The sequence below is a fragment of the Spinacia oleracea genome, chromosome 5 (genome assembly GCF_020520425.1).
Source record: "Spinacia oleracea cultivar Varoflay chromosome 5, BTI_SOV_V1, whole genome shotgun sequence".
NCBI classification, from domain to species: domain Eukaryota; kingdom Viridiplantae; phylum Streptophyta; class Magnoliopsida; order Caryophyllales; family Amaranthaceae; genus Spinacia; species Spinacia oleracea.
The window spans coordinates 10,822,280-10,966,458 of NC_079491.1; the positions used below are offsets into that span (position 1 = coordinate 10,822,280).

At 36.5% G+C, this 144,179-nt stretch overlaps 9 protein-coding genes and 10 non-coding genes across 23 annotated transcripts; 6 read left to right on the plus strand and 13 right to left on the minus strand.

Annotated features, from left to right (window-relative positions):
- Positions 1-22,104: 22,104 nt before the first annotated feature.
- LOC130462294 (small nucleolar RNA R44/J54/Z268 family) lies at positions 22,105-22,198 on the minus strand. The gene has a single exon (XR_008922390.1). It is a non-coding gene; the product is annotated as a small nucleolar RNA R44/J54/Z268 family (small nucleolar RNA).
- A 27-nt stretch (positions 22,199-22,225) lies between these two features.
- On the minus strand, positions 22,226-22,319 carry LOC130462310 (small nucleolar RNA snoR26). Its single transcript, XR_008922406.1, has one exon. It is a non-coding gene; the product is annotated as a small nucleolar RNA snoR26 (small nucleolar RNA).
- A 38-nt stretch (positions 22,320-22,357) lies between these two features.
- Positions 22,358-22,450, minus strand: LOC130462311 (small nucleolar RNA snoR27). Its single transcript, XR_008922407.1, has one exon. It is a non-coding gene; the product is annotated as a small nucleolar RNA snoR27 (small nucleolar RNA).
- A 222-nt stretch (positions 22,451-22,672) lies between these two features.
- LOC130462289 (small nucleolar RNA Z103) lies at positions 22,673-22,769 on the minus strand. Its single transcript, XR_008922385.1, has one exon. It is a non-coding gene; the product is annotated as a small nucleolar RNA Z103 (small nucleolar RNA).
- A 527-nt stretch (positions 22,770-23,296) lies between these two features.
- LOC130462293 (small nucleolar RNA R44/J54/Z268 family) lies at positions 23,297-23,394 on the minus strand. Its single transcript, XR_008922389.1, has one exon. It is a non-coding gene; the product is annotated as a small nucleolar RNA R44/J54/Z268 family (small nucleolar RNA).
- A 72-nt stretch (positions 23,395-23,466) lies between these two features.
- Positions 23,467-23,542, minus strand: LOC130462291 (small nucleolar RNA Z267). The gene has a single exon (XR_008922387.1). It is a non-coding gene; the product is annotated as a small nucleolar RNA Z267 (small nucleolar RNA).
- Positions 23,543-23,615: 73 nt separating this feature from the next.
- On the minus strand, positions 23,616-23,709 carry LOC130462339 (small nucleolar RNA SNORD96 family). Its single transcript, XR_008922435.1, has one exon. It is a non-coding gene; the product is annotated as a small nucleolar RNA SNORD96 family (small nucleolar RNA).
- Positions 23,710-24,349: 640 nt separating this feature from the next.
- Positions 24,350-24,440, minus strand: LOC130462312 (small nucleolar RNA snoR31). The gene has a single exon (XR_008922408.1). It is a non-coding gene; the product is annotated as a small nucleolar RNA snoR31 (small nucleolar RNA).
- Positions 24,441-24,521: 81 nt separating this feature from the next.
- LOC130462299 (small nucleolar RNA Z107/R87) lies at positions 24,522-24,635 on the minus strand. The gene has a single exon (XR_008922395.1). It is a non-coding gene; the product is annotated as a small nucleolar RNA Z107/R87 (small nucleolar RNA).
- Positions 24,636-28,168: 3,533 nt separating this feature from the next.
- Positions 28,169-39,505, minus strand: LOC110799543 (histidine biosynthesis bifunctional protein hisIE, chloroplastic). Of its 5 annotated transcripts, none has more exons than XM_022004815.2 (7): positions 39,181-39,505; positions 31,414-31,545; positions 30,856-31,030; positions 29,286-29,531; positions 29,105-29,200; positions 28,855-29,006; positions 28,169-28,627 (listed from the first exon to the last, which is right to left on the minus strand). In XM_022004815.2, exons 2-7 carry the CDS (start codon positions 31,419-31,421, stop codon positions 28,429-28,431), a joined length of 876 nt encoding a protein of 291 aa, XP_021860507.1. In that variant the 5' UTR covers positions 31,422-31,545; positions 39,181-39,505; the 3' UTR covers positions 28,169-28,428. The 5 variants fall into 5 exon arrangements, with proteins under 5 accessions (XP_021860507.1, XP_021860502.1, XP_021860512.1 ...); XM_022004810.2 differs by having other exon boundaries at positions 31,414-31,612; XM_022004820.2 differs by lacking the exon at positions 31,414-31,545 and having other exon boundaries at positions 39,181-39,503.
- On the plus strand, positions 31,480-36,186 carry LOC110799006 (uncharacterized). Its single transcript, XM_056829359.1, has 6 exons — positions 31,480-31,554; positions 32,177-32,329; positions 34,534-35,153; positions 35,287-35,484; positions 35,595-35,786; positions 35,880-36,186. Exons 1-6 carry the CDS (start codon positions 31,480-31,482, stop codon positions 36,184-36,186), a joined length of 1,545 nt encoding a protein of 514 aa, XP_056685337.1.
- A 3,639-nt stretch (positions 39,506-43,144) lies between the features above and the next one.
- LOC110798734 (thioredoxin-like 1-2, chloroplastic) lies at positions 43,145-44,966 on the minus strand. The gene is made up of 4 exons (XM_022003924.2): positions 44,280-44,966; positions 43,956-44,138; positions 43,709-43,873; positions 43,145-43,605 (listed from the first exon to the last, which is right to left on the minus strand). Exons 1-4 carry the CDS (start codon positions 44,496-44,498, stop codon positions 43,366-43,368), a joined length of 807 nt encoding a protein of 268 aa, XP_021859616.1. The 5' UTR covers positions 44,499-44,966; the 3' UTR covers positions 43,145-43,365.
- Positions 44,967-51,153: 6,187 nt separating this feature from the next.
- On the plus strand, positions 51,154-53,503 carry LOC110799565 (UDP-glycosyltransferase 86A1-like). The gene is made up of 2 exons (XM_022004840.2): positions 51,154-51,830; positions 52,485-53,503. Exons 1-2 carry the CDS (start codon positions 51,284-51,286, stop codon positions 53,369-53,371), a joined length of 1,434 nt encoding a protein of 477 aa, XP_021860532.2. The 5' UTR covers positions 51,154-51,283; the 3' UTR covers positions 53,372-53,503.
- A 106-nt stretch (positions 53,504-53,609) lies between these two features.
- On the minus strand, positions 53,610-57,253 carry LOC110799572 (11S globulin seed storage protein 2). Its single transcript, XM_022004855.2, has 3 exons — positions 56,997-57,253; positions 54,439-55,168; positions 53,610-53,893 (listed from the first exon to the last, which is right to left on the minus strand). The coding sequence occupies exons 1-3, from the start codon at positions 57,196-57,198 to the stop codon at positions 53,743-53,745; spliced, it is 1,083 nt and encodes a 360-aa protein (XP_021860547.1). The 5' UTR covers positions 57,199-57,253; the 3' UTR covers positions 53,610-53,742.
- A 3,583-nt stretch (positions 57,254-60,836) lies between these two features.
- On the plus strand, positions 60,837-64,479 carry LOC130461313 (uncharacterized). Its single transcript, XM_056829360.1, has 5 exons — positions 60,837-60,980; positions 61,080-61,308; positions 61,422-61,479; positions 61,571-61,701; positions 64,436-64,479. Exons 1-5 carry the CDS (start codon positions 60,837-60,839, stop codon positions 64,477-64,479), a joined length of 606 nt encoding a protein of 201 aa, XP_056685338.1.
- A 663-nt stretch (positions 64,480-65,142) lies between these two features.
- On the minus strand, positions 65,143-66,630 carry LOC110798747 (photosynthetic NDH subunit of subcomplex B 4, chloroplastic). The gene is made up of 6 exons (XM_022003948.2): positions 66,438-66,630; positions 66,307-66,345; positions 66,060-66,216; positions 65,893-65,948; positions 65,638-65,709; positions 65,143-65,414 (listed from the first exon to the last, which is right to left on the minus strand). The coding sequence occupies exons 1-6, from the start codon at positions 66,534-66,536 to the stop codon at positions 65,286-65,288; spliced, it is 552 nt and encodes a 183-aa protein (XP_021859640.1). The 5' UTR covers positions 66,537-66,630; the 3' UTR covers positions 65,143-65,285.
- A 313-nt stretch (positions 66,631-66,943) lies between these two features.
- TRNAI-AAU (transfer RNA isoleucine (anticodon AAU)) lies at positions 66,944-67,017 on the plus strand. The gene has a single exon. It is a non-coding gene; the product is annotated as a tRNA-Ile (tRNA).
- An 82-nt stretch (positions 67,018-67,099) lies between these two features.
- Positions 67,100-72,847, plus strand: LOC110799581 (2-hydroxy-palmitic acid dioxygenase MPO1). The gene is made up of 4 exons (XM_056828365.1): positions 67,100-67,614; positions 72,187-72,249; positions 72,331-72,402; positions 72,547-72,847. Exons 1-4 carry the CDS (start codon positions 67,315-67,317, stop codon positions 72,661-72,663), a joined length of 552 nt encoding a protein of 183 aa, XP_056684343.1. The 5' UTR covers positions 67,100-67,314; the 3' UTR covers positions 72,664-72,847.
- A 51,072-nt stretch (positions 72,848-123,919) lies between these two features.
- Positions 123,920-125,760, plus strand: LOC110799590 (NAC domain-containing protein 100). Its single transcript, XM_022004873.2, has 3 exons — positions 123,920-124,472; positions 124,588-124,865; positions 124,966-125,760. The coding sequence occupies exons 1-3, from the start codon at positions 124,283-124,285 to the stop codon at positions 125,524-125,526; spliced, it is 1,029 nt and encodes a 342-aa protein (XP_021860565.1). The 5' UTR covers positions 123,920-124,282; the 3' UTR covers positions 125,527-125,760.
- Positions 125,761-144,179: the final 18,419 nt, after the last annotated feature.

Consider the following 144,179-nt stretch of genomic DNA (forward strand, 5'->3'; position numbering starts at 1 on the left):
CATGCATAACTCATGTATGGTAGGGTTTTATCGGATCTTTTACCAAATTGACTACTTTTACAATTTTATTTACCAAAATAGCTACTTTCAAATTCTATTTACCAAACTGACTACTATTTATTTACCAAAATGACTATTTGACTTTGAGGCAAAAAAAAACCAATAAATCGGCTTGGTTTTTTTTTTCTATACATATATATAAGTCAGACACAGTGAACCGAATTTTTTTTTTATTTTTTTTTTACTAAAAAACATAAATTTCAAGCCAAAGGATATTTTTAATGAAAAAATAATCTGTACCAAAAAAGTACTTAGATATACTACCATGACTATCATCACACTGGGTCAGAGCACGTTCCAAATTGGATACAATATCGGTCGTTGTAGGCCTGGTTTTTTCCTCTAAGTTGACACAATGTAATGCAGTAGAAGCATCAAGCTCAACCGCGTCTGATTCATTAACATCAGGCACTCCTACATACGAAGTACTTATCAATTGTCCTCTTGGAATCTTCAATCGAAAAATATTAGGGTTTATGAATGTCAATAGCTAATTAGGAAAATTGGCCAGACTTAGTAACGTCGATCAAATTTGGTATAAGAAAAATAAAAAGAACCCAAAAATATATATACAAAAAAGGGAGTCCCTAAAAGAAACCAAATCGATTCATTATTCTAAAAAAAAAAAAAAAATCAAACCAAACCAAACCGGTTCACTTTTTAAAAAATCCAAAAACCGGTTCCTTATTAAAAAAAATCAAACCGTTCATTGGTTTTTACTTTAAAATCAAATTAGTAGCTAGTTTGGGAAATAGAATTTGAAAGTAGCCATTTTAGTAAATAAAATTGTAAAAGTAGTCATTTTGATAAAAGATCCGGTTTTATCTGACTTCGTTGTAGATTGTGTTAAACTAATTTATATATCATGAAATATTATTAAACAACCTATTAGGTTGTACAAGCTATTGAGAAGGAGAGTTTAGACTATTACAAGCGATCATGGGGGATTTCATCCCTTACCAATTGGCGAATGGCAACAAGACCTAATTTAAGCTTGTTGGAAGTAAAGCTTGAAAAAGAAGTCCGTCCGATGGTCATCAGGCGGATGGCGCCCGTTCGAATGCGCGTATAATGTGAAAATGGGCGAGTAATTCGCTCGACCGGCGGAGGTCGCTCGATCGGGCGGACCATCAGGCGGATACCAAAAGACGTCTTTTGGACGTTGGATTTGATTCCTCGTGATTCCTTTTGTAAACAACAACCCTGTTGCTGATATTTTGAGTGACTTAACTGTTCCAATTATGTTGAGTTAAGTTGTTTGATGATCCCCTTGATTAAGGAGGTTATTAAATTCCTTATAATCATACTTAAGTCTGTTGATAATGGTGTTAAGCTTATCAGCATTGCGCATTATTCAGCCTTGAGTACAAGATCATTGCGTGCTAAACAAGCAGTGCATGTGAGGTGCCATGCTGGCACATTCTGTTAGTACAACTCCCTTATTACTAGGAGTTTAGTTGTAACAATTTTAGTAGCTTCTAGAATTAGTTTAAGCTATAAAAGGCAAACATCATTGTAATAATTATTATTTAGTTTTATCAATTAAGAAATACAAATCCTCTCTTTCTGTTATTCCTTTTCCAGTTTATGTCATGGTATATATCAGAGCAGAATCAAAGATTCTTGGCTCATTTTTTCTGAAATTCCGCAAAATCCTTCCTGATTTCTTCAAAAATTGTTTCAGTTCCACAGTTTGTTGCATTGATTCTCTGGTATTAGTAGCAGCTTTGTCGATTAAACGCCAAATTTCTTTCTGTATTCTTCTTCTTCTGATCTTTGATCCAAAAGTTCTTTCTGAAAATGGGTGTTGAATATTTTGATTCAAGTGCAGAAACTTCGAGACGAAATTCTGTACTTCCTCCTAATCAAGATCCTGCAAGCATCTATTATATTCATCCTTCAGATGCAAATTCAACTCAGCTGGTCACATTCAAATTCAATGGTGAAGGATTTATTAGTTGGAAGAGATTAATGCTGCTGGCCTTGTCAGCAAAGAATAAGATTGGCTTCATTGATGGAAGCTACATCAAACCTGATCCTGGTTCAGTGGAGAGTAAGGCTTGGGAAAGATGCAATGACTTGGTGTGCTCTTTAATTAATTTTAGGTAATCTGGATGATAAGATTGCTAAGAGTGTGATGTTTCTGAAGTCAGCCAGAGATGTTTGGACTTATCTAGAAGACAGATTTGGCTTTGCATCTTTGGCACAGATTTATTCTCTTGAACAAAAGCTAGCTGAGATTACTCAAGGAGATAAGAGTATTTCAGAATTTTTCACTGAAATCAAATCTGTTTGGGATGCAATTGAGGAAGCTCATCCTCTTCCATATTTGCACATGTAATAACTGCACATGTAATGTCACTAAGAAGTTTTTTCAAAGGCAACAGGAAAAGACGGTGATGCAATTTATGATGAAGCTTAATGACCAGTTTGCTACTATTAGAGGAAATGTACTGATGGTGCCTACCTTGCCCAAAGTATCTGAGGCATACAGATTGTTTGCTCTAGAAGAAAGACACAAGGAAATCTCACAGTCTAACAAACAAGTAGAGACACTGACTTTTGCAGCTGAGAAGAGACGTTTTGGAGGAGATCATTGGAATAACAACAATAACAAAACATTCAAAACACAGCAAATTGGTGGTGGTTTTCAAACTAGCAACACAAACAGATATGGAAGAACAGGTTCTAGCTACTTTTGTACACACTGTCAAGTGCAAGGACACAGTGTGGATAGATGCTTCAAGATTCATGGTTATCCACCAGGTTTCAAAGGATCTAGAGATTCTAAAGTGGTTGCATTCTCATCTGGCACTAATTCTGATGTTTGTGTTGAAACACAGACTGTGACTGCTCCCACAATAACAACAGAACAATACTAGAAACTCTTGGATATGATGGCTAAACAGCTGCAACAAACCTCTGGAAATCAACCTAATCTTGCTTTGATGGCAGGTATATGCTTACTCTCACAAACTAACTCTAAGTGGTTGTTAGATAGTGGTGCATCTGACCATTTCTGTCATGACTTGTCCCAATTCTCTACTTGCAAACCAGTTGACATACAAAACACTTTTATAACCATACCAGATGGAAGTAGAATTCATGTGACTCATGTTGGTTCCGTGGTTCTAAATACTGACATAACTCTACAGAATGTTCTATATGTTCCAAACTTCAAGTACAATCTTATATCTGTTCAGAAGTTGTGTCAAGATTTGAAGTGTGAAATTCGATTTACTCATGATCAGTGCTTTATTTGTTGTCAAAAAGGGAACTTGATTCCTATTAGTGATGTGAGGTCAGGTCTTTACAATGTGGGAGAATTGCAGCAGAAGAAACAAGAACATGTTTGTAATGCAGTTTGTTCTAGTTCTGTAGACAATGCTAAACTTTGGCATTTAAGATTAGGACATCTGCCTTTTAGTCAATTGAAGTTAATAAATCCTAAGTGTGAGGTGACTACTTGTATACAGGATACAATTTGTCAAGTGTGTCCTGCAGCTAAACAAACTAGAGTTTTCTTTCCTCGCAGTAGTATTAAAACTGTTGCTCCTTTTGAATTGATTCATCTTGATGTATGGGGTCCTCACTCTGTTAATTAACACCTTCTGGATGTAATCAATTCTTGACAATTGTAGATGATTACAGCAGATTCACTTGGATACACTTGCTGAAAACTAAGAGTTATTCTGTTATTGTTATGACTGATTTTCTTAATATGGTTCAGACACAGTTTGGAGTTATGGTTAAATGCATTAGGTCTGATAATGCTAAAGAGCTGTGTGAAGGGGAAATGAAGAAACTATGTCTAAAATTTGGAATTCTGAATCAGAGTAGCTGTAGTGATACACCACAACAAAATGGGGTGGTAGAAAGAAAACACAAACACCTTTTAGAGACAGCAAGAGCTTTGTACATTCAATCTAAAGTACTAGCTAGATTTTGGGGTGAATGTGTGTTATGTGCTGCATACCTGCTCAATAGGATGCCACTACAGTCAGTCAATCTTGATACCCCACATTTCAGATTATACAAGAAAACTACTTATTTGTCTCACCTAAGAACATTTGGATGCCTTTGCTATGTGTCTACATCTAGAGTAGGGAGAACTAAACTGAATCATAGAGCTACACCATGTGTTTTCTTGGGATACTCCACTTCTCAGAAGGGATACAAGGTTCTAGAACATGATACAAATAGACTTTTTGTGTCAAGGGATGTTCACTTTCATGAAAAATATTTTCCCTTCCACATTTATCACAAACACAATTCTCCTCATAATTCCTACACTCATGCCATTTACCTACCTGTTGTCACATCTCCTGTCATCTTTGATACACCAGATTTTTCTTCCCTAGAAGCAACATTTCCTTCACCTAACTCACCCTCTACTATCCAGGAACATACCACCTCACAAGACACCATATGTCCTTCACCAAATTCAACACCCACATACATTCAACCCTCTTCTCCATCTAATTCTAGAGATGATGAGTCTCTTCTCTCATCTAGTCCCACTGATGTTCCTTCTCCACCTAATTCTCATAGACATGATACTACTGAGAATGATCCTACAATCCTACCACCTAGACAATCCACAAGAACACACAGAAAACCATCATACCTAGATTCATATGAATGTTATTCATCTATCCTAAATCCAGAATTCATACCTTCACCACAGTTCACTCAACATTGGTGCAATTTGGTTTCTTATGACACATTTCCTGAAGAATTTCAAGCTCTTTTGTCACAACTTTGTGACATCACAAAGCCTCTATCTTATGATGAAGCTGCACAACATCCACTGTGGGTGGAAGCTATGCAAAAAGAACTCAATGCACTTGATCAAAACTTTACCTGGGAACTGATAAAGTTACCTAAGGGGAAAAAGGCTATAGGCTGCAAGTGGGTATTCAAAGTCAAGTTAAAGTCAACAGGGGCCCTGGAGAGATGTAAAGCAAGACTAGTTGCAAAGGGGTTCAACCAAAAATATGGGATAGACTATGAAGAGACCTTCAGTCCAGTAGTAAAAATGACAACTGTGAGATGTTTGATTGCTGTTGCAGCCAGCAGAAATTGGCCTTTCTTCCAGTTAGATGTTAATAATGCATTTCTCCATGGAGATTTAAAAGAAGAGGTGTACATGCAAGTTCCTGAAGGTATTGACAATCCTGATAATAAAGTGTGCAAGTTACTCAAGTCTATATATGGCTTAAAACAAGCTTCAAGGCAATGGCATGAGAAGCTTCTGACTGCTCTTGAAACACAGGGTTTTATCCAATCCAAGCATGATTATAGTCTGTTTATTCATAGAGAACATGGTCATATCAACATTGCAGCAGTGTATGTTGATGATATCATCCTTACTGGTACAGATTCCAATAAACTTACTGCATTGAAAGCCTATTTGCACCAGGAGTTTAGCATCAAGGACTTGGGGAAACTTAACTATTTTCTAGGGATTGAAGTTGGCTATTCCTCTGAAGGGATCATCCTTATTCAAAAGAAGTTCACCAAGGAGTTGCTCAGTGACTGTGGTTTTGACATCAGAAAGAAGGCCATAACACCTCTACCAGTAAATATAAAGCTGACACTATCTGATGGAGAGTTGTATCCTGACACAGAAAAGTATAGATCATTGGTTGGGAAACTTAACTTCCTAACCCACACTAGACCTGATTTTTCCTATGCAGTTCAGTCATTAAGCCAGTTTCTGCAACACCCTAGAGTACCTCACATTACAGATTTACATCATACATTAAGGTATCTAGCTCATACTGCAGGACAAGGAATATTGCTGAAAGCTTCAGACAGTATTAGTTTGCAAGCTTTTTCAGACTCTGATTGGGCATCATGTCCAGATTCTAGAAGGTCCATCACTGGTTATGTGTTACTCTTAGGAGGATCACCAGTCTCATGGAAGTCTAAGAAGCAAAATACCGTTTCAAAGTCCTCTGCAGAAGCAGAATACAGGGCAATGGCTGCAGCATCATCGGAGGTAACTTGGTTGGTTAATTTATTGGAAGATATGGGAGTCATAAATCTCAAACCTATTAGCCTTCACTGTGATAATCAATCAGCCTTGCACATTGCTAGAAATCCAGTATTTCATTAAAGAACGAAACATATTGAGATTGATTGTCACTTTACACATGATAAAAGTGTTGGAAGGCCTACTGCATCTTACATACTTGCCTACTGAATATCAACTAGCAGATGTTTTTACCAAGCCACTTTCTTCTGCACAGTTTCAGCAATTGTTGTCCAAGATTGGAACATGTGATGTTCGATCCATCTTGAGGGGGACTGTTAAGCTTATCAACATTGCGCATTATTCAGCCTTGAGCACAAGATCATTGCGTGCTAAACAAGCAGTGCATGTGAGGTGCCATGCTGGCACATTCTGTTAGTACAACTCCCTTATTTCTAGGAGTTAAGTTGTAACAATTTTAGTAGCTTCTAGAATTAGTTTAAGCTATAAAAGGCAAACATCACTGTAATAATTATTATTCAGTTTTATTAATTAAGAAATACAAATCCTCTCTTTCTGTTATTCCTTTTCCAGTTTCTGTCAGATGGTCATTGGATTCCTTTGAATCGTTTGTCTTCCTTGGGTTGTTTTGATTCCTCCACTAAGTCATATATAACCTCTCTTTAACTAATTATCAATTAACCAATTAAACTAATATAATACTAATTAAATAACCATGGTACCAATTAAACTAAATAACTAATATAATACTAATTAAATAACCAATTAAACTAAAATGCAATATAATATACGGCAATCCACATAACTAGTTAACTAATTAAATAACCAATTAAACTAATTAACTAGTTACGAAGTAAATTACAGTCATGTTTATCAAGTCAATTACCAAGTAATTAGATATCAATTTTAAATCAAAACTCAGACTGACCTCTTCCAATACTCTGACACCTTCGCCGCCGTTGTATCCGTCGTATCCGCCGTCGTACCCTCCGCCGCCGTCGTATCCTCCCCCGACGATCTCATCACCTTCGTCGACCATCTCTGATCTCCTTCTCGCCGGCAGTATCGAATAATCCGGCCAATACGGGTCGTTCATCATGTAATTTCAATTTCAATTTCAATTTCGCGACTCTTCAATTTCGGCTAGTTTCTCTCTCTAGGGTTTAATTCGATATGGCGAAGAGGAAGAGGAAGAGGGGGAGAGGAATTCGCGATTCACAAGGTGAGTATTTTTCCCGCTCATCAACGGCTTCCCCGTTACGAATTTTTACTACCCTGTTTTCTCTTTACCCCCTCCTTTTCACCTTACTTTACTAAAATGCATTTACACGTCATTTCTTTTTTTTTGTCCCGCTATTTATTGGGCTTTTGTATAGCTGCTATGTGTAAGTAGTTCCCCCTATTCCTCTCCTCTCACTTTCTTCTTTTGGGCATAAGTTTATGTGACTTCATTTCATCACCCAAAAGTGTATTTGTGTGATGAGAGTTGTGTAAACCTTAGGGAACGAATCGTTGAATACAATTGTGCACCCCGATTGCACCGAATCTCGCTTTCAAGACAGTGGTTTGGTTACCACGACGCAACGATTTCCTAAACACGTTCTTATTCTTATTCTAGTATTTTGCTTTGAAAACCCAATTATTACAACAAAGCTTATATATAATGCACGTGGATTAATATATATACTCGTCGTTCTTCTCTAATACGAAGTATAAATGTAAGATAACTCGATCTCTTGTACATGTCGTGTAAAGTGTTGTTCTTGTACCTAAATCCTCTTGTCTTGTCATATACGTATTTTTAGTCAAATGTGAACTTAAAATTAGTTGACCCACTTCATGTTTAAAGGAATTAATTTCCATATTAGGGCAAACTTTATTTTCTTAATGCGAATATTAGTACCTAGCTAGGACCTTGGCTAATTGGGGAGTCAAATGGAATAACCGAATAACATGGTACAAATTCCTCCATTATATATGGGCGCGCGTCCCTATTGCCTAATCTAAAGAGTAAAGACCCATTTATGATGAATCTCAAATTCACAACATCGAATATATGTAATATGTCATCTGATCTGCTTGATTTGAAAGTCAACGACATTAATCAAATTAACCTTTGCTAGGAGTAGTAGCTACCACTATATTATACGGAGTAAAAGGATACTGACTAGCAATAAACCATGCATTACATTATACTTCCTCCGTTCTTATTTACATGACACAATTGGATTTTGGACACTGTTCACACTAGCTCATTTGACTTCCTTTTGTGGTTTATACATAGGAAAAATAGAAACTTTTATATAAGGCGGTCTTACACAAAAGACCACATTGGTGTCATATAAGTTAAGCAATAAAATTAATTAATTAAACACTTGAACTAATTAGTTAAGCACTGAAACCAATTAGTTAAATAATGAAACTAATTAGTAAAGCATTAGAACTAATTAGTTAAGCAATGAAATCAATTAGTTAAGCAATCAAAGTAGTCTTTCCGATAAGGTGGTCTTACACAAAAGTTACCGTAAGAAAAAACAAAGTCGTGTGGGGTCTTATTAGATTCGTCTCATTAAATATTTTTTAAATATCAACTTTTTATAATTTTTTCTTCCATAATTAGAGATATTAACCTTTGAAATCGTGCATTGACAAACGTGCCTAAATAATTGTGTCATTTAAAAAAGAACAGAGGGAGTATTTTGATACTCCTTCCGTATTTTAAAAAGAGATATACTTTGATCGACACGTAATTTTAGGAGAATGAGTTGGATTTATTAAAATAAGATGGAAGTTGGATAATGAATGAATTATGTAATTATTTTAGTAAAAAAATGATGTTAGTACAATGTGAGAGAATAAAAAAAAAATATATATTAATAATATATATTATTTGAAGTATTAATCAAGATATGTCAAAAAAGAAAAGTGTATCTCTTCTTAAAATATGGAGGGAGTAATAGGTTGACAAAGTAAATATCCAATTACCCCTCATGCATGTGAAAAGGACGCCACGACGTTATACAATGCAAGTCCAATAATTTTAAAATCAATTAGCGATAGACGGAGCAAGTAGCTTTAGTAATAAGTTAATGCAGCTTAGGCATTTGAAAGATGAGCTGAAATGCGGTTGCAAATTAAAAATTAAAATTAAAATTAAAAAAAAAAAAAAAGACAATATGATGCTCGCTTTAACTTGGCGCCTCTGTAAAGCAACTTTGATGACTACTGCATGCTGCTGCTTTACGTGATCCTCTTCATCAGCCAACCCTTCACTTCTTTTTGCTTCTTATTACTCATTAATTACTCATTAATTACTCATTAATCTTATTCACTTTCCGCCTTCTTTTTTAAAACTTCCGTTCCAAATTAATGATAAATAGGTTTTAGATTACAAAACCATTAGGGAACGAGTATAGAACTAACGAAAAGAAGATGTACGTAGTAGACACACATTATGTTCAGTACTTCAGTCTCGAGTCTCTTAAGTATTTTTTAAACTATATTAGGTTATGTGTATGCACGGATATTCTTAAATTATTTGACCAATTTTAATAGTATTTAACTGAAATATTTCTTTGACTAAAAGTATTTCATCAATAATCTTGAACATACTAATTCAATCATCTAATACAATTTTCGTCCTACTAATTATTACATTATTTTAAATGTTTGATAAGTTGTTTTGACCAAAATATTCGATATACTAATATATTTGATCAAAATATATGTTTTCCATCATTAGTATATCAATTTGATTAAAACATTACCAAAATTCATTTTTAGCAAATTATTATGTGGCATATAAGTATTTTCATAATCTACATTCAAATATAGATTTTTTTTTCATATATAAACCGTTAATAAAAAGATAGAAAAATAAAATAAAAAAGTTTAGGAAACAATTTTTTGGCGAAAAAAAATTGCACCAGGAAGTGACACATGTCATTCCTGGTGTCTATTTTTGTATAATGTAATAGATAGATTGTAGTACTAAATGCGTTTTTAAAATGATATATTTACATTTTTCGTTTCACCAATTCTTTAATGGACCTAGTCTACAATAAACAATGCTCTAAAAAAGTAAAATAATTTGTTCCTAATTTATTTTGGGATGTTGAAATACGAAGTATTAAATAGGTGTTGTTAATATATGTTGTATTTGAATAATGTGATTTTATGTCACAATTTACTTTTAAAAACACAGGGGTACCATGATTAGAAAAAAATGGTTACTATATCTAAAAAATTTGGTGTATAGCTATTATATGAACAATAAAGGTCCATATGTATATAGAAATGTACTAGAGAAAATTATTGGTTTTGGGTAATCCACACAAGAATAATCCTTTCTATTTTAACATTAATGTTCTTTGCATTGTGTTTTATACTATTTTTAGACATAGAAATTTATTATTTTGCCCCTCTGTTGAAAAGATTAACCCACATGAGAGTTGGAACTAATTGTTCCACATGGAAGAAATAGAAGGATCTTCACTAACATATAAGACTGGAGGGCTACGTACTCCACCTATCACCAATTGGTTTTATGATAGAAACTCGTCAAACCAATATTTGGTCAATCTCTTCTCTTGTTCGGGCTCGTGTATGGCCCGATGAATTTATCACTCTCTTATTCCACAACATTTACAACTTTTCACTCACTTTCCCTTATTTTGTTCTTTTTTTTTCTTACACTAACCATCTTTTTTGCACATCTATCTTACTTTATCAATATTTTATATATTCACCCATAGAAGGGCGGAACTAGGGGGTGGCCAAGGGTGGCCAAGGCCCCCCTATGATTCCAAATATAAACTAAATGATGCCTGCTTTATTTACAAAAACAAGTTGGTTGAGTTGGTTTTTGGAGCGTGAAAGTCATTTTGAGACACATGGTCGAATCTTGTTAGGGACATCTTTTTCTACATTTTGCCTCAGTTATTACTCCGTGCTACATGCCTACAAGTACAACTTGCTATGCTATGCCTACTCATTTATATCCATGTTTTTTCTTCTTCTTTTCTTTATCTCTTTTGTTTGAAGGAATTCTTTCTTTATTTGTAAAGTGTCTTCAATAGTTCAACTCCCCAATTTAATTAACATCTTACTACACAAGTCTTAATTTTTTTTAATTTTTTATGCAAGCAAGGTTTCACTTCATATATACGGATTTTTACTTCATATACGAAGTAGTATTTCTAAAGTATTTTCTTAATAATAACTTGTTTCACTTTTTCTTTTTACAAGCTTTATTAATTTAACATATTTTCTATAGTATAAAATAAAGTTATGTCAACTAATTAAACTCATTTCGCAAAAACGATAGTCTTTAATTACTACTACATACAATTATTATGGTAGAAATGAATTTGCAAACATATATTTTATACACTTTATACGGAGTAAGTAATTGTCATCTTGAAATCAACATCACCTTAGATAAACAAAATTCATTTTGGTATAAATACTGTGAATCAATAATATTTTTTTATCAAATTGGGTATTTGAGGCCTAATACAAAGTATATGTTGCCCCCCTGATAAAATATTTCTGGTTCCGCCACTGCACCCATATACTTTTTTCCACATTCTTCCTTTTTTATCTTAATATTTATAGGATATATGATATTTATATTGATTTATTTTATTTCCTAAAGTTTGTTAGTGAGTTTGTTGCAAGTTAGTTAGGGTTAGTTGCTTGCTTGTATATAAAGAAATGTTGGCTTCTCTTCCAAGCTAAGAAACTTAATCAGTAAATCAAGTTTTCTTCAGCTATTTCTCTCTAGCATTCTCAAATTCTCTTAGATTCTTCATGGTATCAGAGCTGAATCTCATTTTCGAGATTTAGGTTTTCGATTTAGTGAATCAATACTGCACGAATTGCTTGGATTGCTGCGAAACTTCTTGCAATTGCGAAGTTTCTTGCACAATTTTGCGATTTCGAATCTGCGATTGTGATTGTATTTGATTGATTGTTGATACAATGCCAACTGATAATTCTGAAACTCATCAAGATTCTTACCAGAACAATGGTGAAAATGGAGGTAATCTTGATCCTTACTTCATAGCTAATTCAGACAGTCCAACTTCTTCTTTAGTTTCTGCTGTTTTCAATGGTTCGAATTTCTTGCGATGGAAAAGAAATGTTATGAGAGCATTAATAGCTAAGAACAAAGAAGGTTTTGTGAATGGAGGAATTATGAAACCTGCTGTGAATCACAGAGATTATTGTAAGTGGAAACGTGCTGATTTCATGGTAGTGAGTTGGATTTTAAGCTCTATGAACAATGAGTTAGCAGATGATTTTGGATACATTGATAATGCTGGAGAATTATGGAAGGAATTAAATGAGAGGTTTGGACAGTCCAATGGACCTTTGATCTATCAATTGAAGAAGGAAATTGATAGTTTGAAACAGGAGAATATGACTATTGTTACCTATTATGGTAAGTTGAAGAAGTTGTGGGAAGAAATGCAGAGTTTGAGAGCATTTCCTACTTGTATTTGTGGTGCTTTGAACAGCTGTAGTTGCCAAATTTTGAAGAAAATAGCTGAGTTCGAAGAAGAAGATAGAATGATGAAGTTTTTGTTAGGGTTAAATGGAGGATTTGAAGGAACTGTGACAAATATGCTATCCATGGATCCTTTACCAAGTATAAACAGAGTTTTTGCTATCACTCAGCAAATAGAGAAGCAGAAAGAAGTTAGTGGTGCAGCAGTTGAGGCTAGTGCTATGAGTAGCAGTGCTATGGCTGCTCAATCATACAAAGGTGATCAATCTCAGAGGTTTGCTGGTGTAAAGAAAGATTGGAAAGAAATAAAGAAAGAAAAAATGCACAAGATATGTACACATTGCAAAGGCAAGGGGCACACTGTGGATCAATATTTCAAGCTCATAGGTTATCCTGATTGGTACAACATAATTAAGGCTTCAAAAGGATCACAATATCAAGAAAATGGGAGCAGACTTGTTGCTAATGTAAACTCAGCTACTGATGTTGGAGATAATCCTCTTGATGATCAGTTGAATGGTTCTGCTGGCTCTGTGAACAATGAAATGATCAGTGCAATTTGCCAAGAAGTTTTGAAAGCAATGAAAGGCAAGCCAGTTCAGCATGGTGATAATTATGGAGTTTCTGGTTCTTATGCAAACTATGCAGGTATCATTTCTCACTCTTTTAACTGCACTGTGAATAATATGCTTAATTGTGGATTGTGGATTGTGGATTGTGGACTCTGGAGCCTGTGATCATATGACATATGATGAGAGTATTTTGATAAACAAGAGACCACTTCAAAAGACAATTAGAGTTGGCTTGCCTGATGGAACACAATTGAATGTTGACACTATTGGTGATGTTGTTCTTAGTGATAAACTGGTATTGTCAAATGTGTTATTGGTCAAAGGTTTCAAACACAATCTGATGTCTGTTGGTAGGTTGATTGAACAAACTGGTATTCATGTTATATTCACTGGTGATGGGTATTCTTTCCAGGACCCTTCTAGTTCAGCTATGCTTGGTGCTGGAAACAAGACTCAAGGTCTTTACTACTTTGCCAAACACACAGATCTTCAAGATCTTAAGTGCAGTGGAAACACAGCTGCTACTGTAGTACAGGATGATAATACTCATGTAAATACTGGTGTTCTGCCAAATAAGACTGCTATTAGTATGTTTCAGTCCAAAATGAATAACAGGAATAAATTAGATCTTTTACATGCCAGATTAGGACACCCTTCTCTGTAAAAAATGAAGTATGTTGATGAAGCATATTGTAAAGGATTTACTAAATATAATTGTGATGTTTGTTTTCATTCAAAGCATCATAGATTTCCCTTCAAAAAGAGTGACAGTAGAGCATCTGAATGTTTTGAACTGATTCATCTGGATTTATGGGGTTCATATAGGGTCAGAAGTTTAGATGGTGCAGCTTATTTCTTGACTGTGTTAGATGATCACAGTAGAGTTACATGGACCTTTTTGCTTCACAATAAAATGCAAGTAGAAAAGGTGGTGGCAGATTTTATCTCTATGGTTGACACTCAATTTCACAAGAAAATAAAAAGAATAAGGTCTGACAATGGAACTGAAGTAGTGAAAGATTATTGCAGAGTTTTATTTGCCAGTAAAGGTATCATACATGAAAAGAGTGTTCCTTATGTTCCTCAATAGAATGGTAGGGTTGAGAGGAAACACAGGAGTCTTCTTGAAATTGCTAGAGCCTTAAGATTTCATGCTGGATTGCCAAAGAAGTTTTGGGGTGAGTGTATACTTACAGCAACACATTTGATAAACAAAATTCCAGTTAAGGTGTTGAATTGGAGAACTCCATTTAAGATTATGTTTAAGAGTGTTCCTGTATATGACACACTAAGGGTTTTTGGCTGTTTATGTTTTGCTCACAACACTCAGGTTAATAAAGATAAGTTTGATTCTAGAACTAGGAAGTGTGTTTTCCTAGGCTATCCTGCTGGTTACAGGGCTTTTAAGCTTTATGATATGGATACACACACTGTCTTTGTTTCTATAGATGTCATCTTCTTTGAGGATGTATTTCCATACAAATCTCCACCTACACATAATACTGATATTTTGAAACCTGTTCAAACAGTACATTTTGGTTCTGAAGCCAATTCTCATTCTGTTGATTTTTCCTCTGATATACAGAATCATATTCACACTGAATCACCACTTTTATCCTTAAACACTTCTCCACCACATTCATCTCAAAATTCCTTACACTTTTCTCCGAATTCTTCTTCTTCTCATAGTTCTGGTTCAACACACAATACTGAACCTGAAACTCACATTCCTTCTCCTAATACTCAACTTAATCCATCTCCTAATATCATACAGCCTATTGTTCCAACTCTTGTTACCAGACAGAGTTCCAGAACAATTAAACCTTCAACTGTTCTCAAAGACTTTGTTGGAGGATATATTCCTCACAGACATGACAATTCTTCTTCTGAATCTGTCTCTTTCACTGTAAATGATTGTTCTCCTGATAATGATTGTGATGACCTTTGGTTGACTGATTTGGCACTCAATAGCTTTGAAACTTGGGAATCATTAGCTTTCACTGTGTTTCAGTCTCCTAATGATCCCAAGCATTACAATCAAGCTAAACATGATGCTAACTGGTTAACTGCTATGGACAAAGAAATCCATGCTTTGGAGAGTAATGATACTTGGGAACTTACTCAGTTACCCAAAGATAAGAAAGCAATTGGCTCAAAGTGGGTTTACAGAACCAAACTCAATCCTGATTACACTATAGAAAGGCATAAAGCTAGATTAGTGGCAATTGGTTATCAGCAAGTGGAAGGAAAGGATTTCACTCAGACTTTTTCTCCTGTTGCTAAACTAGCTACTGTGAGAATTGTCATTGCACTTGCTGCTGTGAGAGGTTGGCCACTATATCAGCTGGATGTCAATAATGCCTTTTTACATGGCTATATTGATGAGGAGGTTTACATGAAGCCACCTCCTGGTTATCTTAAAGCTAAGCCTGGACAAGTTTGTAAACTTAAGAGATCCTTATATGGTTTGAGACAAGCATCTAGGCAATGGAACAAAGAATTGAACAAATTCCTGATTTCTCTCAACTTTCAGCAATCTAAGCAGGATTATTCTTTGTTCACAAGGACTCATGATGCAGAATTTCTTGTGATTTTGGTCTATGTGGATGATATATTGATTACTGGTACATCAAAGGCTCAAATTGAAGAAGTGAAAGTTGCTTTGGATACTGCTTTTACAATCAAGGATCTTGGTCTGCTTGCTTATTTCCTTGGTATAGAAATACACAGAACTGACAATGGTATTTTTCTTTCTCAAAGAAAATACATTCAGGACATTCTAATTGATTCTGGTATGGAAGAATGTACTCCTGCACCAGCTCCTCTTTCATGTGGTCTAAAACTGTCCATTGCTGATGGGGTTTTGCTTGATGATCCTGATGTGTATAGAAGGCTTGTTGGTAGATTACTTTACCTAGGCATCACAAGACCTGATTTATCCTATTGTGTGCAGCATCTCAGTCAATTTGTTCATTCTCCAAGAGTTCCTCATCTCAAGGCTGCTCTTCATACTTAAAGGGTACAATAGATAATGGTTTATGGTATACAGCTGATTCTAATACAGAGTTAAGTGCTTACAGTGATGCTGACTGGAGTGCTTGTCAATACAGCAGCAGATCTTTAAGTGCATATGCTGTGTTCCTTGGCAACAATCTGGTTTCTTGGAAAACTAAAAAGCAGCGTAGTGTGAGTAAATCTTCAGCTGAGGCAGAGTACAGAAGCATGTCTGCAACTGCCAGTGAGCTTGTTTGGATTCAGGGATTACTTGAAGACCTTCAGGTTCACATTTCCTTGCCTGTTAAGTTATTATGTGACAATACTTATGCTGAACATCTTGCCAAGAATCTCATGTTTCATGACAAGACCAAACACTTGAAGAGGGATATGCATTATGTTCGTGAGCAAGTAGAGGATGGTTTCATTGAAACTGCTCATGTTTCTGGTACCCTACATTTTGCAGACCTATTAACTAAAGCACTTGCTTCCTCTCGACATTAGTTTCTATCTGCCAAGCTTGGACTTATATCTAGAGTCCAGCTTAAAGGGGAAGTATAGGATATATGATATTTATATTGATTTATTTTATTTCCTAAAGTTTGTTAGTGATAGTAACTATAAAAATTATTACGAAACAAAGATAGTATAAAATACTTGTGTATAGTTTATGTCAATGTGCAGAGTATATGTAATAACAACTATCTAGTACCTTCATCTTAATAAAAGTTCATTTTGCGCATTCGAAGAATTTATTCTAAGCATTACTTTTAACTGTATGAGATAAAATATTCTTTAACTTTGAATGGCTAAATATACCAAAATGAAAGATAGTTCTTTTAGTATAGTATATTTAAAGAATTAAAGAGAATTCTTTTAAGGCGGTCTTTGCACCCTTGCTTTGGAATTAGCATCTTATAAAATGACTGACTATTATTTTTAATTTTTAAATTTTAAATTTTAAATTTTAATTACATTTGGTATGGCCGTATGGGTATTCATTCCATTAGGACAGCATGCAAAGTTATCAACTGTCAAAACCGAAAACCGCCTAATCCATTTTGATATTTTAATTAGTTCTACTTCTCCTAGGACGATTACATTAATTTATACTTATTCCCCCACTTAAACCCATGATTCCATCAAGTATAAACCTAATCAATTGCCTATTTTTTGGAACTGTTGTGGCACTCATGTGGCTCTGTTGGACTCCTCCATTAACATAACTAAGTAGTAGTTTATTGGCTCGTCCAAACGCCTCGGATAAAATATCCATTTATACGATTAAACAAAGTTTGAATTTGAATTAACATCAAATGTTGAAAGAGAAAGATGACGTGGAACATGTAAATGTTGAATGACAAATATAAAGTAAAACAAGAAAATTGATAGTTAAAAAGAGGTGTGAATCGTGTGATATATTGATCTGTGATACGTACCATCTATTACTTTTAAGTACGAGGTATAGTTGTATAGATATGCACTCATTTTATCGTTTAAAGCTTTTACTATTTAATTCAACAAATCAATTATTGATACGAACAATATATTGAACATTATCGATAACATGAATTCAATATTGCTAACTTTGAAATATTGTTGAAGTTAAGATAAGGTATGGGAGATTGGTTGGGGGGGGGAGAGAGTTGTTAAATTGGATGTAAAAATCCTGTTCTTCTAATTTTATTTTATTTCCAGTTCAGTTTAATTCAACATAATATTACACTATTAGTGTTATATTTCAATTCAGTTTAATTTTTTTTTTTGGTTCTACCCACCGCCTTCGGCGAGGTAATCTCCCGTGGGAGTTTGCATGGGTACCTCGATGGGCAGTATCCCTCCCAGTTGAGATTTTTTCCATTCCCAAGGCTCGAACCCGAGACCTTGGTTAAGGAGCAAGAGGCCCTTAACCACTCATGCCAACCTCAATTGGTTCAATTCAGTTTAATTCAATTGTACTCTGTTCGGATTCATTCAGTGAAACGGAAACGCCTAAATTCGAAGCTTGATCATTTAGGGGACCAGTTTAAATATGTCTATAATATTCATGGGATTCTTTGTTTGCAAAAACAAAAACTGAAAAAGGCAGAGAAATAATATCAGACATATATTTTAGAGAGTAAGCACATGGAGATTGATGTATGATGACATAAGAATAGTAAATACGGTCAAGTGAAGCATCTGCTCTACGCAGCCAAGCGGGCCAAACCTCTCTTTATCATCAATCAGAAAAATGGAACATCTTCCATTCCATGGCCACTTGGCCCGTCTCATTCATGCATATACTCCATTTTTTCAAGCATTATTATTCCGTTCTATGGACTATATGTCTATATACAATTATACACTACGGAGTACATCTTTTATTTTATTTTTAACTTTGTAAGTCTTTAAAAAGGTCATACTTCGTATTTTAATTGATGGCTTCATTAGTAATACTCCCTCCGTCCCGGAATACTTGACTTGTTTTCCTTATCGGGTCGTCCCTTAATACTTGACCTGTTTCTAAAAATGGAAATATTCTAACAATATTATATTATTTCTCACTCCACCTTTATTAACCCACCTACCCCCTACTCCATACAAAAAATAATTAAAAATTCAACCCCTACTCTCCCCCAACCCCACCCCTTTACACATTTCCCACTAACTACATTAAAATAATACCCCACTATCAACTACTACCTATTAAATTAAATAAGTCAATTCAAGTCCCTTAAACTCTGTGCCGGTCAAACCGGGTCGAGTATTCCGAGACGGGGGGAGTACATTAATAGTTTCACCAATAATAATTTCAGGTAGTAACATTTTTGTATGAGGCCCAAATGGCCCATGATCATATAAAATCGATGTGGAACTCAATGCTCAAGCTAGTCTCGTGACTTACAATGGACAACAACAAAGCAGTAAATTATACTACCTCCGTTTTAGAAAGTTATTTACGCTTTGGAAAAAGTGTCCAAAGTATAAAAACTTTGATCGTAAATTCTCATTGTTATATACATCAAAATGTTACATATAAGAGCTTGTCAGATTGGTCTCGGTATGTATTTTCAGAATATCAAATTTTTATAATTTTTTCACATACGAAATTGGAGATATTAGTAGTTAAATATTGCATTGGAGTTCGTGCAAATAGTAACTGCAAAGATCTTTTTGAAATGGAGGAAGTAGCATAGAAACACATACTGTCGAGAATATTAACCGACCTGTGAGTTCGGACTAATTAAAATAGAGAGATATTGATTAACATATAAGATTGGTGAGCTACTTCTTCTATCACCAATTAGTTTTAGGATGGAACTCTATGGCTCTGTCCTTTTGGACTTAATTGCAGTTCCGTTCAGTTCAATTCAGCTCCATTCAGTTCAGTCAAGTCTAATTCAGTTCAAAACATTGTTACCTGATTCGCAAGTATGAGATTTGGTACGGGTACGCAATTCGCTACCTAATTTGCTAAATCAGACCAAAATTATACCATTTTCATATTATAATTCGCCTTTTGGGTTCGCGGTTCGTGGAGGTGATTAGAGAATTAGGTAACACTGGTTCAAGAGAACGTTATTGTATTCATCTTATTCTTTAATGATCTTATTTTATTATTATAAGTTAAATAAAATAATTATATTGTAATGTAATGTTAATATTTATTTACTATTATTATTAGTAGTATTATTAATTAATTATTATTTACGAAGTACTCCCTCCATTCCTAAATGATATTCCTATTTGGTGTTTGGGGTGGAAAATAAGAAATTGAAATCTTATAATGATTGGTTGTAAGAGAAAATAATAACTAAATAAATAAATAAAAGTAATAAAGAAATGAAGGATAGAAAAGATATATTTTTATTAATAGTAATAAAAAATCATAAAAGTGGGGTTGGGTGGGTGAATGGGAAAATGTGAATGAATTAAATAAGGGATGGTGGGAAAATTTATGGTAAAAAGTAATGTCCAAAAATAAAAACAGGAAGATCAAATAGGAACGACATTTATAAAAATAGGAAGATTAAAAAGGAATGAAGGGAGTAGTATTTACTATTCATTCAGTTTAGTTCAACCAAACAAAGTTCAGAAAAACATGACTTATCAGACTTATATACAATCAATTTTTTCTTATGTACGGACTTATATTAGGCCCGATGAATTATCAGATGCGGTGCTCCATAATCCATAGGGTAAATACGAAAGTAACGACAAACGGGGTGTGGTACCTGGAAGTTTGACTGTTAAGGTAGTACCTTCTTCCGTTGGTTTGGAACTTTGAAGTTTGAACTGAAATGGAGATTAAACAAACAGCTAACTGTCCCACCGAACTTAACTGCCAATCCCATCTAAGAAGTAAGAAGGAATGGGTGATTCTGTTGTGCCTTTTTGTCACTAACTTCATTCTCGTAATTACCATTCTATAGAATACACTACTCAACTTACTTTTATATACTCTATGGACATATTTTATTTTGTTTTTCTTCTGCTTAGTAGAGATATTTTCGTAACAAGAATATTAATCAAGCCCTATAAACTACATGCGTTCCAAATCAATTGAAAATTAATTGCAATATGTCCGATGATGATATAAGTAAGTTTAAAATCATAAAAAACACATAATTTGGTCACTTGGTACGTAATGATTTTACTCAACGTATCCTTTGTAAAAATATTAGCTAAAATATCATTTAAGTGGCAAAGTAGATGTTTGTAAAACTAGGAATGCCTCCGGTGGATCCATAGGGTATAGACCTTCTTTGGAAAAAATTGGAGATTCCATGATCCGATCTCGAAAACTTCTAAAATTTTGTAGAAAGTGGCCAAGTGAGAAGAAACTTAGTTCAACAAAAGGCGTTTTGCAAGAAAATCAGCTTAAATTCATTTAAGGACAAATTAAATGGCTTTAAGCACCCAATATGACTTTCTAAGTCTTAGGGCATGCTTGGATTGGGTGTAATGGGTTATGGGGGTAATAAAAATCAAACCACCTTAATAAAAGGCCAATGAAGGTGAATTGAGGTGGTTGCAAGGAGGATGGTGTGGTGGTATTGTGATTAGAAGTTGTGGTAGTGGTGGTGTTGTGAGGAGAAGGGAGGAAGGGAGGGAGTTATTACCCCCCAAATGAGGGTAATAATCACCCTAGTGGGAGGTGGGTAAATATTCCCTCCATAATAAGGGTATTTGTTCCCCCTTTTCTTTTATTTTCTTCTTTCCAACACTAGCTTATTTTCTTTGCCACCACTTCATCTTCTCATCATCACCTTCAATTACCTTATATTTTTTAGTTTGACTTTTATTACCCCTTAATGTATTACCCTCAATCCAAGCATGTCCTTATAGGGTATATGAAAATTTTCCAAACCCTAAACCTGTGAGGTTAGAAAGCCAATTTGGATCAGAATCACAGTTAAGTGCCTCTAATCCGAAGTCGACCTTATACATTTCGGATCCAGACGCCCAATGTCATTTCTAATTTCCTTATTTACTGAAGTACATGGCAAATACTTTAGAAACCATTCTAACACGAAACCATAGGGCACTCAAGATATCTATTTTTGACCCTGATAAATCTCGAATGATTGTTAGGGCTAAAGATGATCGAAGAAACTATCATTCCTTATTAGTGTGTGGTTTATTGCTTTGTTATTTGGGAGAATTGTATTTTGGAAAGTATTGAATCCAATTCTCTATCTACCAAAATAGAGATTAAAAAACAAGTAATAGACATTCAAGAAATTGATTTGGATTTTAGGAATTTGAATATGGTCACTCGTGGAAGCAATAAAGGACTATTTTGCCTACAATAAATATTGTAATGAGAAATATCGCATCGCAATAATGCCAAAATACATAAACTAATTCAATTTCCTTCATTTCATAATATACATAGGTATACAAACAATGTCGCCTTAGACGATAGACAAGACTAATTAAAAAAAATGAAGACCACAGAGAAATTAAACTAGACTAAGGTTGAGAATGCATCAAAGAGATTCCCATTTTAGACAACTCAACATAGATTACTCAAAAGAGATTCTGATGTCCCTGTCTAGTTTTATCATCATCTTCACCTTCATTCCAGTCACTTTAAAAACAGCTGAGCATCTCAGGTTTCAAACTTTCCCCCTTAATTTTCATCACTTAACAATCATTGTGCAAGGATAACAAGGAATTCAATCTTCATTGATGCCCAGGCTTTATATCTCAACATTTTCGAAAAAAACGAGTATCATTGGATATCAGTAAAACACGTTTTCTTCAATTCCTTTTGTAAGGAAATTGCAGGAAGATAACGCAGTTTAATTAGCACATCATCTATCCAACATTAACAATATCCTTTCTAAATCTTCAACGATCTTGTTATTTGTCAACATTGCTACATCCTGATCAAACACTGCTGGAAATTCTTCGCCAACTGCAGTCCTCACTCTACTGTACATCAATCCAATTACCTTCCTGTTCTAGCTATTAATCAGCTCATAAACCAAACTAACAACAAAACATTGATGGTAGATAATGTCAATTTGGCACAAATTGGTTAAAAAGACAGATCAGAAATCTGGCTTGAATTCCCATAAATGAGAATTTAAAACGCTCAGTGATTTCAAAGTCGATCATCTGGGGAAATAATCATCATTTCCATCTCTTTACCAATAAAATTCAACTAAACTAAACCAAATGTCAGAACATCTGAATGCATCAACCACTGTAGAATAATGGAAATGCCAGAATATCAATTCCATCCTACTCTTGGCAACGTACAGCGCTAAAGACGCTATTAACATAAGCGAATCAGAGACTCTAATTTGTTGCCGTTCTATACTACAAAATGAACATAAAGAATAAACAGCTTCGGCATCGAAAAGCCTTCATTGCCGAAGCATAAGAATATTGATTACATACGAAGCTCTTGGAGCACAATCAATTACGGTTTAGCTACAACAAGAGACAACATTTCATATCTCCGTTCTTGTATGCAATCATAAGGCTAATCAAAATCAAATCAAAACAAAGAATGCCTCAGAGGTAGTGACAATTTAGAGATTTTCATCAGTTTTTTAAAATCTGAGATTATATATTACTTTTAAACATCATTGGCAAACTTAATCAACATTCACAAACCCATAATTAAATTAAAAACAATCAGAGTTAAATCATCAAAATTAGTAAAGCGCATCAAAGAGATTCCCATTAAAGACAACTCAACATAGATGATTACTCATTAAGAGCTTCTGATGTCCCTGTCTAGTTTTATCATCATTTGCACTCACTAATTTCAATTAATTGTGACACTTTAAAAAACAGAAAATTACTATATTAAATAAATAGAGAATGCCCAAAAGAAGCCTCAGATTGAAAGTGGTTTCATGGTATTTTACTACTCAAAGTATATTTATCAAGTATCATAGGCTACAGGGCAGTATATTTAGCTCAATCAAACAGAAACAACTAAATTATTTACTGAATACAAATCAAAATTACGAAATAATAGCCTCAGAATTGCAGAATTGTGTCAACAAGGCCTTGAAAAGACCACTCAGTCCCGAAAGATGGTGTTTTTTAACTGATTTCATCCCAGGCTAATCAAATAGTTCTAATTATGTTTAATGTAAAAACAAGAAATGTAGACTTTTTTATGGCCTGTCCCAAAAGGTAAATGCAGCAACGCCGCTACTCAAGGACATGGAATATAACACCGCCAATTCGACGGAAAACCCTAATGGATTCTCAACATCAAATCAGACTCAATTAGTGACGTTTACTTTGGGATTTACAAATATATATAGATTTGCCCCAATTTTAATTAGTAAATGAGACTTTTCGGATAAATCTCCGTCACATTAGAACAAATGAAATTCTATAAAATAGCAGATTCAGAAACATTAAATTGTTGATTAACTCTATCAATTGGAGAAAAAAACAAGTAATTTGATTTAAATAAAAATCAGGAAATGTCGACTCTCATGGCCTGTCCCAAAAGATTAATGCAGCAACGCCGCTACTCAAGGCAATGGAATATGAGACCGTCAATTTAACGGAAAATCCTGACGGATTCTCAACATCAAATTGAACTTAATTTGTGACGTTTTTACTTTGAGATTTACAAATATCATTAGATTTGCCTCAATTTTTAATTGTAAATGAGATTTTCGGATAAATCTCCGTCACATAAAATTAATCAAAAAACATTTAAAAAATCAATGAAACAAAATAATTGAAATAGAAGATTCAGGAACAATGAAAATTGACTTCACACTCAAAAAGAGTCGGATCAAGTGTTGGATTATATATTTCATTGGATCATCCTCATCTATTAATAATCCATAAAAATTAACTGAAATCGAAGGTTTCATTTGTAAAAATAAATTGAAAACAAAGATAATTGGGGAGAGATAATTACTCAGTTCAGCGGGTGTGTCGACACGCAAAAGATTCATCCCCAATAAGAGTGAGAAAATCCTGCAATACGGTCTGTTGAGCTTGAATTTTGTGAGTCGTCACTGTAATTCTTCCCCGAAAATTTTAATTAAAAACAAAACTACAAAAGGAAACACTTGTAGACTAATATCGATTGAAAGAAAGATTGATGAATAGAAGAGCGGCGGTGAATATGAATGTAGAAAGATCTGGGATATGAATTTATAGGAGAGAGGGATTGAGGTGAATTAGGGTTTTTCTAGGGTTTAAGTTTGGGTTTTTCAATGTGTGAAATTATAGACAGTTGGATCTATTGGAGTACTGTAGTTTGTAACAGGTGTTTAGCCCAGCCTTTATTAGCCCATATCTTACCGAAACACCCAACTGATTTTTATTTCACACACTTATCACCCAAAAGAAAAGAAAAAGTAAGTGGAGTTTTAGGCTTTGTTTGTTTAATTTAAGCTTTGTTTGTTTCAACGGAAAATATTTTAAAAAAAACTTTCAATAAAAAACACTGAGCTTGAAAAGATGGATGCCACATTTTCCACTACAATTTCTTACATTTCCATTTTCTGAAACAAGCAGATTCTTAGTCAGATAAAGATTTATACGAGATCAAAGCATATGTCTAATTTTTAAAATCAGATTAGTTATCTTTACGGTAATAGTAGATAGATAGATCTCCTTAAAGAAAATTATATTAGAGCAACCCCAATGATAATCTAGTTGTTAAATTAGCTTGTCATGTCATCTAAGAATTTAAGCTAATTTGTCTTCTAATTAGTTTGTGTCCCAATGGCAAATTAATTTACCAAACTAGCTTGCCACTGGTCACTTTTAATTTACCTTTTATTTTTAAATTTATTTTAATTATAACTTACCCCAATTAGAGAGTTTTTTTCACAAGCAAATTAGTTTCTCCAAGCTATTTTATCAAAAACACTCCAATCATCACGATAGTAACTTAAGCCTTACAAATTTCAAACAAGTCCCAACTCAACCACTGGAGTCACTCTTAATCAATAATATGAAAAAAGCATAAAAACTAATTACGTAGAAGGATCGTTTGTTAAATGGTGTTTTATTTGATATGTATTTGTTAGATTTATTTTGTACGGAGTAGTATATAAACCAAACTTAGCGGTATGAAAAAAAAGGAGGAAACCATAATGGCTAGTAACATGGGTGAACAAAATGTAGAGTACCTGGATTTGAACCAAACATGTTGTGCAAGTTCCGATTTCGAGTAAGAAAATTATTAACTTATTGCAATAGGTTTCAGTTCTCAATTTTTCTGAATGAGTACCTTATGCGTACCCTGTACATAACAATTCTAATATGAAATACGAAATACCCAAAATAAGGGACCAAAGCATATAAACTGCTTCATATACCCAAAACATTAAACAATCCAAGCTAATTTTTAGAAAATATAAATATATTTATTGCAATTTATACCCGCTATATAAAAATTCAAACTAAAACCCAAACCATAAAGTAGCTTTTCCCCCCCAATAAATTAGCATTATTTATATCAACTTTTATAATGTCAGGGTACCCTGAATCGGAACAGATTCTGGTTCCGGTTCTCATTTTTAGAAACTTGTTGCAATAGATTCCTGATCCGATTCTCATTTTCAAGAGCCCGTTGCAACAAGTTCCGGTTTTGATTCTTGAAATTTTGACAGGATAACTTGTTGTGCTCACCTCTAACTAGTAGTAATGTACAACAACTGCACTTTTTTCTAAACGAATGTTTTATTTGATTCGATTTGATAGGCTAGGTATATAGTATACTAGATCATGTCCCGTACAATGCACGGTGGTTCCTACTAAAATAATTTATTATTTTCATAGTAACTAAATAAAAGACTTGTAATATTAGGAAAGCGGAAATAAAAATGATATATGAAAAAGTATAAATTCAAAGTTGTGTAAAAAAACATTCAAATGAACTAAATTTGCATATTACAGTAAACATTTAAGGATTATAGTTGTGTATTTGTAGATCGATCTAACAAAGTTAACAAAACCCGAAATAACTGACCCAATAATTGTCCAAAAGGCCTGAGCATAACTGAGAGTCAAGTGCAACAAAGTTTAAATTGAGTACATTTTGATAAATAGATTTCTAACACGCTGAGCGAACAACATTGCCATCGTGATCCCTGATCACCACACCTAGTCCTACTCCAATCCCATTAAACAGCGCCCCATCCACGTTTACCTTCATGACATTCGTAGGAGGAGGCCTCCATATCCTACCTTCACGCTGTCTATGCCCAGGTATTATATTAACATTAGAAATAGACTAACATTAGAAGTCCATTTATCAATATTGTTTAAATTTATTATCAGATTAAAAAATTAAAATAATACAGAAATAAAATCATACCATAAAAGAAAAAATAATATTGATTCAGCTTTCCTCCAATAATATATTATGTAGTAACATTTATGATAATTGAATTATATTTTTAATTTCATTTTTATCTTACTTTCCTTAAAAAAAAAGATAATGTAAGTTTTTTAAAAGTAAAGAAATAAAAAATGCTTTGGACAAAAAAAATTGCATTAAAAGTGACACGTGTCATTCCTGATGTCTGTTTTAGTTTAATATAATCTATAGATAGATAGATACTCGTTGGAGTTTTGTATGAATATTCACTTGCGAGTATTTTTAAAATGGTAACATTTAAAACAATGTCTCTCTTCTACTACGGATTACTTTTACTCCTCCATTTTGTTGTGGGGGTCATTACTAGTTTACTACTACATTTCTTATAAACATAGAACTAATTTATCATGTCAATAGGATGATTTGAATTAGTAATATGAAAAGAATGACAACAATATTTGGCATAAGAGATGGAACAACCAAGCCAAAACACCCACATATTACAGTATTTTAAGGCTACACGCAATGGCAAAAGAGTTCAATTAAAAGAGACAAACTGTATCACACTATCGCGGTGATCAAACAAGGAACTATCCCATATGCAACATACTCTTGTACTCATGCAGCAGGACTAATATATATACCTGTAAGTCCAGGAGTAACTTCCAACACAGCACAACACAAAACAAACACATTCTTAAAGACGAACGAGAAACAGAAGAAAAAAGAGTTGACAGTATGAATTCGGTAGCAAAATTCGTCGTCTGTGTTCTGGCAATGACTTCACTGTTATTCTCAGTGATCTCTGCTGAACAAATGCCTGAATGCTTTATCGACTGTGGAGGCGACATTGTTGGCTGTGCAGGAAAGTGTGTAACGGGGTCGTCATCAGACATGCTCCAATGCATTTCTACCTGTGGACAAAAAAACCTTAAATGTTTGGCCAAATGCACAGGAGATGACTTACCTGTTAGCTCCCCTGCTGCTAGCCCTGCAATCTAGACATATACTTCATAAACACGATATAGCAAAACACACTATACTTAAGCTTATGTATGCCCTTTTATAGGGAAACCAATAATGGGTTTATTCCTGTAAAGATACCCCTCTTCTCCTTGTACCTGTGATGTGAAACTGTGGAAATAAAATAAATTATTGCTATTTGAATAAAATCTCCTGTATCATATTAGAGCGACTAACGAATAGTTAATTATACTCCACAGTCCACACACAAGTCATTATATTGATCAAACCATCATACTAATACCAAAGTTCAACAATTAACATTATTCAGATAATCACAATAAAGGAAGTACAACATAATGAGCTTCATATGCCCATGGAACTACAGAAATCTAAACTCTACTTGACCACATTGTAAATCAAACTAGGGCTCGCCTAAAAATTGTCGATTACCATAAGGAAGAATTGTGGTAGAGAGTAGATCACAATATCCGCAGGCAATAAGTTCAATACTTAAGTCTCATGATTTGCGACTATTCTTTTCTTCTATTCCTGATTTTGAGAATCTTTTTCGGAGGAGTTCAAGGACATCCTCCATCTTCACATCTTTAAGGGCCAGAAGAACCATCGAATGATAAAGCACGTCTGCCATCTCCGAAGCCGCTCGAGACTTATCCTCGTTGTCCTCCAGTGTGCGGCACAACTCATCTGCCTCTTCCCTGAGGTAAAGTCACAGGGAACCCATAACCCTCTAATTAAGCGTTTTTATTTATTCTCTAAAAAGGACATTAGAAGAGGAGATTAATTAAAACTCATGCAGCAAACGGTTCAAACTTTTTTTTCCTAGGCATTCTGCCTGTCATTCTACTTGTTTGGAATTTAGGTTAACTATATTCAATGAATGTAAACCAATATGATTGAGGTTGTTGTAGGTAAGGTCACAAACCTGACTTTAGAGCAGAGCAACTTCTCATCAAGCAATAACTTCTTTGTCCATGAAGCTTTGGTTTCTGTCTTTCTTTCTATTTCAGCTTTCCTCTCAGCAATTGTTGATTCAAGTGAGTACAATGTTGTCATGGCCAGTATGTCATTTTCAGCCTAAAGATTATACAATGCAATAAAAATATTGAATTTCCAAAAATCAAAACCCTGAGCAGATAAATAACTGGAGAAGTTGCCTGTGCCACAGCTCAAACCTGAGAATTTTCAACAATGCTGGAAACGGAAGAAAAGTAACAAGTTTCAGCTCCAGTATGACAAGTTGGTCCATCAGGCTTCCCCAGGTATATTATCTGAGACACAAATGAGTGCTTATAGGCAAACCATACGACAAAACCAGGACTATTATCAAATAGAAATCGCAATGCATAACACTACCGAGTCACGATCACAATCCAAAAAGATGTCATGCACATTGATGAAGTTAGAAGATGTCTCTCCTTTTATCCACAGCTGTTTCCTTGATCTGCTGTAGAAAGTTGCTTTGTGGGAAGAAATGGTAGTGGCTAGTGCATCCCTGTTAATAAAGCCTTGCATTAAAATAGCTCCTGTATCAACATTTTGAGCTATAGCTACTGCTAATCCTTTATCATCCCACTTGACACTGTCAACCAACGTCTCAACCTACAATTGTCACATTTCCCAATTAAACACACAAACAAAATAACAAACAAGGACAAGGATGTCATCACAAAAGCTACTGAAAACACGACATTAAAAGGCAAAGATTACCAGATGAGTTCAAACTGCTAAGGTAGCAACTCTAGCAAGAGACAGTACATGTGAACAAAAAAAAATGTACTCCGTAGGATGCAGGCAGAGCCTGATCAAGGAAGTTAGTAATGGTCATGTAAAGAACTAAAGACACAAGAAAGAATTGCAGCAACCAAAAGAAGCTAAATGGAACAAAGGTAACTATCAACATGCTCCAATCTATAACTAACAACTAGTCCTTTAGATAAGTAAAGCAACTGGAACATAACCCAGCTTACTAGCAGCAATTCTTCTTTTAAAAACGATATAAACGGTGTACGATATCAACAAAGAACCACTACTGTATGGCTTAACCATGCAGAAGCCTAGGAATGAAAAGATAAATCAGAAACCAGACAATTTTTATAGTAGTCCTGACTCTCATGAGGTATGCAGTGAATGCTGTAACTCAATACGTAGTACTTACCATTGCAAACTACTGGAAAAATGGACACCTGCAAGATAAATATCAGAAGTATATAGGAAACCTTAACACAACTTAAGTCACCAAAAGTCCTGGGGGAAGCTAGCCAAGACACGGGATATGATACCGTCTAGATCACTCCCCTTTGTGGCTCTTTATAAACCCCATATGAAGTATACTAAAATCACCATAAAATTTTGTTCACTATACAGTTGTAACAGCAGCGCTAACAGTAAGCTATTCACTAAACCTTGACTAAACATTTACGGATCACTGCTGCATCAATGAGGGACAAAATTCCTTTAGACGACCAGGAAACTAAACTTCAACACCGTGACCTCATCCTTTCACTTTCTCTATCAGCAAGACAGTAGCAGCATGCATTATTTGTGACAGATACTGTGTATTGATATCGATTGTGCATTGATATTGTGACAGATACTGTGTAAAAAGGAACCAAAAAAAGTAGCTAAAGGTCAGAAAAAATGGAGCGGATGTATTATAAATCAATAACTTGTCTGGAAGCAGGTAATCCAAACGTGTTTTTCTATTGATGAAACTACGGATTTATACTTTATATGGTGTTACTAAACCATTAAATAACTTCTCTAAAACAAGGTATCTAAGAACCAAGAATAGAACTTCAAACAGCACTTAGTTTAGGGTCGGGTTGTAAACATGGAACACACACCAGGTTACGACGTCATGTAAGCACCAAAGGCAAGTGCAAACCAGTATTAAATAAGCAAGAAGCAGCTGATTAGGACATACTCTCTTGTCAAAGGAAAGACCTTTATCTGCTACAGAAGAGCATGCCAAAACCTGGAGACGGGTCTTCTTTACATTCCCAAATCTACAATTCAAAACCTTGGGAAATACAACAACATTTCGGCAAGGAACAATGGCGGTTTGTATACAATGTGGGAAGGAAATTGCCATTGAAGAACTGCAAATGAAATCACAAGGTTCACTGTGAGCATCTAGAAATTTGGAAATGGGGTTGCAATAACATGATCAAATTGACCGAATACAAATTTCAAATAATTAATCTACGTACTAGCAATTCAATTAAAATTACCAACACTACGAAAACACCACCTGCAAAATTCAATAATCACCACCTCCCAACACGCACTCTCTTGATTCATCAAATGAAAGATGATGCAATTGTGTAAAAGTAACAACTAATCCCCAAATCAACACCAAGGAATCAAATCATAGCTAATATCACTCCAAACAAGTTAACGTTATTGAGCAAAGCAAGAGAATTTCCACAGTAATTAGCTTGAATTTTAGGTTTTAGAACAAAAGGGTTAAGGGTAAGCTTACCTTTTCATGATGGAACTTAGACAGTAGGAGAAATGCGGTGGCTGCAGGCTGACGATCGATGACAGGATGCCGAGTGGAAGGAGCTGCTGCTTGGAAGTGGCGATGGGTTGCAGTTGCGGCGGTGGTTGCCGGCTTATGGGAGTGAGATTTGTGCGGGAGAGACGGAGAATCGAGAGTGAAGCGAATAATTGTTAGTGAGCTATTAGCGGTTTGGAAGCAATATCAGAGGTTAGACTACCCAGAGCAAGATTAACTAGCGGATTTGCACAAGTTGCTAATTTGAAAAAGCTCTATAGCTTAACTAACTTTTTTTTTTTGAAGATAAAGAGAATAATACATTTGGAGTCCCTTCGTTTAACGGATATTACTAAGGCCCTGTTCTCTTTTGGCTTAAATTCTGTTTTATGACTTATTTCACACTTCAGTTCAAGAGCATTCAGTTCAGTTCAGTTCAGTTCAAGAGCATTCAGTTCAGTTCAGCTCTAAAGAATAGGGCCCGAGTAGTACTTTGAAAAATGGAAAGTAATTGCAGACTGTTACAAGATTCTATATGCATAACAGTGGTAATTAGATGACTCACATTCACAATTCAGTGGGTCGCTCTATATATTTACCTCTTTTAGATATGATTGATTTTCCAGTCGTCAAAATGAGAAATTATTTGATGATTTTAATGATATTGTGAAACTTCTAAGGGGTAGACTGATAGGTTGTCGCCTTCTATAATAAGTTCCTTGATATCTTTGTTTTTTGCTTCATGTAGCTCTCTACGAAGGGCACGAGCTTCAGTCATAATAGCTTAGGAGGTTCAGAAGTTGTAGGTGACGGAGGAGATGACATGCCACTATTATCTCTTATGATAATCTCAGCACTAGCTGAAGAAGCTTTGCAGAAGCCCCCAAAGTTTGGTTTGAAGGTGCCCGGAGGAGGAGGGAACCAATGAACCAATAAAGTGAGGAGGGTGAGGAGAGGGAGTATGAGAATGTAAGGTGAGAGGGGTACCCTTAAGTTGGTGAGAATCAATATGTAATCGGAATTGTCATTCATGATAAGTGGAGTTTGTTGTTTTGGAAAACCCTGTAAGGGTTAAAAGGGACATTATTGAAGATGCAATCATTTATCTCTTTTCATAAGGCTCAATTAGCGAAAATAAATTTCTATTTTGTGGACGATTTTTTTTTTAAGAAAAGTGATGGTGTCAAAGAAGTCGTGAGAGAAAATGAAGAAGTCTAGCCATTAATTTATATAGCCTAACTATTTGGGAAAGATGATTGGAAGTCAATTTAAAAATATACTGCGTGCGTACTGCAACGTTACCCCGAATTATAGCGTTTATATTTAGGAATTAGGACAATATATTGTGATTTTTCCGGATTCGTTAAGTTAGAATTCTAGATGTCCGGATGCTTTCCATGGATTTCATGAGGTCCCGATATAAGGTGGCTAGAACCATCTAATTTGGTTCTTAAATGACATTTTAGCCAATTTTTTTTTATAAAACTCATTTTGTCGAATCAAGGACATTTTTTGCCTTTATTTGACCAACCAGTGGGCGTTTATTGCTTTCCATTTCAAACAACCTTATATTGCCCCATATGTATTTCTAATTTTTGAGATTGACTCTTGCAAATCTACGAAATTGGTCCAAAGTTGTGTATGGTGTACGAGTCACTGGCGATGACCTCGTTGACGATGATGAGCTCTCTAGATTGAGGGTTGATGGTTGAACTTATTTTTTTTATTGCGATTCACTCTCTTCAAAGTGAGTTGGGTAAGCCATTGTGTGTTGATGAGTTTACATCAACACAAACAAGAATAGTTTATGTCCTTGTACAAGTGGATATTTAAAGACCTGAAGTATAACCTCCGTATTTCGGACAATTGTGACCTTTTTGAACCTTAAAGGTTAGGATCGAGATGCTTTTCATAGACCCCATGAAGTCGTCTGTCGTGGGAGACACATTGGGTAGTTAAAACCATCTATTCTGATTCTTAAGCGGATTTTTAGCCAATTTTCTTATTCCAAGTCACTAGTGACCAACTACTGAATGTTAATGATTCCAAACAACTTTATGTGACCTATAAAAACTCCTCAAACCTCTTTTCATCAAACAGGCCCCATTCGCAGCTATTAGACGATAGTGGTAAAATGACATTAATAATACTTAATAATCTAAAAATGTTTTAAAGATGTTCTACAAAAATGCTTATGATCGAAAAATAGTACCCCATACAAGTTTTTTTGCATAATGGGAAAAATGGACTAAAAATGAAAGGGAAAATAAATAAATAAGGGGGGTGCTAAACGCAACCTCATTTTACTTGACGCAGCCCTTTTTCCTTTCATTTTTTCATTCTGAAAAAAACCCTAACACCCACTTTTATTATTTTCTCTCTACCTTTTTTCATATTATTTTGGTTCACGCAAACTTGAATTTTTTTAGTTTAACGTGTTTCTAATACAATTAGAATACGTATTTGGATTGAAATTGACGATTTTTTTGACTTGGAAGACCTTGGAATTGAGGTAATACTCGTTCTTTTTCCTATTTTTTCGAGTGATTTCTTGCAACTTGTATGAAATAGACACTTCTGTTTTGTACAGATTGAACAGAATAGAATTTACTATTTCGTATATATTGAACATAATGGAAAAAACTATTTCGTATAGATTGAACAAAATAAATTTTACTATTTCATACAGATTGAACATAACAAAACTAAATATTCCATACAAATCGAACAAAACCTAATTAACTATTTTGTATATGTTGGATGAAATGGTCTACCATATTTCACTCATAATACATGTAATAGTACACAAGATTTCATGTACAACAAACAATATAGAACATGTCATTATGCACAAATTGAACAAAATGGTATTATGAACAATATTTGATAAGAATCTTACAAAATCACATATTTTCTTACATATATATTACAGAAGATGGTCAAAGGCAAATAGTGAATAGTGTATAAGTCAACATGATGCAATATTCGTAGAACGGAGGAAGTAATTGATATTTGAAAATTGATTGAAACACGTTATATTCGTGAATTTTATTTTATTCCTTTGTTTTTGTCTTAATAAATCTTTTAAAAAAACTTGTTTTGTAGGATGGTGTATACATTGAAAAAGTTAGTGAGAATGCGATTGATTATACAGAATTTTTTACAACCACTACAGTGTTTGCTACTCGAAGGGGAATGCTTGATTGGGTGATTGAAGTGGGTAAAATGCATAATATTGTTATTATCATTGCTCGGTCTGAAGGTGGGGATGGTCTTGGTTTCGGAACGGCGAAAGCTACCCTTACTTGTGAGAGAGCTGGAAAATATAGGCTTAGCAAGTCGAAAGTTGCAATAGATGTGGAAAAATTTACTGGAACAAAAAAGATGTCGTGTCCCTTTAGACTTCAAGCAAAGGAGCATGTAGGTGGCGGATGGAGTGTAGTTGTTTGTCATGGTATGCACAATCATGATCTTCCTAATTACAACGAGGGTCGTGCAATTATTGCAAAGTTGAAACCACATCAGTTGTCTATAGTGAAAGAACTGTCGAGTAGTCATGTCAAGCCAAACATGATTATGGCTATTTTGAAGAATTTGGATCCTCGAATCTTAACTACAGTAAAACATATTTACAATGCTCGTCAAAAGTTAAAAACTGAAACAATGGGAGGTCGGTCAGTGATGCAACAACTTATGAAACTCATTGTTGATAATAATTATGTGCAGTACCATCGGGAAGAAGTTGGAACAAACGTGGTAAGGGACATATTTTTTGCACACCCAAGTGCTATTGAATTGGTGCGCTTATTTCCTCATGTCATATTAATTGATTGCACTTTTAGGATGCCATTAATATAGGATGCCATTTTTAGAAATAGTTAGTGTGCTTCCCACTGGAAATTTTTTTGCTATTGGATTTGCATGGTTGAAAGACGAGCAACAAGGGAGTTATGAATGGGCTCTTGGCTGTGTAAGACAATTATTTGATCCAGAGAAGTTGCCAGTTGCAATTGTAACTGATAGGGAATTGGCTCTAATGAATGCTATCGATGTTGTGTTTCCTACTTCGTCCCATCTTTTATGCACAAGACATATTCAGAAAAATATCGAGAACTATGTGTTGAAAATCACAAAAACAAGCTTATTGTGAAATCTTTTATAAAAAGGTGGCAAAGAGTAGTGGAAGCTGATACGATCGAAATATATAGGAAAAGGTATAGAGAAATGGTTAAAGCATTTGCTAGAATGCAAGCAATACTGAATTACGTGAGATCATCGTGGATTGAGAAATATAGAAATAGATTTGTTCGTGCCTATACGATGAATGTTTTACATTTGGGGAACAGGACGACCAATAGGTAACTATTTTATTGCCATAATTTTATTAATGTAATTAATATTAATGAAAATTGCCATAATTTACATTATTTATATTTTGATTTGTAATATAGGGTTGAAAGTGCATATGCAGCATTGAAAGCGTGGCTAAAGACATCGACAGGAAGTTTGGATACCATTTGGCCTAAGATTCATTATTTTCTAGAATCACAGATGACTGAAATAAAAGCTGCATTTCAACGGTCGCAAAATAAGGATCCACATGTAACAATTTTACGGATTTTTATGTGGTTAAAAGGTCGAGTTACACACAAAGCATTATTAGGGATTGTGACGGGAGTCTCTCGAGGATCACGGGGTGAAGATCACAAGGAATTTCATTGTTTACCGCCATTATTGATTAATGTTGAACTCCAATAGAATTTTCTAGCCAGATAACTGTTTCTTTGTAATTTATGTCTTATTGAAAGGAAGGTTGGGTACACTTTATTTATAGGGTACAACAATTCAGAATACAATTTGAATTTGTAAAAAGTTTAAGTTCCGAAACCTAGTTGGGACTTGGAATCCTATATTCTTGTATGCCTTGTTCAGTTGTTCTAAGTCGAAGGATTGACAAGAAATTCTATTAGTCCCAGGGAAATCTATATTTTTTTTATTTTTTTTAATAATAAGGACTATATTTGAGGTCAGGCCTGGTCTGGTTTTCTATTGTTTAGGGTTTAATACAAAGAACTTTCCAAATCGATTAGTTCAAACTAATAGAAAAGTTCTTGACTTCACTTCTTACCATCCATAGAAGCTACGATCCAACTTGATCTAGTAATGACAACATAACATAAGAACCTAAACAAGAGAATAGGCATTCTCTTTGTACAGGTCCTTAATACTGTACCAAGTTAAGCAACATAAAATCCGTTTTTAACAAACAAGGACATGGTACGTAGAAGCCATAGCATATTAAAGGCGTATACTAGTACAAATCCAGGACCTAGAAAACAGTTTTAAGCATTAACCAAACCGTACGCATATATCAAAATTCAAAAGAAAGTACGTAATCAAATGTTACAATCATATGCTTGAGTTTAAAGAGCAAGAAATAGCACACACAATTAGGGATGGAAATGGGAGGGATTTGGATCGGGTGGAGCATCACCCGCATCCATCACCCGGTTCCATCCACTCCACCCGATCCATCCATCACCCGGCTTGCCCATCACCCGAATTCCATCCATCCATCACCTACGGGTGAATCGGGTGATATTCGGGTGAAATGCGTTAAATTTTTGTTCTCTCTGATCCTCATCAATCAATTTTTGTTCTCTCTGATCCTCATCAATCAACTATTTAATCTCTCTTTCCCGTTCTTTTATCTATAATCTTATCCGTGGTTACACCAATTGAATGTAGTTGTGCTATTTATTTTACTACTTGTTCAAACCAATAAGAAATAATTCAACTCATCAGCTCACAATTACTACTAAAAGACGTGGTCAAAAGTTGTCATTCATTTGGTCACCAACTCACAATGTTAGATATAATCAACACTAGCAGCAGCACAAAAATCAAACACCAACAACAATTTCCTAATATCTCTTTACTCTTTAGGTGAATCAGATACTAAAATACCAAATTCAAGTTAAAATAGCGAATTTAGCAATTAAAAGTTTAAAACAATTAGACCTCGGTTTAACTAGGCCGTCTGAATTCAAATTAATACCGGAAACCTCAACATTAGATTAGTTACGAGTAAAATTTGAACGAATTAATTAGAAACTAAGAAAATATGAATCAGAATAACCAAGGTCTGAATCATTGAAACAACGAAGCTCCATAACATTAGATTAACAATAATAAGGTAGAATTAGAAGGAGAAATAGCTGAAAGTGGAGACAAAACACATAGAAGAATAGAAGATGAAGCTGGACCGCCGCTTGATCGGAGGGTGGAGCACCGGAGTACCGGACCGCCGTTTGAGTGTTAAGAAAATAGGAGGAGAGAGAGAGTTCAGACTGGGGTAGCCCAATTTTTGACATGCATTACAGAATTACTATGGAGAATGATAATACTATTTCATATTTCAATTGACCGTTAAGTAGCACAATTTTTGACAGGCATTACAGAATTACTAGATGCGTTGATATATTCACCAGAAAACACAACCTCGGAAGTCAAGGAGCTCCTTGGAAGCTTGAACATAGCCTCACAAAACTTCAAGGAGATTTTTCATTTTATTTTTTACTTCAGGGGAGTCTTATTTTCTCAATTCACTTAGTTAGCACATTATCCATCTGTTGTTGTCCTTTGCTGTGGTTGGTTCAGAGAAAAACATTTCGAAGTGAGTTTTAATTTCAATGGAAATCAGGCTTCAAAATTCACTGGCATTGGCACTTATTAAATACTTTTCAAAGCAAAAACTTTAAGTAATACACTACTTCAGCAAATACTTTCCCACCACAGTTAGCTGGAGTTAGCTCCAAGACATTTGCCTTATCTAGAATGTATTCTAGCAACTCACATCATTGACACTCCCCATCATTATCAGTTTTTCAAGCCTCTTGCGCTTACTAAACCAACACAAAGGTACTGACCAAAATCCAGTAAGCACTCTTCCTAAATCAAATACCACAACTATCCTAGCAAATATACAAGAGAATCACTTATATTTACATAATAAACCTAGATTATTTACATAATCTATGATAACTCAGAATTCACTACTTTTTCTTCAACACCTGGAAGCTTATATCTGACCAGGGTATGTTCAAGCAAGCAATTCAAATGAATTTCTTGCTCCAACTAATAAACCAGAATAGCAGGTACAAACAGGTAAATATCGAAAAGATGCTTCGGTTCTTTGTTTGTCTAATTCGGATGAAGCATATGAAATAAGCTAACCTATTTTGGATAGGTCATATGAAATAGTATTATCTACTTTAGACCTAACACATGAGATTAGATGTACTATTTCATCCCAACTACACAAAACATACTACTCTATTGCAACCCAGCCGTACAAATCTATTTCACCCCAACAACAAGAAACAACTCCATCTTTTTGGCCCAAATACAAGAAACAAGAAAAAATAATACTATCAAAAAAATACTATTCTATGAAACCTAATTCAAAAGAAACCTAATTCCCAATTCGAATTACTAATTCAACCAATTCTTTGAAAAATAATTCCCAATTCGAATTCCCAATTCAACAAATTCTATGAAACCTAATTCCTAACTTGAATTCCTAATTCAACAAATTCTATGAAACCTAATTCCTAACTTGAACTCCTAATTCAATTCCCAATTTCCTAATTCAATTCCCTAATTCAAACTCTGAAATCTATTAGGCTAATTAATGACAATGAAAACCTAATTCAATTTCTGAGCATGAAAATGCAAAACAACAACACATACCTTGTAGTTATACGAGATTGATTGAGTTTGTTTGTGAAACCTTGATGTGTTGAACTTGAAGACGGTTCTTCAATTCTCGTTCTTCAATCACCGTTCTCAATTTCTGTTCTTCGATTTTCACGAACGGACGAAACCAAAAGTATGAGGAGTTTGAGAGTCTTTCGAATTCAGAGAGAGATTCAATTTTCGTTCTTCAATTCTCAATTCGAGAGTAGAGAGTCCACTTCAGAGAGATTCTGAGTTGCAGGAGAGATTGAAAAATAGAGTAAAGGGTACTTTTGGTTTTTTTACAGGGGTGTGTTAAAGTAAATAAGAGTTGCGTATAGCAACCGTGATAAATAAAGTGTGAGTTGTTGTGAAGGCTGTCGTTAGTGCCAAAGAGGAAGAGATTCCCTGATTGACTAAACATCAATAATTATGGATAATTAATATTAATGGCAACCTCGTCACTGCCACGACATATGAGTGGAACTATCAGTTTGTTTAGGCAGCATATCGACCCTACTTTTGCTTGCATCTATGCCATATTTTACCAATATAACTTTCATACTTCCTCCAATTTTTAATACTCGCAATGTTTTGACTTTTAACACTATTCATATATTCTATTTTGACTGTTGTTGATGATTTATCTGTAACATAAAATATAGTGTTATAGAATCTTGTTAAATTCGTCTCAATGTGTATTTTCAAAATATCAACTTTTTATAATTTTTAATGAAAGAGATTTAAAAATACTACTAATCAAAGTTGTGCATTGGCATGCGTGAAAATGACAAACGTTGCGAGTAAAAATGAACGGAGTAAGTACAACTTATCCTTTTTTTTTTAAGAAAGTAGGATGAAAGATGTTACTGAACTAATATGTCGCATATGTGTTTTTTAGTCAGCTTTACAGGTCAGACTAATTGGAAGTGGGAGGGGATTATAAGGGAAATCCTTACTCCACCCATAGTAAGCATTTTGTCGTTTTGATCCCATAACCTTAAAACCTTTACCACTAGGTCAAACCTTGCTTAGTACACAACTCAGCCATTATACTCGGTATTTTATTGTTGTTTCGAATGAGCTTTTGGGAGGAGATTCTTATATACATGTTATCAGGTATCCAGTCCCTCAACCTATAACCATTAAATTAGGCCAATACTTTAATAGTACACAAACTCATCGATTTTCTTGTGTAATAAAAACTCTATGTTCAACTTAGAGAAACAAAAGATAAGGGATTTTCAATTAAAAATCAAAAGGTGTACATGACATTAATGTTTGAATACTTTTTAATGGGTTAAAGTGAATAACTTTTTAAAATCAATCCGACTAGAGTACTAGACTAAACTTGATTATTTTGTTAAAGTGAAGAGAGCGTAGTGAATTAAACTGAGTATATGAAGAAGATTTGGGTTAAGCGAATTGGGATTGATTAATGTGGTTGAACTCTAATAAGAAGGCCGGTGGTATAAGTCAGATAAACCAAGTGGATTATGGAATAAAGAAAGGGGAAAAGTATGGGGAATCATGATCTCCTTATCCAACGGATTGATTCCAAAACACTTGCATGATCATGTGGTTACATTGTCTTAATTAAAAAAATGAATAAGAATAAATCCAGAAATGGTTTGAATTGGATAATATAAGAGCAAGTGAATAACCCTAGCAAACGCCGCATCTCTCTGCTCTATAACTTTGTCATTACTCTCTTTCATCAAACTGCTCAATGCACATGGGACATGGCCTATATATCTATAATTTATCTATATTGGTTTTTTTTTTTTTTTGATTTTTGTTGGTTGTACTACGAACTTCCACTGTCGGCGAGTCGATTAATCTTCCGTGGGAGTTTGTATGGATACTCGGATGGCTAGCTTTCCTCCAACTGAGGTTGTCTCCATATCTAATGTTCGAACCCGAGACCTTAGTTAAAGAGCAAGAGACTCTTAGCCACTCACGCGCAACCCCAGTTGATTATATATATTGATTTTTGATTAATGAAAATCTCACCATAATTTAATTATCAACTAGCTTTTGGAGCCGGGTAATGCCCGGATTACTACATCAATTACATTCACATTTACGTATATATTTTGCTTTTTGCAATATAGAGTAATAACATGAAACATGTAATAGCTTGGTTGTAAAAACTTTATTGATTAATCTCAAGGCCATGGGCTCATACCTTACCCAAGGCAAGTGAGATTTCATCCCGTAACCTTGAAGTTATGAGCCCAAACCTTTACCACTAGGTCAAGTCTTGTTTGGTTACGTATACTTAATTATAGACGTCTTTTAATACGAAGTATATAGTATTGAGTACAGTAGTTATTATGGTTATAGTTATTTTTATGTGCTCATTTGCCCATACTATAAAATAATTATTGGGGTTAACACTACGGACTATGGATGCTAAATTGCTAATCGAGCGACTCAAAAGCGAACGTCTTGTTAGTGGTTACACTTGCATTCTCCACCTTTATAGAGTTTATCTATACAATTAATAATATTAATTAATGGTGAATATTGATGAAGTTAATAAATCAATTGAACTAAAATAGTGACAAGTTTTAGAATGAATACTCGACATGTTTCCTTCAATGAAATATCAAAACATATTAGTCCATGTTTGGAATATTGACGCAAGGAAGACAACCAGGCAGCCTCAATTTTGGACTTCTTCATTCATTCGATCCATTCCTCACTATGCATTGATTTGCATGTCGTTTTAAGCGCTCTTGAACCATAGAAAATTTTAGAGGCCAGTTCGTTATCGTTTTTTGTTTCTAATTTTTAGTTTTTTTTTATAAAATATTAAATCAAAAAAAATAATTTTCAATTTTTTATTGTTAGTTTTCAAAATCAACATGATTATTATAGAAACAGACTATTTTTCGGTATATGATTTAATCTACATCTCATGACTTATAAAACTGTGACGATGGGTTCCCGAAACAAATTGAAGTAAATGGAGAAAGCTACAAGCTTCGTAAAGTGGCAGAATCTTTTTGTTATTGGATGAAAATTATATGCGCCACCTTCCCCGTGCTTTTAGATGGACCCTTCAACAACTCTACATCGTTAAAAAGGGAAAGTTTAAAAAGTACCAATAATATCATAAGTTATAAATTTATAATGGACGTAAGGAATATAATTAAAAATGTAAACAAAATATAGAGGTTTAACGGAATAATTTTCCTATAAATAGCTAAATCGAAAACTAATTCCCAATTTGCATGGGTTTAAATACTAATTTTTATAGTACCGTCCACGTAAGATCGGGTAAGAGATTCGTAATTTTTTTTAAAAAAATACACATAAAACCGCTAAAGGTATTAGCGGTTCATATGTTAGAACCGCTAACACCAGTAGCGGTTTATACTAAAGAACCGCTACCACTGTTAGCGGTTCATATTATTATGTCTTTCCAGCGCAAATTATTCACGCAATTCACGGCATAATAATATGAACCGCTAACAGTGGTAGCGGTTTAACATAAAGAACCGCTATCACTGTTAGTGGTATACCGTTAGCGGTTTTATGTTGTTTTTTTTTTAAAAAAAGTATACGAAGCTCTTACCCGATCCTACGTGGACGGTACCATGAGAATTAGTTTTTAAACCAATGCAAATTGGGAATTAGTTTTCGATATAGCTATTTCTAGATCGCTCGATTTAACGAAGTTAACTAACAATATATCTACGTGGTGATTTATTTGAGTGAAGCGTGACCAATTTAAGACATATTCTAACATTATAGTTCCTCCATTTCACGTAGGATCATTCATCTCATTGTATTTTCAGCGGACACGTTGAATTTTTATAATTAGTACTTATAATTAAAGATATTATACGGTAACCGTTAATGTTACATCCGGTCAAAAGTGTAAGTCAAACCGTTATAAGTAAAAAAAAATACCTATACATAAATTATAAAAAACCATCATTAGAGAAGAGTGGTAAAGGATAATGACAGATTGGTACCTAAAATATGATCTTAGATCTGTTTTTTTTTTTCCATTTCATTTCATCTGGATCATAAATTCCATTAAAAAAAATACAATTGACAAATAATTTCATTCGAATCTAACTTGTAGGGATCAATAAAAAACCAGAACCCCCAACTTATAAAAAACCAACAAATATTTACAACTAAAAAAAGTAAGAAAAATAAAATAAACTTAAGCTAAAAAAATAATTATGTAACCAACATTGCATTATTTGGTGTGACATTCAATGGATTAGAGAAATCCATCTTCTCTAAAACAAGTTCTTCTAATAATCCATTATTAGCCAACGTCGGTATGGGCGAATTTAGAGATAATTCACCAATAGATGCCAATTTAATCATCTCAGATTCCTCTAGCCCCTTTGCTTCACCAAGGCTACAATACCTTTCTGTATTGTGCTTAGCCAACGCATCTTTAAATTTCTTAATCTGCAAATTAACAACACATGCAATTAATTAATTAGTAACATAAACCAAATTTAATCATAATTAACAATGCCAAATTTATTTTATTAAGTTAAAAATAACTTACAGTTGAAATGGTACAGCTGAAACTGCAAACACGGCCTTCAGCCCCTCTGTAAAACCTAAAGAAAGGTAGAACATGAATATTCAATGCATGACACATTGGTTTCAGCTCCTCATAATTAACTTTCAGGAAAATTGCATCTGGATTTGACTCAGCCAATTGACATATCTGAAACCAAAATTAACAAACATAATTAGCATTATAATTTGTCCACCATCTAAATTTACGGCGAAAAATACACGATTAGTACCTTGGGATGGAGTGATTTGCAACCACCACAACCAGGAGAGTAAAAATCAACAATAACAAGACTATCACCAGCAGAATGTAGTTCATCAACAAGGTGTTGAGCTGAATGGATCTCTATCATATTAGGCTTTAATGTCTTCTCCCACCATCTCATTGCTTTGCTTACACAATATGATGTTTGTGCCTGAAAATACAAATAATTAAAATTAAAAAAAATACCCATTAGTCCTGATTTTAAATTAAAAAATACTCGTACTCCCCAGATTCTGAGATTACAAAAATTAATTTTTAAAAAGGGAGAAAAAATGGGGAAATTGAATAATACCTGAACAGAGAATTTTGCAGGGGAGAGTGGTTGATTCTTTTTTTCTGAGATGATGAGGGATTTTCCTAGAAATTGACAACTCAAATCTGGGAAATTTTGGGTGGTTTTGAAGTCATGAATTTGAGGATTTTGCTGAGTGGTTTTGGGTTTAGCAATAGTTTTTCCAGTAAAACCAGAAACAGATAAACCAGGTTTCAATGAACAAGAAGAAGATGCCATTTTTTTTTACTTTTTTTTTTGAAGAATTCAAGAAAAAAAATTGTGTTACTTTTATCGGATTTTTTTGGTATTCAAGGTTAGACCCACTTGAACTTTTGGATCAAAAAGTGCAATAATGGAACAAATTAAAGGTCTACTAATTTTTCTTAGACTTTTTTTTTTCTCTCAAGAATATTGGATCATTCAAAATTCAAAAGAAAAAATCAATGGGAAAAGAAAAAGCTGAGAATTTTTGGTAGAAATTGGAAATTTCAAAGAAAGGAGGACAGAAAAACGAAGGTTGAAGATGAAGAGGCGGGTCCAAAAGCTGTTGGGTATAAGTATAGGTTTATCCAAGAACTTTTTATTTTATTTTTTAGTAAAAAAATAATAATAAATTGAGGATATGATGATAAAAATATTTGAGTGAAACGAATTTGAGCAGAATGTGACGTGGAAAATGGTAAATTATGGTTGATGTTTTTCAGATTTTAATTAAAAATGGAGGCGTTTATGGCAGTTATATGGAAAAGGGGGTGCGTGTGGCTGAGTTGGATTGATGTCAGTTTCAAAAATTAGGTTTGGATAATGATAATGAACACGACTTGATCATTTCTATCCATTTCTTTTTTATCTTCTCCTTTTTTTCAGGTAAAATTTTATTTTTATTATCTCATCTTTTTCAGGAATTTTGTACACCAGTAATCTTATTCTACGAGTTACTATTTCAAACCTTAAATTTTATCCACTTTCAAAAATATAAAACCTCTTATCCTTATCTTATTGATTATAGTATATATCGCGGACACTAAGTTTAACCTTAAAAGTCAACTTATTTTAAGATAAATAGTGTTGTAATTTTATAAGTAGTCTAAATTATTATCCTTTATAGTTGTCAAAAATTAAAATAAAATTAAAATAATTATTATCATTCCCTAGGAATTCTGAGTCGTTTTATATACTCTTAGGAAGTCTTACTTTAAAATTATAGCAGTATGAAATTAGGAATTGTATCATGGAGTAATGCAAGGGCAAGCATACAAGATCACCCGATAATCCATTTATCCAAAACCGACTAATTTTGGTTTGAGCCAAATCAGACTTCAATTGTTAGAGGTTTTGAGTGCTCAAGCGTAAGACCTTGGTGTTAAATACGAGTCTGGGCTGCACCCGTCATCAAGAGATAGTCCACTTAACAAGTTTAAATGAGGTTCCAGCTTTAAAACCATATGGTAATAATGGGAGTAGCCCTAACGATTAACTTTCTTCTCTTTTATTAATGTGGAACTCTCACACGTGTTGTTTCATGAGTCAGATCTTAACACTTCTCTTCACGTATGAGGTCCTTTTTTTAGTTTAATCACGTGTGATGTTTCATGGGTCAGAACGTGTTTATCGACACTCCCCTAACACGTGCCATTTCAATTTGGCCCAGAATCGGTCCAAGGTCCAAGTTATGATCCTGACTCTAATACCATGTTAAATACTTGGTTAAGTTTGAATTATAGTTTTATCTGTTGATCCAATCACTTATTGGTAAATATTAAACTAGTATAGAAAATGATTGTGGTGCCAACACGTACAGTCTCAACCTGTGGTTAATATATACTCCGTAGCTCGTGATTTCGTTGAAGGAAGGGCCATGACTCATGAGTCCATGAGCCTTGAAGCAACCATAATCATGTGACCACTAAAAATGATCTGGGAAGATAAGATGAGCACCATTATAACCCAACATAAAAATGCGTGCACGCCCATCGAATTTGCTCCAAAATGGTTTAATCATGCCCACTGTTTATCAATCAATGTTCCAATTTGCAATTTTTTAATCTTGCTTATGTTATAGTGTTGGAATATTTAGTAAATAAATAAATCAATATTCTATAATGTATAGTTGTCCCTTCAAATTCATACGTATAGTAGCATTTTTTTTAAAATTTTCTGTTTAAATATTTGACAATAGATTGATTAGGATTATAAAATTTTGGTATTTACTACCTTAAAAATATATCAGTTTTATATTATTTACTATTTTATAAGATTTTTATTTTAAATTAGTACTCCGTATCTTAAAGTTGCAATTTTTTTATTTTTACTATATCGATGTCAAATATTTAAACAGAAGAAGACAATAGATTGATTAGGATTATCCAGTAACTCTTAATCATCTAGCTAGTCTTCACATTTTAGGGGGAAGCTAGGAAGTAGTACTTTTGAAGAAGACATGAAAGAACCAGAAGAAGGGGGGAGAGAGACGTCATGTGTGCTACTATTCTGCTAGGTTTTTCATATTATTTTATTAGGAGTAAGTACAAAGTGGGTGGCTAATTGGCTATGAAAAATTATTAGATATACCCGGATGTACTATTTTCTCCTCACATGTAAGGAGAAAACATAAGAGAATACACGTGCATCCGGGTGGATGTAATATATTCTTAATCGACTATGGGTTGATGGCTTTGTTTGTTTATTTTGTTTTGAAAGAAAGGTTGGGCTTTTATTTTTTTGAATGAGTTACCTTCAACTATTAAAACTATATCGACGTTTATATAAATTTTCAATTACTTCGGTTACAATAAATAAAAATTAAGAAGTAATTTAAATTCAGTATTATGTTTATAATTATTTTATATCCATAGAAGTGAAAATATATTAAGTCAATTAAAAGTACTTAAAATTTCAAGTACTTAATTACCAAACGGATAAAGCAATCAACTACCTTATTAGTTTCAACACCTTATTAATTTCAGGTGCAATCTTACCAATTTAGTTACCTTATCAGTTTTAGCTCTTCAGCTAGTGTTACCAAACAGAGCCTAAGTATTTGCCAATTTAGCCGATTTAAATGGCGTTTAACGATTGAGTTTGTACTGTTTAGATAGCTTTTCTCAAAGGTTACACATAATTTTATTATTTGGTACCTAGAAACTACAAATATAGAAAAAGAATGTGTTTAAAAAACCGGACGAACCCGCCATTTTACAATTTGTGACAAATGTATGTAGGTCTATTTCTCTTAGGAGAACATAACAATTGTGACCTTATTTGTGACAAATACAATGCCACAAGTTTCAAGTCATATCCTTCCAATGTTTGCATTTTATAATATGGTCAAGATCGAAACAAGCTGCTTCATTTCTCCATCTATCACTTGCATTTTCAACTAAAAACACCAACACGAAGTTTAATGGAGGTCGAAAACTCGAAGAACAAAAAACATCATGCAATATTTCTCCCTCTACCACTTCAAGGCCACATAAATCCAGCGGTTAATTTCTGTTTCAAACTTGTTTCCTCAAAAAATTTCATTATCACTTTCTTAACCTATGACTTCCTTCACAAACAAATCACCCAAGCACATTCTGTCGTAGAGTCCAATGACGATATATTTTCTCGGGCTCGTAACGGGCCCAACGGGCTTGACTTACGTTACCGGGCTGTATCTGATGGGCTGCCCTTGGAGTTTGATAGGGCAGGTAAACCCGATGAGTTCATAGAGTGGTACTTAAATGGTGGTATGTTTGACCAAGTAAGTAAGGCAATTGAGGAGATTGTGTTGAATTCTAAGCCCAAAGTTGATGTGTTAATTATTGACACATTTTATCCATGGGCCTCTAATATTGCTAACAAGTTTGGGCTTCGGTTAGCGTCATTTTGGACCGAGCCTGCTTTGGTCTTCAACCTCTATTATCATGTTCATCTAATTAAGCAGCATGGCCACTTTGATTGCTCTGGTAATCTCGTTTATTTCTTTCTTTATCTTTTCTTTTAATTGTCATGTTAGGTAGTTGTATGAAGAGGGGCTTTTATTGAGGGGTAGGTAGTAGGTCTCTTATCAGACCACTGTACACAAATCCGGTAAGAAGTTGATCTTATGTGATTTTACATAAAAGTATAAAACTGTCATACTTTCTCTGTTTCGGAAAAATATCGCACCATTTGTTTTTTATACTATTCACGCTATGATTTTGGCCATTCTTTACGATTTGTACGTAATTAAATTTTATTCATGTGGGGTCATGTTAGATTCGTATTGATATATATATTTCTAAATATTATTTTTTTTATAATTTTTACTTAGACACGATTTGAGATTAAGAGTCAAAGTAATGGTTAGAGAAGTAAAAGTCAATAATGATGCGATATTTCCGGAACGGATGAAGTATATAAGTTTTTGTACTTATTGAGAAATAGGGTGACATGCTTTTGTGTCAAGATATTGGGTTAATGCATGTAATTGAGATGGGTTTGTGAGCATGTTAGGAAGACATAATTTTTCCTAGCTAATCTTCTTTTGAGCTCATTCCATTATCAAAGAACATTGTGAGAGGTGTTGACTGTTGAGGTTATTTCTTCAGAGCGTGTACATTGAGACTCTTGGAGTGACTCTTCAAATAGTTCTCCAAGTAACTCTCCAACAATAACTATCTCTTGACCAACATTGGTGGTTCTTGAGAGGTTCTTGAGTAGCTTTTAATGAAGAGCTATTTCAAGATAGCCCTTGACGAATACACCTCCAAGAATTGATTCTTGTTAAAAAGTGAAAAGTCTCTTTATTTGTGAAAGATAATTAATTATAAAGTTGAACAAATAAAGAATATAAGAACACCAAATAGTGAAAAAGAGATTGGTAATCTCTTTTGAAGAATCCAGCAATAATAGGTGTTTTTTAAAAAAAGTTCTTGAGAAGTTGAGAGTATCTTGTGAAATTGTGAAGAAATGGTGGTAAAGACAGAATATTAAAGAGCTCTCACCAATGTACATGAGATATCTTACATGGTACGTGTCGATTATGTCAGACCTAGGTGCGGTTGCTACAATACATAGTCAAGCCTCAAACTCGTTTTCCTAAGTATACCGTGGAACCTATTAGATGTTCGGTAGTGTTTGAAAACCCAAGGTCTAGAATTCATGAACCATACGTGAAACATATCCAAGCTTAGGTGGGTTTCGTAAACCCAAAATTAGATTTATGAACCATACGCGTGGAACTTATCGGGAATTGTTTATGATAGTGCGTAATAGTTACATAGTTTAACGATTAAATTAGTGTATGGTCCGGACGATGTCCCGATTCTTACATTGAATAGTTAAAATTTTATATTTTTCTTAAGCTTAATATTTGATCAAAATGCATGTATTCCTTAGAGTGAAAAGCATCCATTAAGTTCGTCAACTACACAGACACACTACGTCGGTTACCATGTGAAGTAATTTTTTAATTAGATCATCTTATAATTTGTAGAATTTGTTTTCTCATGCTACTAAGTGCGCCAAATTAATAAACACTAAGTTAAATATATATGCAGCTATGAAGGGAAGTCCTATTGTTGATGCTTATGTGACTTATAACATCATGTTTCTTCATGGTTGACATGATGCTTTAATTATTACTCCGTATTTTTTTTCTCAAAATAGTCCATAGAAATTAAAAAGTAACATAAAAATTTTAGTTGTTTTAGATTTCATGTTAACATTTATTTATAAATTAATGTGAAAAGATGAACCACAGTTGGTGGTTGGTTAAGATGGTAATGAGAGTTACCATCCACACTTGAGATCTGGTGTTTGAACCTCGTTATATTGATTTTTGATTTTCCACAAAATGACATGACATAACACTTGGTGAGTGAATGATGTTGCATAATAGAAAGAGTACTACATGACAGATAAACATTTTTCACAACTACTTTTAATATATTAGTGTAGAAGATTATCATGTTCATGTACATAGGATATTTTATCAGACTTGTATGTTGTGTGTCATTGCTAGGAGGGACCCCTCTCCCTAGTCCTTGATTTAATAATTAGTTCAACCGTTTTTTTTAAGTGCACCATTTTCTTTTTTCTAGAAATTGTTTATTAACTGCACTATTTCCCTTCGATCCTTCACAATATGTTTTCGCATGTTTTATAGTTTACACACCATAATACCTATTTACTCCACATTTTATCATATTTCATATTTACCATTGTTATTTAACTTTTCCTCTATTTTTTGTTTGTCGTCACATAGACAATTTTGATATTTACTCTTTTTTCTTAATATTTACGTTCAACTAAAATGGTGCATTTTTAAAAAAAAAGACATACCGTTTACACTTATCGTGACAATTTATGTGAACAAACAATCAACCTTTCAACCAATGAAATAGAATAAGCACAACGTACCGCAACTTAGATCCCAAGAGTTGGGAGAAAGGGGATCAACCGATCAAACCTAACATTTTGAAAATCATGTGAACCTTACTATTCTTCTTTTGTCCTACAATGCTACAAGTAATATAATATGGATAATGATTAAGATGCTCCTTAGCTTTCAGCCTTTCACCACCTCAAAAAGCCTAAAACCAAAATAAATACTCCCTCCGTCCCGGAATACTTGACCTGTTTTCCTTATCGGGCCGTCCCTTAATACTTGACCTGTTTCTAAAAATGGAAATATTCTAACAATATTATATTATTTCTCACTCCACCCCTATTAACCCACCTACCCCTTAATCCATACAAAAAATAATTAAAAATTCAACCCCTACTCTCCCCCAACCCCACCCTTTACACATTTCCCACTAACTACATTAAAATAATACCCCACTATCAACTACTACCTATTAAATTAAATAAGTCAATTCAAGTCCCTTATACTCTGTGCCGGTCAAACCGGGTCGAGTATTCCGGGACGGAGGGAGTAAATAAAACACCCAAAATATCTCTTCTTAAACCATTAACTTAGCTCGATCTCTTAGCTTCATTCCTCCATCTACAACACTTGCATTTTCAACCAAAAACACCAAAAAATAAATAAAATGGAAGCCAAAAACTCGAATAATAAAAAGCATCATGCAATAATTTTCCCTTTACAACTTCAAGGCCACATAAATCCAGCAGTCAATTTCTCTTTCAAACTTGCTTCCTCAAAAAACTTCACTATCACTTTCTTAACCTATGATTTCCTTCACCAACAAATCACCCAAGCACGTCCTGCCCTAGAGTCCCATGACGATATTTTTACTCGAGCTCGTAATGGGCCTAATGGGCTTGATATCCGGTACCGGGCAATATCTGATGGGTTACCCTTGGAGTTTGATAGGACGGGTAAACTCGATGAGTATGTACGGTGGTACTTGAATGGTGGTATGTTTGACCAGGTGAGTAAGGCAGTTGAGGAGATTGTGGTGAATTCAAGTCCCAAAGTTGATGTGTTAATTATTGACACATTTTATCCATGGGCCTCCAAAATTGCTAAGAGGTTTGGGCTTCGGTTAGCGTCGTTTTGGACTGAGCCTGCTTTGGTCTTCAACCTTTATCATCATGTTCATTTACTTAAGCAGCATGGCCACTTTGATTGCCCTGGTAATCTCTTTCTTTTTTTTCTTCTTTTTTTTTCGCTTAATTGTTGTGTGATACGGTTGTATTTTAAGATATTTTCTATAGAGATTAGTGTCTAGATCATCTTTTACTTCAATATAACGAGGGACTTTAATGGAGATATAGGGTTACATGTTCCTATCAAGTACCGAGGTTGGAGGTCTCATTAGTGTTTGCCCGAACTTTGGTCACTATCAAATATGGGAGGATCTTCCACCGGGACCCTTAGAGCCAGACCTATTAAGTTTTTTGAATTATTAATTATTAAGCTAAAATATACCTATAAAATGTCGTTGACATATTGTCATATGATTAAATGTATTTATATTCGCAAAAATGGTAAAATTCAAACATCTTAAACAAGAATCGCCTTAAAAATTACTCTAAGTAAATAGAAATGTACATGATTTCTAGAGTAAATGAATAACTTCTTAGCTACAACAAATATTGTAACAATATCTTTTTGACCGACGTCTTTCAGTTACCTGTTCAAATCCATCTTTCTCCATTTATAATTTATTTGCACTGTCCTTGTGGGTCTATTATACCATTTTTTTTTAGCATTTTAAAGAACTTACCAACTTTTGAGAACAGGAGATACTAACATTTCAACTTTTCCATACTATTATTGGTAACTAGATACCCGGAAGGATCCAATTGATTACATACCAGGAGTAAAATCAATTAAGCCACATGACTTGATGTCATATCTCCAAGACAAAGACGTCTCAACAAACATGCATAAGCTTATTTTTCAGGCATACCAAGATGTTAGATCAGCAGATTATGTACTTTGTAACACCGTCCAAGAGCTTGAATCAGACACCATCTTAGCCTTACAAGCTCGTATGCCATTTTACGCGGTTGGACCTATTTTCCCACCCGACTCACCGGAAAACGTCATGCCCACAAGTCTATGGGCTGAGTCCAATTGTTCAGAGTTTTTAAGGCCCAAGCCCAATGGTTCAGTTTTATATGTTTCATTTGGTAGCCTTGCTAGTTTCACTAAACAAGATGTTATGGAGATTGCTTATGGTCTTATTGAAAGCAATGTTGATTTTGTTTGGGTGCTTCGCCCTCGTACCGTGCTTAATGAAGATGATCGTTTGTTGCCCGTTGGATTCGAACAAGTCATTCGTGGACGTGGGATTGTTGTTCCTTGGACTAATCAGATCGCGGTTTTATCCCATCCTGCCATTGGTGGATTCCTAACACATTGTGGGTGGAACTCTGTGTTAGAAAGTATATGGTACAGAATTCCAATGCTGTGTTTTCCAGTGTTTACTGATCAATTCACTAATCGGAAATTAGTGGTTGATGATTGGAAAGTTGGGATTAATTTCAGCTATGAAGTATGCTTAAGAAGGATGGAAATCGCGGCACAAGTTAAGAGATTTATGAGTACAGGAACAAGAGATGAACTGAGGGCAAACATTGATGTTGTAAGGAAAATATTAGGAAATGCATTAGAAGCAGATGGATCTTCAAGCAGAAATATAGACCTATTTGTTAAACAATTGATTTAGATATATTTAGTTTAGTAGAATCTCAAACTGTTGGCTAATCTCTATGTATCCTTGATTCCTTGTGTTTCTTTAGATGATTTTAAATAAAACTAAAATATTCCACTTTGGAAGGAGGGGTGGATGGGATTTGAATCTATGACCTTTGTATCAGGCTGGTTCTGATACCATATCAAAAGACCAACTCATCCAAAAGCTTAAGTTCCGAGATTAATTTTATACTCTAGTTATCACAAAAAAATTAGAGTCGACTAACAATTGCATGTCTATTCAAATAGAATTGTACGTTACAAGGCTCAATAACATTTATAAGTCGATTTTATTTGGTACCATACAACACTCATGTAAGAGTCACTCATCTTAAGAGGAAGTTGTTAATTTGGTGGCATGATGATGGTGGTTGTGTGTATCTTGTCCATGAACAGCTCGCTGAACTCGGAACTGACATTGAGAGAAACTTGTAGTACTTGAGGAGACAAGGCTTTCCATGGTGACATCTTCCCGGCTACATGAGCAAGTATAGGCCTGCATCATGCATGAATAATATATCAGGAAAATAAGCTAAGGGTTAGAATATTCTTTGAATCGGTCAATCCCCTTAATGCAACGCGTCAACACCCCAATACGGAGATCTCGCTGCCTACTTAGTGAGTCGGGGTACAGGGGTGATACGCCCTGGTTTAGGGGTCCGAGGACACAACATGGTTCCCGATGGGGGTTCAGGGGTGTTGCCCCCGAACTTTACGGCATTTGTTATTCCGTATGAAGACTATCTATTTTGGGCCTATTTTCTGAGATTTTCCGCATCTGTTTAGAGAGTACTGCATAAACTCTCTAGCTCATAACCTAATTTTATTAGGTAATTTTGTACTCTTCAAGATCAATAAAACTTTCATCTCTTCTGTTTATGGACATAACTAGTCAATTAATTGTAAGTGAACCACGTTAAATATCTGTTTTCTTTATTTACGTTATTTATAATCTTTTCTTGCTTATGTTATAAACACTAATGAAATTAGTCGATCTTAGGAGAGGGAGCTAGTCGAGAGAAGAAAATATGACAGACTTACTTGGAAGTTGTGACAATGGAGAAACACTCAATCCCCTCATTATCAGCATCAATGGCAGCCACATGAAACTTTGGGACAACAAATAATTGACCAGCCTCCAACTTGGTGTCCAATACAACTTGTCCATTCAACCCAACAACTCGAACAGAACCGCTTCCTTTAATAACATAAGTGAGCTCAATCCCTGAATCCTTAGCATAATAAGTTGGTCCTAAAGTTGCATTTGGTTCAAGCTTCAACAACTTACCACTAAGCTTAATCCCTTCAAGAGGTGAATGTTTTTCACCAGTTAAAAAATTGATATAACCCCCCTTTTCAACATGAACGTTTGGTGCATTCTTGTCGAATTCAAAGGTTAAATGTTGGGTATTACTGGATGGTTTAGGCATGGTTATCCCCTCATCTACAAGCTTGAACATTAAAGCTTCTTTTTGGGTATTGACTAGCTTATTTGCTTGTTCGTTGCTAATGTCATAAGCTTTGCTAATGGTTTCAGATGAAAAACCTTTCAGTATTCCAATTGCTCCGGCGAGAAGGCCGTAAGTAAAAGTACCAGGGATAGTAGCATTCTGAGTTTCACCCAAGAATATGATTTTGAGTTCATCATGTCCAGCATTGAACCACCATGAGACTGTTCCACTTGGGACAACTATTGCATCTCCTTTTTTGAGCTTTACCACTTTCTCTTCTGTGGACTCGGGGTATATCATTCCAGCAGCACCATCAGTACCTGTGCAACATTACAGATCACATTTTTCAGAAACTACCTTTGTGTAGCACTTAAGTCACTCAGTGGCGGATCTTGAACAGTTTTATTAGAGGGCCAGTAGAAAAATCAAGCAATATACTACGTATTGTGACATATCACACACATTGCCTTATTGCCCTCTTGACTTAGTGGCAAGGGAGATTCGAACTTGTGATTAGACCTGGTTATCGGGCGGGTCGGGTCAGGGTCGGGGCGGGTCAAAAGAGGGTCGGGTATTGAAAGGGTCATTTTTAGCGGGTCGATAATGGGCGGGTCAAAAGCGGGTCGCGGGTCAATAGCGGGTCATTAGTGGGCGGGTCAATAAACGAGCAATGAAAAATGAAAAACAAAAGAGCCATGTGCAAGTACAAGTGAATACGAAGCTATACATGTAATTTTTTGTATCATTACTATTTTAATTTTCAAAATAATTGTAGTATAAGTTTAACCCTATAATGACCCTGTCCAATAAAGGTCTTGTCCAATAAGAGCCCTGACCAATAAAAGCCCTATTAACTTGACCCTAACCATATATCCATTGGACTACCCTATCCAATAACCAGGTCTACTTGTGATATGTCAAACACATTGTCTTATTTCCCTCTTGGCTCTTGCCACTAAGCCAATAGCTCATTGGTGTAGCCTGTAACATCATTACCAATACAAACGTACTCCACAATATTTACTCTCAATGCTCTATTATGGAGTGATCATCTACTTTTTGTTTTGGTTGGGGACTTTGTTACACTAGTTTCTATCTGAAACTCTGATTTTACAAGACCATTTACAACTTAGGAGCACCCAAGTACTTACTGATACGTGGTGCAATTTATGATTAAAATAAGTTTTACGAGTGATAAGTTTAGATAAATTCATACTCTCTGTCTCTCTGTCTCCCTTTGTCCCTTAATACTCGCACTGTTTTGACTTTTTGCACTATTCACATAATTCACTTTGATCCTGTTTTATTTCTAGTATATTAAAACAAATGTTAGTATATAATATATTGATAGCTTCATCTTAATACATATTTCCAAAATATTAATATTTTTATAAGTTTTTATAATATATAGTTAAAGATATTGATGGTCAAAGATTTACATTGATAAACGTGTCCACTTAAAACGGTGCAAGTATTAAGGGACAGAGGAAGTATGTAGTATAAATTTAATTAAGTTCAGATAAGTGAAAATCTTATATGAAATTAGTAGTACGGTTGTAAAATCAATGTGTTAATTCTACTTGTAAATAATAATTAAAGTTTAAAGGAACTACTTGTATAATCACAACGTTAGCTGAGTATTCGACCAACTGATGCAAATCCAACCACCCAACCCAACAAGTCAAGGGTGGGTATGGGTCGGCCATAGATTTGAATCCTGTCACATTTTCTTGTAGATAATTACGTGGTGCTGATGCTAAGATCTACACTATGATCCTGTTTGGTTATGAGCGTTGGCCTTCGGAGCAAAAAGAGCTATTTTTGTTTGTGTTTTTGTGCAAATTAACTTAATTACTACTTCAAAATACTAGGTTAGAATCTATTTGAAAGAACTTTTTAGACCTTTTAGAAGAGATATTAGCTTATTGATTATTTTATAATGAAACAACTAACGACTAACTGTATTTACAAAACACTTTTACACAAACAATTTAATACAATCAGCTAATCAAACCAACTAATGAATACAATCATTTAATCACACTAGCTAATACAACTAGCTAATATCTTGTAACCAAACAAGGTCAAGCTATTATTGCGAAAATAGTACTACATAGTACGTAGTATATGATAAAATGGATATGATACCTTGGACAACATAGCCAATCTTACTGCAATCTGCATAATGAGGGATAGCAAATCCACCAGGCTTCATAATAAGCAAACCACCACTAACTTGGCCTGCCCCAAGAAAAGGGAAAACGGTGTCGTTCCATGCATAGTAGCTTCCCCCTTCTCCATCAACAAGCTTTTGTGGCAACTCTAATGGCACCAAACTCATATTTTCCATATTTGAGTTTATGAACCTAAAAGTTGTCCACTTTTTTTTCTCTTTTATAATACAAGTTCAATAATACAGCATTGGTTTTTGTGAATAATTAACTCAAATCATGGAGGGTGCAACTGTGCAAGTGGACAACGTGTTAGGTAATGAGTGATCTGAATTCTGATCGATCAATAACAAATATCATGAATGATTTTTTTTTTTATTAAGGGAATAGGAAAATTATCATTAATAAATCGCCATACGGCATCTACAACAATAATTAGCCCTAAATAACATATAATCTAGAAAATCAATATGAAATTCTTCATCCAATTTACTAGTATGCACGCTTCGGAACCGCTTCTTTGATATGGTAGTATTCCAACCATAATCGACTTTCGATAACTCAATATCTTTAATGCCTGATGTTAGCAATTGAAATCTGACCTTCATCTTGACGTTCTTGATCTTCAACCAGTAATATTTTTCCCTACTACACATAAATCAAATATCATGAATGATTGATCGTTACTGTATAACATGGAATGTCCAGTGGCCAATCTCTACTTTGCTAATACCCGATTGGGTCATGGGCCCGGATTTTCAACAAATAGACAACCGTATAAAATGGAAAAATAATACTACAATATTTCATACAGAGTACGTAAAATGGAGTAACATGAAGTAGGTAGTGGGAAAGGAAGAGGATCGGATACCTTGAATAACAAAGCCAATCTGCAAAGTGAGGGATTCATAATGAGCATTGCCACCACTAACCTGCCCTACCCCAGGATATGTGAATACGGTGTCGTTCCATGTATGATGTATATCGAGCTTCTGGGGATTCTGTGAATCTGTGATGCCACCAACCTCCCAACCTCATATTATTTTCCATGTTTTGTTTGTTATGATAATTCGCTACTCAGGAGTCAGGAGTCAGGAGTCAGGAGTCAGAACTATGATATTATTGGGTGATGATAAAGGTCGCAAGTTGCGACAACATTTAGTTGTCGCAATTTTACGTGTCGGAATTTAATTGGTACACATAGGCGCCACGTAGGGTATGCATCATCAAATTATTTTTACTATCAATTCAATATTTTTACTATGAAAATATGTAAATAAGGTATTCGGGATAAAAAAAGGAAACAAATTAGAATATTAAGATTTCCCTACTTTTTTTTAAAACATGTATAATATATTATATAAGTTAAATATTTTAGTGTCCAATTTAAATCATGACACATAAGCATGCCATGTCATCATTGTGACACGGCTTAAAGGTCGCATGTTGCGACCTTTATCATTTTCGTTATTGGTATACAAAGGAAATTATGGATGGACACTGGAAAACGTGTCTATTATTGTATTACTCGACTACTCGTGTAAGTAACGTTTTCCGTCCATGCCGACCAAGTAAAAATGGTGGAGGAGAGAATTTATAGGATAAAAAGGTGTTGCATGTATAAAATATATAATATATTTAGTATACACTTTTATCTAGGTTTTTTTTTTTTGTAATTTTTACCCAGTGTTTTGTAACTCCTTTACTCTCCTCTCTTTGCTGTCATTGAATTTTGTCTATTTTGTGAATCAATGGAGGAAAAATTAAGAGAATTCATGAAAAAGAAGGAAACAGGAGAAGAAAAGGGAGTTAAATACATTAAATCGTAGAAGTGGATGAAATATCAGAAATATTACTGTTATTGTGCACCCCCACGCAATGGTTTTATCTATTTTTTCGTTGTCAGGTACGTGGTATATACAAAACAACTTTTAACTTTTTTTAGGTGGTAAAATACAAGTTTTAGTTTTTTTTACGTGGTAAAAAATATTTTTTGTTTTTTAGGTGGTAAAAAAAATTCCATGTTTTTTATTAACTTTTATATTATGAAAAAAAGTTGATAAATAAACATTTTAAAGGGTTAAATAGTTACATTTCTACATTATTAGTGATTTTGAATGAATAATTATTATTAAAATGAAAAAATTTATTACTAGAACTTGAACTTCTTATACAAAATATGGAAAGTAAATTACTCATGAGCCGCTCTTGATCAATCAAAATTCATGGAAATTTTTAATTCTCATATTGTCAACCAAACAACCTAAGGAAGTGATTTCATTACCCTTCCACGACCTCTCAATCTTCAAATTTTTAAGAGGTCTTGCTCTTAATCGGTGTCGGGTTAACTTGTGTGAATGGAAATTCTAGTGTGTTTAAGGCCTATATATACTACATACTTCCTCCGTTCTTTTATGTTGTTCCCATAAATAATGTGGGTGAAAATTAAGAAAACTGGAATCTTGATTTGTATGGAGATAAGACTAATGATTGGTATAAAAGATTCTTATTTTAGGAATAAAGTAAAGAGAAAATAATAAAGAAATAAGGGAAAAGAAAGATAGAAGTATTTGATTAATGTAATTAAAAATCAGATTACATGGGAAACAAAAGAAAAACAGAGCTCTTTAATTGACCTCTTCCTCCACCTTGACCACCTCCTCCCATGATCATCATCGCCATCATTTCCCCTTCTCTCTCACTGATTATACCAAAAATAAACCAAAATTCAAAAATCTAATATACATATATAAAGGAGACACTTTTGCTGAGATATTAGAGCGCCACGTAGGATTAGTAATGCTCTCGGCCAATGAAAAAGAAGATTTCTAATTTATTTTTGAATTAAAAATTCAAGTGCCACGTATATAATTAAGTAGATGCCACGTGGATATATATCTAAGTTTAATTTATAGGAAAAAAAAACGTTTAAACGTATTTGATGGGAAGAGTTGTCATACAAATAAAATACTCTACCTAATGTGAACCTTCTGATACGTACTATCAGAGGTTTCTCCGAAATTGCTTTTGATTTTTGCCAACTTTTTTATTTACACTTCAAAATGTTTGCTTTTGATCAGGATACGTAATACATGACTTGACGACATAAATCCAAAAAACAAAAAGTCCTAATACACTAAATATAACCTAAACGTTTAAGATAAACGTAGATAAACGTATACTAATACACTACAATTCTTTAAGATATAAATTGGAAGTTCTAATCATATTCGAATTTATAATACATATATAAAGGAGACACTTTTGCTGAGATATTAGAGCGCCACGTAGGATTAGTAATGCTCTCGGCCAATGAAAAAGAAGATTTCTAATTTATTTTTGAATTAAAAAATTCAAGTGCCACGTATGTAATTAAGTAGATGCCACGTGGATATATATCTAAGTTTAATTTAAAGGAAAAAAAAACGTTTAAACGTATTTGATGGGAAGAGTTGTCATACAAATAAAATACTCTGCCTAATGTGAACCTTCTGATACGTACTATCAGAGGTTTCTCCGAAATTGCTTTTGATTTTTGCCAACTTTTTTATTTACACTTCAAAATGTTTGCTTTTGATAAGGATACGTAATACATGACTTGACGACATAAATCCAAAAAACAAAAAATCCTAATACACTAGATATAACCTAAACGTTTAAGATAAACGTATACTAATACACTACAATTCTTTAAGATATAAATTGGAAGTTCTAATCATATTCGAATTTATAATTGATGAAATCCTATAAATTGGTCGTATTGTTCAATTCATAACTCATACACAATCACATCTTTCACTTTTAAGTTTGGTTATCAATGGCTACTTCTTTGATCCATGATTTAAATTTCAGTAGGAACGACTGGAAAATTAAAGTTCGTGTTTCCCGCTTGATTGATGTGGTGAACTTCCGCAAACAAAATAGTTTAATTAGTTTGGACATGGTTCTCATCGACGAAGAGGTATATAATTCTTCTAATATTTACTTTATGATTTTACAATACACTTTTTAAATTAAGGGTGATTATGTGCATGCCTCTATTAAATCCAATTTTGTCCAGCACTTTCGTCCAAAATTAACTGAGGAAAAAATCTACACAATCAGATATTTTTCGGTCCAACCTAATAAGGAACAATACCGTATTGTTGGCGACAACAAGATAATGATACAATTTTTTCAAAATACCGTTGTTAGGGCCGTTGGGAATATAGATAAGATTCCATTGCATCAATTTGATTGTGTACAATTACAACACTTGAATAAGTTTGTTAAAAACTACTCACTTCCTGGTATGTATGATTTTGTTATTTATTCCGTACTAAAGTTTATTTGAGTTATTGTGATACAATTTTGCTAAATACTTTGTCTTTTTTTCTTTTGTTGTTTTTTTTTCTCTTTTTAGATGTCGTTGGTATGGTTGTGAATGAAGTTGGAGATTCTATCGAAATAGAAGACCAATGGTACATATTTTTTACTTCTTATGTAGAGTTAATTAAATATATTATTTATGATGTTATTATTTATTTAGTTTTCTTATCTAAATTATTGCAGGGGACAACGAGCCCAATTAAAAATTTGGAGCAACGGTTTTGCTGAATACTCCCAACAAAGAACCCAACTTGGTGATTCTACTAAGCCTTTTGCTATAGTTGTTACGTCTACCATGGTAAAAGAATTTTTAGGTAAGTATTGGTATCACACATTATTTCTGAAAAATTGTTTTACGAACTATTTATATACCATAAGAAAATAAAAAAGGCAGTGCTTCGACTCCACCTCAAACTAATACAAAGAGCTGATCAGAAGTAATGCGGAAGTTGATATTGGTACATCAAAGTAGCAAATATGAACACAACTATAACAAAACAAAAACTAATGGAAAATAAATTCAAAAAGATCAAGCTAGATCATATGAAGAATTATTACGATTTAAGAAAAGTAACGCCGTAAAATTTAATAAAGCTAAACCGCAAACCGACACTATACTTCCATATGTCTTTCAATTTACGAATCTTCGGAACATCAAGATTTATATATATCTTGGTTGATGGTGAAGTGGTTAGATTAATTTTACCTGTATAAAATAAAATAAAAAATATAAATAGTTCGTAAAACAATTTTTCAAAAATAATGTGTGATACCAATACTTACCTAAAAATTCTTTTACCATGGTAGACGTAACAACTATAGCAAAAGGCTTAGTAGAATCACCAAGTTGGGTTCTTTGTTGGGAATATTCAGCAAAACAATTGCTCCAAATTTTTAATTGGGCTCGTTGTCTAAAATGAAATTCAATCCAAAATATAAAGATCAATTTTATCTAATATATAAAATATAGCAGTTGATAGATATAGGAGTTTTATCTTAACGTAACAATTTAATAGAAACCGTGCATCCGCACGGGCTAAAATCTAGTATAGCAATAAACATGAACAAAAACATGAACCCGGAAAATTAGCAACAATTAACCATTAAACCACCAAGAACATGAACATAATCCACGATTCCGACTGTAATTAGCAAACATTTTTAGAAACTAATTAACTCTCCTCTAGAAACATTTCAGAAACTAATTAAACCAGTAACTCTCATAAACTAATTAAACAAATTGTAATTAGCAAACATTTTCAGAAACTAATTAAACCATTTGTGAGGGGGGTCGGAAAAGACGGGTTTAGGTTTTTTCTTACTTCTTCCCTCGCAGATGTGTGTCAAATAATATTAAGTAAAATCAGAATAACTGTGGGCAATTAGCCTCTTTTTACTAGTTTATGGAGTCGTCATCCAGTTTTAGAAAATTGACAAAACCCGATTGTTGTGATACGTGAGTACAAGCTTGTGAGGCCCATGATCAACGTATTTGACCACAACGGCCTTAGGTTCCCTTGTGATTCCTGGTGTGGGAATCGCGGCCCAACAGTTGAGTATTATGCCTAACATCAAAGGGATTGGTCTGTGGTTGTTGAACTAGGCCTTGGGCCTGCGGTGTAGAAGCAAGCTGGGCGGAGCATGCTGAAATAGGAGGGGAGCTGACATGTTGGTGGACAAGGGTTTAGGTCCCTCTCTGCGAGCCCGGCCCAAGAGTAGTTTGGGATGGACGTAGAGCTGTCAAAATGGTCACTCGAGTCTGGTACGAGTCTGATCATCTCGGGGCTCGAGTCATGATCCGGTCGGGTTGTGTTGGATTACTTTATCACCCGGTTCAGGTCGGGTTCGTTTAGGTTGATTTTCGGTTTGTCATGCATGTTGGGTTATTTTTTCATTTCGGGTATTGGTCAGGTTCGGGCCAGGTCTTGTTCCGCTTAGGTACAATTTCGGGGTATTATCCAGTCGGGTTTGAGTCGGGCTTGTAGCATTTAATTTCAGGTACGGGTCAAGTTCGGATCGTATAGTTATCGGGTCGGTTGGTCGGGTTCTGGGGTTCCCTCTCAGATACGGGTTAAGATCGGATCCAATAACTATCAGGTCTAGTCAAAATTTTAACCTATAATTTTTTTTCTTAATTGTATAAATTATTGATTCATTTACTTTGAATGGGAGTTTTATTTTAACCAATTTATCGTGTGTTTTTTTCAAGTCAATACATATATAAAGTTAATATGGATTACGAGTCAATAAACAATTTGGTCATTTCAAAATTTTAAAGCATAAAATGTATAGCTATACTATTAATTAAACACAGGCAAAATACGTACATCATGTACGATTTTGCATAGTAACAATAGGTTAAGTTCAGTCAAAACTATATAAGTGTATATGTTCAGGTTAGTTTCTTCTATAAAAAGGGCTCGAGTTGAGATTACAAAACAATAACTCAAAAGCATTGTAAGAACAAAACAAGACGTACACATTTAGCGTTTGTTTAATTTTAATAATAATGTTAAACTTATGTTAAATTGGGTTTAACACATTTCATTTGTTCCATATTAGGTAATTATAAAAAATAATTAACTTGATTTAAGTTACTATTTGGTTAGGTCAATGACAAGTCGGGTTGTCAAAAGATCGGGTAAAATCAAGGTAATGGGTTATCAGGGTCGGGTCAATATTAGGTCTCGAGTTGACATCGAGTCGGGTGTTGAATCAGATTCGGGTCATTGTCCGGTCGAGTCAGTTTTGTTATCGGCTATATTCTGTTCGTGTGTCGAGTTTGGATCATGCATTGACGGCTCGAAATTGGTCGTCGATTTTAACGGGCCAGATACGGTCGGGATACAGATTTCCTTTTTTAAACAACAATTCAAATTCCGATTGGTTTACGGTCCTTACAAATACATGTCATTTCATGTCGGATTCTCGGATCGGGTCAGTTTTTTACAGTTCTAGATGGACGCTCATCATCCCCAAAAAATTATAATATATCAAAGTATATGTGCCAATCTCTTTGAAATAAATTTTATTTTCATCAAATATTAGGTTTTTCACCGATTATCAGCCGGATTTGGCAGATAAAAATGTAGTGTATATTTGGGTGTCCAATTGACTCCCATTTGGGCCTACAGCCCAAAAGGCTACCACAACAACATACAAACCACTTACCCTTCCAAGGCTAATCAGCCAACCAAATGGCCCAAGGCCCATCAAGTAATGAATGACCTATGAGGTATTTACTACACAAACATTATAAATAAGCCATCAAGGCTCACATTTCATGGCACGTCCACTTTATTGCTGAATCCGAACCAAGTACTTACTTAGGCATCGGAGGGGCTTTCCTCGAAACACCCCCGAGGCTAGTTACTTTGTTCATTGTGCATGTATCTTCGAACACTACACAACCATTCAAGCTAGATCTTCCACATTACGAAATGGCCTTCAATCCGAAATTCATTATTTCAACACCGGAACAGGTAGTAATACTGATTATTCGACCCAAGAACGGTCAATAGTACGTGCACTTCTTAGAGAAATTAGAAGTGGTACAATCAACCTCACAATAAGTATATGTTTGAGCAAACATAAGAAAGAACTAAATGTTAGGAAATTAGAACAATCTTAAGATACTCCGTAGTAGTCTTTTCCACACAAATATCCCAAACCCCACTAACCATAAAGCTCATATAGTAGAGTTTTAAACCCGGTTAAAACTCTCTTTCAGCCCTCTTTCAATCAAACACTTCCCGTATATCAAAGTTTTAATCAGTGAAATCTCAACATAATACTGCGTAGAATTATACGTTTATACATGGAAACAAGAGGATACAATGTACATAATACGAAGTAGTCCGTATATCAGTATATGCAGAATTAAGAGATTAAGAAAAGATCATTTAAGAAGCTCCTCTTTGCGAGCAGAATCCTCCAACTCTCTTAAGCTACCAACTTTAAGCTCAATCTCTTCAATTAGCTCTTCGCGCCATAATGCTGCTCTTCCAGCTTCCTCAATGTCTTCTTGCTGCATTACCAGTTTCCAAACCCATTAACATTCCAATTATCTATACCAAGTATAACAAAATCATTCAATTCATCTATACCAAGTACTAATACAAGTAAAAGAATAAAATAATACTTTAGCAGCACCATGTAAAAAATATTATGAAACAAACTAAAACGAAAAGCGTAAAAAATCATTTTAAAACGGAGGTAGTAGCTGATATTGAATGGGAAATGTACATTACCTTCTCATAGACCCAGTGCCCAGTTCCATCTCCTCCATCTCCCCTATATTGTTCTGAATCATAGTATGGATCCTGAACACCAATCCTCATCATCAAAACAACAACCCATAACTCATGTTTATATTTACGTTACACTTAATTCCAATTTCTATAAGTCGAACAGAACACACTCTTGCAATTGACGTAGAGTAAAAAGGATTAAGTATTGAACATAACATGTAATACAAATAAGTAAAAGAATAGAAGAATACTTACTTTAGCAGCACCAAAGACACAACATCCCCAACAAGTGAACATCATATAGAAAAGGTCTGCCATTCAAAACCAAACAAAATTCAAATATTAATTAAACTCTAATTAATTTGTGCATTAACGAGCGTGAAACTCCAAATGTTGTAATAGATCGATAAGAAAGAACTTACAAACATTCTTGATGGCAGCATCACTAAGATGCCAAATTGATTTGTGGGTAATGAGGTCTCTTTGTCCTTCAACATGCTCAACTAGAACTGCCATCAAAGGCCATTCTGCTAAACTAACTTTTACTTTCCCAGCATTACCCCTTCCTCTTTTTTCAACCTTTTTTCAAATCAAACCATAAGCATATTATATTGGATTCATTTACCATATATAGTATAATTAACAAAGTTCAAGTCTTTCTAAATTTACCTGGTTGTTGCCGAAGTTGGAGATTGAACATGGTTTAAGCTGCAAAAGTTAACAATAAAACAGTTGTTAATTGAAGTGTTTCAATTGGTAATTATAAGTCATGTTACAAAGAGGGGGATATTACATAATACCACTAATTTAGGAGAGTTGTTGTTAATGGTGTTTGAATTTAGTGAGTGGAGTGGAGATATGGGCTTGGATAAGGTGAAACTCATCATAGCCTCAACCATTTTTTGTTCAACAATGTAGTTTGGTGTTCATGTGACCAAGTTGTGTTGTTTCATGAGAGGGAATTGGATAAGACAACCACTTCCACTCATGTTTCCCTTACCTTTTGGAATGTAATTAATTAGTTAGTGAAATTTCCTAAAATACCACCGTTAGTTAATTATACGTGTGCATCCAAAACTATTTTATTTGTTTATGTATATGCAGTATTTCTTACCGGATAAGCAATAAAATTAGCAATAACTAACATTGAAAGTTACGTGAATGCAAACTAGCTTAATTACTGAATTGAAATCAAATTTCGATTATGTACGTATTGCATCATTATCTTTTACGGATCATCTGCAATACAATATACAAAAATCATCAAATAGGTATTTTGTTGGACGACTTTGTAATGTCATCAATTGGCCCATTAGCTCAGCTGGTTAGAGCGTCGTGCTAATAACGCGAAGGTCGCAGGTTCGAGACCTGCATGGGCCAATTTGTTTTAACACTTCATTGATTTATTTTTTGGCTTTACATTTGGAAGAAAGTAAAATTCCAAGTCTACCAAGTGGCGTATTTTATCAGACTTGTAAGTTGTGAAGTAATGGTTTCGTCAAAGAACTACCCAGCAACCAAAAAATTCACCTAATTTAGTTTTCCTAGAATTTCATTTGCTCACACAATTATCACCCCACTCAATTTTTAATCTAAATAAAAGTTTCAATTTCTCATCCAAAAGTTTCAATTTCTCATCCAAAAGTCACAATTTTTGGTTAAATTGTTGCACAAAGAATGGGGTTGTTTGATCTTGAAAAGAATTTTGCATTTTATGGCGCATATCACAGCAACCCAGTTAACATTTTCATTCATATGTTGTTTGTTTGGCCAATTTTTTACACTGGGCTTATGCTGTTATACTATGTTCCCATGCTGTTTTTCCCCAATTTTGCATCATTTTACACTATAATATATGCTATTTCCTATGTGGGTATGGATAAAAAATCTGGGTTTGTGGCTGCAATTCTCTGTTTCATCTGTTGGATTGGAGCTTCTGCTTCTGCTAGCCATCTTGGGTATTCTTTAACTTGGAAGGTAATTTCCCCATTTATGTTAATATAATTTTTTGGATAATTCTTCTTTGTTGAATCTGTTGGTGGATATTTTATTGGATCTTTGTTAGTTTTGTGTGGTATTAAGCTTTTTAATTGATGGTTTAGTGTACATTGGGTTTGATTGTTTTGTATTTTTTCGATGGTTGATTTCATCTTTATTTTCTGGCAACTGAAAAGTGATGAATGTATATTAGGTTTATGTTACTGATAGCTATGTTATTCGAACTTGGGTACTCTAATTGGACATGAGTCCATGTCCATGTCCAACTGTCCTACTTGGCTATTTTGTAAAAACAATCCATGATTTTGGCTCAAACATGAAATGTTGAAGTGTCCATACCCATGCCAAAGTGTCCAGGATCCACGTAACATAGACTGTTGATGTTGCTTCTTTAAGAGTCTGTCGCCACTGGGCAGTGAACCTGGGAGTCTATGCTTAAACCCTATAAAGCCAAAATTAAATTATGCTATAATTAGAGGGTCACTTGGGTTTTTAACTGGTGGGATTAGGTTCTGCATATACTTGACCTCTTAAACTTTGTCTAAGGCAGCCTTGATGTAAATGCATGAATATCTGCTTTTATTACCAAGTGTTACAATTTAGAGGTGTGGGTATAACTGTGTAATTGGTGATTGTAACTTTGTAAGTAATGACACATTTACTGTATCTGGTAGTACAAATACAAACTGTGAACTGAGTCATGAGGCATACTCACATAGAGGATTGTTAAACATCAAGTAGCTTGTGACCAATTGGGCACAAGTCACCTAATACAACCACTTTTAGTACGGACACAAAATATGTCAGTACCAATAAGGCAGGTACTCCTTTTATTGTGTATTGGAATATCAATACCACACCAGTCTCACTTCCAATACCAAATTAATGGGTACCAATAAGAGTCACTTGCGTCCATTTTGGACACAAACCACTTGAGACTTAGAGTTCCTCTACTCACATATCCATATAAAATAACACACAAATTGGTAATTGTTTTCTGAATTTTATGACCTTTTGGCAAACAGTGAGTACTGTGACGTAATCTAGGTTAGTTAGTTGTGTTGTCCTATCATTTTTATTGTCACTTTTTTAACAGAAACTTATAGTAAGAATTTTATTGAGTTTTCTCATGATGGATTTTTTGATGTCTTTTGTTCTTTTTGAGAAAGTCTTGTAAGAACTGCACTAATTCTGTATCATGATTATCAGAATTATACGAAGGAATAAACTACCAACAAACAAATATGGTCTCAATGTCTCATAGTTATGCCGTTATGCATACTGAATTAGTTAGATTGCTTAGGTTAGGATGAGTTCATGGTAAATTTCTATATAGTTTATGCCTAGGAAAACCTACCTTAGAAGCTACGAGTATATATCTTATGAGGCAAATAATGGAGTATTATAGGGCAAGAAGAAGGATTTGCACATGGTTCATTGGTCCATATTGATTTAGAGAAGGCGTGTGACAAGGTATCGAGAAATCGAGAGAGGTGCTTTGTTGGGCAATGGTGAAAAGGGGTATATCATGTAAGTATATTGACCTAGATGAAAGCATGTATAGAGACGTGAAAACAAATGTCAGGAGCTATGGAGTTACAAATTCATTTTATTTTATTGTTGGATCCCACAAAGGATATGACTTACTCCTTTCCTTTCTGCAGCAGTTTTGGATGACGTATCAAGGTCTATCCAAGATCAGATAAATGATCTTTGCTATTTGTAGATGATGTCGTGTTGGATAATGAGACTAGAGATTAATGATGATTTAAAGCAATAAAATTAGAATTTCGAGGGTTTAGGCTAAGTCGGAGTTAGTTGAGTACATGAAGTTTCATTTTATTATTGGGAGAAACCTGATAGAGAATGTTCCAAGTATTTGGAAAAAAGTTGGAGCTATGGATATTGAGGATAAAACGGGAAATCGGCTGTGCCAGTTAAGGCATGCAATTCATCGACCAGAGGATGCACTGATGATGAAGGTGGAAGTTTAGGATATAGGGGATTTCAAAAGAAGGCACGAGATAGAGGCCAATGACATGAATGAAGGGATTCTGTAAGAGCATGTAGGCACTAGATATAAGCGAATAGAGGAAGAAGATTTTTATGGATGGCCTTTAGAGATAGACTCTTGCTTCATGTACCTGCCTCTATTCTTTTGAGAATAAGGCTTTGGTTTTGTTGTTGTTGTTGTTGTTGTTGTTGTTGTTACGAGCTAACCGCTCGTAGGCTGACCTTATAATATGCACGAGTAATGAGCCATCATGTTGAAGGGACCATCTAGGTAGATGTTGAGGCCCAAAAACTAGCATATTCCTCAAAAAGTCCAAAATTTTTTAGTATGAAATTTTGAGCTTGGAGGTGTATCATTTTTATTACAAAGTATTTGTTCCCATCTCTGGTGATAGTCCAGATCCCCAATCACATTTCACCCTCATCAGTGGGATAGATAGTTTTGATAGTTCCTGGGGTTGAACTGAGTCCACAGAGGATTTGATCTGTTTCTTTCTTGCAAGCATAAGGTTCTATCTTTTTTTGGTGAACTCTAAATCCTTGTTACCTGTCATTCCACCCGGGTTTTGTTGATATTCTTGCATCAGTTCTCTGAACATCACCCAGCTTGTATCCAGCAGTTTATCCTGGCATTCAATGTGTCTATCTTATAATTTTGGTTTTGCTACTACTAAAGCTGGGTATAACTTAAAAGGTATTGGAGCCATTCCTAAACCCAGAACCAAACTGCAATCTAAATTCACTACACCACTAATATTTTTTGGAAGATACACTACACCAGTAAATAATGAGACTGTTGTATACTGCTTTCCCTTCCTCATTACTTAGTGATTTCCTGGTTTGTTCTTCACCTGTTCTGGCTGTGCTCTCATCTTCCAACTTACATCCTTATCTTTTCAGCCACTTTTTAATTTGTTTGTTACTGTTTCCGTCATTTATGGTAAACTCCTTTATTTTGAAGTGGTAGTTGTTTCCTTTTTCGGCATTGTATATCAATTTGAGGGTAGTGTTGTAAAAATGATTTATTTAGTTATGACAAAAAAATCTTGGCAGTGATGGAAAAGGACAATAATAGAAAGGACAGTCTCTATTCTTTAGATATAGAATCAACATGGTTTCGTAGCTCTTTCGTTTCGAAGTAAAGTTTAAAATTCGCCATTTCTTAACATCTGTGATTCTGTTCTTCCCAATTTATTCTATCCATTCTTCCATAAAATTTTGTTTGCAGCTCAATTTGGGGGATATAGGCCATATAGGAATTGGCCTACTCTCTCTTATCAAATTCATTCACATTCATGACCAGCTGCTTTTGAACAGAAAGAAGCTACCATGCCACAGATTATGTGATCAAGCTTGCACAACTTTTCTCATTTTCCGTATTTCTCTAGGACAAAGTAAATCTGTAAATATGTGAGACATACACATGGTTAGTGGTTACTTCATTATCCAAACCATAGCTTGTAAATTGTAATAACTAAATTAGTCAGCATATCCCCGATATTTTTGGCATGCCATTTCTAGGAACCAGTATGCGAGTAGGTGTAGACACTCTTTAATTTGGTGTCTACAGTAGAGGAGCTTAATGTGTGATATGCGGACTAGCGGAGGTGTTAGGGAATTTGTTAATCCTTGTCATCCACTTTGTAGGAGCTTTTGCATAGTTTTTATCGTTGTTCTTTTCCATGAGCGAGGTTTGTTTCTCCGGGAGCTTTTTCCTTTGCCTACTGACTTTCCGGAATCCAGGCTTCTTGTTTGCTTGTCGTGGATCTGTGAATGAGTAGCATCGAGGCAAGAAAATTAGTTCTTAATGCAAGGGCACGGACAAGTTACTTGTCCATTTGAAGAAATTTTTCTTGATAATGCCTGATTTTAAATATTTTGACGAATCTATTGCTAATGTTTTCAGACTGATAGTTAGATACTTGACCTTTGAACTTTGTATACTGTAAAATTTGGCTGAATATTTGAACTTCCTTTGATCTTACTCTTAATTTCTATGGAGAAATACAAGTTGCATATTGACCTGTAACAAGTGTCATCGCGAGTTATCTTGCTGTAGTTAGGCTGTGTTCTTTTCACCCAATGTTCACTCATCGGAACTTATTGGATGTAATCCGAACTTGTTGCAAATTGAATTTGGGGAGCCCTTTTTGGAACTTTTAGGAATGCCATTTTTCTAATACAACACACCACCAAACATTCCGTACATCATCTTCTCAATAATGTACCATTATAACCAGTATCTTGTGTTGCAATTCTGATTTATCTTACACTCCCTTGCATCCATCTGCATAGCTGCATTCTCACTTTGCACGTGCTGGTGTTTTGTTAAGTTCCCTCGTACATTGTTAGTGTCACAGGTACACTGAAACTGCTACACATAATATGGCGGCATGGCCTGATCACTGATGTTCTTGAATTTTTTTGATATAACTGATATTCATGTCCAATCACCACTCAAATGTTTCAAATTCGGAGTTAGCTTAATTAACAGTTACTCGTTCGTTGGGATTTAGCTTCTTTAGTTCACCTTGGCAGGTTGTTTTAGCAGCTCAGTTGATTTGTTGGTCCGCACAGTTCCTTGGTCATGGAGTATTTGAGGTGATCATCTTGTATATATTCAGCTTTTATACCCAGTATAATTATTGCTTCTTACCATATACATACGTTTTTTCCTGACAGAAACGAGCACCTGCTCTTCTGGATAATCTCGTACAAGCTTTCTTGATGGCTCCTTTTTTTGTGTTGCTTGAGGTAAACCATTCCACCTCCTTTATGTGTGTTTATAAGCTATGGTTCTTCCCCTCCATAACTGTGACTCGATTTGTGAGCCAAAAATATGTTGTTTATTTGTTTAGAAACATGGACTGACATAGAATATATGATAATAACTTACAGGCTCTTCATCAGTTCTTCGGGTATGAGCCATATCCAGGATTTTACACAAAGGTGAATGCTATGGTGGATGCTGAAATTAAAGAATGGAAAGAGAAGAAACAAAAGAAATCATCTTAAATTAAGGTTGTGAGTTATTCACTGTTTCTTAATGCAACTGTCTGTATATTATTACTGGAGTATCATTATAATAAAACAGAATAATTTAAAGTTACAGACAAATGTGGTAGTTTGAAAAACTAGTGTTATGTGCTGCAATCAACAATTGTAAAGGCCAGATTGTTAACCTGAATTCTATTAATCATTTGATGTTCATAGAAAAATGTCATTAGGGCAGCCGATTGGTTAGCTAACGTGGATGATTAACATCGGTTGGTTACCATTCATCCTTTGAAAAGGAGTAAGAAAAGTCGATTTTACACACAAGGTTTTTTTCTACCATTTTGCCAAATGATTAAATAACTAGTCTTGTAAGGATAAATTATGCAGAATTATTTCCCTAGAAATTAGCTAAAACCATAGTTAAACTGGGAAAGAGGAGTAAAATACATTTTTGAGACTTACCTTTTACAATTTTCATTGTTTTGGAAGTCACCTTTTGTCATGCATCATTTAGGGACTGATGGTGACCGAAGAAATAATATTCCGACGAGCTTAGAATTTTTTAAACAAATATTAATTAACAAATATAAAAGGAAATTACAAAATTTATGAGGATAGTGAGTTGCAAGCTGTATTGCAAATTAAACATAAGGCTCAATTTGATTTGGTGTAAAACGTTTTCATGAAAAATGAATTTCCTTTTTCAATCATTTTACGTTGTTTGTTTTGACAAGAGATAAAAAACGATTTTCCATAACTCCCTTAAACGTGAAAAAACTTTTTCCATTTGAAAGAGAGGGAAACCACTTTTCCACATTTCTTCCTTACCTCATCTTCATTCTTCCCTTCAGTCTTCATCCATTTTCTCCCTTTTTTTTCTAATTCTTTAAACAAAAGAAAACTATATTTGAATTGTGTTTTCCCTTGAAAAATGTTTCTATGAAGAATCATTTTACTGAACATTTTACACCAAATCAAACAGAGCCTAAGTACATGTTACGTGCTTCCATCAAAAAAATAATACTTCCTCCGTCTTTTAATACTCGCAACGTTTGTTAGTTTCACGCATGCCAATGCTTAACTTTGATCATTTATATCTTAAATTCTCTTTATGCAAAAATTATAAAAAGTTGATATTTTGAAAATACACATTGAGACGAATCTAACAAGATTCCACATTACTATGTTTTATCTTACGGATTTTTCATGAAATACCCCTCAATTTTCACGAAATTCACCAAATGCCCCTCAACTTTCAGAAATTCACCAAATGCCCCTCACCTTTAATATAATACCCAAACTACCCTTACTAATGACACGCCGTTAGTCCGCCGTTAGCCCGCCGTTAGCCTACTTTTCTAATTCACCAAATGCCCCTACAATGTAACTTATTTCACCAAATACCCCTATTTCAAAATATAATTCACAAAATGCCCAAATGTAAAAATTACCTTTTTAAAGCCCAACGGCTAGTTTTTGGGCTCTATATGATTTGGTGTAAAATGTTCAGTACCAAACTTACATGGACGGTACCATGGAAAAAGGAGTTTAGACTAGATATTTTTAAGACCATCAAAATAATTATCCTTATTGGTTCTTTAGTTTTTTTAAATAAATTTTACTCCTCAGTTTTGTCTTTTCTTCGATCACATTATTTATGTATAAGTTTGCATAAGTCATGCAATCAGAATTAGATTTAGATAAGGTTTTATGATAATAACCTTATCATTTGTTTAATTTGTTCTTGTTGGACAAAAACCAAGGCAATCATTTTCTTTTTTCGTTTGTTTATAAACGGAAAAAACTGAAGTACGAAGTAATTTTCTTGTCGCAAGATGGTGTACCGATAAGATAGAGTTTGTATGTTTGGATAATTTTCCCCAAACTCTAATAACTTTGGCGAATTTTGATTTAATTTAATAAATGCCGGCCTAATGTTTCCCTCAACAACAACAAAAAAATAATAATTAATTTTCTTGGCAGCTGCTTCCAAATTTTTAAATAATTTTAAAAATAAAATTTTAAATTTCAATTACAAAGCCAAAACCTACAATTGATGGTCTAATAATTAAAGATTTGCAATTAATCATGTCTTAATTTGCTCTCATTCTTGTCAGCAGACACACGTGGATTAGTACAAGGCATGAAATTGATGGTCTATCTAACTATATATATAATCACGTCACCATAATCTCATCAACTTGATTTTCTTCTTTTAAATATACTCTACTACGGAAATTATTAATCAATTTTTTCGATTTTATTATCCAAAATTATCAACAAGCTAGCTTATTGATAAATGTTGGTGAGAGTTGGTTTGATAAGTTTTGTAGCAGCTTCTCCTATTCCATATAAGTGTTTTCTTCGAGTAACGCTCGGATTCTGAGAGCAACTTACGTTACAGAATAAAATTCCGATTCAGAAAACATTGTGATAAGTAATAGTTTTTTATATTCATCATGCAAAACAGTTAAACCGACCATTTCAATGATTTTAATATAGCTACTCACCGTTAGTAAATAAGTATGATGAGTACCAAATTAAGATAGTTATCCAAATAATAACAATATACGTAGTATACTTGTATATGATGACTAACTTATAGGGGGTTTTTAAACGACGTCCTAATCCGTTAAAAACGCCCTTATTTTAATGTTGAAAGTACAAAATTACCCTTATCAAAATTAACCTCCCCTTCACTCCCATCTCACCTCAAACTCCTTCCATCGTGAAAACAGGGGTAGCAGGGATTCCAACCACCAAACTCCTTCCACCATGAACTAGAGCTGGCAAAATTTGACCTAACCCACCAACCCAACCCGAACCCAACCCAATAATAAAGGGTTGGGTCAAGATTTTCAACCCGTTTAATTAAATGGGTCAACCCAACCCAACCCGTTTAATTAAATGGGTTGGGTCAGGTTGAAATGTTCGACCCGGAAACAACCCGCCTAACCCGTTTAAGTTCAAGCAAGTATGTAATATAGATCTGTTGAATGTTATTTGAAAGATTTTATTTCTCATTTTTCCTTCAACATTGAACAATTATTTGAAGTTTTGATTCATGTCAAATACATATTGAAGTATTATTTTTTGCTATGAGATATACCACAAAAATATCACCTCACAATTCTATAGTCAAGTCAATTTACACTTAAAAGTGGAAAATAAATTTAAACGGGTCAATTTCAGGTCAACCCGTTTATTGTTGGGTTGGGTTGGGTTGAAAATCTCAACCCGTTTGATTAAACAGGTCGGGTTGGGTTGGGAAAATCTCAACCCGTTTATAAATGGGTCGACCTGATTTCGACCCAACCCAACCCATTGCCAGCTCTACCATGAACCACCCCTTCAAATATTTCACCGCCACTGCACACACCTCACAACCCCTCAACCACCAACGTAGCCGCACCGCCCAAGCTCGCCGCCCAGCCCCTGCTCCAACGCTCCAGAGCCGCCCTCGACCCCTGCTCCAAAACTCGAGCCATCCCCTGCTCCGGCGACCCAGAGCCGCCGCTACTCCAGCTCCACCCAACCACCGATTCCGTTGCTGCTCCCACCACCAAACTCCTCTGCTTCCCCCTCCTCCTCCAACCACCAAACTCCTCTGCATCCCCCTCCCACGTCCTACCATTATCGCGCCGGAAAAAGGGGTAGCAGGGGATTCCAACCACCATACTCCGACGCGAAGGGGTTGTAGAAGACGTCGGAGATGCCGCCCAAGAGGTCGTTAATTGGGTCGCCGTCCAAAGCACCGCCTCCTTCTCGGCTGCGTTTGGTATGGATCGGATTTTTTTTTTTAATTTATGCGAGATGCCGCCCAGGAATGGCGACCATTTCTGGGCGGCATTCCATGGTTTTGAAATTAATTTTTATTTATTTATTATTTATGCCTTTATAATTTGAATTTTTAATTACAATTTTTAATTACAATTTTTAGTAATTAGTTTAAAAATCCCCTATTGAAATAATGTTAATTATTTTCATACATAAAATCTGTTAATAATTTTTTAACACATTTTAATTCTTTTATTTTCACATTTTTACAAAGAAATTTTTTAATTTTTTTTAATTTGAACATATAAATTTCAGATATAATTTTTTTCATTTTTCATTTTTTTACAAAGAAAATATTTAACTAATTTATTTAATTTTCAAAATATTTTCAGAATTAAACAATAATGAAATATAAATTTTATAATTTTTTTTTTTTTTGTATAACTGCTAACCCAGAAAAGATAAAAACATTTTTTTAAAAAATTCAAGTAAACTGCCTCCCAGAAAAAACAGGTAGCAGCCATGGTGGCTCGCCCAAAAAAGGCGGCACCCACCACGGCTAACCCACCCCAGATCTGCGGCTGAGCCATGGTGGCCGGTTCCGCCATTTCTAGGCGAGCCACCATGGCTACTACCTGCTTTTTCTGGGCGGCAACTTAACATACAAAAAAAAATAAAAAAAATTCGAACCTCCGGCGACGATGGTGCCCACATGGCCGACGACCACGACGTTGGAGGAGCGTCGTCGACCGTGGGAAAGGAACTGGTAATGCTTGTGAAGGATGGTGGTGCGCGGTAGGCAGTGGTGACGGTGAATGCTTGTGAAGTATGGTGGTGCGTGGTGAGCAGTGGTGACGGTGAAGGTGTAGGGAAGGGGGATGGTGGTGAGCAGTGGTGACGGTGAAGGGGAGGGTGGTTGGCTGCGTGGTGGGGAGGGGTGTGGTGAAGGGGAGATTTTGTGGGGTAGTTTTTATAAGCGCACAATTGTCCTTTCAAGTGAAATACGCGGGCGTTTTTAACGGATTACACTACAAGAAATGGTACTATTAACGACGGGAAATCCCGTCGCGAAAGGCCAATAATCGTTGATTAACGACGGGATTTCCTATCGCGAAACCGTCATAAAAGGGGGCCGTCGTTAATAGAAATTCCGTCGTAAATTTGTCGTAAACCCGTCGTAAAAGACATTCGCGACGGTTATTCCCGTCATTATTTGGTTGTTAGCCCCGTCGCAAAAGGCTTTTGCGACGGGATTTTTGACCCGTCGTAATTAGGTTGTCGTTAAAGATACAAATTCTTGTAGTGTTAGGACGTCGAATAGCGATACACAACTTATATTAAATGGCCTACGGAGTATAAGTTAAGAAATACGTACATACGCTTGTGAGAAGTGTTGGGTAGAATACGATCTAGAATTTTAGGGCACTTGACTCTTAGATAGGAAATGTTTGGTTGATTAGTGGTTTATAACAAATGTATGTGTACATTCGTGCAAAAATAAAATCATCAAGTCCACACTGTGTTATACTACGTACTAAATTAGTGGTTTATATCATGTGCATGGCTTTCAGGTAGATCGATCAGATTGATATATATGGATGATTGTGTTATCAATCTTAACGTTATTATCTTATGCATGCATGAACTCTTATGCACGATAACGATAAGGCTAATTAAGTTCATTTGTAATTAATTTCCAAGAAAAAACAATCTATACTAATACTCCCTCTATTCCTAAATGTTCTACCCATTTTAATTTGGCACATTTACCAATGTGTATTTTACATCATTAATATCTCTAATTACGTGTTATTAAAAATTATAAAATTTTCATATTGTCAAAGTGCTCATTGAGACAAATCAAACAAGACCCCACATGACTATATTTTTTCTTATATATTGGTAGTAATTCAAGAGATTCTCTTCCATTGTGAATAGTGTCAAGATTCCAAATGGGTATAATTAACATTAAGAAACGGAGGGAGTAGTTAATAGTAGATAAGTTTGCAACAAATGTTACGTGTACCTCTTTGAAAACATCTTCCTATTTTATTTTATTTAAATTTCATGCCCTTCATTCTCTAATTTCATGTTTCTTCACCACCAAAAGTAATTCATGAATCTTCGATCACCTCCAATAAATTTCATGTCCCTTTATCTTTTAATTTTTCTACTAATTTCAAGTAACATAGTTGTTTATATTTCTATCTTCATTGTTTTCTTAGTTAACACGAATAATATACATTTACTCGTTTTTATGATTTGGAAAGTTAAACATACCTTTAAACATAACAAAAACCGTGCATGATATAGGGTCATACTAGTTTATTTAAATTGAAACACATACCTATACTACTCTCAAGATTCTTAGGGTTATCTGAAATGAACTTTTAAAAGTTTCTATAAAATACATAATATTTAATGTGCAAAATATACATTGTAATTTGTAATGAAAAAAGTCAATAATTGCATTGGTTGACTTGAACAATTTGAAGAATATATAACTTCTCTTCTAGAATCAACATACGTATAAACCAAAACTAAATACTCCGACTATGGCTTATAACTTATAAGACTAGTTTAAAATTGTAATTTAATTGGTAATTGCATTTAATATATGGTGTATGTTATAAAAGAAATTAGTATATGATGGAGTATAATTTTAAGTTTATAAGAAACATAAAAAGTCAATTTTATCTAAATATGGCTAATGAATAGTTTATATTATGTTCAAAAATAGAAAACACTCTAAAAGAAGTAGAGCGTATGCAACATTTATTGTATATAATAGGATGACCGGTGCAATTTTTTGAGTATTATTGACTAATTTGATTAGCTATTTTGAGCACGTAATTAACACATATCATTAATACATACTACGCATGGACTATGGAGTAATCCCTTGAAAAATGTATGTATTCCGTAATACTACTACGTATTTTAATTTATAGGAAATCAATAAAATGATGTTTGAAAGTTCGCACTTAATACGTGATTAGCCTAAATAGCTTGTTAAATCTATAAAGGTTGCATATATAGGACGGACAGGATGCTTTGGAAGACAAAACAACTCGTTTAAATTAAATTGGTTGTGGTATATACACACCATGCATATTCCGATGAAAGTAAAATGTCAACGAAAAACATCTCATCCTCCAAAATAAAATTCGAGCATCTTCAAAGTCCCAACCAAAGACGACAAATACGTTCAAATTAAATAACCTGTTTCATTCCTTCCAACACAAGTTAGCAAAGTACGTAGTATTTTTTAATTCTAATTACTTCAACTCAAATTTCTTTGTTTTTATTTTGTATAAAATGTTAGCTATCTTTGTTTCTTATCGAATTGCCTGACACTTGGTTAGTTGTCATATTATTTAATGGTACGAGTATGATAGTTTGGTAGATGTGATGACGTACATTACATTAAAAATAATCAATCTCACATCTTGAATATCACTCAAACTTCAAGTCTTTAACCAACGAACTACAATGAGCCTGTTTTCTATCAAATGCATTAATATTAATCTAAAAAACATAAAATTTTGTTCGGTAACAAAGTAAATTAAGTATATTGTGTTCTACGTACTAACTGAACCTTTAATTCCATCCTCAACTAGTCTTTGAACATCATTCAATCATGGCCATATATAGTAATGTCTTGCGATTCACGGATATAATTCGCAATACCAAGCAAAAGGCAATTCATTAGTTAATTAATTACAACTATGTATGTACCGATTAATATTCGATCAATTATCGTCTTGCCGACTACAACAGTATCGTCATGCTTTGCTGTTAATTAATCAAAAGTCTATGTATGTATGTAAAGTAGGCAAACAAAAAAAAAATTAAACGTATTATAAAATATAAATATAGTTCCCTCAAAAATAAAATATAAATATAGCGTATAAGATTTTGTATAACCCTATAAATAAAGCCATACATTTTAATTACGATGAAATGAAACCCAATTGTTACTAGGTGTCATGGGAGAAAGAGGAGAGAAACAATAAATGTATACTACCTCCGTTTTATAAATATCTTTACGGTTATTATTTGTACAAATATTCAGATAGAATACTACAAGAATTTGTATCTTTAACGACAACCTAATTACGACGGGTCAAAAATCCCGTCGCAAAAGGCTTTTGCGACGGGGCTAACAACCAAACAATGACGGGAATAACTGTCGTAAATGTCTTTTACGACGGGTTTACGACGAATTTACGACGGGATTTCTATTAACGACGACCCTCTTTTATGACGGGTTCGCGACAGAAAATCCCGTCGTTAATCAACGATTATTGGCCTTTCGCGACGGGATTTCCCGTCGTTAATAATACAATTTCTTGTAGTGGAAATAAAAAAATTGGTTGAATATAATAAAATATGAATAAAGTAAGAGATATGTTAAAAATGGGGGTGAATGTAAGAAAAAAAAAAAAAAAAAAAAAAAACAAGAGAAAGTGTGTGGAAAATTGTAAATATTATGGGGTAAGCAGGACAATGTAGTAAAATTTTCATGTCCAAAAATAGAATAAAGCAATAATACTCCGATCCCTACATCCCTTAATACCCAACCCACTTTCCTTATAAAATCGTCCCTTAATATATACTTGTCGTGTTTCTATAAATGACATAATTTTACTAATATTATATCATTCTCTCACAGTCTCACTTACCATGAGAGTGATGGATAGCTCAGTTGGTTAGAGTTTTCATCCCGGTTCCAGATGATCATGGGATCGATTCTCATCCTCGCCCTTGTGGCTCATTCGCACAAAAAAAAAGTCTCACTTACCATGGACCCACATATATTCTCACTTTCTTAAAAAAATATTAAGTAATACAAATTCTTATTTACAATGGGTGTACAATAAATATTGTACATCGGAGTAAACGTTAACTCAAAATGCTTAAAAGTTAAGCATATATATGTAAATGCATGTTATCTATTTTTCTGTGATAAATTTTTTCATTTTAGTAAAACTTATTTCTTCAAAATAATTAATAATGTATAAAATTAATCATTTAATGAACCCTTTAAAATATTTATCTATCAAATTTTTTTCACTAATATAAAAGTTAATCAAAATTAGGTTAAAGTTACAAAAAAATGGTTAAAGTTATCTTGGTGTACAATAAATTTATTGTACACCTTGTGCGCGCAAGACCTTTTGATAAATAATTCAACTCACCCCCTCTTTATTTGACACATTTTTCACTAACTATATTAAAAAAAAAAAACTCACTATCAACTACTACCTAATAAATTAACAAGTCAATAAATTGTTTAAAACTTTGTGCCGGTCAAATCAGGGCGAGTATTAAGAGACGGATGGAGTATGAACAGACTAAAACAAAAAATGTAAAGATGGATCGTGTAAAACGGAGTTAGTAGCAAGGATAAGAGTCACTCCTATTACGAAATTATTGCCAAATGTTTTAGTACATACAAAACTTCATTTCGATTTGTAAGTGTGCTAAACTCTTTCATTCCACCTTATAATGATACAAAGCAGTTTGACAATTAAATTGTGTCGTAGGAGAAATTTTAACCGTATTTTTGAAGTCATATATTTGAAATTATAAAGTGAAAAATAGTCATATTTAAACTAATCATGTTGATATGAAAATTGACTGCAAAAATTTAGAAACTACTTTTACAAATTTCGCCCCTACACAATTATGCGTTATTAGATACGGATTTTAGATGGATACGTAAACATTTTAAACTTGAGACGGATTACTAAAACTTTTGTCTCAAAATTAATATTGAGATGAAATTGTATATGTAATTTCAAAATTCCGTCTCAAAGTTGTAATAGATTTGTCGAAATTCCGTCTCCAAAATGTTGAGACGCCATTTTTCGATCTAAATCCGTCCCTAATCATCATTTTGAGAAGAATTTAGATTAATTAGAAACGAAAATTTTCATTTCTATGAAATTAATATTTTGTAATGCATATTTTTATTTTTAGTTCTTTTGAAAAACAGAAAATTAGAAGGGAAAAAAAACGATCGGAACTTAAGCTACGGAGTACTCCGTATGAGTTATAATGTTGACCTAATTTTCAAAGCAAGACCTCTCTATCAACTTTGAAGGGCTTTAGACTTTAGTGCCATTGATGGCATGCCACGTGGTTGTTCTCAAGACGCACACATGCTGGAACTGATGAAACATGGCCCACATGCATCCTTGCCACTTCGATGAGCTTAATGCTTAATTGTCAAACACTAGGATAAAAGTTTGATTAGACTAAACATAATAAGCACATTAAGTCACAATTAATGATATAAAATAATACGGGGACACGTTTATGTATAATTGGGTGGAATGACACTTTTCAAATTTCCTTATTAGGGATGCCAATATGAACTGTATTTGACTAATTCAATTTAATTACATCTCTTAATCATAGGCCGTTTGATGGATTGTATTCTCTTCATATAAGTATATTTAGTGTAAGGGTTCCCTAGACGGTTGAAACACCTAAACACATCATACCTCATACATCAAACCAACAAAAGATCTACACGTGTCTAGTTAATTTGTTATAATATTTTAATTCAAATTATGATTTTATTTTTATAACTTAATGAGGAAATAAGTAATTACGGAATTGATCTATTTTTAGACATTGGTATATATGTGGTGAAAGCAATAATTAGAAGAGATAGAAACAAATCAGTATCAATCGATACACCGCCTCGCCTAGATTAGGAAGCTTAATAATCACATTTAACTGATTCATTGGGATATACGTAGCTCATATAGTGGCAAGATGAGAAACCCATGGTAATTCTGAATTAATTTGTATGAACTTTTTTCCTAAAATATCACTACTTTGGCGGAGCTTGAATTGGAATAAATCCTTATCTAACGTTCCCCTCGAAAAGAAAAAAAACCAAAAAAAAAAAGAAAAAAAAAGAAAAAAAAAACAGTGTGGTATTACACAAATTAGGTTAGATAACTAGCTTAAATTCTTTGAATTGATTGATGTTATTGATCGAATAGAAAAAAATTCTACACTGTACGTTTTTACAGTTTCTCATCACATATGTTCTACGATTCTACGTGTACTCTGTAATAAATTAAATTAAACAATTAAGATATTATGCATGGAAAATAATATTTGAAGTTGGTAATATATTTCTCATTGGGTATGGGATGACGTAGCTAGATATTTTGAAAAATTAACATCCGCTTCTATTTATCATGCATAATCATAGCATAGGTATGTAATTCGGTATATATATACCTCAAACACAATAATAATATCTTGAAATATCTTTTATCCTTGTAGAATTGTTGCAATATGTATCACCGGGCACAACAAATTAAAAATTACTATTACTAATTTTCCAAATAATTATACATTTTTTTTTGGTGTTAGCACCCGATTCACCCTTAAGGCTAATCCGGATTCGGGGCGAGCTCTGGGTGGATAGATTCCAGTCCCTTCCCAATTGTTGTTGCGGAGGATCGAACACGAGTTCTCCCTGTCAAGTTCAGCCTCAATCACCACTGAACCAACAAGCAATTGGTTCCAAATACTTATACATACACATTACACGTAGTAGTATGCTACGGAGTACTTCTGAGTACGCATAGCAATCGGGTTGGATCATTTTTGGGTTTATTTTATGTTCAAAGAAGATTCGGTTTGGATTAAGTCAGTTTGAATTTTATTTAGTTCTATGAATAATTGGTCCATGTCAGATGGATCGTGACTTTAGGCCAATTTTGAATCGATTTGTTTTGGATTGAGTTTATCTTATTGGGTCAACCTCTGGATATTCATGTTAGGTCTAAAATTATCTACTAACATGAAATTGTAGATATTAATGATAAAAAAATAATTACATTAATAAATGTGTCGATCAAAATGAAATGAGAAAAACTTTTAGGAAAGAACAGTACTATCGGTAAAAACGGGTATAGTAACCTTTAGATATATGTATGATGCGCAAACTTAATCATAGTGTCCAAAATCGATCATATGATAAAGTTACAAAATTTAAAATAGGATGGACATCGTGCATACTAATTTCTATATATAGCCAAAATAAGAGATGTGCATGCATGCATGAATATAAATCTAGCTTGCATAAAAAAAAAAACAAGAATATATGATCATAAATCACCAAAAGTAGTTCAATTTTCAATTTTCAATTTTCAGTTCTCACTTCTTTTCTTCCTTCAACATTGCATGACCTAAGACGACCCATAATGCAAACTACACCATCCTAACTAATCTTCTACCCAAACTTATCCTATTCTCTTCTTTAATAAAAGAGAAAATATCATATATATCCTCTTTTTCTCCCCCCATACAATAATACGACTTTTTATCTAAATTATCCAAACAAACCTAGCTAGTTTCTTTCCTTAATTCCTTAGGTCGCGTAAAGAAGAATATTTGGGTATTTTCAAACTATATTTCCTTTGTGTTCTATGAATTATTGTCAAATACGTAGTAATTTACAATTTTAACCATTAACATATATCAAGTTGAATATAAGAAGATTACACATGACTGATTTTTTTTCTTTTTTCTTACAAAGCACAATAAGTTGTCAAATACATGTCAAGCTAAAGGGGAATGTATGAGTGAATACTGGATAGTAAAATTCCAAACGTTACAACATTTAATTTGAGAGGCCGAGGAAGTACATTACATCATGAATTCATAGAATGAATTATACATACTATGAACCCAAGCCACAATTTAAACGGTGCGGTGGTGATGAGATAAATTCAATGGAAACAGTAGCATTTTTATCATGTTCTTGTTGTTATTTAGAGGAAAGGTGTTAGACGCCTTTCTATTTATAGTTTTATTTTTGTTGTGTTTCAATTCCTTTTCATTTTCTTTAAATTGGGTCAAAGTTGGGGAAGACGCATCATTAACTAATACTCCCTCCGTTCCGGAATATTCGAACCGGTTTAACCGGCACAGAGTTTAAGGGACTTGAATAGACTTATTTAAATTAATAGGTAGTAGTTGATAGTGGGGTATTATTTTAATCTAGTTAGTGGGAGGTGGGTTAAGAGGTGTGGTTGGGGGAGAGTAGAGGTTGAGTTTTTAATTATTTTTTGTATGGAGTAGGGGGTAGGTGGGTTAATAGGGGTGGAGTGAGAAATAATATAATATTGTTAGAATATTTCCATTTTTAAAAACAAGTCAAGTATTAAGGAACGACGCGATAAGGAAAACATGTCAGGTATTCCGGGACGGAGGGAGTAATGAATATCTCCAACTTCAACTTCCCTAACTGGGCTGCATCCCCAAATTACAAATCGATGTACTAGCTCCATTCCTGAAATTTCTTTAATTTACTAAATGGAAAATTTGCCGAATACAACCTAATAAATTTTTCTATTTGTCAATTACAACCTTAAACTTATACATCCATTTTAAATTACAACCCGAAATTATTTTCCGGTAAAAATCACCGGAAGATGATGTCATAATGTTATTAAAAAATAGTTACATATTTTCTATAAAAAAAAAAATCGATAAATAAGAATTAAAAAAAATCGAAAAAATAATTTTTTTTTTGTACAGGTATTAAGTGCTTCATGATTTTTTTTTAATAACGTTATGACATCATTTTCCGGTGATTTTTGCCGGAAAATGATTTCGGATAGTAATTTAAAATAGATGTACAAGTTTAAGGTTGTAATTGGCAAAATTAGAAATTTGAGGTTGTAATTGGCAAATAGAGAACTTTATTAGGTTGTAGTTGGCAAATTTGTCTAACTAAATAGAAATTTGAAACATATGTCTAAAGTATGAAAGTTATAACCGTAAATTCTTACTACTGCACTGTATACATCCAAACATTATCATGTGGAATTCTGTTAGATTTTTCTCGATATATTTTCATATTATCAAGTTCATACGAAATTGGACAAATTAATGATTCATATATTGCATATACGAAGTATATGGATCTATGAAAATAGTTATGTAGTATGCTCCGATCCACGTGGAATTATTTTATGGTTCTACTCTATTTGGTCTTCAAAAATTACCTATTATGATACTCCGTAAAATATTTAAAATAAAAAAAATAAAAAATTGTATAGATTCAATTAACGTATACTCCCTGCGTCCCGGGATAATCGAACCATTTTGATTTTTTCACTATTCACATTATTCACTTTGACCCTATTTTATTTATAGTATATGAAAACAAATATTAGTATATAATATATTGTTATTCATTTTAATATATACTTTTAAAATATTAATATTGTACGGAGTATAAGTTTTTATGATATATATTTAAAGATATTGGTGGTCAAAGTTGTGCATTGACAAGCGTGTCCAGTCAAAACGATACGGGTATTATGAGACGGTCGGAGGAAGTAACTTGAATCAAAAATAGATTTTTTTTTTTTTTTTTTTTTTTTTAAAGAATCTACTCAAATCATATGGTAAACCCGGCCCCTACCTTGACCAACTCTAGGTCATGATTGACATTAGATTAACATAAGTGCTTACCCAAAGTCCCAAACAAGTTACCTAGCTACCTCCAATTAAAAGTCGCAATAAATAGTAATATAAAAAATGTAATTTTATTAATGTTAACATAATCTTACATGTTGTGAAAGCGTTGGTATAGGCAAAATTATAGGAATTTAAATTTAGTGTATCATGACTTTAATTAAAAGGTTAATTGATGTTATATATATGCAATTATGCATGTATGAACCCCATTGTATTTGGCTTATTAGGCTGTTATATAGTGTGCAGTTGTTATCGAATTATGATAGATCTTGATGTTTATTTATATATATTTATGGTATAAACTTGTTTTCATAGCTTTTTCTTAATTCAGAAATTCAAAGAAATTAGGCTAATTATCCTATTTCAAACTATCTTACTCAAACCCCACAAGCTAAAGTTGGAAAGAACCTGGCCATCAGGCTGGCTCTAATGTGGACATATCGATCGTCGAGTAAACATTGCATCAATTAACAGTACAATAAAAGAATTGAAGCATATGAAATTGTGATTTGTGACATACTAAGATGAAAATGGGAGCAAGCAAACCTAATATATACTCACATATTTGCAATATCACTTGCTCCAATTTGATCGGGTCTACTAACAATGTCCGTGTACTTAATTAATCGAGTGAATTTTATATATTCAGAAAATAAAATTATAAGTGAGGGAAGATGGAAAATAATAAAATCATATGTGTTACAATTAATTAGTCGTTTAATGGCAAGTCTAATTAATATGTAGTCTCTATTTCAATTCAGCAGTGATATTAGTTGGTAACTTGGTATGCAACTATGCACATAAGAACGTCTAATACGAAGTAAATTTATGAATATTAGAGTTGGAAATCAGAAATAGATAATATGAAAACTGAAAAGCATGTTGAACCGGTCTATTATCAACTTATCACTTATCCTAATTAAGGTCTTCTTGTCAAAAAGATTAGAGCGACAAACACGCACGCCTACACCACGTGGAACTGATCAAAGGTGACTAGTGACTACTGCACCTCTAAATTTTAACGTTATTGTTGATGGGGAAAGGCCAAAGGGTTATTATTTCGGGCTTAGCCTTCCACAGTAGATTTTGTTTTATTCGACTTATATTTTTTTTTTTGATAAATGATAATATCATTAATAGTCAGTTACGTAGATAATACGGAGTAATTAGATTATTAATATGATTATTACGATTAAAGTAATTAGCATTTTACCTCCTAGAGCACAAATTGTACTTAATCGCTTCTGGCTTGACGTAATTAGCGATTTTCAATATATTCACGTCTGTTTAAGTAGAGCACTTCGATCACAATCTTCCCTCAAAATGTTATGATCAACGAGTTGTTGACAAATCATAAACTCATACAAATCCAAATCACCTTAACAATTATTAAAACCCTATTCATGTTCTCATCCATGTATGATGTATGAGAATCAAAACCAGGCAAAATCTAAAAAAAAACAGAAAATTTGGGAATACATGCTGACATGCAGTATGTAGGTCATGTGAATACGTGAGGAGTATGTAGTAAAGAATGAAATACAATTTCAAACCTCAAAATGTCATGTACAGTTAAGGATTTAATTATTATTTAATACTTTTTGGATGTTATTTGAAATTTTCAGAAAAATGGAGATTGAAATTGACCATTTTCCCTAAAATCAAGTGATTAAGAGTGACTTATCAACCAAAATTCAGGAAGAAAATTTAGCAGTAAAGGTCAAGCAATTTCTGGGAAGTTAATTAACAACCTTCATGTAAATTGTCTACGGAATACTTGTTTTTTTTTAATATAAAATGTAAATTTTGCACTTAGACCCACACTCAATTATCATTTTAATATAATACTCAACTTACACATTAACTAATTTTATTTAATTAACTTGATTTTTTCTTTCTTTTGACGGGGTACTACTGAATTTTGTATATATTGAATTATTGATACATAACATTGATAGCATACATACATTATAAAACTAGTACTCCGTACTCCGTAATTCCCTGTTACAAAAATAGAAAATAAAAAAATGTACAAGTATTAAAAGACAAGACAAGTTGCTATCCCTTTTTTCCAAGGGTTCATTAAGAAAGTGAACCCTTCCAATTATTCCAAACTAACGTTATGTTTCAAACTATTTCACACACCTTAAATAATTTGGAGTACTATGTAAGACGGTAATATTTTATCGTTATAGTCAGTGGCGGCACTAGTAAGGGTTCAGTGGGTTCAATTGAACCCTTACTAGACCGGAACAAAGACTGATCTTATCAGTTTTAAAATACAACTACAGAGTATAAGATTAATTAAAGGCGACATGCTGTCACAAAACTGAACTCTTACTAGACCGGATCAAAAATTGATCTTATCAGTTTTAAAATACAACTACAGAGTATAAGATTAATTTAAGGCGACATGCTGTCACAAAATAACTAGGTGCTCCAGTGGCTTTACCTAATTATTTCACAGTCATAATCTGCGTCTGATCCCTGAACTCCGTTAATTCTCCCTTATTTTTTTTTACTGATTTTCTGGTTAAAATCTCTCTAGTAATCTTCTTGCTTTGTAGTTTGTAATTAAATTTTTTATTCAATTGATTTAAAGTTGCTAAATTAATTGTTTCCACAACATATGATTAGAATTTAGTTTAGAGTTATACTCTGTAATTCATCTGTTTATTTACAATTTAAGGAGTTAGGGTTTGAATATTTTGACGTAAACATATTGTTAAATTGAAATTAAAATTTCTGATTTGGAATAGGTTGATTTGAGAAGAAGGGTTTAAACTAAAACACCATTACATCGAGTTCGACTGTCAATTTAGTTTTATTTTGTAATAGTACATCTCCACCATCGCATTATCATACTTTGAATTGTCGCGTTTGATTTTATTATATACGTTTGAAAATTTCGGTCCCTTAATATAAAAATTCTGATACCGCCACTAGTTAGAGTAAGTGTGAGTACGTGATGACAACTATAAGTAGAAAATACAATCTCTTATGTGATGTCCTATTTTGTATTCTTGCTAACTCTTTTTAGTCAAATTTAGTTACTTCGTATAATAATACTCCCTATACTCTCTTGTATTCCACCTCATTTACCAATTACCATAGGCAAAACGCAAAAGTCAAGAACTTGACTAAAAAGATGGAATACTTATGTAAGGAGTAACTATTTTTACTTTTAGCTGATTACATTGATCAAGTTTTATTAACATTTCCATGACTAAAATGAGCATATACGTAGTATGTCAATATTAACACATGTTTGGGCTCCCAATTGATTCTCAATTGGGCCACTAAGTCCAAAGCCCAATGGCTCTAAACAAACAGCATCAAACCTACCAATGGCTAGTCAGCCATCCATCAAGGCCCAAGGCCCAAAAGCAATAAATGACTTATGGGCATTTATTATGCAAACACTATAAATAGGCCGCCAAGGCTCACACCTCAAGGTACGTCCAATTTATCGCCTTAAGACTACTCTTCTAGAGAACTTCTCTCTAGAATCCGAGCATCGTTCTTACTTAGGCATCGGAGGGGCTTTCCTCGGAAACACCCCCGAGGCTAGTGACTTTGCTCTTGTGCAGGTGAATTCGGACTCTACTCATTCAAACAAGCAAGATCTTCAACACATACAAAAGGGCCTTCATTCGAAGCCCATTGTTTCCATATTTACAACACCGGAACAATTTGGCGCCGTCTGTGGGGAAGAACACTTCAAAGCCTTTGAAAGACATCAACCACCTCTTTCCGCGAAAATGGTAAACGATGTTATTAACAACAATGACGACGATATGATGGTGCGGTCAGATTCAGAATCTGACCAAGAGGAGCACCCTCAATCGATGGCGAGGTCACAGCCAAGCAGAGCTACGACCGCCACAAATGCAGGACCTCCGATTCCAACTAGGGAAGAGCTCACTGCGGACATGACCATCATGCAAAACTTCCTCTTCAATGAGAAGCAGCAAGGACTGGCAAATGACCGCAGAGAAGAGAGGAGGACCAGGCGAAGGTTGAACGAGCCACCCAGTGCGGAAGTGTCCAGACCCGAACGAGAACTCCTTCCCTTGACAGGTACACACTTGACGTCGAGGTGGATGGAAAGCACGTGGGACACCCAAAAAAGGGCACAACAGCAACCAGATTGGTTTGCGAGACCATCGCCTACTCCAACAGCTCTCCAAAGCGAATCGACTACTCGTAACACTCGGATCCGAAGCTCGGTGCTCAGCAGGTTGAGGCCCTCGGTCCACTCAAGGTTAAGACCTTCGATCCATACGAGACTCGGGGCAGGTGAGTCAAGCAGATCTGGCGAACGACCCGAGGTCAGTAGCCGAGAAAGAAGAAGAGACAGGAGGCATGATCGAACCCCTAGCCCCAATCGTACGCCCGAACGTTCTAATCACAGAACCTCGGCAAACGAAGGCATCAGGGCTAGACTCGGGAAAAGAATCATGACTCCCACGTCATCCCCTTTCTCGGACGAGCTGATCATGGAAGAAATACCGAAGGTAAGACTGCCAGCGCACCTAACCTACAGCGGAATCACAGATCCGAGGGATCATGTCATCTCCTACGAGCAGCAGATGTTCTTGAGTCCCTACTCCGAAGCATGTTGGTGTAAATATTTCCCAACCACGCTAACCGGAGTGGCGGGAGAATGGTTCAGATCGCTGCCGAAGGGATCGATCAAGAGCTGGAAAAAGCTGAAAAAGAGATTCTGCACACAGTTCGTGAGCAACAATCGCCCCGAGCGAACCACAGCAGAACTGACCTCAATCCAACAAGAAAGAGACGAAAGTCTAAGAGAATTCATGGCCAGATTCATGAAGGAATCAACAAACATACCTAACTTGCAGCCAGACGTGGCCATCTTCGCTTTGAAACACGCGCTCCAGGAAGGGAAGTTCCGTGACGAACTCTCAATGAAGAACCCCTCCAGAATAGCTGACGTGCTCCAAATGGCCGATGCGTTCATCAGAACCGAAGAGTTCAACAAGGCCGCTGCAAGATTGAAAGGATCGTCGGATCCGAGAGACACAAAGAATACCCAGAGCAAGCCCGAGGGCGGCTCAAGGAAGGGGAAAGAGAAAGTAGGAGCTAGAGAGATGAGCCCGAAGAAAGACGGGAGAAGGGGTGAACTTCAACCCAAGTACACCAACTACACTCCACTAGCTCTGCCCCGAAAAGAGATATTTAGCCTCAACAGAAATGACGAAAAGTGGAAACTACCTGGGAAGCTCAAGTCCAACCCAGCTCGGAGAAACAAGAACAAATGGTGCGAGTTTCATGATGACTTCGGTCACCACACCGAAGAATGCAACTCGCTGAAAGACAACATTGAGGACCTCGTTCGCCGAGGCTACCTGAAACAGTACTTGTTAGACCGAAGGGAGGAAAAAGAAAAGGCCACAAGTGGCAAACAACACGAGCAACCCCAGAAGAGGGTCTACGAAGCAACAGGGCACAAGAAGAATGACATCCTAGTGGTGTTCGGGGGACAGAAGTCTGGCCAAGCCAGCAAGAAACACCTAAGAGCCCTCTCCCATCGGGTCAACTTCAGCACGGTGGGAGACAACCAGCCACACCCCCCGAACATGACCTTCACTGCTGATGATTGCTTCGGAGTCCAGTACAAACATGACGATCCTCTAGTCATTTCCATGGACCTCAATAACCACAACGTACATCGAGTGTTAGTCGACGGAGGAAGTGCCGTCAATATCATCTTCAGGAACTGCTTCGAGCAGCTGATCCTCGAAGAACCAGAGGAAGCACTGACGAAAGTCAGTTATCCTCTGATCGGATTCAACGGATCCGCAGCTATCCCTCGAGGAAAGTTCACCTTGCCAGTCACGGTGGGTGAAGGCCAAGCAGCAAAAACCCTTCGGGACGAATTTCTGGTGATGGACTGCGACTCCGTATACAACGTAATCATGGGAAGAACCATGATTCACAAGATGCAAGCAGTCCCTTCCACATACCATCAGCTGATGATATACGTCTCGGATGCAGGATTCGCCGAACGAATCAGAGGTGATCAAGAAGTGGCGAGAAGAACCTGCCACACTGCTGTCCGAAAACCCAAACTAGGGGACGGCCCCGAGGAAGAAAAAGGAGCCACGGGAGAGGAAAGCGAGGCAAAAAGGAGAAGAGCAAGCACGAGCAGCCTATCTCCCGCAGAAGTTGATGCTCGCCCCGAAACCCTGTCTCCTGAGCCAGATCAAGAAATGGAGGATATCTTCCTCGAAGATAATTCAGACAGGAGCGTCCGAATAGGCAAGGGCCTAAGCTCGGGGCTCCGAATCGATTTGATCCGACTACTCAGGGATCACAAAGACATCTTTGCATGGTCAGCAGCAGATATGCCAGGGATAAATCCGAAGCTGATTTGTCACAAGCTGGACGTCAACGCTGAAGCTCGGCCAATCAAGCAAAAAAAGAGAAACTACTCCTCGGAGAAAAACAAAGCCATCGCCGAGGAGGTAAAAAAGTTGCAAGAGGCCGGATTCATCGAACCATGCATGTATCCGAAGTGGCTGGCCAACGTGGTGATGGTCAAAAAAGCGAACGGCTCATGGCGGATGTGCGTAGATTTCACAGATCTGAACCGAGCCTGCCCCAAAGACTGCTATCCCCTGCCAAGGATAGATCAATTGGTTGACTCCACCAGCGGCCATGCACTGCTCAGCTTCATGGATGCCTTTTCAGGCTACCACCAAGTATTCATGCACCCCGATGACAGGGCAAAGACAGCGTTCATCACAAGCGCAGGAGTGTTCAACTACAAAATGATGCCTTTCGGCTTGAAAAATGCCGGAGCCACCTACCAGAGGTTAGTTGACCACGTCTTCGCCGACCAGAAAGGGAGGAATGTGGAGGTCTACGTGGATGACTCCATCGTAAAAAGCATCAAGGAGGAAGACCATGTCAAAGACTTGGCAGAGACCTTCGGAAATCTGAGGAAATACAGCATGAAGCTGAACCCAAAAAAATGCGTCTTCGGGGTGAAGTCAGGGAAGTTCCTCGGATTCATGGTGAGCGAAAGAGGAATTGATGCGAACCCAGACAAAGTCCAAGCGGCACTGGATTTACCCGAGCCGAAGACCAAGAGAGATGTGCAGAGGCTAACCGGCAGGTTAGCCGCACTAACAAGGTTCATATCAAAAGCCTCGGACAAGGGAGCCCCCTTCTTCAAAGCACTGAAACCAAAGAACCTCCCCGGAGGAGAAGCAGAACCAGTCAAGAAAAAAGGGGTCCCGAGGAAAGTGGATCCCGAACTGATATGGGAACAGGAGCAAAGAGAAGCTTTTCAGCAACTCAGAGCCCACCTAGCTCAACTGCCGACACTGGCCAGACCAAAGGAGGGGGAAACCCTGTACCTATATGTCGCAGTTAGCCCTGAAACCGTCAGCGCAGTGCTTCTTCGGGAAGAAGAAAAGAAGCAACAGCCAATCTACTTCACCAGCCGAACACTCACAGGGGCCGAAACCCGGTACCCGCTCATCGAGAAAGTCGCATATGCAGTAGTGGTAGCTGCACAAAAACTGAGGCCATACTTCGACTCCCACCAGATCACAGTACTAACTGACCAACCGCTCGAGAAAGTACTCGACAAAATAGAGAGGTCAGGAAGATTGGCTGCCTGGGCCTTCGAACTATCGGAGTTCGGCATCAAATATCAGCCGAGGACAGCAATCAAAGCACAAGCATTGGCAGACTTCTTGGCCGAGTGCTCATACCAGGAAATGCTGGATGATACGAATGTTAGGTTATGATTCATATGACAGTTCATAAATCATGCGGAAAAACCATAAAGCCAGGAAACATATTATTTACACATAATCATTTAGCATAGTTTAGATGCATACTCTTTGTTGCGTGCCTTCCCTAGCTGCGCCCGAACCGAACAAGAACAAGTCTTTAGGACTCCAAGTGTCGTCCCTCCGTAGATAGTCCACAGCACGTCCGGATCCGCCTTAAGATTGACCAACTAGAATCGCCCTTAAGGTTCTAATATTTTCGGTTAGGTAGGCAAGAATATTGGCTGATTTTTCTGCTTAAAAATCTTAGTTTTGAATACTTAAAACTTGTGTATAAATAATGACCCCTAGGCCTTTATTTATAGAGTTATGGAAAAGGAATCGTAATCCTAGTAGGATACGAATTAATTGAAATTAGAATCCTACATGAATTCTATTTAATTAATTTATCCAATTAGGAATAGGAATTTAATCATACACTAACTCTTGTAGATTTAGGAATCACGCATGAGCACAAACTCACACACACACGGCAGCCACAAGGGCTGCCCATGCGCGTGCGAGCAGCAGCCCACGCAGCGCGGCCCACGCATCCGTGGCCTTGGTGCGCGCTGGGCTTGTGGCGCGCGTGCTTGCTGGGCGATGGCCCGGCTTCGTGCTGGGCCTTCGTCCGGCAGGCCTCGTCCGATGCTAATTCGTACGATACGCTTCCGATTAAATTTCCAGTTCCGGAATTTATTTCCGATACGAACAATATTTAATATTTCCGATTCCGGAATTAATTTCCGTTTCGAACAAATATTTAATATTTCCGTTTCCGGAATTATTTTCCGATTCCGGTAATATTTCCGATTCTGACAATATTTCCGTTTCCGGCAATATTTCCGATTCTGGTAATATTTCCATTTCCAATAATATTTTTCGATACGTACCATGTTTCCGTTTCCGGCAACATCTACGACTTGGATAATATTCATATTTCCGATACGATCCATATTTCCGTTTCCGGCAATATCATCGTTTCCGGAGTATTCATTTCTTGCCTGTGACGATCTTAGCTCCCACTGAAACCAAGATCCGTCGGTTCCGAATATTCATAGATGGAGTATTTAATGCCATTAAATACTTGATCCGTTTACGTACTATTTGTGTGACCCTACGGGTTCAGTCAAGAGTAAGCTGTGGATTAATATCATTAATTCCACTTGAACTGAAGCGGCCTCTAGCTAGGCATTCAGCTCACTTGATCTCACTGAATTATTAACTTGTTAATTAATACTGAACCGCATTTATTAGACTTAACATAGAATGCATACTTGGACCAAGGGCATTATTTCCTTCAGTCTCCCACTTGTCCTTAGGGACAAGTGTGCATTTCCTAATTCCTTTGTCGCTCGATGCTTGCTCTTGAACATAAGGTAAGAGTTGTCATCCTTATTATGTCCAGAGGCGTTCCTCGGTTTCAGAGTTCAACTGATCAAATAAACAGATAATCATAGCCTATGATTCATCCGAGCACGGCCATGCATTTCACAGTTTCTAGCTCTCCGAGTGGCCTTGTACAACTTTTAAGCATCTCATCCCGATTTATGGGAGGACAATCCCAATCTTGCGATCTTGAGATTAGACTTCGTTTGATAGGTGATTACCTGAGCGTTGCCTTTATAGCCTCCTTTTACGGTGCGACGGTTGGTCAACGTCAAAGCAACCAGTTCTCAAACAAGTAATCTCAAATCACTCAGGTATTGAGGATTTAGTGTCTAATAATTTAATGAAATTTACTTATGACAGACTTTCATTTCTTACAGTAAAGTTTCATAGGTCTTGTCCGATACTAGTCTTCCCAAAGTAAGTATCTATGCAAATGATTATGACATTGCCATGTCCACATAGTTCAAGAAACAGAACTACTAGTCATCTTGCATTCTAATCGTCTAACGTTTTCTATGCGTCCAATTTTATAGAAAACTCCGATTAGGGACCATTTTCAACCTTTGACATTCAAGTTCACTTGATAGACATTTCTTAGTCACAGGACTGGTCCTGACAGTCTATCTTGAATATATCGTCAAGTTGAAGGGACTCATCATTTAATAAACCACAAATTAAATGGAAAAATGAATTCCTTTCATTTATTGTGAATGATTAACCAATAATGTTTTACAAAGATTTAAACTCTAAAACTTTAAAACATTAAACAGAGACATCAAAGCCATTCTCCAATATGCTTGATTCCCATAGCTGCAGTGTGCGAGTTGTGCTTCGCTTGCGGCAGAGGTTTAGTTAATGGATCTGATATGTTGTCATCAGTTCCAATTTTGCTTATCTCGACTTCTTTTCTTTCAACGAACTCTCGTAGAAGGTGAAATCTACGAAGTACATGCTTGACTCTCTGGTGGTGTCTAGGCTCTTTTGCCTGTGCAATAGCTCCGTTATTATCACAATACAGGGCTATTGGTCTTTTAATGGAGGGGACTACACCTAGTTCTCCTATGAACTTCCTTAGCCATATAGCTTCCTTTGCTGCTTCATGTGCAGCAATGTACTCCGCTTCAGTTGTAGAATCCGCAATGGTGCTTTGCTTAGCACTTTTCCAGCTTACTGCTCCTCCGTTGAGGCAGAAGACAAACCCAGACTGTGATCTGAAATCATCTTTGTCGGTTTGGAAACTTGCGTCCGTATAGCCTTTAACAATTAATTCATCATCTCCACCATAGACCAGGAAGTCATCTTTGTGCCTTTTCAGGTACTTCAGAATGTTCTTGGCAGCAGTCCAATGCGCCTCTCCTGGGTCTGACTGGTATCTGCTCGTAGCACTGAGTGCGTACGCAACATCCGGGCGTGTACATATCATAGCATACATTATTGAACCAATCAATGATGCATATGGAATCCCATTCATTCGTCTACGCTCATCAAGTGTTTTTGGGCACTGAGTCTTGCTTAGAGTCATTCCATGAGACATGGGTAGGTAGCCTCGCTTGGAGTCCGCCATCTTAAACCTATCAAGCACCTTATTGATATAAGTGCTTTGACTAAGTCCAATCATCTTTTTAGATCTATCTCTGTAAATCTTGATGCCCAATATGTACTGTGCTTCTCCTAGATCCTTCATCGAAAAACATTTCCCAAGCCAAATCTTGACAGAGTTCAACATAGGAATGTCATTTCCGATAAGCAATATGTCGTCGACATATAATACTAGGAAAGCAATTTTGCTCCCACTGACCTTCTTGTATACACAAGATTCGTCCGCGTTCTTGATGAAACCAAAGTCACTGACTGCTTCATCAAAACGTATATTCCAGCTCCTGGATGCCTGCTTCAATCCGTAGATTGACTTCTTTAGCTTGCATACCTTTTTAGCATTCTTTGGATCCTCAAAACCTTCAGGCTGTGTCATAAACACAGTTTCTGTTAAAACGCCGTTTAAGAAAGCAGTTTTGACATCCATCTGCCATATTTCGTAATCGTAATATGCAGCGATTGCTAACATTATTCGAATAGACTTTAGCATTGCAACTGGTGAAAAGGTTTCATCGTAATCCACACCGTGGACTTGCCTGTAACCTTTTGCAACCAATCTAGCTTTGAAAACTTCAAGTTTCCCATCCTTGTCCTTTTTCAGTTTGAAAACCCATTTGCTTCCAATGGCTTGGTAGCCATCTGGCAAATCGACCAAATCCCATACTTGGTTTTCAGACATGGAGTCTAATTCAGATTGCATGGCTTCTTGCCATTGCTTGGAGCTAGGGCTCGTCATAGCTTGCTTGTAAGTCGCAGGTTCATCACTTTCAAGTAATAGAACGTCATAGCTCTCGTTCGTCAAAATACCCAAGTACCTTTCCGGTTGAGATCTATATCTTTGCGATCTACGCGGGGTAACATTTCTAGATTGACCATGATTCTCACCAGATTCTTCTAAAGATCTCTGAGTTTCATCCTGAATGTCATCTTGAGCATTCTCTAGAGTTTGTTGTTCGACTCGAATTTCTTCGAGGTCTACTTTTCTCCCACTTGTCATTTTGGAAATGTGATCCTTCTCCAAAAAGACACCATCTCGAGCAACAAACACTTTGTTCTCAGATGTATTGTAGAAGTAATACCCCTTTGTTTCCTTTGGATAGCCCACAAGGATACATTTGTCAGATTTTGGATGAAGTTTGTCTGAAATTAATCGTTTGACGTATACTTCACATCCCCAAATCTTAAGAAAAGACACATTTGGAGGCTTTCCAAACCATAATTCGTATGGTGTCTTTTCGACAGCTTTAGACGGAGCTCTATTTATAGTGAGTGCAGCTGTATTTAGTGCATGTCCCCAAAATTCTAATGGAAGTTCGGCCTGACCCATCATTGACCTGACCATGTCTAGCAAGGTTCTGTTCCTCCGTTCTGACACACCGTTCCATTGTGGTGTTCCAGGAGGAGTCAATTCTGATAGAATTCCACATTCTTTCAGATGGTCATCAAATTCATAGCTCAGATATTCACCGCCTCTATCAGACCGCAGTGCCTTGATCTTCTTGCCTAATTGATTCTCTACTTCACTCTGAAATTCCTTGAATTTGTCAAAGGATTCAGACTTATGCTTCATTAGGTAGACATAACCATACCTACTGAAGTCATCAGTGAAAGTGATAAAGTAGCTGAAACCACCTCTAGCATTTGTACTCATTGGTCCACATACATCTGTATGGATTAAACCCAATAGTTCATTTGCTCTTTCTCCAACTTTAGAGAAAGGTTGCTTTGTCATTTTGCCAAGTAAACATGATTCGCATTTACCATAATCCTCTAAGTTAAATGGTTCTAGAATTCCTTCCCTTTGAAGTCTTTCTAAGCGTTTCAAGTTTATATGGCCTAATCGACAATGCCACAGATAGGTGAGATCTGAATCATTCTTTTTGGCCTTTTTGGTATTTATGTTATATACTTGTTTGTCGTGATCTAATAAATAAAGTCCATTGACTAATCTAGCAGATCCATAAAACATCTCTTTAAAATAAAACGAACAACTATTGTCTTTTATTATAAAGGAAAATCCCTTAGCATCTAAGCAAGAAACTGAAATGATGTTTTTAGTAAGACTTGGAACATGGAAACATTCTTCCAGTTCCAAAACTAGCCCGGAGGGCAACGACAAATAGTAAGTTCCTACAGCTAATGCAGCAATCCGTGCTCCATTTCCCACTCGTAGGTCGACTTCACCCTTGCTTAACTTTCTACTTCTTCTTAGTCCCTGTGGATTGGAACATAAGTGTGAGCCACAACCTGTATCTAATACCCAAGAAGTTGAATTAGCAAGTATACAGTCTATAACGAAAATACCTGAAGATGGAACGACTGTTCCGTTCTTCTGATCTTCCTTTAGCTTTGGACATTCTCTTTTGTAATGGCCTATTCCATCACAATAAAGACAGCTTGATGTGGACTTGTCCTGCTTTGATTTAGCATTGCCCTTGGACTTTCCACCTTTCTTGAATGGTCTCTTTCTAGCCTTGAGTAAATCTTTGGCTTCACAGTCCAGTACTATTTCAGCCTTTCTGACAAGGTGAATAAATTCTGCAACTGTTTCTTCTCTTGGTTCACTTAGGTATAGTTGCTTGAAGCGACCAAACCCACTGTATAGTGAATTGAGCAAGACAGAGACTGCCATCCTTTCGCTTATTGGTGTTCCTAGTAGACTTAGGCGATCAAAATATGAACACATAAGATCCACATGGAACCTCAGTGGGACGCCTACCCTCTGTTTAGTGCGAAGGAGCTGAACATGTGTTTCTTGGACCTCCATCCTATAACACCTGTTGGGAGAACTAACCTTTAGACCAGACATTGATTCAATCAACTCATGGACGTTCAGGTCCCTGTCCTCCGTACTTCCACGACAGATATCCCTCAGATTCTTGATGAGCGTAAAAGGTTCATAGGCTACAAACCTTTTAGCCCAATCATCAGGGATATTGTTCAGCATGAGACTCATAACCTTTTTGAGATCCGCATCCCAAGCGTAAAATCTCTCAGGGGTCATGTCTCTGGCATAGTAGCTTGGCATGGGATGTGACAGTACATACTCAAGCCCATTGAGTTTGACTATTTCAACTAGCTTTGCTTCCCATTCAAGAAAATTTGTCAGGTTCAGCTTGACCATAAGCTCAGAACCCATGATGATGTTTTGATTGTTGTTTGCCATATTAATACTACAATTGAAAAGAATAAACAAATAAATAACCATTCACAGTTTCTCTTAATAAACTTAAATTCTAGCATACATGCATAATTCAATGTTTATTAAGCATTTTATTCAAATTATGTGTTCCGGCAGGTGTGAATAAAATGATTCCAAGATCCTAAAATCATTGAAGAACTAAGCACAGTTTGTCGACTTAATCCTAGAACATCTTAGGTAAGCAAAAGCCTTTTGCTAATAGTCTAGAAACTATTCTTGGTTGATAGGTACGTCTAAGAACTTATTAGGTAAACCTATCGAATTTGCCACGACATAAAAGGACTCCTTACTTATATCGTTGAGTTTCACCAAAACTAACATGTACTCACAATTATTTGTGTACCTTGCCCCTTTAGGACCAATAAGTAACACCTCGCTGAGCGAAAACTATTACTAGATTGATGTAAAGGATATCCAAGCAAGTGTATATTTTGGCATGGCACCTTTTAACTCAATTTTTAAGTTTGGAACTTAAGGCTCTTACTATGTTGGTTAGATTTTAAGTGAACTAAAATCCTTAATCATGCAACATAATCAAGCTTTTGATCTCATGCATTTTAAGACATATTTAAAACAATAAATAACTTAAAACATGCATAAGATATTTGTGATCTAGTATGGCCCGACTTCATCTTGAAGCTTTGACTTCAAAGTCTGTCTTGAAAATCTCCGTGGGAGGCACCATTTTCTTCAAATAGGATAAGCTATAACTAATTACAACTATTTGATGGTTCGCAGACCATATTTGAATTGAAAAATAACTTTGGTTCTTTAGACCAATTACATTCAAATTAATGGTACGCAGACCATATTTTCTATCCTATTTGGGCCATACTAGTCACTTCATAACCTGCAAAACAGTACATATACAATATATACCATTCACCCATTCATTATCATGAATGGCCCACATAGCTGGTTAGTAAAACACATTATGCATCACGTAAACATTTGCAGCAATTAATCAAGGGCACCAATAATCTACCAATTATTCAGTCCTTATTAATTCTAATCAAGTTGTTTTAACCTTAAGGATTTGTAGACCTAATCAAGAGTTTATGACTAAAAAGCGCTCCCACTTAAACCAATAAATTCATATGCTTTACCAATTTTAAACATAAAAATGTATTTCTAGTCCAACCGGAAACATACAAATTTAATTAAAATTTAAAGCTCATATCAATTTATAATTGAATCCAAAAATTTAATTTAATTTCAGTCGTTTTTTAAATTAATTCATGATTTTAATTTTAGTAAAATAATTAGAATAAATAATATTTATTATAATTATAATATTCAAAATTAAAATCCAAGAAAATAATTCAAATTATTAATTTTAAAATTAATTAAAATTACGTGAACTGAAATTTTCAAATTAAACATTCAAAACGATCTAATCGTAACGCAAACACCCTACGCGTTGCACGCCCATGGGCCGTACGCACACAGCCATTGCTGGCCATGTGCGCGCAGCCCATGCGCTCGTCGCATAGCTGCTGCTTCCCTATCGCAAGCCTCCGCACGCATTGGTGCTCGCTGCGCGCGCCAGCGCTCATCGCACGCGAGCTATCGCTCGCAGTGCGCGCGCGCGACATCGCTCGCTGGGCGCGCGACATCGCTCGCTGGGCGCGCGACATCGCTCGCTGGGCGCGCGAGCCATCGCTCGCTGGGCGCGCGACATCGCTCGCTGGGCGCGTGACATCGCTCGCTGTGCGCGCGAGCCATCGCTCGCTGGGGCGCGACATCGCTCGCTGGGCGCGTGACATCGCTCGCTGTGCGCGCGAGCCATCGCTCGCTGGGGCGCGACATCGCTCGCTGTGCGCGCGAGTAATGCTGGGCGCAGCGCTCGTGGCACGCGAGCTTGCGCTCGCTGCGCGCGAGGCTGCGCGCTCTTGTGCGAGGCAGCGCGCGTTGTGGCGCAGCTCGCTTGCTGCCCACACGCGACTGCCTTGGCTTGCCCTTCGCCCATGCCCATTCGTTCATTGCTCGTGGCACACGACACAAGGCAGGGCTGCTGCCTTGTGCTCGTGCACTACGCCCTTGCTCATTGCATTCGTGCCGCACGGGCGACGAGCTCCCTTGCTCGTCGTCGCATGCCCGCGTTATACAACACCCCTTAAGGGTAACACGAAGCGTCCATTGCTTCGTGCGTGCAAGTTTTATGAACGAATCGCATAAAAATTTAAAATTTATATTTAAAATTAATGACAAATTAATAAATAATATTAATTTCATAATTTTAGGGCGAAAATCGAAAATTTATTATCCAATTGATTTCCGATTGTTATGGATTCAAGTCTAGGTCATAAAAATTTAAAATTTATCGTAAATTTACAATTTTTATGGTGGTTTTTAATCATAGGTTTCTAATTAAATTACAATTAATTATGAAAATCAAATTAATTCTAAATTATTCTAATTTTCAACAAATTAATCATAATTACAAATTAGATTGCATAATTAACAAGACTAGGCATTCAAACTAACATATGCAGTAGGTCAATCAAAAATTCAAGATTTATCAACAAGAATCGCAAATATTTAATTTAACATCTTAAATTTACGAAATTTTGCATTCGAAAAACTAAAACCTTCGAAAAGTCATAGTTAGGCTTCGAATTTGAGAATTCTGGGTTCGGCAGAAAAATACTATTTTTGTCAAAATTTTAGAATGCCTTTTACATGCGGAATTGACACAAAAATCACTCGATTTGGATGAGTAACGAAGAAACTGCCGAAAAACTGCGTACGTATAATTAAATAAACGCAATTTGCAATTAATTAACAATTACGAAAATTAATCACCCCTTTTAATTCTTGCAAATTTGTAATATTTAACCATGTTCATGCAATTTAGATTATGAAAATAATAAGGGGCTCGTGATACCACTGTTAGGTTATGATTCATATGACAGTTCATAAATCATGCGGAAAAACCATAAAGCCAGGAAACATATTATTTACACATAATCATTTAGCATAGTTTAGATGCATACTCTTTGTTGCGTGCCTTCCCTAGCTGCGCCCGAACCGAACAAGAACAAGTCTTTAGGACTCCAAGTGTCGTCCCTCCGTAGATAGTCCACAGCACGTCCGGATCCGCCTTAAGATTGACCAACTAGAATCGCCCTTAAGGTTCTAATATTTTCGGTTAGGTAGGCAAGAATATTGGCTGATTTTTCTGCTTAAAAATCTTAGTTTTGAATACTTAAAACTTGTGTATAAATAATGACCCCTAGGCCTTTATTTATAGAGTTATGGAAAAGGAATCGTAATCCTAGTAGGATACGAATTAATTGAAATTAGAATCCTACATGAATTCTATTTAATTAATTTATCCAATTAGGAATAGGAATTTAATCATACACTAACTCTTGTAGATTTAGGAATCACGCATGAGCACAAACTCACACACACACGGCAGCCACAAGGGCTGCCCATGTGCGTGCGAGCAGCAGCCCACGCAGCGCGGCCCACGCATCCGTGGCCTTGGTGCGCGCTGGGCTTGTGGCGCGCGTGCTTGCTGGGCGATGGCCCGGCTTCGTGATGGGCCTTCGTCCGGCAGGCCTCGTCCGATGCTAATTCGTACGATACGCTTCCGATTAAATTTCCAGTTCCGGAATTTATTTCCGATACGAACAATATTTAATATTTCCGATTCCGGAATTAATTTCCGTTTCGAACAAATATTTAATATTTCCGTTTCCGGAATTATTTTCCGATTCCGGTAATATTTCCGATTCTGACAATATTTCCGTTTCCGGCAATATTTTCGATTCTGGTAATATTTCCATTTCCAATAATATTTTCCGATACGTACCATGTTTCCGTTTCCGGCAACATCTACGACTTGGATAATATTCATATTTCCGATACGATCCATATTTCCGTTTCCGGCAATATCATCGTTTCCGGAGTATTCATTTCTTGCCTGTGACGATCTTAGCTCCCACTGAAACCAAGATCCGTCGGTTCCGAATATTCATAGATGGAGTATTTAATGCCATTAAATACTTGATCCGTTTACGTACTATTTGTGTGACCCTACGGGTTCAGTCAAGAGTAAGCTGTGGATTAATATCATTAATTCCACTTGAACTGAAGCGGCCTCTAGCTAGGCATTCAGCTCACTTGATCTCACTGAATTATTAACTTGTTAATTAATACTGAACTGCATTTATTAGACTTAACATAGAATGCATACTTGGACCAAGGGCATTATTTCCTTCAACGAAAAGCACTTGGGAGGTCTTCACTGACGGATCTTCCACAATAAACGGCTCAGGAGCAGGAGTTGTACTAATCCCCCCCGACGGGGAAAAGCATAGAGTATGCATTGAAGTTCGGCTTCAAAGCAACTAACAACGAGGCCGAATATGAGGCCGCAATCGCAGGAATAGAGCTTTGCTTATCCCTGGAGGCCGAGCATGTTTGCCTCAAAACTGATTCCCAGCTTGTAGCCAACCAGATCCGAGGGGAGTATGAGGCCAAATGGCCCAGCATGACAGCCTATTTAGCAAAAATTAAATCCTTAACGTCAAAGTTAAGATCCTTTGAAGTCATCCTCATCCCCCGAGGACAAAACACGCAAGCAGACGCACTGTCAAAACTCGCAAGCTCAACACTCATCGACCTAAACAGGTCGGTCCACGTGGAAGTTCACCAAGAGAGAAGCATTGACTTGCTACCCACCACAGTATGCAGCTTACGTACCGAACCCAGCTGGATGGACGCAGTAGTTGCATACAAAGAAAGGGGAGAACTTCCCGAGGATAAGCTGCAAGCGAGAAAACTGAAAAGATTCAACAAATGGTTCATCATCAGCGCCGAAGGAGAGCTCATGAGGAAATCATTCTCTGCTCCCCTGCTAAAATGTGTGGGTCCAACAGACGCTTGTTAGGTTATGATTCATATGACAGTTCATAAATCATGCGGAAAAACCATAAAGCCAGGAAACATATTATTTACACATAATCATTTAGCATAGTTTAGATGCATACTCTTTGTTGCGTGCCTTCCCTAGCTGCGCCCGAACCGAACAAGAACAAGTCTTTAGGACTCCAAGTGTCGTCCCTCCGTAGATAGTCCACAGCACGTCCGGATCCGCCTTAAGATTGACCAACTAGAATCGCCCTTAAGGTTCTAATATTTTCGGTTAGGTAGGCAAGAATATTGGCTGATTTTTCTGCTTAAAAATCTTAGTTTTGAATACTTAAAACTTGTGTATAAATAATGACCCCTAGGCCTTTATTTATAGAGTTATGGAAAAGGAATCGTAATCCTAGTAGGATACGAATTAATTGAAATTAGAATCCTACATGAATTTTATTTAATTAATTTATCCAATTAGGAATAGGAATTTAATCATACACTAACTCTTGTAGATTTAGGAATCACGCATGAGCACAAACTCACACACACACGGCAGCCACAAGGGCTGCCCATGCGCGTGCGAGCAGCAGCCCACGCAGCGCGACACACGCATCCGTGGCCTTGGCGCGCGCTGGGCCTGCCTTGCGGTAGGCCTGGGCGCTGCCTTGGCTGGGCTTGTGGTGCGCGTGCTTGCTGGGCGATGGCCCGGCTTCGTGCTGGGCCTTCGTCCGGCAGGCCTCGTCCGATGCTAATTCGTACGATACGCTTCCGATTAAATTTCCAGTTCCGGAATTTATTTCCGATACGAACAATATTTAATATTTCCGATTCCGGAATTAATTTCCGTTTCGAACAAATATTTAATATTTCCGTTTCCGGAATTATTTTCCGATTCCGGTAATATTTCCGATTCTGACAATATTTCCGTTTCCGGCAATATTTCCGATTCTGGTAATATTTCCATTTCCAATAATATTTTCCGATACGTACCATGTTTCCGTTTCCGGCAACATCTACGACTTGGATAATATTCATATTTCCGATACGATCCATATTTCCGTTTCCGGCAATATCATCGTTTCCGGAGTATTCATTTCTTGCCTGTGACGATCTTAGCTCCCACTGAAACCAAGATCCGTCGGTTCCGAATATTCATAGATGGAGTATTTAATGCCATTAAATACTTGATCCGTTTACGTACTATTTGTGTGACCCTACGGGTTCAGTCAAGAGTAAGCTATGGATTAATATCATTAATTCCACTTGAACTGAAGCGGCCTCTAGCTAGGCATTCAGCTCACTTGATCTCACTGAATTATTAACTTGTTAATTAATACTGAACCGCATTTATTAGACTTAACATAGAATGCATACTTGGACCAAGGGCATTATTTCCTTCAGTCTCCCACTTGTCCTTAGGGACAAGTGTGCATTTCCTAATTCCTTTGTCGCTCGATGCTTGCTCTTGAACATAAGGTAAGAGTTGTCATCCTTATTATGTCCAGAGGCGTTCCTCGGTTTCAGAGTTCAACTGATCAAATAAACAGATAATCATAGCCTATGATTCATCCGAGCACGGCCATGCATTTCACAGTTTCTAGCTCTCCGAGTGGCCTTGTACAACTTTTAAGCATCTCATCCCGATTTATGGGAGGACAATCCCAATCTTGCGATCTTGAGATTAGACTTCGTTTGATAGGTGATTACCTGAGCGTTGCCTTTATAGCCTCCTTTTACGGTGCGACGGTTGGTCAACGTCAAAGCAACCAGTTCTCAAACAAGTAATCTCAAATCACTCAGGTATTGAGGATTTAGTGTCTAATAATTTAATGAAATTTACTTATGACAGACTTTCATCTCTTACAGTAAAGTTTCATAGGTCTTGTCCGATACTAGTCTTCCCAAAGTAAGTATCTATGCAAATGATTATGACATTGCCATGTCCACATAGTTCAAGAAACAGAACTACTAGTCATCTTGCATTCTAATCGTCTAACGTTTTCTATGCGTCCAATTTTATAGAAAACTCCGATTAGGGACCATTTTCAACCTTTGACATTCAAGTTCACTTGATAGACATTTCTTAGTCACAGGACTGGTCCTGACAGTCTATCTTGAATATATCGTCAAGTTGAAGGGACTCATCATTTAATAAACCACAAATTAAATGGAAAAATGAATTCCTTTCATTTATTGTGAATGATTAACCAATAATGTTTTACAAAGATTTAAACTCTAAAACTTTAAAACATTAAACAGAGACATCAAAGCCATTCTCCAATATGCTTGATTCCCATAGCTGCAGTGTGCGAGTTGTGCTTCGCTTGCGGCAGAGGTTTAGTTAATGGATCTGATATGTTGTCATCAGTTCCAATTTTGCTTATCTCGACTTCTTTTCTTTCAACGAACTCTCGTAGAAGGTGAAATCTACGAAGTACATGCTTGACTCTCTGGTGGTGTCTAGGCTCTTTTGCCTGTGCAATAGCTCCGTTATTATCACAATACAGGGCTATTGGTCCTTTAATGGAGGGGACTACACCTAGTTCTCCTATGAACTTCCTTAGCCATATAGCTTCCTTTGCTGCTTCATGTGCAGCAATGTACTCCGCTTCAGTTGTAGAATCCGCAATGGTGCTTTGCTTAGCACTTTTCCAGCTTACTGCTCCTCCGTTGAGGCAGAAGACAAACCCAGACTGTGATCTGAAATCATCTTTGTCGGTTTGGAAACTTGCGTCCGTATAGCCTTTAACAATTAATTCATCATCTCCACCATAGACCAGGAAGTCATCTTTGTGCCTTTTCAGGTACTTCAGAATGTTCTTGGCAGCAGTCCAATGCGCCTCTCCTGGGTCTGACTGGTATCTGCTCGTAGCACTGAGTGCGTACGCAACATCCGGGCGTGTACATATCATAGCATACATTATTGAACCAATCAATGATGCATATGGAATCCCATTCATTCGTCTACGCTCATTAAGTGTTTTTGGGAACTGAGTCTTGCTTAGAGTCATTCCATGAGACATGGGTAGGTAGCCTCGCTTGGAGTCCGCCATCTTGAACCTATCAAGCACCTTATTGATATAAGTGCTTTGACTAAGTCCAATCATCTTTTTAGATCTATCTCTGTAAATCTTGATGCCCAATATGTACTGTGCTTCTCCTAGATCCTTCATCGAAAAACATTTCCCAAGCCAAATCTTGACAGAGTTCAACATAGGAATGTCATTTCCGATAAGCAATATGTCGTCGACATATAATACTAGGAAAGCAATTTTGCTCCCACTGACCTTCTTGTATACACAAGATTCGTCCGCGTTCTTGATGAAACCAAAGTCACTGACTGCTTCATCAAAACGTATATTCCAGCTCCTGGATGCCTGCTTCAATCCGTAGATTGACTTCTTTAGCTTGCATACCTTTTTAGCATTCTTTGGATCCTCAAAACCTTCAGGCTGTGTCATAAACACAGTTTCTGTTAAAACGCCGTTTAAGAAAGCAGTTTTGACATCCATCTGCCATATTTCGTAATCGTAATATGCAGCGATTGCTAACATTATTCGAATAGACTTTAGCATTGCAACTGGTGAAAAGGTTTCATCGTAATCCACACCGTGGACTTGCCTGTAACCTTTTGCAACCAATCTAGCTTTGAAAACTTCAAGTTTCCCATCCTTGTCCTTTTTCAGTTTGAAAACCCATTTGCTTCCAATGGCTTGGTAGCCATCTGGCAAATCGACCAAATCCCATACTTGGTTTTCAGACATGGAGTCTAATTCAGATTGCATGGCTTCTTGCCATTGCTTGGAGCTAGGGCTCGTCATAGCTTGCTTGTAAGTCGCAGGTTCATCACTTTCAAGTAATAGAACGTCATAGCTCTCGTTCGTCAAAATACCCAAGTACCTTTCCGGTTGAGATCTATATCTTTGCGATCTACGCGGGGTAACATTTCTAGATTGACCATGATTCTCACCAGATTCTTCTAAAGATCTCTGAGTTTCATCCTGAATGTCATCTTGAGCATTCTCTAGAGTTTGTTGTTCGACTCGAATTTCTTCGAGGTCTACTTTTCTCCCACTTGTCATTTTGGAAATGTGATCCTTCTCCAAAAAGACACCATCTCGAGCAACAAACACTTTGTTCTCAGATGTATTGTAGAAGTAATACCCCTTTGTTTCCTTTGGATAGCCCACAAGGATACATTTGTCAGATTTTGGATGAAGTTTGTCTGAAATTAATCGTTTGACGTATACTTCACATCCCCAAATCTTAAGAAAAGACACATTTGGAGGCTTTCCAAACCATAATTCGTATGGTGTCTTTTCGACAGCTTTAGACGGAGCTCTATTTATAGTGAGTGCAGCTGTATTTAGTGCATGTCCCCAAAATTCTAATGGAAGTTCGGCCTGACCCATCATTGACCTGACCATGTCTAGCAAGGTTCTGTTCCTCCGTTCTGACACACCGTTCCATTGTGGTGTTCCAGGAGGAGTCAATTCTGATAGAATTCCACATTCTTTCAGATGGTCATCAAATTCATAGCTCAGATATTCACCGCCTCTATCAGACCGCAGTGCCTTGATCTTCTTGCCTAATTGATTCTCTACTTCACTCTGAAATTCCTTGAATTTGTCAAAGGATTCAGACTTATGCTTCATTAGGTAGACATAACCATACCTACTGAAGTCATCAGTGAAAGTGATAAAGTAGCTGAAACCACCTCTAGCATTTGTACTCATTGGTCCACATACATCTGTATGGATTAAACCCAATAGTTCATTTGCTCTTTCTCCAACTTTAGAGAAAGGTTGCTTTGTCATTTTGCCAAGTAAACATGATTCGCATTTACCATAATCCTCTAAGTTAAATGGTTCTAGAATTCCTTCCCTTTGAAGTCTTTCTAAGCGTTTCAAGTTTATATGGCCTAATCGACAATGCCACAGATAGGTGAGATCTGAATCATTCTTTTTGGCCTTTTTGGTATTTATGTTATATACTTGTTTGTCGTGATCTAATAAATAAAGTCCATTGACTAATCTAGCAGATCCATAAAACATCTCTTTAAAATAAAACGAACAACTATTGTCTTTTATTAAAAAGGAAAATCCCTTAGCATCTAAGCAAGAAACTGAAATGATGTTTTTAGTAAGACTTGGAACATGGAAACATTCTTCCAGTTCCAAAACTAGCCCGGAGGGCAACGACAAATAGTAAGTTCCTACAGCTAATGCAGCAATCCGTGCTCCATTTCCCACTCGTAGGTCGACTTCACCCTTGCTTAACTTTCTACTTCTTCTTAGTCCCTGTGGATTGGAACATAAGTGTGAGCCACAACCTGTATCTAATACCCAAGAAGTTGAATTAGCAAGTATACAGTCTATAACGAAAATACCTGAAGATGGAACGACTGTTCCGTTCTTCTGATCTTCCTTTAGCTTCAAGCAATCTCTCTTCCAATGCCCCTTCTTCTTGCAGTAGAAGCATTCGGATTCAGAAGTGGGTTGACTGACCTTCCTCTTTGCAGATTTGGCGCCAGTTTGCTTAGTTGGGCTGGCCTTGTTGCCACCTTTCTTAGCATTCCTCTTCTTTCCAGATTTCTTGAACTTGCCCCCACGCACCATAAGCACATCCTGCTTATCACTTTTGAGCGTCTTTTCAGCGGTCTTCAGCATACCGTGAAGCTCAGTGAGCGTTTTATCCAGACTATTCATACTGTAGTTCAGTTTGAACTGATCATACCCGCTATGAAGAGAATGGAGGATGGTGTCTATAGCCATTTCCTGAGAAAATTGCTGATCCAGCCGACTCATATTCTCAATGAGTCCAATCATTTTGAGAACATGTGGACTTACGGGCTCGCCTTTCTTAAGCTTGGTCTCAAGAATTTGCCTATGAGTCTCGAATCTTTCGACTCGAGCCAGATCTTGGAACATGTTCTTCAACTCACTGATGATTGTGAAAGCATCTGAGTTGATGAACGTTTTCTGCAGATCCGCACTCATGGTGGCGAGCATTAGACATTTCACATCCTTGTTGGCATCAATCCAACGATTGAGGGCTGCCTGAGTGACCCCGTCGCCTGGAGCTTCGGGCATCGCCTCATCTAGGACATACTCCTTTTCTTCCTGCATAAGAACTATTTGCAAGTTCCTTTGCCAGTCAAGGAAGTTTTTCCCGTTCAACTTCTCCTTTTCGAGAATTGATCGAATGTTGAATGAATTGTTGTTTGCCATATTAAAAACTACAATTGAAAAGAATAAACAAATAAATAACCATTCACAGTTTCTCTTAATAAACTTAAATTCTAGCATACATGCATAATTCAATGTTTATTAAGCATTTTATTCAAGTTATGTGTTCCGGCAGGTGTGAATAAAATGATTCCAAGATCCTAAAATCATTGAAGAACTAAGCACAGTTTGTCGACTTAATCCTAGAACATCTTAGGTAAGCAAAAGCCTTTTGCTAATAGTCTAGAAACTATTCTTGGTTGATAGGTACGTCTAAGAACTTATTAGGTAAACCTATCGATTTTGCCACGACATAAAAGGACTCCTTACTTATATCGTTGAGTTTCACCAAAACTAACATGTACTCACAATTATTTGTGTACCTTGCCCCTTTAGGACCAATAAGTAACACCTCGCTGAGCGAAAACTATTACTAGATTGATGTAAAGGATATCCAAGCAAGTGTATATATTGGCATGGCACCTTTTAACTCAATTTTTAAGTTTGGAACTTAAGGCTCTTACTATGTTGGTTAGATTTTAAGTGAACTAAAATCCTTAATCATGCAACATAATCAAGCTTTTGATCTCATGCATTTTAAGACATATTTAAAACAATAAATAACTTAAAACATGCATAAGATATTTGTGATCTAGTATGGCCCGACTTCATCTTGAAGCTTTGACTTCAAAGTCCGTCTTGAAAATCTCCGTGGGAGGCACCATTTTCTTCAAATAGGATAAGCTATAACTAATTACAACTATTTGATGGTTCGCAGACCATATTTGAATTGAAAAATAACTTTGGTACTTTAGACCAATTACATTCAAATTAATGGTACGCAGACCATATTTTCTATCCTATTTGGGCCATACTAGTCACTTCATAACCTGCAAAACAGTACATATACAATATATACCATTCACCCATTCATTATCATGAATGGCCCACATAGCTGGTTAGTAAAACACATTATGCATCACGTAAACATTTGCAGCAATTAATCAAGGGCACCAATAATCTACCAATTATTCAGTCCTTATTAATTCTAATCAAGTTGTTTTAACCTTAAGGATTTGTAGACCTAATCAAGAGTTTATGACTAAAAAGCGCTCCCACTTAAACCAATAAATTCATATGCTTTACCAATTTTAAACATAAAAATGTATTTCTAGTCCAACCGGAAACATACAAATTTAATTAAAATTTAAAGCTCATATCAATTTATAATTGAATCCAAAAATTTAATTTAATTTCAGTCGTTTTTTAAATTAATTCATGATTTTAATTTTAGTAAAATAATTAGAATAAATAATATTTATTATAATTATAATATTCAAAATTAAAATCCAAGAAAATAATTCAAATTATTAATTTTAAAATTAATTAAAATTACGTGAACTGAAATTTTCAAATTAAACATTCAAAACGATCTAATCGTAACGCAAACACCCTACGCGTTGCACGCCCATGGGCCGTACGCACACAGCCATTGCTGGCCATGTGCGCGCAGCCCATGCGCTCGTCGCATAGCTGCTGCTTCCCTATCGCAAGCCTCCGCACGCATTGGTGCTCGCTGCGCGCGCCAGCGCTCATCGCACGCGAGCTATCGCTCGCAGTGCGCGCGCGCGACATCGCTCGCTGGGCGCGCGACATCGCTCGCTGGGCGCGCGAGCCATCGCTCGCTGGGCGCGCGAGCCATCGCTCGCTGGGCGCGCGACATCGCTCGCTGGGCGCGCGACATCGCTCGCTGGGCGCGCGACATCGCTCGCTGTGCGCGCGAGCCATCGCTCGCTGGGGCGCGACATCGCTCGCTGGGCGGGCGACATCGCGCGCTGTGCGCGCGAGTAATGCTGGGCGCAGCGCTCGTGGCACGCGAGCTTGCGCTCGCTGCGCGCGAGGCTGCGCGCTCTTGTGCGAGGCAGCGCGCGTTGTGGCGCAGCTCGCTTGCTGCCCACACGCGACTGCCTTGGCTCGCCCTTCGCCCATGCCCATTCGTTCATTGCTCGTGGCACACGACACAAGGCAGGGCTGCTGCCTTGTGCTCGTGCACTACGCCCTTGCTCATTGCATTCGTGCCGCACGGGCGACGAGCTCCCTTGCTCGTCGTCGCATGCCCGCATTATACAACACCCCTTAAGGGTAACACGAAGCGTCCATTGCTTCGTGCGTGCAAGTTTTATGAACGAATCGCATAAAAATTTAAAATTTATATTTAAAATTAATGACAAATTAATAAATAATATTAATTTCATAATTTTAGGGCGAAAAATCGAAAATTTATTATCCAATTGATTTCCGATTGTTATGGATTCAAGTCTAGGTCATAAAAATTTAAAATTTATCGTAAATTTACAATTTTTATGGTGGTTTTTAATCATAGGTTTCTAATTAAATTACAATTAATTATGAAAATCAAATTAATTCTAAATTATTCTAATTTTCAACAAATTAATCATAATTACAAATTAGATTGCATAATTAACAAGACTAGGCATTCAAACTTGTTAAACATATGCAGTAGGTCAATCAAAAATTCAAGATTTATCAACAAGAATCGCAAATATTTAATTTAACATCTTAAATTTACGAAATTTTGCATTCGAAAAACTAAAACCTTCGAAAAGTCATAGTTAGGCTTCGAATTTGAGAATTCTGGGTTCGGCAGAAAAATACTATTTTTGTCAAAATTTTAGAATGCCTTTTACATGCGGAATTGACACAAAAATCACTCGATTTGGATGAGTAACGAAGAAACTGCCGAAAAACTGCGTACGTATAATTAAATAAACGCAATTTGCAATTAATTAACAATTACGAAAATTAATCACCCCTTTTAATTCTTGCAAATTTGTAATATTTAACCATGTTCATGCAATTTAGATTATGAAAATAATAAGGGGCTCGTGATACCACTGTTAGGTTATGATTCATATGACAGTTCATAAATCATGCGGAAAAACCATAAAGCCAGGAAACATATTATTTACACATAATCATTTAGCATAGTTTAGATGCATACTCTTTGTTGCGTGCCTTCCCTAGCTGCGCCCGAACCGAACAAGAACAAGTCTTTAGGACTCCAAGTGTCGTCCCTCCGTAGATAGTCCACAGCACGTCCGGATCCGCCTTAAGATTGACCAACTAGAATCGCCCTTAAGGTTCTAATATTTTCGGTTAGGTAGGCAAGAATATTGGCTGATTTTTCTGCTTAAAAATCTTAGTTTTGAATACTTAAAACTTGTGTATAAATAATGACCCCTAGGCCTTTATTTATAGAGTTATGGAAAAGGAATCGTAATCCTAGTAGGATACGAATTAATTGAAATTAGAATCCTACATGAATTCTATTTAATTAATTTATCCAATTAGGAATAGGAATTTAATCATACACTAACTCTTGTAGATTTAGGAATCACGCATGAGCACAAACTCACACACACACGGCAGCCACAAGGGCTGCCCATGCGCGTGCGAGCAGCAGCCCACGCAGCGCGGCCCACGCATCCGTGGCCTTGGCGCGCGCTGGGCCTGCCTTGCGGTAGGCCTGGGCGCTGCCTTGGCTGGGCTTGTGGCGCGCGTGCTTGCTGGGCGATGGCCCGGCTTCGTGCTGGGCCTTCGTCCGGCAGGCCTCGTCCGATGCTAATTCGTACGATACGCTTCCGATTAAATTTCCAGTTCCGGAATTTATTTCCGATACGAACAATATTTAATATTTCTGATTCCGGAATTAATTTCCGTTTCGAACAAATATTTAATATTTCCGTTTCCGGAATTATTTTCCGATTCCGGTAATATTTCCGATTCTGACAATATTTCCGTTTCCGGCAATATTTCCGATTCTGGTAATATTTCCATTTCCAATAATATTTTCCGATACGTACCATGTTTCCGTTTCCGGCAACATCTACGACTTGGATAATATTCATATTTCCGATACGATCCATATTTCCGTTTCCGGCAATATCATCGTTTCCGGAGTATTCATTTCTTGCCTGTGACGATCTTAGCTCCCACTGAAACCAAGATCCGTCGGTTCCGAATATTCATAGATGGAGTATTTAATGCCATTAAATACTTGATCCGTTTACGTACTATTTGTGTGACCCTACGGGTTCAGTCAAGAGTAAGCTGTGGATTAATATCATTAATTCCACTTGAACTGAAGCGGCCTCTAGCTAGGCATTCAGCTCACTTGATCTCACTGAATTATTAACTTGTTAATTAATACTGAAACGCATTTATTAGACTTAACATAGAATGCATACTTGGACCAAGGGCATTATTTCCTTCAACGCTGACTACATCCTAAGGGAAATCCACCTCGGGATATGCGGAAATCACATCGGAGGTAGGACATTGGCACATAAAGCCCTTCGGGCTGGGTACTGGTGGCCCACTATGGTTTCCGAGGCAAAGCAGATGGCAAGGAAATGCGAGAAATGCCAAAAGTTCGCACCAGCCATCCATCAACCAGCTCAAACCCTACAATCAACACTGTATCCCTTACCATTCGCACAGTGGGGGTTAGACATCATTGGTCCCTTCCCCTCAGCGACGAACCAGAAGAAGTGGTTGATTGTAGGAGTCGACTATTTTAGCAAATGGATCGAAGCCGAAGCTGTCTCCTCCATCACCGAACCTCAGGTCCGCAAGTTCATATGGCAGAACATCATCACAAGGTTCGGCATACCAAGACTGATGGTCTTCGACCACAGGAAACAGTTCGACAACACCCCGTTGCAAAAGTGGTGCAAACAGTTCGGCATACACCTAGCTTACTCGGCAGTCTGTCACCCACAAAGCAACGGACAAGCCGAAGCTGCTAACAAACTCATCCTCAATGCACTCAAGAAAAGAGTCGAGGATGACAAAAACAAGTGGTTAGAAGAGCTACCCGGAACGCTATGGTCCCTTCGGACCACCGAGAAAGAAGCTACCGGGCAAACACCATTCCACCTTGTATATGGATCCGAAGCTGTAATCCCTGTGGAAATCGGAACAGAAAGCCTGAGGATCCAGGCATACAACAGGTATGATGGGCTCCAAGGAGAAAGCAACAACCAACTTCTGTCTGAAGCTCTCGATCTACTGGACGAAGCTCGGAACGATGCAAGGACGCTCAACGCAGCCTATTTGCAGAGGGTCAACAAGCATTATAACCGAAGAGTCAACGCCAGACCCCTAAAAGTCGGTGATCTAGTGCTCAGAAACGCCGCATCGGTTCAGAAAGGACGGATCCATGGCAAACTCTCAGCCACTTGGGAAGGACCATACATCATCTATTCCGAAAAAAGGCCAGGCACGTTTATGCTGAAACAGTTAGATGGAACAATTCTGAAGAACCATTGGAATACCGATGTTCTCAAGAAATATTTTGTATGATCTCTGTCTGTAAACCAAGTAAGTTGTTTAATGAGAAGAGGAAAGCCATTGGCACCATGTGTTTCATTAAACTTATCTCTATATTTATTGTCCCCTTATATATATATGCAGCCTCGGATCTGATCAATCCGAGACTAAAAACAGGTTGACTTTGTCCATTCCTTGATAAAATGCAAGGAATGACCAAATCATACACTTCAGGGAATCGTCCAGAATCCTCGGATTCGCGATAACCAAATAAAACTTGTTCGCCACAAACAGTCGCTCGAATCAAGTTATAAAACTCCGGCTCAGATCCACGGATCGCCGAAGGCATAACTAAGAGGCAGACTAGCGATATCTTGCCCAGGTTTCCGAACCACAAGAGATCGGAAGAACAATCCAGACCTCTGAGCAGATCGACGGATTTGAAGAGTCTGGAAACTAAAGAGTCTCTTAGCAGATCTACGGATTTGAAGAACTCGCAAAACTAAAGAGTCTCTTAGCAGATCTACGAATTTGAAGAACTCGCAAAGTTAAAGAGTCTCTTAGCAGATCTACGGATTTGAAGAACTCACAAAGTTAAAGAGTCCCTTAGCAAATCTACGGATTTGAAGAGCTCGCAAAGATAAAAAGTCTCTTAACAAATCTACGGATTTAAAGAGCTCGCAAGATCAAAAGGTTTTCAGCAAGTCTACGGATTCAAAGAAAAGCTCGAAAGTACAAAATTGAAAAGCAGCCAAGTAACTAACACTCATTTTTCATTCAATATTTGGGGGAAATACAAATACATTGAAAACCTCAAAAATTGAAAACAAAATGAAACAGTTAAAATCGGCAGCCATCAACAGACAATACCGGCCTACCGAAGTACTAAGAAAGCAAAAAGAAACGAGTACAACGCAGCGCCGAGGCAAAAGGGGGAAAAGCAAGCACATATTCGGAAGTCCTCAACTGGAACCGACCGACTCTGAAGAAGACGACTGCCCGAATCCCTAACTCTTGGGAGTCTCAGGAGCGGCCCCTAGGGGAGCATCCTTCGAAGAACCCCCAGCAGTAGTATCACCCTCGGAAGTTGCCTTCTGGGCCCGAGCCTCGGCGAGAGCAGCTTGGCGTTCAGCTTCAGCTTCATCTCGATCAGCTTGGCATTCCACCAAGTGGTCCTCGGCCTGCATCCATAGGGGAACTTTCTCGTTCCAAGGGAAGTGAGGCATGTGCTTCGCAAACATGCGCCGAGCACCCAGGATGTCGTTCCAGTACTGCTCTCTACACTGATCAGCAGTGTAGAGGTCGACTCGCTCCTGCTCCAACTTCCGAATATAGTCATCCTTTTCCCGAAGCTTCAGCCGAAGGACAGGCACCTTATCAGCTTGCTGCTGGATCAGCTCCCGATGCTGGACAAAATGGCAAAGCCTCAACTCTGCCTCTTTATGCTCCTTGTCGGCCGCTTCAAATTTAGACTTCATCTCCTGGAAGAGTCTATCTTTTTCCTCAAGTTCGCTAGCGAACTTAGCGGCCATATCCTTCTTTTCCTCAGCAAAGGAAGCGATCTTCTCAGCATCCTCTTCAACTCGGAAGATGAGCTGGCCAACCTCGGCCCCAATCTTCTCAGCAGACTCTCTAGCCTCGCGACTATACTGAAGGTATAGCTGCTTGACTTCCGTAAGCTCGGAGAGGAGTTGACCAGCCTTCTGGTCCAAAATGGGAATATCACGAGCATAAGCCTCACGATATTTCCTCAATTGTTTCTCCTCAACCGAGCTACACTCGGAAGCGAACGAGGACCAGAAAACAGCCTGGGAACGAAAGAAAGATGAGCAAAAATAGGAAAAGCATAAAACAAAAACACAACTCAAAAAGAAAAATCTAGCAATTACCTCGTTCAGATAGTACTGGGCCATCATAGCCGGATTCCTCTCTTCAGCCCCAGGAACCCTCCACTGCGGGTTAGCACGAAGCAGATTCTCCCGAGCAGCTTCGGGGCCCACCAAGGATCCCACGTGAGCCAAGGGGTCCTCTCCCAAAATCGGAGCCCTGGCATACCGAGCCATCGCCTCCCTTACTTCTTCGGGGATCCGTTTTAGCGGAACATCCGAACAGGGATCAGCATGGATCAGCCTATCCAGGGCCGAGGTAGAAGTAGAACCCAAAGTTGAGTGGCGCCTCTTCCTCGTCAGACCTTGCTCGGGCTGCTCCTCCTCTCCAGCAGAGGGAACCTCCTTCTGAACCTCGGGAACCGCAGCTTCGGGGCCCGAGAGATCTATCATCTCCTTGTCTGGACTCTTCTCTCTCTCGAAGGGAAGATCAGCAGACTCCTTCTTCTCCCCAGCTACCTCAGGGACATCCGAACCAGGAACAAAATCGGCTTCAATCGCCTCCATCACCTCGGTGATATCCTGGATTTCGATCCCCAAAGCAGCAGATGGTTTCAGTGGAGAGGGGATGATATCTTCCTCGATCAGCGGCTGGTCCACGGGCGGCGGTTCAGCAACCACCACACTCTTTAACTTCTGCCCTGGCAAGGGCATGAAGTGAAGAAGATTCTTAGGAGGAGGCATGACTTCGGAAACCGCTTCCTACATAGCAAGCGTTCAAAGATTAGTTTCGGAAAAAGGGAGAAACGAACTACAAAAAACTCCAAGTCAGAACAAATACCTTCTCCGAGGGCTGAGAAGCCTTTGCTTTCTTCGGATGCGTGGAAGGCCTCAAAAGAGTGCTACCCTTCCTTTTGCGTTGATCCTAAAAAGGGGAGACCAAGGGTCAACGAATGTAAAAGAAGAAAAAGGAAGAAATAGAGAAAAAAGCGTGAAGTACCCGGTTCCTAGATAAAGAGATATCTATCCGAGCCGGAGATGAAACCGAAGGAACGGCACGCGGCACAGCGTCAGTCCCAGGACCCTAAAAAGATGGTCCAGGACCAAGACGTTAGCCGACGGCCAACCGAAAAGAAGAAGACAAATAGAAAATCGAGCCTATAAATGAACACTCACCGGGTCCGAAGTTGTCTTCAACACAGGAAGCACAACCTTCACAGGAACAGCTTCAACAGAGGAGGCGGAATCCCACGGATCAGCTCGAACTTCGGATATCCGAGCAACCCCCGAAGGAGACAACACGTAATCCTTCAGGCGAGGATTACGAGGGTTATCTTTTCCGAACTTGTACTCGGGAGCCGGGTCGTGAATAGTCTTCAAATCCAAAGAAATGCCCAACTTCTTAGGATCAATGCAGCTAAAGCCGTACTCTGCAAAAACAAAGCACAAAATATGTCAGCAAAACGAAGCAGGAAAGAGAAGGACAAACTCACTGAAAAAACGGTCTCAGCCGAAAGACACCTACCCCTGTCAAAAATCCTGCTGAGACCGGCAACAGCAAGAATGTCCTCCCTCAAAATGTAATTGAGATTCGGGAGCCAGCTAGACGGCAGTCGATAGTTATCCTCTTGAGCCAAGAACCACTGGAGGAGGTCCACATAGTGGCGATGATTCCGATCTGGAGCTGCCACACCCCTCATATCAGGATCAGGAGCCACGAACCACTTCGGAGGACGATAAAAGTTGGGATGCTTCGGATCCGTCGGCACACGAACGAGCAACCACTCCATCTTCCAATTGTGGTCAGAGCTAAGGTATGGGTATGCCGTGATGTAGTTCGGATCCCCCCTCTTCCGGGACTTCTTGTTGACAATGGTCCACCAACCATACCCATCACCCTTGGAAGCATGGTTGAGAACCAGATCGTGAAGATCCCGAAAAATAGCGACAGAGCAAGGGAAATTGACGAAGTCACACACCCATCTAAATCCGATTATGTGCCTCATAGATTTGGGTGTGAGCTGGGCCAAACTAATGTTGTACGACACCAAAAGCTCGGATACGAACGGATCCAAAGGAAAGCGGAGACCATTCTCCAAATGATGAGTGTACACGGAAATGAACCCCCTCGGTGGATGAGTCACCCGAGGACGCTCTTGTTCAGGAAGCTCGCACCAGTACCCCAAGGCATGCTGAATTCCGTATAGCTCCTCGGCCTTCCGATGATAATTCCCCAACTTCGCTTCCACCAACCAGTCACCGCTGACCGATTTCTCCAACGGACCGTCGATCTTGGTGGTCTCGTGCAAAATTGAGGCATACCTGCCCTTCGGGTCAGCTTCCGTCCAATGAACTGGAAACTCGGGGTAACGACGACGAGCACCCGAAAAGCCAGCTCTCTCACCAGAGGTTGCGCGTTCAGACACGCCAGACCCACCAACTACATCATCTTCGGAAGCATCCCAACCAATCGAACGCTTCTCCAACGGCCTCGCCGAAGGCCGACCCCTCGAAGTTTTCGGTAACCTCCCCGAAGGCACGTTCTCCCTCTCACTAGAGGAGCCAACGACGAACTTGCTTTTGCCCCTATTCTTTGCCATGGTCGCGAAATCTCGATCTAGGGTTTAGATTGAGGGGTAGAAGGAAGAACGAAGAAAAAAGGAGAACTTAGAAACAAATTACCTTTTTCCGAAGCGGAATTCGCCGATAAAGCGAACAACACAAGTTCCCGAAGTCTAAAGTTGGCCGAATTTCGTAGATCTGAAGAAGCAAATTGCACTGCGATCGCCGGAATTTAGAGAGAGAATGGGTTTGAAAGAAGGAGTAAAAAGTTCGAAAAGAGCAAAGCACCCAGTATTTATAGAAAAGAAAAAGGGCGCATCAACTTCCTCAACCCACGATCTCCACGACACAATACAACTCCCAACACTTGTCATCAATGCAAGTCATCCCTTTTCAAAAAAGAAAGGGAACTTTCGGACTTCTGACAGCTGGAAACCCACCCATTTAATTCTAAATGGACCGGGTCTGGGGGGCATGTTGTTTGGGCTCCCAATTGATTCTCAATTGGGCCACTAAGTCCAAAGCCCAATGGCTCTAAACAAACAGCATCAAACCTACCAATGGCTAGTCAGCCATCCATCAAGGCCCAAGGCCCAAAAGCAATAAATGACCTATGGGCATTTATTATGCAAACACTATAAATAGGCCGCCAAGGCTCACACCTCAAGGTACGTCCAATTTATCGCCTTAAGACTACTCTTCTAGAGAACTTCTCTCTAGAATCCGAGCATCGTTCTTACTTAGGCATCGGAGGGGCTTTCCTCGAAAACACCCCCGAGGCTAGTGACTTTGCTCTTGTGCAGGTGAATTCGGACTCTACTCATTCAAACAAGCAAGATCTTCAACACATACAAAAGGGCCTTCATTCGAAGCCCATTGTTTCCATATTTACAACACCGGAACAACACAAATTACAATGAATAGTGTGTGTGTGTGTTTGTTTTTTTTCCCCTTTTTTGCACTTAGGAACTTAGAAGTATCAATGATAATAACAACCCCACTTAAGAGTGATTTACTATTTTCAACCAGTGGCGGAGACAGGTGGTGTCAAGGGTGGACCGCCAATCACCCACTTTTGTAAAAAAACGTTTATACCTTATATTTATTAGAAAAAGTAAATTAATACGGACCAACTAATTGTTTTATTAACATGTCGACACCTTATTCAAAAATGTCGACACCCCTATTCAAAAATTCTGGCTCCACCACCGTCTCCAACAAACACCTTCATATATTTAATTTCTTCTTTTGGTTAATTACCGTCATTAACATTATAAGAAAAGTGAAATTAGTGGAATAACAAGACTTGGTCCCAATCTGAGAGCTAGTTGCTAAATAGTCTGTTATCAATACTAACAGTTTCAAAGAATGAAAGCAGATTGCGACGGACGATTTTTTCAAGTACTTCTGCAATAAGACACTTGGAGGGCCATTTTCGTCAATTTGTTTTAGAAAAAAATAAATAAAACTACTTTTATTTTATTCACTTTTTAACTAAAAAAGACATTTAGAAGCTTCACTGAGAATATTTTGGGGGGGTATTTTTTTCTCATTTTCTTTTTCTTTTCCTATTTTTGTTTAGAAAAATTTTCTTTTATTTAGAAAGATTTTCTGAAAATTTTAAAATTAAAATTAAGGCATTGTTTGGAATTATCTAATTTTGATGGGCAGAATATTGGATGATTCTAGCTATTACACATATAAAAACAACCAATAAAAGTGTTTGAAAAGCCTCCTTCCTTTTGTCCTGATTCATGCTGATGTCATCCGTAATATTTAATTATATCTAAAAATATTTAATCTTATTCTTTTAATCTAATTAATTAATTAATTAGTCCATGAAGGGTACATCAAAAGTCAAACTTTTAGTAATTAATATTTTGTACATCTGGGAATTTCTTAACAGATGAGTTGGCTCTGGTCAGATTATTTTTAATTTTCATTCTAAAATTAATAATTAAAAAATTTCTTAATTTTACAATAATAACAGTAATTAAAAGAAAAATAATTGAAATACAAAAAAAAAGTTAAATATGTAAATATCAGCAAATCAGAAAGCTTCCTTGCATCCCACGTCTCTCCCTTCTCAGAAACCACCAGTATTTAGGGGGGTTTTCTGCCCAATTATGCAATTTTTCATAACACCCTTTTCATTTTTTCAAGTCCAAATTTTTTTCCCACCTTTGTATTTTACTTCTTCAGTTCTTCTCCTCTTTTTTTTTTCAGTGATCTTCATTAAAAAAGAAAAAAGATAAAAAGGTTGATTAGTCTTGTTTGATTACTCATTATTTGGAAGAATTTAGGATTTCTAGGTACTCTTTCATTAATTTTGGAGTTGAAATCTCTAATTTTTGTCCAAAGATTAGCTGTTTATTGGAATTTGTAGGAGTTGGTAGTAGTTGATCAAAATACCCAATTGCTGAAAAAGAGGTACTCCTTGTTAAGAATTAGAGAAAATTTTCTCTAGGGTTGGTAAAGTTATAAGGAAGAGAGGCAAAAATGGAAAAGATGGTGGTTATTCATGGTGATGATCATGAACCAATGGAGTTACCTCCCGGATTCCGATTTCACCCTACCGATGAGGAGTTGATCAGTCATTATTTAGCACCAAAAGTTGTTGACATCAATTTCTCAGCTAAAGCTATTGGAGAGGTTGATTTGAACAAGTGTGAACCTTGGGATTTACCAAGTATGTTTTCTTCATCATATCTTGATTCAATTTCTTAAACTGAAATTTGTTTTGTTTTGATTATTGATTATTGATTATTGATTATTGATTATTGATTATTGATTATTGACTATAGAGAGGGCGAAAATGGGAGAAAAAGAATGGTACTTCTTCTGTGTAAGGGACAGAAAATACCCAACAGGATTAAGAACAAATAGGGCAACTGAAGCAGGTTATTGGAAAGCTACTGGTAAAGACAAGGAAATATACAGGGGGAAATCCCTTGTTGGTATGAAGAAAACCTTAGTTTTCTACAAGGGTCGAGCCCCAAAAGGCGAGAAATCAAACTGGGTGATGCATGAATACAGACTCGAAGGGAAATCCTCTCTTCAAAACCTACCTTCTAATGCCAAAGTAATCACTAATTAACTCATATATTCCTCTCTGTTTTCCCCTGTTTTGTTTCCACTGTTTTATTATTATTACTAACATGAATTAATGGTCATTTTTGCAGAATGAATGGGTGATCTGCAGGGTTTTCCAAAAGAGCGCAGCAGGAAAGAAAATCCCTTTCCATGGAATAATACAACAAGAGTCTGAATTCAACCCTTCGAGTAATTTGCCGCCATTGATGGATTACAACACCAGTTATGGTGCTCCTCACGTGCCCTGCTTCTCCAACCCACCCATGGAAATGGAAACAACTACTGCCCATTACCAAAACACTAATCAAACCTCTTTTGAAGGGCTAATGAGCAATCCTTACAAGTCGAATAATACGGGTGATAATCCCTATTTCTCTTATTTCCCATCACAAACAGGGAATTATTCTGGGAATTACATGATGTCAGATCAACATATACTCAAGACTATCCTTGGAACAGAGATGAAACAGAGCATGAAAACAGAGGTGGTTAATTATAGTGCATCACAGGATACTGGATTAAGCAGTGACATGAATGCTGAAATTTCTTCAGTTGTTTCGAATTACGATATCAGCAGGAGGGCGTTTGACGATCATGATGGACCGTCGACTTCCGGTGGGCCTGTCGACTTGGATACTCTCTGGTACTGAAGGAAAACCATATAGCTGGAGCCAGGAGGTGATCATAGATGAAATTAGGACCTAAAATGAAGAAAAGAAAAAAAAAATTAAAAAAAGTGATAAAATTTTCGATTGCCACTCTAAATTACTAAGGATTTGTATTAGATAATTTGATGTATAGAAATTTACTGAATCCAATTAAGGATACAGATCAAATATGCAATATATTCTGTAATATAATTTAGCTGGTAGCATACAATATAACATTTGTCTAGGGGAAGTGATAAATCCAAGGAAAATTTTACTTCTTCCAAGGAAATCCACATTTTTTTAAAGGTGATTTCCTTGGAAGAAGTGAAATTCTTCCTTGGATTTATCATTTCCCTTTGTCTAGCCTTAATTTTTTTTCTTTTTTTTTTATATCTTCATTTGGTTGTAGACTTGTAGTCTTTGAATGTAATTGACTAGATTTATTCAAGTTTAGTGCCATACTGATTCAGATTAGTGCTATTCCATCAGTTTTTTTTTAAAACATATTTTACTTTGATTTTGTTTTTAAGTATCTACTTTGATCTGATTATGTTGTTGCTCACACTGCTGAGTGTGTAACCTGATCGTTGAAAGGAGATAATCTCGCAATTATCAACACCATGAAGAAATTGAGACAAATCTCATGGCTAACTAGGGTCATCAGTAGAAGAATTAATCAATATAATATGCAACGTATACACATATATTAAAATTTTAGGAGGCAGAACTAAAAATACACTACGGATTTTTTATCCAGAGAGTCGGGCCCACCCAGGCCATCAAGAAGATCCTCCCTAGCGCCCTTAGAAAGAATGTCTTAGTTAAAAATAGTCTTGTAAATTGAGACGTAACAAGAGTAATCTTAACTTCTTATGCATATTAGAGACACGAGACACATAACAAAAGTAAAACCGATCAAGCACACGGCTTGCCCTAGAGCGTGCTAGAACTTGAGAAGTGTATGTGTAACGATGGCCATGTAAATGATAGTTGTATGTATAAAATGTGGTTCCTTTCAGATACTTTTCATTAATCACAGTTTTAAGGGGACTAGAATGAATATGCTGTTACAATCTTTCCCAATCTCTTTCTTCCCACATTAGAATGCATGAATATGCAGCCATCAAAGGATAAAGTTTGGTGAAAGGACCACTTTCATGACCTGACTCATGGATTACTACTTCTTCCTTTGTCTCTATTCCCCTCAATTTAATTCTCATTAAATCATTATTTATTAAATTAATAATTCTAACAATACAAGAACCGTTACACTCTAACTAAAGAGAGATTATGTTGTGATGGATACTTTGTATTTGTTGCCTTATCTCTTAGAACCCGTACTTAATTTTCTCTTATCTTATTTTGCTTTTTTTGGTTAAAATCAATGGTTAAACGCTTTATTAAAGTTCAATATATATATTACTTTATTAAGTTACTTATTTCTGCCTAAAACAATGGTTGAAGTCCGTAAGCTGGTACCCAGTATATGTACGTGTTTGAATCACGTATAAGCCATTTTCCCTTTTAGACTCTCTAGCAACAAAAAAAACATTTCGGGACATTTAGCCATGAAATCTGAATATAAAAAGTGCTAGTAAAATTCAATCTGACCACTAAGAAGTGGATTAAAAAGCTTACCATCTTAGCTATCATATATACTTTCTTATTCTAATACTTCGTACTTATAAGGTCAATAAGGTTTCCGGTAAAAAAAAAAAGTTGAATAAGGTGAAGGTGTAGTTGGTACTGTTTTTCTTTTTCATGTGCTCTATCATTACTACTACAAAGTAGTTGCTAATTTTCACAATATAACAAGTACTATGTACTTCTTACAACTTTAATTTTATGCTTTCTAACAACTAGGTTTTGTTTTAGAATACATACTTCTTATAGTTATGACATCTATATGGTAAATTAACATATTTTTTCGTTCTCCTAAAAAAAACAAATAAGTAACTTGTGAAAAAAAACCACAAACCTAAAATCACAAAGACTAATGTTACTAAGAGGGTAGCTAATATACACAGTCAAACTAAATTAATAAAGACTTTCACCATAACTAATTAAACAAAAGTCAAAATTAGTTTTTTTTAAAGGAAAGTCAAATTTACTTATCCAACCCAATTTCAGCACTACGCCATAAAAGGAAATGAGTGTAGTAGTTATATTCATCCAACAGGAGACGGAATTACTTTGAATTCAAAATAAATTTTGATAGAAATTTAAGGACGCACGCGAAAGTTTTGTTGGACCCAATAATATAACAAATTTGTACTTTTATCATTGATTACATTAATAAGAAATGTACAACCATATTTGCGAGAGCTCATGTCTCTCACTTATCTATTTGGTAGAATCCTTGTTTCTACCCCTCATATTTTGTGGGAGCTCTCTTGATTCGCTCACCTCTCAACTTATGCATACAACATATTTATAGTGGATGTATCTAGTTTCTAGATTTTTCTACACTTGTCATATATCTAGATTTTAATTTTCTAACCTATTATCTAGATTTTTCTAGATTAATATTTCAACAAATTAATTTGAGTAACTTACCTTGAAAAAAAATATTTTTTGTATTACATTTTTGACATAGCGATATAAAATGTTACTCTGAATTATTTGCTTGCTTTCAAAAAAAAAATATATTACTTAACGCATCGTTGGGGTCATACGCTAATTATTACTCCGTAAAATTACAAAGTATAATAAGAAATACTCCCTCTGTTCCATAATGTTCCTCATGTTTACTATTCATATGGTCAAAGTTTAAAAACTTTGACCGTAATTAATAGTATGATTAAGAGTATAAATGTTAACTTGTGGGATATCATCGGATTCGTTTCAATATATATTTTCTAAATATCAAATTTTTATAATTTTTACTAATACGGAATTAAAATTATTAACGGTCAAAGTAGTACATTGGAGACCGCGCAAAATGGAAAAGTGAGGAACATTATGAAACGGAGGGAGTATAGTTTAATTCATCTCTAATTAGAAAATACAGTTTAATTCATCTCTAATTATATAGAAGTAAAAGACAAAAATGAAGGAAGCAATAAGGAAATATATCAGGGAACAAATTGATAAAAATAAAAAGCTGAAATACCCACCTTAATTAGCTATAGTGAAAATATTAACTGCTCAATATAATCTACAATGATTATTTAACCTATGCACCTAAAGAAAATCGTTTAGAAAATAATCGATAATTAAAACTTGTTATTAAACTTTGAGGGGGTGTACCAAACTTGAAATATATGTTGTAAAAAAAATTTGGATACCAAAAAAATGAATTAAGGTGGGAGAAGCAATCTATTCTAATTATAAATACATTAAGGCTCGATTTTATTCAATTTATTTTAACGTATTTTAGACAAAATAAATTCAGATAAGTTCAATTAAATTTAGGATAAATAAATTTTTCATATATTTCCGCACACAAACAAATTTGTTTTAGAAAAAAATAAAAAAAAAATTTGAAATAAAATAAATTAAAATTAATTTTTGCTATTTAGATAAATTAATACAAGTTCGGATAATATAAATTTAGGTAAAATTATCGAACAAAGAGGTAAAAAAAGATTTTTGAGACAACCATGAAATGAATGGCCGAATGGGATCGCATATAAATACAAACAATTATGAGCCCTAAAAAGTGGCGGCTCTTACGCTGACAAAACCAAATAATTGTGAGTTACAACTTTGCTCTTGTGACATTTGCCGCCCTTTCTTCGCGGGAATAACTATATATTTATAAATAATAAATAATGTTGATCCTGAAACAGTGAAACCTCAAACAAACACTTGGGTAATTTGCACTTCACTCTATAGTCTAAACAGCCTGGGTACAATATTCATATTCCCCCAAACACGTCCTTAACAATCTGTGTTTTTAATGTTATTGCATTTCCAAGTTTATGCCTAGCTTACTTCTTATCCACTAAAACATAAAACATTATTGTCCACTTTATAAAATTGACTCGTATCTCACTCAATCCAAACCAACAATCTCAAATTGAAATGAACTAAAAATGACTTAACTCTATAGTAAAACTGAATAGTCTTGGAATTAAATGGCTGGCTGAATGAGTTTTATAGCATGTTAATTTTGCAACATATGTACTCAACTAATGCTTTATTTGAAATAAATTCAAACGAATTTCGACCAATAACACGATACTCGACAACATAGGCCATCATTATTCGGGTAGGTTCTTTTTGATACAAATTAGCTTCTTGGTTAAAGAACTATTTTAAGTGCTTGGTTAGAAGTTGTTAGAAAAGCTTTTTGAGGCCAAACATCTCTTTTGAAAAAGTTTATGTGAGAATTGTTTTTGAAGAATTTTAGCTTATTGATTATTTTATAACTGAAATAGTAAACACTAAAAACGTTTTATCAAACCGCTATATACATTCAAGTAGACAAACTAGTTGACAGCTAAGATGTTTTATGAAAATGAAGGTCAAACTTTTCTCATGTTAAGTATCCAAAAGCAAACAATTGTACTCGTTTATTTCCCCTAGCTTAGTTGTCCTACATTGTCATACCTCTTGCACCAATTACCATAACACATTCATACAAAACAAATTCATCATTGTAAAATGTCATCTATTACGTACCTTTTGCAAATTGTTCAATAATTTATTACGTACTTATATTGTGAAAAAAGCACTTTCAATAACAAATGCTAAACGTGATAAAAACACACTAGCTAGCTAATTACATACTTCTATCTTATTATATTATTATTTTATTAATTATACGATATTAATTTGAAGTTAGAATATAAACTAGCTAACTAGCAAAGAAAATCACGTGGATGAGTTAGAAAAAACACCTAACAACAACCAATTACAAGATGAAATCACACGTAACTCATTTTTTTAGTTTTGGAACCTTTTATGACTTTTTTTCCTCGATTAAATTTGATAATTTTTTTTGTTTTCCTTAATTAGATTTGAGTCTTATCTTCAATTGACAACTTATTTGTTCCTTTTTGGCTGCCTCTTTTTCAATTAATGGTATCATCCAACTCGTATGAAGTATGAACGTTACTTTGTTGAGGGATGATGATGATATACCATTACCAATTTACCACCCCATAATAACCACACTTCCTTAGCTTTACTTGGCTTTGTTGTTTCTCAGCTTGTATCCAGTTGTATTTAGGCTCGTTCCTAGAACTTCCGTTTGCGCGTTTTGTCTTTTTGTGTGAGGTCATTAGTATGATGATGTCACTACGTTAGCTATGCAGAGAATAATTTATTCTGACGTTAGTTGTGGACGATTGGATGGTTGCTCACTTGCTATAACGTATTTCCTCCATTTTGAAATAATGAGAACGCTTAGGGGCTTTCTGTTCCCCTTAAAAAAGTAAGTTTTAAGTCCAATAAGCTCAGATAAGTTAAGGTCAAATAAATTGAACAGAACGCACCCTTACACAAATCACAAAGTTAAGATAAATGACTGGCAAAAAATAAGTAAGTATGGAAAAAGTGGAATGTTGTGAAATAATAATAATAATAATAATAATAATAATAATAATAATAATAATAATAATAATAATAATAATTCTCTCAAAAAAGGGGCGATTAGGGCATGCCAGTATGGCTGATTAGGGCAGTTTCCACGGCAGCTTCAACGGCAGTTTCAACGGTAGGGGTGTCCGGCAGAGTGTCCGGCGAAGGACAGGGTGAGGCGGCGTAATTTCAGGCAGTTTTAGGCGTTGGTTTTGTGATTTCGGAGGAGTTTCTCGGTTTTGGTATAGGTGCAGTTTTGGTTCGACATCGGTGCAATTTCTCACTATTCCGGCGATTATGAATGCGATTATGGCATATTAGGGCACGTTCTTCTTCCGGCGGAGGCTACGGTGGTTTGGTCCGACGAAGGCTTCGGCAAAGGTCAGGCGGTTCTCAGGCGAGATATACGCGGTGTTGGGTCGGTTTTATCTGTATTTTCTACCGTAATTAGCGTGGAAGTTTTCAGGCGGCTTTTGGTGCAGTTATTGATCAGTCTCCGGTAACACATTCCCGGCTTACGAAGGTGTCTTTCCAGGTGGCTTTTTCCGGTATCTCCTGGCGGTTCTCGGTTCTGTTGTGGTTCTGTTTGGTTGCTGTGCGGTTGTGCTGTTTTTGTTGCGCTTCTGTTTTGGTGCGGTTGTAGTGCCTCGACGGTGGAGTTCTGCTGCGGAGTTTCCGGCTATTCGTCATTTCAGTTCCTGTTCGGGGTTCAGTTCAGTGATTTCAAGTTCGTAAGTCCAGTTTGGTGATTGGTGTTTGTCTTGGAGATTGGTGTTTGCCTTGGAGTTTGGTGATTTGGTCAGATTATTGCATTGTTGTTGTGCGTTTGGTGATTTGGTGATTGGTGATTTGGTCAGATTATTGCATTGTTGTTGTGCGTTTGTCTTGGAGATTGGTGTTTGTCTTGGAGTTTGGTGTTTGTCTTGGAGTTTGGAGTTTGGGCAGCTTGAGTTGTTGCTCTTTGGTGTTGTTATTGTTTGCGTGTGCGTTTGGTGTTGGTGGTGCTGTTGAAGTGCTTTGATATGGAGGCTTCCGTGGAGAAGTTTCATTGCCCTTTTGTGGGTCTTAGCGGGTGCCAGGATGGCGGTGGGCGTGGTTTGGTAAGGAGTTCTCTGATCACTCACTTACGGGATCGTCATTGTTGCTCTGATGTGCGGGATGTAACCCGTCAGTCCCTTACTACCAATTTGCAGGTTTTTACTTCGGCTGAGGTTACCTTTCGTCGTATGGGAATTTGGTTATGTGGAGATTGTTTCAAGACGCATACTCATCGTATTAGGTGTCGGCATGGCAGTGGTTCTAGTACGGTTTTTGTGGACCCACCTAATTCTGGGGATGGTATTATTCGTTTTACTCTCTACGGTATTCAAAAACCTCAAGCTCCTGCTTCCGAGCTGTCTACTTCTGATGCGCCTCGAGTACAATATTTTTCTTTTGATGTTGCTCTTCTGGACACTTTATGGTCTAAGCGGTTGCGTTCTGTGAAATCCATCCCTCCCAAATGTCGTTTGGGTTTTTCGCGAGTTCTGAAAGGGGCGCTTGATAAGGTGATTTGCAGACCAGATGACATCGCTTGTTGGGTTCAGTTGCTCGTGTTACCTCTTTGTGTCCTCAAGACTTTTTCTCCTCGAAGTAATCGTGAGTGTTCCTCCGGTGTTAGGCGGCGGCAACAGGAGGAGTGTATCACCTCTGCTATTCGTTCTTGGGGTGTGCCTGGCGGTTCTGAGCAACTTGTCATAGACACATTGGCTAGCGTGTCTCCCTCTCTATTGGATGTTGACGATGACCATGATTTGGCGGAGCGTAATATTAAGCAATGCAAGAGAAAGATTTCTGACGGTCACTACACTGCTGCCGTTAGGGTTCTTTCTTCCTCAGGTCTTGCCCCTTACGATGATGCTACTCTTGCAGATTTACAAGCAAAGCACCCTTCCGTTCCGGTCCCTACCTTACCGGATATCCCTGTTGATCATCACCTTTCTGCTTCCTCCGCTGTTGTTTTGGAGCAGATTATGGGCTTTCCGCGTGGTACTTCGTGCGGTAGAGATGGCTTGCGTGCTCAGCACCTTTTGGATTGCTTGGGTGGTGCTGCTGTAGCTGTTTCTGATGAGTTGGTGGATGCTATCACTCAGGTAGTTAATCTCTTTCTTGCTGGGAAGTGTCCCGCTGAGCTTGGAGGATACATTGCTAGTGCTCCTCTTACGCCATTGGTTAAGCCTGGTGGGGGTGTTCGGCCTATTGCGGTGGGTACTATTTGGAGGCGCCTTGTTTCTAAGGTCGGGGCTGCTTTGATTGGTCCGCGTTTAGGAAACTACTTTGGAGGTCTGCAGTTTGGAGTTGGGGTTCCAGCAGGTGGTGAGGCCATTCTCCATGCTGTCAATCGGTTGGTTGAGGATCGTGGGGCCGATGTTGGCCTATCTATGTTATTGGTGGATTTTCAGAATGCTTTCAATTTAGTTGATCGATCGGCTTTGTTGCGTGAGGTTCGGCTCCATTGTCCTGCTCTTTCACGTTGGGTTGAATTCTGCTACTCTTCTCCAGCGCGGCTGTATTATGGGGAGCATACCTTGTGGTCTTGTCAGGGTGTGCAGCAAGGGGATCCTCTCGGCCCTTTGCTTTTTTCTCTGGTTCTACATCCATTGGTGTGTCGAATTCGAGACTCATTTGATCTATCTCTTCAGGCATGGTACTTGGACGATGGCACTATTGTTGGTGACACTTTGGTGGTTGGGCAGGTCTTGGAGTTGATTTTGGAGGAGGGGCCTCGTTTAGGTCTTCATGTTAATGTTGAGAAGACGGAGGTTTTCTGGCCTTCGGAGGACCCGCGCTGTCGTCTAGAGGGTGTCTTTCCTGCGGATATTGCTCGTCCTGAGCTTGGTGTTAAGTTGCTTGGTGGCCCAGTCAGTACTGATTCTTCTTTTTGTAAGGAGGTTGTTTCGCAGCGTGTGTCGAAGACTGTTGTGTTGATGGATGCTGTAGCCAAGCTTAATGATCCCCAGTGTGAGTTGTTGCTTCTTCGTGCGTGTACTGGAGTTTCTAAACTCTACTTTGCTATGCGCACTTGTCCGCCTCATCTTTTCGAAGCGGCCCAATTATCTTTTGATGTGGCTCTGCGGGCTTCTTTAGAGCGCATCGTGGTTGCTTCGGGACCTGGGTTCGGTGACTGGCAATGGCGCCTTGCCACCTTGCCTTATTCTTATGGAGGATTGGGTGTTTATTCAGCTGGTGATGTTCGGCATTATGCTTTTCTTGCATCCCGTTTGCAGTCTTCTGGTTTGCAGGATTCGCTTCTTCGGCTTTCAGGTGTTGAAGGTCCGGGACCGGCCTTTGATGATGCTCTTGGTCTTTTCAACAGGACCGTGGAGACCGACCTTATGCGTAGCCCTAGTGAGATCGCTGCCCCCAGACTCATGAAGAAATTGGCAGACATATATTTCACGAAGGTTATTGCTGATGCGGAATCCGCCTACTCCTTATCTTCACGTTTTGTTGCCCTATGGAAATCTCAGCAGGGGGATCACTCCTCAGCTTGGTTGCGGGCAGTCCCCATCTCGGGGTTAGGCCAGACTATGAACGGTAAGACTTATCGTTCGGTTCTTTGCTATCGGTTGGGTATTCCGTTGTTCTCTGATTCGACGCCGTGTTCTGCTTGCTCTCGGGTTTTCGACGGGGACATTTATGGGGATCATGCCGTGTCTTGTGCTGGGATTGTGAGTATCAAACATCGTCATAATGTTGTTCGTGATACCCTTTTGGATATTTGCTATCGGTCGGGGATTTCTGCTCGCAAGGAGGTTGATGTTGGGCTGGCTAGTGAGAGTGATGGAGCTCTTCGTCCTGCAGATATACTGCTTTACTCATGGGATGGTGGTCTGGATGTGTGTGTTGACTTGACTGGGTCTTCCCCTATGACGCAATCTGGGTTGTCAGGCTTCGTTCCGGGTCGGGTTGTGGCGGTTGCAGCGCAGCGGAAGCAGAATAAGTATGGGGCACGTTGTAGGGCTTTGGGTTACGGTTTCTTCCCTTTTTCCTTCTCTTCTTTTGGGGAATTAGAGAAAGGGGCTGTTTCTTTGCTGAAGCGGGTCCAGGCGTACTCCAGGGCTCAAGACATTGGGGCACGGGCAGCTGCCCACATTTTCAGCAGGATCGGGTTCGCCATAGCTAGAGGAGTGGGGGCCCAGATTGTCTCTCGGCTCCCCTCCAACTTCTTGTAGTTCATTTGATCTTTGTAGCTTGTTAAGCTTGTAACGTTTTATAATAATAATAATAATAACAAATAAGGTTGAGTGGATTGGTGTAAAAAAAAGGAATAAAAAAATAGGTTGTGGAGAAGTTGTGAATAAAAAGAGAGTATAAAAATAGATTGAATGGAATGTTGTAAGCAAAGTGGGAAAAATAGGAGTGTGAATCCATTAAATATGGCGAGTCATCTACGTACCCAAAAATAGAATAAAGTAGAGTGTCCCTATTATTTTGAAACACATACTTGTTCCGGTTGTGGAGTTGGAACGGTTGGGAGGCCGGACCTGAGATTGTGTATCTTGTATCCGACTGTAATCTGCACAATGAAAAAGGGTTAACTAGCCTCGGGGGTGGTCCGAGTATCACCCATCCGATGCTAGCTTAAGTCAGTAATGTTGATTGCTCTGCAATTAATGAACTTTGGAATGATTTGCGAGTATTTTATGTACCTTTGGCAATTAATGATGGTCCCTATATATAGGCGGGTGACCCGTATGTACAATCTAGAGTAAGATCCGTAGGGCAGTGACCCGCTTAGGCTTATGTGACTTTACCTTCCTGATCAGGCCGACTGGAAATAATCATGCCAGAATGCCGACTGGGATCAAATGTCTCTGACTAGCCTTTTTTACCATTCTGCTTACAAAGGGTGTCTTGCCTGTATGCCGAAAAGGCATCCCGTGCAACACTTATAAAAATCGTCTTCATTATTTCGCAATGGTGGGAGTAATACGTTATACGTAGTACTCCGTACATGTATTGAATGTATGTGGGTATGATATCAAATTATCGATGAACGAAATCTATACTATTATTAAAACTCCAAGGCAAGGAATGTGCCACATGTCGCTTCCTATTATCGATGACATGCCGCATCGTCATCTTTGACATGTCATGCATCTCATATAATTTCCTTGATCATGAAAAAATGTTAGAAATAGGTTTCGAACCTGTGATCTCTCATTTGTTAGTAACATATTGTAACCACTACGCCACAATTCATTTTGTTGTTTCTTGTACGTGCACAATTATATTAAGTCAATATAATGAGAATAATGATCTGAATCATTTATTAATAGTCTCGATCACATCACTAATTAGTCATTACTTTTACGAGTTAGTAATCCTTACATGTTAAAATTTATTAAAGCATACTCAAAGCAAGATATATTGTAAGGTAACAAATTAAATTAGACTCAAAACGAGTTATATAAAAATCTAATTAATCCATTTTTCTACTATCCGGGGCATCGCCCGGTGTAATACCTCGTATTTTTATAATATTTATAAATATATTTTATTGTATTTATAAAGAATTTTACGATTTTTGGAATTAATTTCGCATTTAAATATTATTTAAATGTATTTTAATTAATTAGAGCATTTATTATTTTAATTAATTACGAAACGAATTTAATTTTCGAGTCGGGAAATTTAATGGGTCGCAAGTAATTTTAAAAGGTTTGGGTTTTAAATGAATAGTCCAATTCGTTTTATTAAACGAGCCCAATCAAAAGAATTTAATTCAAGTCCTAAGCTAGCCCAATCATTTAATTCCCTAAGCCCAATTCTAATTTTCTAAGCCTAGCCCATTGAAAATAGGGAGCCTATAAATAGGACTTCCCTAATTAAATGATCCCCCTTAATTTCATAAACCCTCTTTTTGCTTTCTTGCACCTCACTCCTCTCCCTCTCATCTCCTTGTCCGGCTCACCCACGACCGCCCAGCACTCGGCGTGCTCGTGCCGTGTGCCCCGCTCGTCGCCCACACTCTCACTCGCCCACCCTCTTTCTCGCAGCCCGCCCAGCCAGCATGCATCGTTGCTGGTGCCGTGCTGCCGTGTTGTTGTTGCTGCGTGCACAACGCACAACCCTGCTCTCGTCTCCCTTGCTGCGCGCACAGCGCCCCTGCCCTCGCCCCTTCCTCGCGCACCACACCCAGCGCCCAGCGTGCTGTGCTGCCTTGTCCCGCGCGCCAGCCCTGCTGCCCTTCGATCCCGCTCGCGCGCACACACAGAACGTGTGTGTGTGTTGTTTTTGTTCGTTGTTGAATCTTTTTCGCCCAATCACATTAATTCGTGGTTGTTCCGTGCAGTAGGCCGGATTGGTATAATTCTCTTCTTCCTTACATATTCTATTTAAATTCCATTTTTTAAATTATGATATTATTATTGTTTTGAATAATTAAAATGATGGGAATCGGTTGTGAACACCGTGCTTTGAGGATTTACGTGTTGTGATTCATTAGGCTTGTTTTAATTATTAAAGTATGAATTTTCAGATTCGTTTATTTAATAAAGAATTGATTTTTATGAAGTTAAATTGGTTTTATTGGGATTTTCAAGTTAGGGTTTTAACCTAGACTTAATGAGTCAATTGATTAGCATAATTAGGTGATGATTTTAATTATGATAATCAATTATATTTTCAGATTTGAATAAAGGCTTAAAGTGTTGATTTTTATTGATTTTAAAGGCGGAAAAAGTATGTTTTCGTACTAGGGATTGGTTTTGCAAATTGAGACGATTATATTATTGAAAAACGATTAAATTCTAAAGTTTAAATGAGGTTTTAGGTTTTATAAAGTTGCTGGAAATTTAATGAACATGGAAATAATTTAAGTTTCATTATTTTGATGATAGGAGGTGATTTCTAAGTGAGTGCTCGTTATTGCAAAGTGGCCCCTACGCTTAGGTATTCAAGGTACGTACAAGTCTAGGGCTACCACACCAATTGTCAAAGAGAATTACATGATTGTTGTTGATGTGAATTATATTATGTGGAATCATGTTTATTTTGGTGAACGATCATGTGATTTATGATGTTGGATTTATTGGATTAATTGTTGAACAAGCATGTTGAGATTATTATGAGTATGGATTTCATTGTCAATCATGTTGTTCAATATTTATGCATGCATGGTTTGTTTCACATGCAAGGGATGAATTATTTATTATTATGCTATTGTGCGGGATGTCTAGCATACTTTGAGCCAATTATTCGTACCTCGTTGTACTATTTAATTTACCACATGTGAAGGGTTAGCTCACGTAAGCCACCGCACATGTAGGGTTCAGTTGGGAATATTTTGTATGAAATGAATTAGGATTTGTCGTGCAAGGGCACAACCCTCATGTTAATGGGCATGATGTGGAATCTCACTTTGGTGAGGAGGAACATGGTAGTAATTTCACAAGTGTCTTGCTTTGTTGATCACAAGTCCTAAAGCATTAAAATAAGATTGTTTTGGTTGTTGTTTATTAATTGTATGTGTGTATGTTGTTGAGTCTTGAGTTCGCCTTTAATTAAATATTAATAAACGTAAAGTGCAACCAAAAGAAGTTTCAAAACTCTTGGAACGTATATACCTTGAGTATGAACAATGGGGGGAGACTTGCCGGAAAGCTTGATCTCCTACTAATAATGATACAAGACGTTGTTTCATTTCTATTATGCGCAGGAATTCCGTCGGTATGGCCCAACACTCGGTATGACCCGATTTTATTATTTATTATTTGGTGTATGGTTGGCTCCCATCACCTTTCCTTTATGGAATATTCTTTTGGCCCGTTCGAAGCTTATTCTAATTAAATTGTGAGTCAAGAGTCGAGTCAACTTGAGTTTGTATTCATGGTTTGTTTGTTAATTATTAAATGGCTTTTGCATGTTGATTAGTACTTAGTGAGTGGTGCATGTTTATATTTTTGTTTCACTCTATTCTTGTAAGTACTCAGCTTTTGCTGACTACTTGCTTTGTGTTTTTGGTCATGGCCTTTGCCTTAATGACCCTATGATGGTCTATCATTTGCACTTGCATTGATGGGGAGTAGAATAATATAGCAGGTTGGTAGATCGAAATCATGTGGCTTGGGATGACTGAGAGAGTTGCATGCTTTCGTATTTTGAACTGTTTGTTTAATACTTTAATTATGTTTGAATTCGTTGAACTTTTTATACTTTGGTTTTTGGGCCGTCATGGTTCCAATTTGTAGGAGGCCTCGATATTTTATTAATTATGTTTTGAAAAGTTAGTTGACATTAAATTCCGCTGCGTAATTCTGGTACTAGCCTTAATCGTTATCACGGTGGCGGTAATACTTTAGTAATTCCTTTATTTTAAGTTGGAAAATGGTTTTATAAAAGCAAGGAATTATTAGGGTGTTACACCCGGGGAACTAACTAGTTATGATATTAAATTATCGATGAATGAAATAATGAATTAGTCATTGTCGATTGATGAACGTTGTATAAGAGCTAGGTTGAACATGAATATTTCCGGGCGAGAATATGGGTAACTTATGTATATTCATAACACTAGATTAGGTCTCATGCACACACGCATATTATAAAATTATTATTTGATCATTTTCTTTTATAAAATATCTAACTGGACATTTTCTCCCCTAAAGTTATTACGTACTCAGTAATTAATGAATTTTGAACATACTAATTTAATCATATAATATGCAATTCTTGTCATACTACATACGTATTACATACGTATCTATTATTTCCATAATCTTTAACCAATATTGTTTTTACATGGATAAAAAATTATATAGAATGAAAAAAGTAGATTTTTTTAAGGAAAAGTGTTTTAGTAAAAAGTAATAGATTTATTAGGATCTCTCTGTTAATTATAGTTCTTGTAAAAGATTCTCATTACTGTTATTACATATATAAATATGTGAAGGTGGAATGGATTATTGTCATAATTTGGATGTCAATATCTTTTTGCCAAATTATTTTTATTAGGTGAATGAAGAATTCAAATATTACAATTTATTTAACTCAGATCTCCAAGTTAGTTTTAGGTTAATTTTATTTCATTCCTTTTGTTTGACTATGTTATTGTTGGTAACTTCCATAACCATTATATCACTTTCATTTTAAGAAATTTAAGAAAAAAAGGAAAAATATTTTGGTGGAAAAATATTACACCGGGAAATGACACGTGTCATTCCTGGTGGCTGTTTTAATGTAATAGATTATACTAAAACAGATATCGGAAACGACACGTATCACTTCCTGTTAAAAAAAATCCCATTAAAACTTTTCTTTTCTTTTTTTATTCATTTATTTGTTACAATAACTTTTATGGAAAATATTCAGTATATTTGACTAAAATTTTATTTATCTTTTGAAAATATTTCTATCAAATTCTTTTGTACTATATGCTACTTTATTTTCGAACAATTCTTTGCTATTCAAATACTTTATAAAAACATGGTTTATAATTTTATAATTTTATAATATCCGTGCATAGTATGTAATATTTAGCTGTGATAGGGGTTGTTGAGCTTGAGATCATGAAAATACTCATATGTGATTTGGCCCCACATATATTAATTAAATAACTGATTTTGGGCCTAGGCGATGCCCTGGGTTATTACAATAATAACTTTTACTTTTACTTTTTTTTTTTTTTGCAATGAAACATGAAACAAGTGGTAGCTTAGTGGTAAAATATTTATTGTTAAACTCAAGGTTAATAGTTCAAACCGTACGCAAATCATGTTTGACATTATTTTATTATATGAAGATTATATGAAGCGAACGACTCATAAGTATATAGTATAGATGTGAAAGAAGTAAATTAAATTGTAAGTTTTGAAAAGTTACTCCCCTTGCCCCTTGGAAGTACTCCCTCCGTCCCTTAATAATCGCACCACTTTCCTTTTCGAGTCGTCCCTTAATACTTGCACCGCTTATATAAATGGAAATTTTTATCGATATTATATTATTTCTCACACTTACCTACTACCCCACCTACACCCCTATTCTTTACAAAAAAATATTTAAAAATTCACATCCTCCACTCACCACTCCCCACCTCTTACACATTTCCCACTAACAATATTAAAAAAATACCCCACTATCAACTAACACCATTAAATTAACGGTTTTTTCATGAAATGCCCCTGAGGTTTCACGAAATTCACCAAATACCCCTGCGCGTTTCAAAATACATAGTATACCCCTATTTTTTTCATACTGTTCACCAAATACCCCTATTATGACTTTCCGTTAGTCCTCCGTTAAGTCATGTTTATAATTCACCAAATGCACATATTTATAAACTTTTTGCATAATATACACTTATTTGTAAACTTGCTTGAACCAAATACCCAATCTGCTTTTAAACTGCAAAATTTGAATCTAACGGCTAGTTTACATATCTAATTTTCTTCGCAATGAAGTAGAGCAGTTTGTAAAAAAATTCCAGCAATAAACATAGATTATATTCCATCAATAAACAGGGATATTACAAAGTTAAGCCTCCTGTAAATTAAGAAATTGAGTATTGTATTCTTCCAAGATCACTTTAGATACATGACATTGCTTAAAAAGCTTTACAAAAATCTTCTTTAGGTTCGTTAACAAGATAAGTAAGACTAATGTTGGTGATAATCCAAGAACTTCTAGGCCTGCTGTCATGAAGACTGCAGCTTCCTCGACTGCCAAATTGTCTCTAAGGACTTCGAAAGTGGAGGTGAATAATCTTAAGGATCAAAAGCTGAGAAGCCAAGCTTTTTTCAAGAATCAGATAATAGCTAAAAGCTAAACTAGTGTTTCCTAACGATGACAAGGGTGAGGAAAAAACATTGCATAGAAGGAGGACTACTTATCAACTACCCCAAATGAAGGCCTCTTGGATCAATCGCTTTGGTCGCCAGAGTCACTCAATTTATCCTCCCAAACAAATTCTCTCTCTTTAACTTCTCATGGGTGAGATTCGGAGTACACGGACAGTGTGGCTGAGGTCTCGGTGTCCAACTACAGTAGTTCTGGTGATTCAAAAGCAGCCGATAGCTTAAACAAGGGAAAAGAATTGACCCACGCCTCTTTGGCAAACCACCACCACCTCGCAAACCTGGCCATCGACTTAACCTCGGCCCTCCCAGAATTTCCCAAAGCTGAAATAACCGAAATCAGCATGGCAGTTTTAGGACTCAACCCATTCCCTGAACCACACCTAAAACCCACAATGCCCTATCAACATCCCCTGATTTCAAAAACCCTATAACTAAATCATTCAAAAGCTGAAAAGATCTCAGCCAAGTTACAAATACCACCAAAGAAATCACCTCACTGCCATCTTCAGTGGGACTCGTTGGACCAGAGTTCATCTCCTTCTCTTCCCTCGAATTCTGTACAACATATGAGACAATTGTGCCAGAATTCATCCACAATTTAAAAGGAAGAGATGAAACTGAAGAAGAACTGGTGAACGAGCCGCCTCACAATACCCTCATTCGTCCACAATTTGGGCACCGATAATGCCATATCATCCCCCAATAATCCCTCATCTTCGCGGAAATACTCATCGGACGATTTATCAGAAGCCGTCAAATTAGCAGCAGCCGAAACAGGCGGAGATAATAAGAGGCTGAATGAGAGTGTAGCAGCAGCTATGGTAACACCAATTGAAGATTTTTGAGGCGATTCTTGATGACTGGAATTGAAATTAGGGTTGTAATTGTTGGTGTAGTTGTTGGATACTCCGTCATTTTTGTTGTTGCCTTGTTGGTGATGATAATGGTGGTGTTGCAGGGGTAGGGTGAAATGAGAGAACAAAGGCTCATCTTTGGAAAGTTAGGAAGAAGCGACGGTAGCAGGGGAAGGTGGTGACGACGGTGAGGAGTGGTTTTGGTTCAGTGGGAGGAGAGAGAGAGAGTGTTTTGGTGGGTTGGGTGGGATGAGAGAGAAAGTTTGGGTGGGTAGAGCTGTTGAGTGGGGATTTAAGTAAAGAATCGTACCAAACAACACATAAGGGTAAAATGGTAAATTGCAACTAACGGAGGACTAACGTCCGTTAAGTCTAGGGGTATATTATGAACAATATGAGAAAATAGGGGTATACTATGTATTTTGAAACGCGCAGGGGTATTTGGTGAATTTCGTGAAACCTCAGGGGCATTTCATGAAAAAACCGTTAAATTAATAAATCAATTCAAATGTCTTAAACTCCGCATCGGTCAAACCGGTACGAGTATTAAGGGACGGAGGAAGTAATTAATTATAGGGGCGAAGTTAGCTAAAGCTAGTTAGTTCATCTAACTTTCTTGTGGTTCGACTCTCCTCGTACGTAGACATGGGGGGTTTGGGGGGGGTACGGGTGAGAGACGAAACATGGCTACCTCAGCCAAGATATCATTAGTACTCGTGATTAATTATACTTTGAAACATTACTCTTTTAAGATATTTATAGAGGCTACCTCAGCCATAAATCCAAAATTTCAAAGTTTATCAAACGCTAATTAATCTGAAATTAAGTTTAGTTACATGCAAACGGAAAATTCTCTGAACAATCTTTTCCCCCCTAAGATGGTTAGTTAAAGTGTATGTAACAACTCTCTTACCAATAGATCAAATTGCGAACATGATGTCGGTACCAGTGTGATATAATGATGCAAAAGACGTTGACAATGGTGATCCCAAGTTCCCAACCCATACCTTGCGCTAAGGCTATCCGTTAAGCAGTTAGCTAATTGGTTGTTAAGTTTCATTCCCACTAAAAAGAATATTCTCCCAAATTTGGTACGGTATATATTAGTTTATGCAATGTGCCTTCTATTTTTATATTTAACGCGTAATTGTAACAATTATGTATCTGTTTTTTTAATTATTATTGTTATTATTACTATTATTATTTTATTCGAATAAGCCACAAGAGCAATATAAATCTCTATTATATAAATGAAGAGGTGAGGTTATTTTAGTAAATCATATTTTGGTGTTTCCTTGGATTACTAAAATACCCTCCACACTTATAGAATAGAGAATAAAATAACAATCTGTCCAACATGAAAAGCTCAAAGAAGCATTTTAATCAATCTAGCCCATATAAAACTAGTTACAAATGGAGACGGGAGAATTCGAAC

Coding starts and splice junctions, on each gene's coding strand:
- LOC110799543 (XM_022004815.2), bottom strand. Junction 29,007..29,104: donor GCATTGTTGAAAATTCTCAG/GTTTGAGCTGTG, acceptor TATAATCTTTAG/GCTGAAAATGACATACTGGC. Junction 28,628..28,854: donor TTGCTCTGCTCTAAAGTCAG/GTTTGTGACCTT, acceptor ACTTTACCTCAG/GGAAGAGGCAGATGAGTTGT.
- LOC110799006 (XM_056829359.1), top strand. CDS start 31,480: ATGCCGAGTGGAAGGAGCTGCTGCTTGGAAGTGGCGATGGGTTGCAGT. Junction 32,330..34,533: donor CCCCAAAGTTTGGTTTGAAG/GTGCCCGGAGGA, acceptor CTTGTTTTGTAG/GATGGTGTATACATTGAAAA. Junction 35,485..35,594: donor ATGAATGCTATCGATGTTGT/GTTTCCTACTTC, acceptor TTTTATAAAAAG/GTGGCAAAGAGTAGTGGAAG.
- LOC110798734 (XM_022003924.2), bottom strand. CDS start 44,498: ATGGCATCTTCTTCTTGTTCATTGAAACCTGGTTTATCTGTTTCTGGT. Junction 44,139..44,279: donor CTGCAAAATTCTCTGTTCAG/GTATTATTCAAT, acceptor TTGTATTTTCAG/GCACAAACATCATATTGTGT. Junction 43,874..43,955: donor GCAAATCACTCCATCCCAAG/GTACTAATCGTG, acceptor TTTTGGTTTCAG/ATATGTCAATTGGCTGAGTC.
- LOC110799565 (XM_022004840.2), top strand. CDS start 51,284: ATGGAAGCCAAAAACTCGAATAATAAAAAGCATCATGCAATAATTTTC. Junction 51,831..52,484: donor TGGCCACTTTGATTGCCCTG/GTAATCTCTTTC, acceptor ATTGGTAACTAG/ATACCCGGAAGGATCCAATT.
- LOC110799572 (XM_022004855.2), bottom strand. CDS start 57,198: ATGGAAAATATGAGTTTGGTGCCATTAGAGTTGCCACAAAAGCTTGTT. Junction 55,169..56,996: donor GATTGGCTATGTTGTCCAAG/GTATCATATCCA, acceptor AATGTTGCACAG/GTACTGATGGTGCTGCTGGA. Junction 53,894..54,438: donor TCCATTGTCACAACTTCCAA/GTAAGTCTGTCA, acceptor TGCATGATGCAG/GCCTATACTTGCTCATGTAG.
- LOC130461313 (XM_056829360.1), top strand. CDS start 60,837: ATGGCTACTTCTTTGATCCATGATTTAAATTTCAGTAGGAACGACTGG. Junction 61,480..61,570: donor ATCGAAATAGAAGACCAATG/GTACATATTTTT, acceptor AAATTATTGCAG/GGGACAACGAGCCCAATTAA. Junction 61,702..64,435: donor CATGGTAAAAGAATTTTTAG/GTAAGTATTGGT, acceptor ATCAAATATTAG/GTTTTTCACCGATTATCAGC.
- LOC110798747 (XM_022003948.2), bottom strand. CDS start 66,536: ATGGTTGAGGCTATGATGAGTTTCACCTTATCCAAGCCCATATCTCCA. Junction 65,710..65,892: donor GTGTCTTTGGTGCTGCTAAA/GTAAGTATTCTT, acceptor ATTGGTGTTCAG/GATCCATACTATGATTCAGA. Junction 65,415..65,637: donor GGCACTGGGTCTATGAGAAG/GTAATGTACATT, acceptor CTGGTAATGCAG/CAAGAAGACATTGAGGAAGC.
- LOC110799581 (XM_056828365.1), top strand. CDS start 67,315: ATGGGGTTGTTTGATCTTGAAAAGAATTTTGCATTTTATGGCGCATAT. Junction 67,615..72,186: donor GGTATTCTTTAACTTGGAAG/GTAATTTCCCCA, acceptor TCACCTTGGCAG/GTTGTTTTAGCAGCTCAGTT. Junction 72,250..72,330: donor TTGGTCATGGAGTATTTGAG/GTGATCATCTTG, acceptor TTTTCCTGACAG/AAACGAGCACCTGCTCTTCT.
- LOC110799590 (XM_022004873.2), top strand. CDS start 124,283: ATGGAAAAGATGGTGGTTATTCATGGTGATGATCATGAACCAATGGAG. Junction 124,473..124,587: donor TGAACCTTGGGATTTACCAA/GTATGTTTTCTT, acceptor TATTGACTATAG/AGAGGGCGAAAATGGGAGAA. Junction 124,866..124,965: donor ACCTACCTTCTAATGCCAAA/GTAATCACTAAT, acceptor TCATTTTTGCAG/AATGAATGGGTGATCTGCAG.